Below are 144,179 nucleotides of genomic sequence, written 5' to 3'. Positions count from 1 at the left end.
ATTTGCTTTCCTGAACTTTTGGAAGTATCTGCCATGCTGGCTAACAAAACTATACAATATTGATTCTACAGTTTAGGGAAATACTAAACCTCTTTCCAAAATCCATGAGCGATAGTTCTCCTGTACTCATTTTAATTTTGGCAGTACTGAACTGTTTCATATTGGATATGTTAGCTATGGATAGTGTAGCATAACTTACCATCAGGTAAGACTAATGGATGTGTATTCAGAAAGCACAGAATAAAAATTAATAAAATTTTGCTGCTCCACAGAAACTGGCCATTCATGTATGAGGGAGGTCAGAGATTTGACCTCTTCATGGAAAATCTTGAGCAAAGTAATGGACTATGAAATGGTGCCTGGACACTAGATTACTCCATCTGGACCATGCTGGAGGATAGACACACTGAAGATGGTGGCTCTAAGAATAGGATGCAACCAATGCAGAGGTGGAGTCACATGTAGATAATGTGATGATCCCATGAAAAGGCATACACTTCTAAGGAATAATGTTGACATATCAATTTTTGAGGTTGAGAGAGACACTTAGAGTTGAAAGAGACATGTATTGGAAATCGGAGTTGGAGACAAGGATATCCCCACTCTGCTACAAAGATGAGTGTCACCTTCTTATCACCTGCCTTTGGTCCAATGACTTGGTATTTAGGCAAAAGGAATAGAGACCCTTAGGAAATAGGGAAACTAGCTCATCATATTATGTCTCTCTTTAAAAGATCAAAAGGGCTTCATGCTCACTCCAATGCCCCAATATTCCCGGATGAACTGTTGTTTGTGACCCAAAGGTCACAACAAAATATGCGATAACTATTGAAACAAACTAAGCATGGCAAAATACCAAGCAATTCTATGAACCCCAATTGTAAAAGCAAAGACCATCATTTAGAAGGGGTATAGGACAAAAGTCAGATCAAAGTGATTAAAGACCCCAATATCAGACCTGAGTCTGTAAAGTACATGGAGTAAGATGTAGACAGAACCCTCCATGACATTGGACTTAAAGACATATTTAAGGATGAAACACCATTGGCCAAACAAGTAAAAACAAACATAAAGAAATGGGACTATATTAAATTAAGAAGAAACTAAAACAGAGCCAGAAAAAAGAAGGAAGAGGAGGAGGAGGAGGAAGAGGATGAAGAAGAAGAAGAAGAAAAGAAGGAGGAAGAGGAGGAGGAGGAGGAAAAGGAGAAGGAGGAAGAGGAAGAAGAGAAGAAGAAGCAGAAGGAGAAGAAGGGGGAGAAGGAGAAAAGAAGGAAGAAGAAGGAGAAGGAGAAGGAGAAGGAGAAGGAGAAGAAGGAGGAGGAAGAAGATTAGGAGGAGGAAGAAGAAGAAAGAAGAAGGAGGAGGAAGAGGAAGAAGGAGGAGGAGGAAGAGGAAGAAGAAGAAGAAGAGGAAGAAGAAGAAATGAAAAGAAGAAGAAGAGGAAGAAGAAGAAATGAAAAGAAGAAGAGGAAGAAGAAGAAGAAGAAGAAGAAGAAGAAGAAGAAGAAGAAGAAGAAGAAGAAGAAGAAGAAGAAGAAGGAGGAGGAGGAGGAGGAGGAGGAGGAGGAGGAGGAGGAGGAGGAGGAGGAGGAGGAGGAGGAGGAGGAGAAGAAGGAGGAGGAGGAGAAGAAGGAGGAGGAGGAAGAAAGAAATAGCAGTGGAAAGGGCATTTCCCTTGCAATTGGCCAACCTGGGTTCAATCCCTGGCATCCCATAAGGCCTCCTGAGCACCGCAAGGAGTAATTCCTGAGTGCAAAACTAGCAGTACCACCTGAGCATCGCCGGGTGTGATCCTCCCAGAAAACTAAAGATATTATTTTTAAAAAGAATCAAAGGGGCAATGATCATCTAGAGATAACTGTTAGGTTTACCAGAAAAGGATATACATGCTATATTACCTTGTCATAGCACTTGTGGTGATGTGTGGTTAAAATATGAATATTTAAAATCCACCTGGCTTTTGCATGGACCAGAAAGGCCTTAATGGAGCAGGGAATGGAATTGAGTTGGGGACAGAACAGCAGACAAGAAGGGACAAGGAAAAAGTAGTGAAAGATTGGGGGCACATTAGTATTGGGAGTGATTGATAATCAGGGACTTAGACATAGGATCATTTCTAAGAGATATAGACTCTGGGTTGATGTAAATAAACACAGCAGGTAATATCTTCACATTCAGAAGAGGCTAAACATCATTGGACAAACAAATGTAAGTGGGACCTTCAGGATTAGAAGAAAATAAGAGCAAGCATGGGACATGACTACTTTATTCAAGACAGGACTTTTGAAAGATATGTTCCCTGCAGCAATGAAAGAAGTCTATGTGAGTGTGTCAATGTTGCCCTGGATCTATTCATGTGACAGAGGGGCCAACATGAAAGTTGTGTGATATTGGACTAGGATTCCAACATTCACTAATTTTTGGAAAAATGATTTCATATCACTCCTAGAGGATGGTTTAATTTTATAGGTTAGTATTGGATCTAGCCATAGGGGTAGAATTTATCTTGCTCCTTTTCATGCTGTAGGAAACAAGAATGATTAGGCTACCTGAAAGCACAGTTGTATTTTCATCAGTTGTCATTTCACCCTCGATGTTGGACTGTTCACAGTTGAAGGGTGTTTCCAAATTATTTGTCAGAATCACAGCATCCTCTTCTCTCAGGACTTCTGTTTTTTCCTCCATATCCTTACTGTGACAAATAGAAGAGACAAGAGTGAACCCAGGGGATCTCACCACTTTTCTCTCTTGTTCTGTTGGGAGCCTTAAGTCACAGTGACTTCATGGATATCAGAGTGGTTCTGCTCAAAGTGTTCTTCTATCAAAGTTGCACCATTGGGCTGTCAGAGTTCATGAGTAAAGGATGCATGAGAAAGAGATGAGAAAATGTTCAGTGCACTAATTCCATGACTTCCCTGAGAAGTTAGACTTAAGTATCCAGTATGGTACAACCAGAGACACACACAGCAGATGGAGATCCATCCCAGGTTTTGCGACTCTCAAGTCATTTTGGACAGAAGATGCAAAGAACTAGATGAAGCAGCTTATGAGGTAGAGTAGATTCCAAGTGATATTGGGACTTCTGTACCTCTCTTCATTATCATAGAGAAGTCCTCAGTTTTAAAGTGATTCACCATTTTTTCAGAAATACTTTGCTAGTTAATGTCATGCTAAGGACTGAATCTACTGTGTAGATTCAGCAGATTTAGACGGAAATGACTCTGACACAGTGGTTTCTTTATTGGAGAGAAAAGCTACTTTTTGGTGTGTGAAGTAAACCCTTACAGGGGTGTTTTCACCTTCATAAATACAGGTACAGCATACAATATAAAAAAACCAAGCAGCAAGCATTCTTGATTGGTTGACTGAATTGAAGTGATTTCTCACTTCTGCGCTAGCAGCAGCTGGGACTATCTTGGCCACATGGAGCGTTCTTGCTGACACACTCACTGTAATTTGCCCATTCTTTATCTGTTTGGTCTTTAAAGATTCTACCTTACCTTATTTTGATTGACTCTACAGTTTCCTCTCCATCTTGTTCCTCTTCAGTATTTTCTGCAAAAAAAGAAGAGTTAGAAATTCCCATTCACCTATTTCCCATGGAACTTACTAGAAACCCTGTATCTACTGAACATAGAATGCAGTAAGTGAAATCTGAAAACTGTAATTACAAGTATTGCTACTGTATTGGATATTTGCATTGTGTTAAGGGTAGTCTGTGGCATGAAACTCAGATCCCTCAATTATATTAGCCTGAAATTGCAAATTAAAATCATTACAAGCTCTGAGAGTGATAAAGACTATTTTTCTTAAATTTTATTCCTTTTTGCAATATAAGTATTCCATATTTCCTCCTATCACTTTTCTCTGTTGTGAAACAATTTTGGTCAGAAGCGTAGACTCTCAGAACCTTCCCAGCAGTTCTTCTCCTGGAGAGAATATTTATCCCTGTCATAAATTATATCTGCCTTCTAGTTAATTCACAGCACTTCATGAATTTATTCTCTCTAGTCTCACCAAGGCAGTACATCTTCTGTCAGCCCTACTGTGACTTCAGATTTTTTCATTCTATTGTTCTATTTTGGAGTAGAAAATTTATTTAGGGCCACAACTAGTGATTCTCAGGGATAACACTCAGCTCAATGCCTAAGTGATGAGGATCTTGTGCCAAGGATGGAAGCAAGTCAGTCACAGAAGGCAAGCACACTGCCATCTGCACTCTCTCTCTGGCCCATTGAGGTGGGATATGATTTTATTTTTGGTTATTGGGCCAGCCAAGCAGTGCTCAGTGCTTATTTCAGACTCAGCACTCAGGAATCACTCCTGTCCGTGCTCAGTGATGCATAGGGGATGCCAGGGATCAAGCCCAAGCAGGCTGCAGGCAAGGGAAACATCCATCAATTGTATTATGGCTCTAGCCCCTAAGAGAAATTTAAAAGCCAAAAGGGCTGGTGAGAGCATTATTGCTGGAGGTGTGAGTCTACTATAAGCTGGTGACCTGGGGCTCAGTGCAATGGATGATGTGACCGACTCACCGGGACTGAGCTTGCTGATGAGATGCTCTACCAGACCCTGCATTTCAGCCATTTTCTGCCTTAAGGCCTGGCCCAGATAGCTGTCCAGACCTTCTTGGGTAAGGAGAAGATGCATACTTTGGTGGAGTAGGCAGGAGACATCCCATCCATCTTGTAATTTTTGAGTTAACTTGAGCACTTGTTGTTTCTGGCTCTGCATTATAGTATCACATTTCCTGAGGACACATATTGGAGTATGGTTAAGAATCAAAGTAGATGAGTGATAGACATTACATTTTGAATAAGATTTCAATGAGTGTTTTTTGCAGTATCCTTTAAGACCCAATCTGGCCCATAGGAGGTGACAACCATTAGCAAATAAAGTCCAGAATAGTGAACCACAGTAATTGAACACTCATCCATGATATTCTAAATCCTGTTTGACTTTCATTTATATGAAAATCCTATAACTTGTTTTTGTTACTTTTTTAATTGAGATGTATTTGTGTAGATGTTTCTGCATAGAAATTTCTTCCCTTGTACCAGCAAAGTTGGTCCTGTCCCACTTGAGAGATTCTTTTGCTTTCCCACCGGCCAACCTGCTCACACCCTCCTTACTTGTGCTGCTCAAGTAGCTGATCTGCAAACTTCTTCACATCACACTGCAGCTTCTCTCCCAGTTCTGCTTCAGCTACTGCTTTACAGCCTTTGTTGTCTGAGAAAGAGAGAGAGAGAGAGAGACCTACCTCTGTGGCAAGCGGTGCCTGAAACTGTGTTTTCCCCTCAAGGGAGAAGCAGGATTCATTCGATAATGAAGTAAAACCCAACTTTGAATGTGTACTGGAATTTCCACAACTCCATTCCTCCATGAAAAACTCAAAGCATTTGGTTACTTTGTATTTGGAGCTGAATATAGGAATTTCTTCCAAAGTACAGAGAGTAGCAGTGGAGTCATTTACTTCATTTAGATAAACCTTCTAGCAAAGATTCATCTTCTATCACTGGAAACAGTCCTGACCCAAATTGCTTAACCTTGTAGGTTCTACAGTAAAACCCTGGGAGTACTCTATACCATTAAAAACTGATAACTTGGGGCTCCAGACCTTGTACAGTGGGTAGGCCTCTTGCCTTGCCCACAGCCAACTGTTTTTGACCAGCAACCCGTATGTCCCTTTGAGCCTATCAGGAGTATATTCTGAATCCAGAACCAAGACTAGGCCATACTCATTGCTTCTTATGTGTTCTTATATTTCAAAAAACCTAAAAGAGTATATAAAATTTTGAAAAGAAGATGAAAACTTGCTTTTTGCCACAGATTCTTTATCCATTGAGTGAAATATATACTTATATGTAATGAATATAGCCAAATAATATTTAAATGATAAAATATATTATTTAACGTAATAATGTAATCACAAAGGCAGAGAACTCAAATACCAAGTGATATTGATGATATTTAAACAAAGAATAAATAAAATACATTTTCGTATTGTGGATGTTAGGCTGGAGTGATAGCACAGCGGGAAGAGCATTCGTCTTGCATTCGGCAGAACTGGGTTCGATTCCTCTGCCCCTCTCGGAGAGCCCGGCAAGCTACCGAGAGTATCTCACCCGCACGGCAGAGCCTGGAAAGCTAACTGTGGTATATTTGATATGCTAAAAACAGTAACAACAAGTCTCACAATGGAGACATTACTGGTGCCTGCTCGAGCAAATCGATGAGCAATGATATGACAGTGATACAGTGATACAGATGTTTAGCTATTATTAGACATACTAGGTGGCATGGGTGAAATAGATTAAGACATTTTTTCCCTATACATGTGTTATTTCTCTAAATAAATAACTAAAAGTTAGTTGGCATTTCATCAAAATTAGCTAGTTCCTTCCAGGACTAGTGTGTATTCCTAGTTCCAATTTGCTTTCCCGTTCAGTAAAATTGAGTCAGCATTTTTTTTTGAACCAAGAGATAGGAAAAGACCATAAATTCAGAGTTCAAGTGTCATAACTCCTTCTAAGTACTCACTAATGTCCCTTGCTCATGATTCCTGTGATAGTCAGCCCCATCTTCATAAACAGGGACTGGGTCTTCAATTGTTGGACTGACAGGGTAGAAAGGGACTATGCATACACAGGATTTGGCTTCTACAAAACCCCACAATTCCTCCATTGACATATCTCAGCTTGGCCAAACATCTAAGCCTAAATAGGTGGAAATGCTGACCATCCTTTATCGCCAAAGATTCACCTGATTAAGGAGAGATGGAGCAGCTGGTGTAGATACTGATTATTCTGAAATACTCTGAAACATTTACGAAGAGTGACCAGTAGAGACCAGTGACACCCCTAGTATGAATATGATAAATAAAAGATCTAGATGGGAAAGAATCTAGAAAATAAGCCTCTTGTGAAATATATTCTGTTATAAATGTACCTCAAAACTTTGTAACTTAATTTCATTGTCCCATAAATGAATATCTTTATCTTATATAAGAACTATGATTCATACATCTCTATTTATCATGTTAACATTAAATACACTTTCCAGTTGATCAGCTTCCATCTTTGATCATGTCTCTCTTCCATGGCTGGGAAGCTTGGAATGGTTTTATGGATGAAGTTACTACTATGTTAAAGTTGCTTAACACCTCAAAATATAAGAATAATGGCATCTCTGATTATTGGACTTCTAGTCCTGTTTGAACCTACGAAATTCCAAGAGGGAGGACAAGGTGACTAATTAATGTCTTCCAACTTTATTACACACATGCTGTAATACTTAAGATATAGACTGGGTGACACATTGTCTCTGGGAAATGACCACCCCAAAATTCTCCCTCAACTTTGAAATACCATGAATATTCCATCCCTTAAATGTTTCTGTGTCTCTACCCTTTGTAAACCAGTAAATGGAAATGTGAAAGCTTCCCATCATCCGTGAAATGGAGTCAAACACTCACTTATATCTCTTCTGGAATATAGTCACGGTTACATTGACTTTGATAAAGGGAGTAAAGAAAAATCATGGAGATGTTTTGGTTTCTCAGAAGGAAGACAGCCCATCAACTCTCCTGACCAGGACCCTGTGACACTTACTGGTTTTCTGCAGGTGGTTGGCCAGAACGTAGGCTGTAGCTTCTGAAACAAGCAATTTCTGTTTGAGATCTCTCAAGTCCTGCTTGCATTGTGCCAGCTGGGAACGAAGCTCCTGGTTCATATCCAGGAGGGTCGATTCTGCCCTCGGCTCACACAGAGGGCTAAGGTGCACTGCCATGCTGTTCTGTGGCAGAGATGTTAGTGCTGAGACTGTGGAATGAAACCCCAGACATGACTGGTTAAAACCCAGAAACAGGAATGAAATGGATTTTCTCAGGACTGAGAGGGTGAACAGTCAGTAATTTCTACTTACTGTTGGAAAAGACCAGCTCACACCACAAGACTTGAGAGAAACAACCAGAGGAAAGTTCAAGTTGCCAGAGGCTAGTCACAGACACTGTCTGTACTCAGACTCCAGCAGAATGAGGACCCAGTGTGCCGGCTGGCAAGCTAGAGTCCAGTAACAGACTTGGAATCTTGAGTGGGGACAGAATCCTAGAAGCCCAACCTTCCAGTTGCCTAGGTGCTACTATGCCCAAAGCGCCTTCTCTCCTCTGCTGGACCCAATCAGTGGACAGTACCTGCACGGTAGCCATTTTGTATAGTTGTCTCTCTTTATGTTGACACTACACCGAAGAACCCTTCCTAAACTCTCTAAATAAGGCTTTCATGATTCGTTCTTAGCTTTATATAAAAATAGGTGGACATAACAATTTTCTGCAGCATTTCATGACTCTTTAAGTGAAGGAAATGAGCTTATTTGGAAAATGTAAGGAAAGCCAAATAAAAAAAGGTACATGGCCCACCTTGTAGCTGTAGACAGCAGATAATATGGTAAATTTTATTTTCCTAATCAGAGTCATTTTGTCACTCAAAGACTTTCTGAATTTCTTTGTTTTGTTTTAGTGAAGTAAAATAGTGGTGTTGTGTTTTATTGTTTTTCTTTTCAGGGGGACTGAATTGTTTGCTTTGTTTGGGGGCCACACCCAGCAGTGCTCAGACCTTACTCCTGGCTCAGCTTTCAGGAATCCCTCCTGGTGGTGTGCAGGAACCCAATGGAGTGACAGGATCAGTCCTGGGTCGGGTACATGCAATGTCCAAGGTGATTGCCCTACTTGTACTTGGTCCTTCTCATCCAGGGTCTCCTTTCATTTTCTTATCATGTCCTTTAGATTCCCTTGAAGTTTCTTTGTCTCTGAGAGGCTCCTCCCTTCTCTGTGTGGTCCTATAGGCTCCGCATTTACCCAACAACTTTTCCAATTTCAACGAATCTTAATATTTCTCTGAAGATAGTAAAAGCACGTACAATAGTAAGAAAATTATTTTAGGGTCTGAAGCAATAGTTGAATGGGAAGAGAGCTTGGCCTGCACCTGTCTGACCCGTTTGATTTTCCGGCATCTCAGAGATACCCCTGATATGAGTACCAACACGAGTAATTCCTGAGTGAAGAGCAAGAGCTACCCTGAGCATCTCTGGGAGTTGCCCAAAGTCCAGTAAAAAATTATTTTATTTCATTTAAATTTTATTTGAGCCTTCACCTCAGTGGCAGGGAACCCTGGGGCCACTACCAAATTATAATTTTCACAATTTCAGCCTAGGGGTCCTATGCTAGGGGACAAGAGAGTCATACCTGGACACTGCTCAACATGCTTTAGGACCATAACTTGCTGTGCTCAGGAGTCATTGAGACCATACCTTTACAGTGCTTATGAAAACTAGGGCCTACCTGGAAGTAGTTAAGGTGATAAGGAAATACTTTTAACATGTTTTCTGCCCTCTCAATCTTGTCTCAGAAATATTTTCAACCACAATATTCTTGCTGCACTTACGTGTTATTTCAGATTCTGTTCTCTTACTGGATACCATTGATACTTTATTAAAATCAGTCCAAGTGTGAGGTCCCTGACTTTCATTTCTTTGCTTTTATTTTTTTCTATTAAATATAACTAAGTTTGGTACTTTATCATTGTACTAACAATTTTATTTGGGTCTTATCCGACACTGCTCATGGCTGACTCATGGCTCTGGGATTGCTTCTTGCAGGGCTCAGGGGACAGTTGTCATGCTGGGGATCAGTCAGAGACTTGCCATTTGCATGGCAAATGCCCTAACCGCTGTACTGTTAATGCCACCCCATTAACACTAACAGATTTTATACTAGTTGTAAAGTCTTTATCCAAATGAAAACTTGACTTAAGTTGTTTGTTTACATAACTTTTACTATACTACGTACATGACTAGAAACTTAATGCTACTTTTATCTTTTTATTCATTTCACCCTCATATACACTTGTGCAGTCATCAAAAGAATTATTTTATGAAACACTACTTGTAGATCTCTAAGAGATTCTCGGAGAATAGATCTGTGGTTGTATTGCTTGAACTCAACTACACATGAGTAAAATGTTTTGATTCATTGTGGTTAATAATCCTCAGCTATTTGTGCAGTGTGTCTATGAAAACTAGTTGGTAGTATGTTTGACAGGGGAAACATAATGCTTTAAAGAGTGATCACTTAACACAGCTCTCTATCAGCACTAGGATCAAGATACAGTTTTCCTACCCAGAGGTTGTGTGCTTGAGACTTAGAGACATCAAGAGCTATGTATATAGAGCTTTATGGCAAGGTATATCTGATTAAATATGCATGATCTGCAATGTGAAATGAGTCAGAAAGAGAGGGACAGTTATAGAAGGACTCCACTCATTTTTGACATAACATAAGACCGACACCCAAGGACAGTAGATAAAAGGGTCTGAAAGATTGCTCCATAGTTGGAAACCTGATTCACAAACGGGTGGGGAGAGGATAGATGGAATAGAGAAGGGATCACTAAGAAAATGATAGTTGGAGGTATCAGTTGGGATGGGAGATGTGTGCCGAAAGTAGATAAAAGGACCAAACATAACCTCTTAGTATCTGCATTGCAAACCATAATGCCCCAAAGTAGAGAGAGAGTATGGGAAATATTGTCTGCCATGGAGGCAGTGGGAGGGTGGGAAAGGTGGGGGTATACTGGGTATATTGATGGTGAGGAATGTGCACTGGTGGAGGGATCGGTGTTTGATCATTATATGATTGTAACTCAGACATCAAAGCTTGTAACTATATCTCATGGTGAATCAATAAAATCTAAAAAAAAAGAAAAGAAAAAATATGCATGATCATGTGACACTGAGCATTATGCCAGGTTACAAGACAGAAAATTGGACCAACAACTTTTTAAAAAACTTATTTTATTGAGGAACTGAAGTGATAGTATATGAGTAGATTTTATTTCTTACATGCGACCAACCTGGGTTGGTTCATCCCAAAGTGGTCCCTAAGTATTGCCAAATGAGGCAAAAAAAAACCTGAAAAAATACTACTTTATTTATTGCAGTTCTTTGATTTTCGGTGCCGTTGATTATGTACAAAATTCCTGTACACTACCCATCACCAATATGCCCACCTCCCTAACCCAAGGACCGAAACACCCTTTGATTTCAATCCTCCTTATCTCCAAACTCAATTGTGTGGATCATTTCTCCCATTCTCTTGCTGTTGACCTTTTTTTGCTACCTTGGTGTGTGTCTTAAGTCCCACCATCAGATAGATCATTCTGTGTCTATCCCTTTTGTGCTGACAGACTTCACTCAGTATGATATCCTCTCGTTCAATCCATATCTACTGCAAATTACATGATTTAGTTCTTTCTTAGAGCTGCATAGTATTCCAGTTTCTATATACCACAACTCCTTTATAAAATTTTTTAATTTTTATTTTAATTTAATTTTTATTAGTGAATTACTGTGAGGTACAGTTACAAACTTATGAACTTTCGGGTTTTTTTATTTTTAAATGAACCATCATAAGATAGTTACAGACTTACAAACTTTCATGCTTTCATTCCAGTCATACAATGATCAAGTACCCATCCCTCCATCAGTGCTCATTCTCCACCACCAATGATCTCAGTATCCCTCCCACCACCCTCACCCCACCCCACCTCTGTGTCAGGGTATTCCATTTTGCTCTCTCTCCCTCCTTTTGGGTGCTGTGGTTTGCAATAAAGGTTTGAGTGGCCATCATGTCCGGTGTTTAGTCTGCTTTCGACTTGCATCTCTCATCCCAAGCGGGCCCTCCAAGCACCTTTACTAGGTGGTCCCTTCTCTATCTGAGCTGTCTTTTTCCCCAGCACGTGAGGCCAGCCTCCAAGCCTTAGAGCAAATCTCCTGGTACTCATCTCTACTATTCTTGGGTGTTAGTCTCCTAAGGACCCAAATACCCTTTGATTTCAATGCCCCCTATCTCCTTTTTATTTAAGTTTGTTATTGAATCACAGTGAAATACACAGTTACAAGGTGTTCATACTTGGGTTTCAGTTATAAAATGTTTGAAGACAATCCCTTCAATAGTGTAAATTACCCACCAACAATGTCCCCAATTTCTCTCCCAAAGCCCACCCCATCTTCCTCTGTGGTAGCATCTTTCTTCTCTCTGTCTCTCACTCTCTCACTCTCTCCTCCGTTTCCCTCTCTCTTTCCTTCCTCTTTCTCCTCTCTATCTTGCTATGTTTCTCTCTATTTCCTTTTGTGCATTATGGCTTGCAATGCAGATACTAATAAGTTATCATGTATATCCCTTTACCTACTTTCAACACCCTTTACTTACTTTCTTGTCGGGAGTAATCATTTCTAGCAATTATTGTCATACTAGTCCCTTCTCTATCCTAACTGCCCTTTGAGGCACACACACTTCGGACAAGACGACAACCATTGACCACTCCTCCTTATACCCCAATTTCTTGATTCATTCAGCTGTAGTTGGCCATTTGGGTTGCATTCATATTTTGGCTATGTAATAAGTGCTGCAATGAACAGAGATGTGCATATGTCCTTTCAATGTAATGGGTTGTTTTGTTGTTCGCAGGGTAGATTCCAAGAAGTGGTGTCATGGGATCATTCAGGAGTTCTATTCTGATTTTTAAGAACTGACCATATTGCTCTCCATAGAGACTGAACTAGACAACATTCCCATTAACAGTGGAGGAAGGTTCATTTCTTTCCACCACTTCATCAATCTAGCTTTTACATACTTTTTTATATGTACCATTCTAATTGGCATGAGATGATCTCTCAATATTGTTTTGAGTTGCATCTCTCTAATCATGTGATGCTAAGCACTTTTTCATATTCCTATCGGCCAATCATATATACTCTTTGAGAAAATGTCTCCACAACCTATTTGTGGACAGGGCCATCAGACTTTTGCTGTTGTTGAGTTTTGTGAGTAATTTATACATCTTGGATATCAGCCCTTCATCCAATGTATTATGTGCATTTTCCTAGTGCCTCTTCTTATTGTAATGTAATACCCACTGTATCACTATATCACTATCATCCCATTGTTCGTCGATTTACTTGAGCGGGCACCAGTAATGTCTCTATTATACTAGCTCTGAGATTTTAGCAGCCTCTCCTTACTCGTCTTTCCCAATGATTAGAGACTGTTTAAGGGTCAGGGGAAGGAGACCTATTGTTACTGTTTTTGGCATATCGAATACACCACAGGTAGCTTGCCAGGCTCTGCTGTGTGGATGGGATACTCTCTGTAGCTTGCCGGGCTCTCCGAGAGGTATGTATATATCTGTTCCTGTGTTTGGGATATGAATACACAATGGGGAGCTTGTCAAGCTCTCCCAAGTGGGCAATAGATTTTCAGTAGCTTGTCAGGTACTCCAAGAGGAAGAACTAGGCTATTAGATGTTTCACAGCTGCATCTTGGCCGGACACTTTTGGGAGCTTGGTTTTATAGTCTCTGATGTTGGCCATTGATGGGATTACACGGCAGTCTCTGGGTGTGGCTGCCTAGCTACTGGAAGATGGGGGATCTGGGTGGAAGATGCCTAGTCCCAATCTGAGCAGCTTTGGAGATCTCAGCCCTGGGTCCCACACACCTGGGTTTCTCCGCCGGCTCCCCCATGGGTGAGGCTTGACTGAACATGTGGAGAGTGGCCCTGAGCATGGCTGTGGCTGCATTCCGGAGGTCCCAACTGTAATACCCATTCTGACAAAACCAAATATGTCATCTGTATCTGAATCATGACTGGCTTTGAAAAAAGTGAAAACAATCAAATACCCAAATTCTTGTGACTTCTTATTACTCCCAAAGCAGTTGATGACAGATCATTACTTAATATTCACATACCTGTGTCCAGTCTCTCTGAGCTCCCCATTCTAGTCTCACACTGCCCTTCATTCCCGTCTCCTCCTGTCTCTCCTGCTCATCTCTCCACACTCCATCTCACAGCCTAGGCTCTCTCTCTCCTTTATGGATTCTTACTCTGACCTCTGGGTCTGCCTCTGACTGCTCCTCCTTCAGAGACTCCCTGATTCCCCTTTTCTCTCTCTCTCATCTCTCTCCCCCAGCACTCCTGTGCCCATCCAAAAGGACATGGCTCTGAATAAACTATGCAAAGGACTCAAGGAGAAGAGAAAAACAATATTTACAAATCAAGAGAGCACAAAGAAAGAATTTACAAATAAACACAGAGGAAAGGGAACACTATGATGGGAACAACCCAATAAAACCTAAGCTGCCTCTGGCAATGTTATCCTACAGGTTGCAGTGGGAGATGTGTGCCAAAAGTAGATAAAAGGACCAAACATAATAACCTCTCAGTATCTGCATTGTAAACCATAATGCCCAAAAGTAGAGAGTATGGGGAATATTGTCTGCTATGGCGGCAGTGGGAGGGTCAAAAAGGTCAGGGTATACTGAAGATATTAGTGGTGGGGAATGTGCACTACTGGAGGGATGGGTGTTTGATCATTGTGTGATTGTAATTCAAACACGAAATCTTATGACTATATCTCACAGTGAATCAATAAAATTTAACAAAGAAAAATAAACGAAGAAAAAGGAAAAAAGAGAGATTGTATATGTGAGCCCAGCCTTATTTTCTTTTTCTGATTTTTGGCAATAACCTCCTTATTGAATAATTTCTCACACAACAATAATTTTTCTCACAAGTCCTCTTCCCAGAGTTGGTAGATTAAGAGACATCTCTCTGCTGTATCACATGGAGAAGATATTTATAAATAAATAAATACTGAGGCTTCTCATCAAACAAACTTGCTGTTGATTATTAGCGGAATTTATATGTGGAGACAAGACAAGGGTATGGGGATCTACAAAACCACAGTTAAAATGAATTTTTAGTGCTATATTAGAAATAGTGTCTATTCATGATATGGAAGAAGACGGAACTCAGCTTTGCTTCATGAAAACTCTGGGACAGGGTAATAGCCCAAATGTTGATGTACAGATACTCAAATTATTCCTCAGGGACCAACCTAGAGAAATGTCTTGTAGTTTAAACCACCTGGTGTCCTTGAATTTTTTTGTTTTTCACATAGATGCTGGAGTACTCACTAGCTACTTGAAGAGCAGAAAATTTTCTAGTTCCTCCCAAGAAAAGATGTTAAGGCCCCTATGAAGACTGTCAGTATAACAGAAATATGCGTGACTGGTAGCATTTCTCTCATATGTCTCTCAGAGGATATCATGCAGTAGGAATTCTCTTTGTGTTGAGCCTGACATAAGAAGAGTCTAATCATAACAAAAAGCACAGATTTCACAGCATCTAGCTTGTGCCACAGTGAAAATATTTAGAAATATATTTTTGTGTTGACTGGATTATATTTTTATGTCCAACACTGTATTTCCTACATCAGTCTCAGGAGTCACCACTGAATTTAGTGACCTGGATGCAGTTGACTCGTGTCCAGTTAGTCCCATATTGATTTTCTGTAAATAAATTCAGAGTAGGACATTTACACATGTATGCCTTTAGATATCTCCCAATGCATGTACATCCCAACTAGATACAAAATTATATGCACTATAATAAAGGATATTTGGAGAAAAAGTATTGCAAAAATTTCACTGTTGCTTCAGGACTGGGGATTGAAATCAGAGCCTCACCCCTTCAAGGCATGTGCTCTATTACTGAACTATAGCCCAGCCCCTTGGAGTTTTTAGTTAGGAAGTTATGGGGTTGGTCCCTTAAACCACAAGAAGCTCGCCAGTAAGACAGGCAACCATCACCGTATCCTAGATCTTTAGTCTATACGAATACTTATACAAGACTTTTGCTTTAAGACTTCCTGAGGAAACTAGCTGCTTTACAGGGGGTCACTTAAGCTTTTAATACATGTGAAATGAGGTTTTTTTTAAAAAAAAAAAAAAAAAAAACTTTGTCTTTATTTGAGAGGCCATACCCTGTGGTGCTCAGGGCTTACTCCTGGCTCTGTACTTAGGAATAATCACTACTGGCAGGGCTCAGAGGACCAAATGTGGGGTACCAGGGATCAAACCATGTTAACCTCATGCAAGGCAAGTACCCTACATATTGTACTATCTCTTCAGTTACAATATTATATTATCATTTTGTTTGTGAGTGAAACGTACAGATCATCAAAGATACTTAATGTCTTTTAAATATTTTTGGCTTTTGGGGACACACACCATAATGCTCAGAGGTTATTCCTGGATCTGCTCTCAGGAATCATTCCTTGCAGTGCTCAAGAGACTATATGGGATGCTTTGGATTGAACCCAGGTCAGTATATGCAAGGAAATGCTCCACCAGCTGTACTATTGCTCCAACTCTATTCATGCATTAATGAAATAATGGTCCTAGTGGATGGGAGGAAGATCTGCATGTTGTCAGGGGAGCATTAGAGGGAAGAGGACACTAGTGAAGCAATTGGTGTTGAAATATGTATGCCTTAAACCCAGTTATGAATAGCTGTAATTTCATGGTGACTAAATAATGAAGAAGAAAGAGAAGAAAAGGCAGTGACAGGGAGGGGAGAGGAGAGAAGAGACAGTGACTATCTTGGGCTTGGGAAGTGCAACATAGCATGCATGACAGTGGCGTTTTGTTGGGGGGAACCTCTAGATAAAACAGATTCAAGGTGGTACACCATTGGTTGTCACATGTGAGTCAGGGTGCTGATATTTCCAAAATTTGGTTTAGCTGAGTAATCTTGTTTGGCATAGAAATGCAAGAGATATTGGGGTTTTGTGGGGTTTTTTTGCTTTTTGGGTCACACCCGGCAACACACAAGGGTTATTCCTGGCTCTGCACTCAGGAATTATCCCTGGCGGTGCTCAGGAGACCATATGGAATGCTGGGAATCTAACCCGGGTCGGCCACATGCAAGGCAAACGCCCTACCCGTTGTGCTATTGCACCAGCCCCTAGATATTGTTAATGAATAAAATAAACTTAGATCATTTCATACAAAAGCTATGATTTATTTAAAAACATAGGAGGTCAGTGGCTGTAACAATAGTACAGGGGGGAGGTATATTCCCCGCATTTGTCTTACCCAGATTCAATCCCTAATACCCCATATGGTCCGCTGAACACCTCCAGGAGTGATCTATTAATGCAGACAGGAGTAAGCCCTGGACATTCCCACTATGTCCTAACAAATAAACAAAGAGATATATAAATAAATATAGAAGACAAAAATCAACATCTTCACCTCAGTGTCAAAATATGTGTGAGTTTTTCATGGAGGCACTGGGCCGTGTGTGTCAATGGAACCCCATGAAAGAGAAGTGATTTTGGACAGGAGTTGCACCAAGTTCACTCATGGAGACTACCTTGAAGACAGAGTTTAAGTGTCATTCCCTTTGAAATTGAAGCCTGCAGATGACAGAAGCAGAGCAGAGCCAACATCCAAGTCATCAGAGGTGATTGTGTCCTCAGTATTGGGCTGGTCACAGGCTACTCCCTGTAGGACATCTGTGGGAAGCACAGTGCACGCTCCTGTGGTGTCATCCAAGATTTCCTTCCTTTCCATCTAGTGCATCTCCATGCTCTGTCATGTGGGAGAGGAAAAAGACAAAAGGGAATCAGAGGGATCAAATCCCATAGTATCCTTACTGGTTTTGGACAGCACCTTAAAAAACAGGGAGTGAATTTGAAAGCACTGTGGCAGTCTGCGTTAAATGCCAAAGTTTGCTCTCCTTTATGGGTAAGAGAGTGGCTGCCAGGGGTCATGAGAGAGTCCACAGCAGGTGCGCAATGCACTAACAGCTTTCTCACACGAAGCGAAAATATTCGGAAATATATCCGGGGATTCTGCTATTGGACAGCCAGGGATGCACACCATGGAGAGAAGACCATACCAAGTTTTACCAGTGCCTATTTGGAATTCAAGATGTAGTGAACCAGTGAACAGCTCATGAGGTGTTGTAGACACCCAGTGATGCTGAGCCTTCTGTGCCTCTTTGATTATTATGATACTGAAGTGATTTTCTGTAAATGTGCTCATCATTTCTCTGCTGATTCCTTTGCTAGTTAACTTCACACCAAGGACCCAAGTCTACTGTGTAGAAGGCAGAAATGCCTCTTTCTCGGGTGTTTATCTAAAGCTGAGAATAAATACATTTTGTATATGCAGAACATCCCTAGAAAGATTTCACCTTGGATCATATACAGAGTACTGTACTTAAAAAAAAAGTAATAGGGCATTCTTGGTTGGCTGTTGGATTGACTCTTTTCCACTGTTTTGCTTATGGCAGCATTTGGGACACTCTTGGTCACACCTCCTGTTGTTGCTGACACATTCTTCACATTTTTCCCATTTATTCCCTGCTCTTAATTATTCTGCTTCACTTTGTGGCAAGGGATTCTGCTGCTTGATTGAAAAAGTGATCTTTATTATTTTGTCAAGAAAGAATATCCACTCCAGAGAAGCCTGTGTGTCCTCTTGAACATGTATCTCTGTCTTTTTCTACCCTCACATTTCATTAACTAAATTTATTTAAATAAAACTCTCTTACAGACAATAGAAAGAAAAAGAAAGAGGGAAATAGAGAGAGAACATTTGAGAGGTCAAAGAGGCAGTACAACAGATAGGGTGCTTACCTTGCCTAAGTCTCCAACACCTCGTATGATCCACTGCAGAGAGCAAGGAGTAAGCCCTGAGCCAGGAGTAAGCCCTGAGTATCACCATGTATGCCCCCACAACACACAAACACACACGTAAGTAGAACATTTGCCTTGCATTCAGATGAGCTGGGCTCAATTCCATTGCCCTATAGTGTCCCTTAAGCACCTCCAGGAGTGATCCCTCAGCTCACTGAAAGTGGTAAGTCCTGAGCACCACTGAGTCTGGCCTAAAACATCACCAACAGAACATATAAATTGTCATTACAAGTGTGACTAATGTACTGGTTATTTGCATTGCTTCTAAGAGCTTCTGTTACCTCAATTTGAAATCCACTGGGTTGTATTTCTTAGTTTGTGGATCACCATCATCCCACACTCTGAGAACTTAAGAGAAAAGGAGACTTCTTCAATTTTATTCCTTTTTGCACTTGAAAATTCCAGTATTCTTTGTGGTGCCACAATTGTGGTCAAAGACGTGGACTCTTGGAACCACCTAACTGTCACATGTATAACATTTCTTCTCTCAAATATATTTTTTTTAATTTTGGGGCCATACCCGGCCATGTTCATGGGTAACTACTGATTCTCCACTTAGGAATTGCTCCTGGCAGTGCTCAGGGGACCATATGGGAATCTGAGGATTGAACGCAGGGCAATTGCATACGCGACAAATGCCCCACCTGCAATACTATCTCTCCAACCACACCAATATAGTTTTTTTTTTAATATTTTTTTTAAATTTATTTATTTTTAATTAGAGAATCACCATGAGGGTACAGTTACAGATTTATACACTATTTGTGCTTATACTTCCCTCATACAAAGTTCGGGAACCCATCCCTTCACCAGTGCCCATTCTCCACCACCCGTAAACCCAGCGTCCCTCCCACCCTCCCCAATCCCATCTCCCCCCCACACACCAATATAGTTTTAACCCTTGTCATAAATTATACCCTTGTTCTGGTTAATTCGCAGCACTCTACCTGTCCTTTTTGACATTTTAAAGATATTTTCTCTGTGACAAATTCTAAAGTCTAATGACTTTTTCACTCCCATGTTCTAGTATTTCAAGTCCAACATGTACCATAATGTCAGTGTTTTGTTATTTCCCTTTCTCTGAAGTGGATTCATAAATATTCTCACATGTGGGACTCACCATGTCCAGAGTGTGGGATCCATTTGACCAATGAAGTGACCTATGGAGGAAGTGAAAACAAGTCATTGGCTTATTCTTAGCGTTGAGTCCTGGGCCTGGGAAATTTTCTGGTTAGTTCAAGGCTCTTTTTCACTCTTAACAATTGGCTCTTATCACATCCTGTGTTTGAAACTTTTACACCATCGTACGCTGACTACCAGCTTAGAGACAGTGCTTACCAGGAGTAAGAAGACAGATGCTACACTAAGAGCAGAAAAAAAAACTTAAGCAAAGATAAGAGGGGAAAGAAAGGTAAAGGGGATTTATTCATAGGAACAAGGAATTGAGTGATGTGATAGGTGTGATACATGATGGTAAACTGCTTCTGCAGCAAAAGTTCCTTTAGGCTTTCCCACATCACTGGGCTTGTTGACAGTCTCCATATTTTCCTTCTCTCTACCTGTTCTCAGGTATGCTTGTTTACCTGGTAGGAAGTTTTTCTGGTGCATGTTTTCTTTTATAAGCTTCATGATTCTATTGTTTTGTTTTTGGAACACAACCAACAATGCTCAGGCTTACTCTTGGCTCTGCACTCAAGAATTACTACAGGCAGTACTCAGGGGTCCATATGGGATGCCAGGGATTGAATCCAGGCCTGTGGCATACAAATCAGGTGCCTCATCCACGGTACTATCACTCCAGCCCTGATCTTCATGATACTCTAAAGATAAATTCAGAAATGTTCAGTCAATTGTTCTGAACTAAACAATTTTATACCAGAACCTCTGTGCCTAATTTGACATAATCTTGTAAACAGCCATGTGTGACTTATTATTGCACTGTGATTCATTGTCTTTTACATTTTTCCATGGCATGAATTATGGTCCACCAGTTGGTGTGTTGCCTGTGAATCCCAATCATAAAACTATCAGAATTTCATTTAAAAATGAAACTTTATTTAACTCCCCACTGTACCTGAATCCGTCCAAGTATGGGCTACACATGTTTTAGAAATATGGATGCTTCGAGACCTCTCTCAGGTAGCTGTCACCTGGAGCCTCTCTCTTTCTCCATAGACAGACACTGCAATCCCATACCTAATGTGTGCACTGATGCCTTCACAATTGGACTTCCTTGAGGTTAGGTTATAGGTATATTTAGGAGTATTTCAAGTCCCTGCAAGTGGACTTCCATGAGTTCAATTTTAGGTGTATTTGGAGAACGTTGGGAAGTGCCGCTTTCTCAAATTGTGTTAAGGGAACCCAGAGATCACTCATGGCAGTCCACTTCCTACCAGGCCTGAATGTTCAATGTTAAAGTCAGGCAATGCAGTCCTTCTCAGACCTATTGGTAATGGAGACCAGTGGGTCTGCCCATGTATGCTGAGAGATATCTACCAGTGGTGCTCAAGAAGCATGATAACCTGGAGTTGGACTTGGAGTATGTGCATGAAAAGTTTGTGACCCTAAACCCTGAGCTTCCCTGGATTTTTGTATTTGCTGTGAGGATAGCTCTCAGTGGCCTACTGGTTCTTATCAGTACAACCTCTGAAGTCTGATTAATGTAAAAATAAACCAAAAGGGGTGTAGTAATAGTTCAGTAGGGAGGGCATTTGCTTTGCACATAGCCAACTCTGGTACCATCCCTGGCATCCCCAAACACTGCTAGGATTAATTCTTAAGAGCATAATCAGGAGAAATCCCTGAGTAGTTCTCAGCACGACAGAAAAAAAAACTAATAACACCCACTGAGAGATGGACTGATTGCATCAGGAGTCCTAGGTGCTATTCCTGGCACAAACCAGCTCCCCCAAACACCACGAGGAGTAACCCCACAAAACCGGATATGGGTCTGGAGAAATAGTAATGGTTGAGGTGCTTATTTTGAATGTTGCTGACTCGGTTCAATCTCTGGCATAATATGTGTCCTCTTGCGCTCCACCACGACTATCCCCTGAGCACAGAAACAGGATTAAGGCCCACACAGAGGTGTGCTGCCCCAAGAAAAGAAAACTGTAATGCATGGAGCTGCAGAGATAGTACAGAGGATTGGGTGCTTGCCTTGTATACGGCCGAAATGGGTTTGACCCCCAGTTCTCCATATGGTCCGCTGAGCACCACCAGTGGTAATTCTTGAGTGCAGAGCCTGGAATAATACCTGGGTATCGCTGAATATCCCAAGTTAAATTAGTTTGGAAAGAAAAGAAAACTGGAATGCAAAGGGTTTATTTGAAAGTGGATGTTGTGGGGGTATGGTGCTGCCAACAAATCAACCTGTACCTGTGGGGCGAGTGCATCAGCAGCCTAATGGTGCCTTCAGGCTTCCTGATACCCCAAAATTGCCGCTGTGCCTTTTGTCAGACCCCAAAAACTTGGGACCAAGTTTGCCAAGAAATTAAATGGCCGATAGTTAGGTCTGTGGGAGCCACACCCACAAACCACCTCCAGCTTAGCTATACAAGCTCATTTATTGGCCTTATTTCAGAGACCCATAGATAAATCTCGAAAGAGATTAAAAGCCACAGTTAATCTTAGACCTGCGCATGGCTGAACAGACTGGGGTGAATGGGAGGGGGGAGGGTTGGCCCAAGCGGAGCCCCAGCAGTCACTTGCTTCCACAAATCAAAATCACTGCCATAGCCCGGCCTGACTTCACCGTCTCAGGGCGGATCTCACCAAGATATAATCTGCTGGAAATTCTGTTATGCGGGTTCTGTGACTGAAATCTCCAGGTTTTCTCAGAGTTGGGGTGGGCTACTCCCCCACTTCCCAATACTCATGGAAGTACTGGCAGTCACCCCCACTAACAAACTTCAGCACCACCCTGTAAGCTCTACTACTGGCCTTGCTTCACAGACCCCTAAATAAATCTCTAAAGAGATCAAAAATCACAGTTAAGCTCGAACCCAACATAGCTGAACAGACCAAAGTAAATTGGGGCAGGTTGGCCTGTGCCCGCCTAAGCAGAGTCCCTGGAAGCCACATGCTTCCACAATCCAAAATAGTTGCTATAACCAAGCCTGACCCCACCGTCTCAGGATGGACCTCACCAAGATATAATCCACTGAAAATTTTGTAATGTGGATCTTAACGCACCAACAGCCCTGGCCCAGAGACACAGAGGCAAGTTCCAGAAGACACCACAATAATGGAGACCTCTCAGGGCCCCATACTAAGCCAAATTCACCAGCACCCCAGATGGAGCAGGTGCAGTCTCCCCACCTACTTTAGATGGAATTTCAGTGACCAAAAGCTTCCACAAGCAATGCCCAGATATGCGGGTCCCAGGACTAAATCTCCAAGCTACATGGCGGCAGAGGACTTGGGCTGTCTCCCCGGGTTCCCGCCTGCCCAGATGAATGGCTATCATGCCAATTATTTGCCTCCAGGCACCATCTTAGCACACCAACATCCCTGGCCAAGAGACACAGACAAGTCCCGAAATAAACCATAGCACTGGAGATCTCTCCAGACCCCATACCGAGCCAATATCACCAGGGCACTCCCGATGGAGTAGGTGCAGTCTCCCCACCTACTCCAGATGGAATCCCAGTGACCAAGAGCTTCCACAAGTAAGGCCCTTGGTATGTAGATTCTAGAGCTAAATCTCCAGGCCATGTGGCAGCAGAGGAACTGGGCTGTTGAATGAAGACATTCCTGATGTTCATCTCAGCACATCCATGTGGATGAATGTGGCCTTTCTGGCCATGTTTGAGTGATGAGTGGAAGCGCTGTGACTTATCACATCTGTGTCTTACCTGACTCAGCTGTCTGACCATTTCTGACCCTCCTCATGGACACCAGTCCTCAGGTGTCTCTAGGTCAGAGCTTTGCACTTGGACAGGGCATCAGGGAAGTGAATAGAAAGTGCTTTTGCACTAGTTAGAAGAAGGTCCTCTGTAAGGCATATGCGGGCTCTGGTGACGGATCTAGGGAGCTGATCTTCCAGTCACCCACTAGTAGAAGGTTGTGGTGCTACAGAGGTTTCCCAGATCCCTGCCAATCTTTCCTCAGCATGCACTTCTCTCACTTTGCCTGCAGTTTGGAGGGTTTTCTCACACTTATCCAGGAGTCAGTAACTTGGCATCTATACCTAAAAATGTGCTTTCATGTGACTGTGAGGAAAAATGAGAAGGAGTGAGGACAATAGCAGGCACAAAGCAGAGTTTACAGTGCAAATGAAGAGATAGAGTTGGAAGGCTTGGCAGGGGGTCAACCATTTGGGAAACACTAGTAAGACCAGAAAGAGGCAGGAAAAGCTGTGGAGTTAGTAGACCCAAAAATCGGAAAACACTCTGTTCTTTAATTAAAAAAAAAAATCCTTAAAATTCCAAAACTTCGCTTAAAGAAATAATCCATCTAAGAGCCCTAGTCTTTAAGCTTTTCTTACTCTAATAACAGAGGCCTGGGTAGCAGCAAGCTAATCTCCAGTTACTAGAGCGAAGTTTTCTTTCTGTGATCTTCCATTTTGTGTAAACAAAAGCAATGCTTTCCTCACTGAGTTACCAGGCAGTTTGCTGGCAAACAAATTTACATATTCCAGCCTTGGATCAGGGTTCAGTATGCTGATGGTGACTTCAAAGGCCACTGATGAAAATAAAATGGCAACTTCATTGTGGTCTTCCAGATTTACTAATCTACTCCTGAGTGACCTCAAGTAAAAATACTGCACTATACTGTACCACTGGCATCTCACTGTTCATCAATTTGCTTGAGCGGGTACTAGTAACATCTCCATTGTGAGACTTGTTGTTACTGTTTTTGGCATATTGATTACGCCATGGGTAGCTCACCAGGCTCTCTGAGAGGGACGCAGGAATCAAACCCGGGTTGGTCACATGCAAGTCAAAGTAAAAATACAAAAAAAAAAAAAAAATCAATCTCTAAGCCCTTCTGTGAGTTGAAGTAGATAGAGAGACTTTGGTCTTCTTTATTTCTGATGATCTCTCACACTGCCTACTTTATAAATAATGCCCGGATGGAGCAATAGAGAGTTCTGGAGGAAAGGAAATTGTCTTAAATGGGAGCTTCAATCACTAGCACCACAGATGATCCTAAACCTCACGGGAAATGACCCCTGAACAAATTGCCAGGAACAGCACTGTATGTGGCACAAAAGCAAAAGAAAGATAGATGTATAGATAAATAGAGACAGACAGATAATAATAGATATAGCCACACCAACTGATTGAATGTCAAGAACAATAAACTTAACACACGGCTATCTTATTAATAACAAAATGAATATTTAAAACTCCAGATGGAGAGGAACATATACCTAAATAATTTTTTTTTTGCTTTTTGGGTCACACCCAGAGATGCTCAGGGGTTATTCCTGGCTTTGCACTCAGGAATTACTCCTGGCAGTTCTTGGGGGACCATATGGGATGCCGGGGATCAAACCCAGGTCGGCCGCGTGCAAGGCAAACGCCCTACCCGCTGTGCTATCGCTCCGGCCCCATATACCTAAATAATTTGTCTCTATGTGTCTTTGCTTGCTTTTTCCACTCTGCACAGGTTGGGGAACACATACTTCCTCCCTTTCTCTTTTCTTGATTCAATATATTTTAGTTTTCTTGAGTGGTCAGGCCATATCCCACTGTGCTCAGGGGTACCATCTGACTCAGCTATCGGGGGCAATATGGAATGTCTGTCACCCAACCCTATTCATCCCTGTAAAAGGCTAGTGTCCACCTGTTGTACTGTCACTCCAGCCATCCTCCCAATTTCTAAGTCATGTTCAATAACAACCATACTGTGACTGGAGATAGTAAGTCGGTGTGTAGCTATCATTGAGTCAATCTGGCCAGGTATTCATTCATGGAAACCCAGAGGGATTTTTCAGCTCACCAGGAGTAATTGCTGAGGACAGAGTCGAGAGTAATCTCTAGCATTGCTGGGATTATGGAGGAAAAAACCTTTTAAACATGTACATCTCTCATTCAATGCATAGAGAAGTTGTGGCAAGTAGTAAATTTTCAACATCTTTGCCTCCACTGAGCTTTGTCCTTAGACACCATCCTACTATGAAGCCTTAGCAGTTACCCACTCCTGCACTTGAGTAATGAGGTTTCACAAAATAGAGTAGCCTCAGATAAGAATTTATTTGATGTATGTTCTGACTTATAAATATTACACCGGAAATGTAATTTCACCCAGTAGGGCTAGAGCGATAGCACAGTGGGTAGGGCATTTGCCTTACATGCTGCCAGCCCGGGTTTGATTCCTTCGTCCCTCTCGGAGAGACAGGCAAGCTACTGAGAGTATCTCACCTGCATGGCTGAGCCTGGAAAGTTACCCGTGGTGTATTTGATATGCCAAAAACAGTAACAACAAGTCTCACAATGAAGACGTTACTGGTGCCCTCTTGAGCAAATCGATGAGCAGTGGGATGACAGTGACAGGAAACTACTATGTATGTTATCAGAGTTGCAGCTCTAGGTGCTAGTTTGTAGTAGTGAAAGAAAAGAGACTCTGAGAAATTCAGCAGGAGCTTTTAGGTGGTTTTGCTCACCTTGTCTGTTTACTGGTGAGAAGACTTCCCATTCATAACATGTCTCTCTGGAGTATTTGTGAGGCTTATAGGGAACTGAGTGGTCATAATTATCAGAAGGCATAAGGTAGGCTTCATCAAGCCTGTATTTTGTACCTTCAATGTCTTCTTCATCACTCAACTTTTTCTTGTCCATTATAGATAATGGAGGACTGGTGCCAAAACAAATGGAATTAGTAAACAGAACAATAGGTCAGTTTGGTGGAAGATTAAATACATAATCATAATCATAAATTCTCTTAAATAGACATTTAATATTTTCCACTTTACTTTGCTCTATTTGCGTTCCGTGGTGTGAGAGGAACACAAGGTGTTTAAGCAACATAGAGGTGCTGAGTGCACAGAGAAGAAGTGGATTTATGAGGAAACAGCCTGTTTCGGTGCATCTCAGAATTGTGATTACATGGACCCCAGCAGAAAACTGCAAGATGACTGAAACTTTTCAACAGTTTTTTAGAATGTTCACATAGGAACCACAAGAACATTCCTTGGTTTAAATTTACAACTGTAACATATATGAAAGAATTTCTGGTCCCATTCTTTACCACACCCACATGGACAATACAGAACAGGCCTCAAAGAAAGTAAGCCTAGTGCAGTGACCATTTGAAAAATAGTAGTACAGTGCCAAAACTCCTGTGACTCACTAGTACTCCTTCAGTAGCTGAGGACATGTCACTAAGTCATGTAATGGTCTATGCTAGGGTTACATAAATATTGTCACTCCTAACTCACATTCATAGTTGGGTTAATGATTAGGAATATTCAGCACTGATGCCTACAACTCAAAATAGCAGTGTTACCCTTGAATACATTCAGTGATTCTTCCTTTGATTTTAAGATGCATATTCTTCATAGTTACCTGGCATAGAATTGTTCTTCATCACTTTGCTCAGGATAAGTGTCTTTTCCTAAAATTGAATAAATGTCACTGGTCATATAAAGCTAGATATATTTTATAAATTAAAATTTTTGTGTCTATATGTTCACAGAGATATCATCACTGAGAGAACAGTATATTATAAAAGCATGATACAATAAGATATTGTAAGAGTCAGGGAGATGTGAAAACTCACCTGGTTTGTTTTCCTGAACATTGGGAAGTATTTGCCACGCTGGCTAACTCAGCAACAGAATATTCATTCTGCATTTTGGTGAAATAGTAAAACTCTTTCCAAAATCCATGAGCAATAGTTCTCCTGCATTTATGTGAATTTTGGCAGTACTAAACTGTTTCACACTTGATATGCTAGCTATGGATAGTGTAGCAGAACTTGCCATCAGATAAGACTAATGGATGGGTATTCAGAAATCCCAGAATATAAAGGAATAAATTTTTGCTGTTCCACAGAAACTGGCCATTCATGGTATGAACAAGGTCAGACCTTTGCTTCATGGAAAATCTTGAGCAAATAATGACTTATGGAGTAGTGCCTGGACACTAGATTACTCCTTCTGGACCAAGCTCAAGGATTGACACACTGAAGATGGTTGTGCTAAGAACAGGACACAACTAATGCAGAGGTAGAGTAACACTTAGACAATCTGGCAATACCATAAAAAAGCATAAACTTTCCAGGAATAATGTGTAGGTATCAAACTTTGAGGTTGAAAGAGACAGCTAGAGTTGAGAGAGATATATTGGAAATCAGGGTTGGAGACAGGACTATCCCACCTCAGCTAGAGATGACTGTCAGCTTCTTATCACCTGCCTTTAGTTCAATGACTTTGTCATCATCATCATCATCATCATCATCATCATCATCATCATCATCATCCCGTTGTGTAAAAAACTAAAGCTCGCCGAGGGGCGCGAGCACTCGCGGGCTCTCCGGGCGGCTCTGTCTCACCACCCGCGTTCGGTGCTCTGGAACCGCAGTGTGTGGACTGGATCGGGACGGCCGGTGGTCAAGGACAGGCGAAGGAAGAACGAGGACCAAGCTGGTTGCTGATTAGTTACCGTTTATTCAATCTTCAATCTTTCTCATCTCCCGCACTCCCAGCTCCGGCCTCTCTCTGGATCTACTGCTCAACTGCTGCCTCTCTCTGGCTTCTCCCTCTCCTCCTACTTGTCTCTCCCTCATCTCTCTCGGTGGATCTGGCCCCGGGAAACAAGATACAAAACCAAAACGGAAGCCCTCTTTGGGCTGACTGCACTCGGATTTACATCCCAAAGACCAGGCTGGGCTGCAGCAAGAAATCTACATGTCAATTACAAACTAGACAGCACCTGAAATTTACATCCCAAAGACTAGGCTGGGCCAGAGCCTGGAATCTACAATGTCAAGTCAAGCCTGGCTAGCACCTTAGATCTGCGGGTCAAAGATCAGCTAGGTTTCTATGACAAAACTCCAGAAGGCAGCTGGAAAAGGGGAAATATTCCAACACCGTTGATCATCGATTTTCTCGATCGGTTTCAGTAACATCTCCGTTTGTCCTAACCCTGAGATTTTAGAAGCCTCTCTTTACTCGTCCTTCCCAGTGGTCTCACATTGGAGGCTCTTTCAGGGTCAGGGGAATAAGACCATCATTGTTACTGGTTTTGGCATATTAATACACCACGGGGAGCTTGTCACGCTATCCCATGCAGGCAGGAAATTCTTGGTAGCTTGCCAGGTTCTCTAAGAGGGAGAACTAGGCTATAAGCGCTTTGTGACCTCGTGCTTCTGAGAGCTTGGTTTTATAGTCGTTGGATGTTGGTTGTTGATGGGATTATACGGCGCCGGTGGCAGTTTCTGGGTGTGACCCCTGAGCTACTGGAAAAATAGGGGATCTGGGCGGAAAAGGCCCAGTCCCGATCTGAGCAGGCTTGGAGATCTCAGCCCCAGGTCCCTCACACCTGGGTTCCTCTGCTGGTTCCTTCATGCGTGAGGCTCATCCAAACGTGTGGAGAGGGGCCTTGAGCATGGCTGTGGTTGGGTTCTGGAGGTCTTCGGCTGCCGGAGCTCTGCTCAGGGTGGGGAGGGAAACTCAACGCACCCCCTCCAAGGGGCAAGAGACTCTGACTAGGTATTTAGGCAAAAGGAATAGAGGCCCTTAGGAAATGGGGAAATTAGCTCCTCATATTATGTCTCTCTTTAAAAGATCAAAAGGATCTCATGCTCACTCATGCTCACTCTAATGCCCCACACTATCCCAGAAGAACTGTTGTTTGTGACCCATATGCTACAACAAAGTGTGCAATGGTTACTGAATGGTTACTGAAACAAACTTAGCATGGCAATATACCAATGAAATCTGTGATCCCCAGTCGTAACAACAAAAATCACCAATTAAGACGAGGTAAAAGTTTATTACTGAGAATTCTGGGTTCAATGGGACTGAGAATGAGGGATTCTATACCTCTATTCCCCCATCTTCGGCAACTCAGCAGTCATGACCATAAGCCACCCCTGGCTGACGCCAGATAATCTCATCGACCACTATCCAGAGTCACATGTCCTTCTGTCTGGAAGTGAGCATAACCATACCACCGGACCTCAAGCCAGGTTGTTGCATCAAGGAGCCTCAGAGGGGCGAGGTTGAGATCCTGCCCCAATCCAGGGACCCAGCTCCTGCAGCCAAAAATCTCCACAACTCAACATGCTCACCACTGCTGTTCACATACTCAGGCCAAGCCTCATCCATGAGTAAACCTATTTCTGACTATGTGGCCACATATATGGCCACACAAGACACTTCATACCACTCACCCTAACCCAAGCAACTCTAAGATACTTTTGATGAAGTTCAAAGTAGAAGGCAACCAAATCTTGAAGGGAAATATCTTTTACAGATATATGTGTGTATATAATATATATATATATATCACTGTCACTGTAATCACTGTCATCCCTTTGTTCATAGATTTGCTTGAGTGGGTGCCAGTAATGTCTCCATTCGTCCCAGCCCTGAGATTTTTTTTTACATGGAAAAGCAATTTATTCCATTATAAGCACTTACACAGTTAGTCACAGAGTGTAACAGGCCTGCTGGTGAAACTGGTCACTCAGTATAGAGATGGTATCAAACTAGTGGTCAAAGACTAACTCCTAAGCAAAAAAAAAAAAAAAAAGCAACTTTTATGCAGGGTTAATTTAATTTTAAAAACAAATACGAGGTATTGAGATTCACTCTTCTTGACTTTACCACAGTCTACCTGTGGTAAAACTGTCAGGTAAAAACATACATCTTTACAACTTGGTGGTCCCAAGTTTTAAAAAACAAAAAAACATTTCACAGAAAGGAAAATAATATGAAAACAGCTCAAGAAATACACTAACAAGCAAAACATTGGGAGAGAAACATGTAAATTTGACTTAACTGAAGAAACGAAGAATGGTCTACATAGGACAATGTGCATCTGAAAGTTGTTGTGAATATTTTAAGAGCAGAAATTTGTGTCTTAAATCTCCCCTCTCCTGAATAAAAAGGACATCTTCAGGTATTTTCTATTTAATGGCTCAGACACCTACCTCACTTGGCTTTCTTCCTTATTCCAGCCTTCACTGAAAAACTTGGGGATGTAGTATGAAAGAAAAATGACCACGCAAAATGCCCCCCTTTCCACTGCTACTTCAGACCTATGTTACTAGAAAATTCCAGAAAAAAGTTTAAATATGCCTGTGGCTTTACTGAATCAAGCCCCCCAATTAATATTTAGAAAATACTCTCTGTTTGAGCTAATAACATTGTTGACAGTAGCTAAAAAGAGAAATAGCTGAACAAGTCTGTGTCTCAAAACCAGTGTTAAATCAATCTTGGGTTGAGAGGGAAAAGGGGGAGTCTAAAATCACAAGTGCATCATCTGTGGAATGTAGAACAACAGAGTAGGAGACTAATACCCAAGAATAGTAGTATATAATACCAGGATGTTGGCTCCATAGCTTGGAAGCTGGCCTCACACGCTAGGGGAAAGTCATCCCAGATAGAGAGGGGAACACCAAGTAATATGTGATTGGAGATCCTGCGCGGGAAGGGAGATGCGTGCTGAAAGTAGATTAGAGACAGAACAGGATGACCACTCAATACCCTTATTTGGAACCACAACACCCAAAAGGAAAGAGAGATATCAAATTGAAATGCCCCGCTACAGAGGCCGGGTGGTGTGGGGGGATGGGACTGGGGGGGTGGGAGGGATACTGGGTTCATGGGTGGTGGAAAATGGACACTGGTGGAGGGATGGGCTCTTAAACATTGCATGAGGGAAAAACAAGCACGAAAATGTGCGAATTTGTAACTATACCCTCACTGTGACTCACTAATTAAAAAATAAATTTTAAAAAAATAAAATCACAAGTGCAGACATTATATCTAGGACCCTTGTCCTTCTGGATCAATGCTTCCTTCAGGGTCTTGATCATTATAAATGTTCTCTGCCATTTGCCACACTTGCATGATATTTTCTTCTGATACAGAACAAATCACCCAAGGTTCATTGGGATTTCAGGAGAAATCAGATATTTTAGCAGTTGTGACCACCATGGATAAACAGTAATTCTGGTGGCCCATCCTCTGCATCTTCTGGGGATTGTTCTTCTCCAATTTTACTCAAGTTCCAAACATTCAGTCTACGATCAGTTCCACTGGAAGCCAAAATAGTCTCATTGTGAGGTGACCACTGAACCTGGAATATTTTATCCTTGTGTGATTCAAAGGAATGCAACTTAAGTTTCAGATTTCTCAGATCCCACAAGCCAACAGTCTTGTCAGCCGATCCTGTGGCAAGAATGAACTCACTGTAAGGGTTGAAAGACAGGCAGTTCACTTCAGCAATGTGAGCATCAACTGAGTGGCTTGGTTTGGAAGTATTGTTTGAATGAGTATCCCAAATCATAAGTTTCTGATCATTGGCAACTGAACCAACAAAGACTCATGGAGCAGATGCCAGGAAACATCCTCTCTACTGCTGTGTGGCCTGTAAAGATGGTCTTGGCATCCACAATTTTTCCTTCCTTTGGAACAGCACTGATGTCCCACAGGCAGATGGTATGGTCATCGGAAGCACTAAGTAAGTGCCCACTGAGATTTGGGTTCCAAGAAAGCCCATATCCTTCCTTCTGATGTCCCGGGAGATGCAAGTCTGGGTTGCACTCACCAGAAGGGTCTGGTTTCGAAGGATGCTTTGTATAGTCAAAAACAAGAACATCACTGGATGGAGTTTTTGTTGCAATGATGCAAGAGTTCTGAGGCATGTAACGTGCCCTGTTTACTTCTCCTTCATGGTTGATCTTGATCTCTATCTCAATTTTTCCATTAACTGAGCCAAAACCTCCAAATTCTCCTTTCTCACTGTCATAGTGTGAAGCATCAAACTGGGCATCATCATTAGGGAACTGCACACTGGCTATCACAAGGTGGTTTTGTTCATCTGATGTGTGTGTCCCCAGAACAAGTCGATGAATGCTGAAATCTTTTCCTTCTGGTCTGGTCACATATGGAAGCCACTGTGCAGTGAGGCTGGGCCACTCCAGAGCATGGGTCATCACCAAATCGTAAAGAAAAGGGGTGTTGTTCTTCCATATTTTGTACTCTTCATTGATCACACGTTCTTCGACTGTGTCATCAAAGGCTGCTTCCTCGTCGGCCATGGCGGGCAGGCGAGCTGTGGAGATTCCCCTAGTCGAGCTTTGCAGGAGGGGCAGGGAGGCTGCGAGCGCTCTCACTCTGCGAGCACGGCCTCTATTGTTTCCTACGGCCCCTGAGATTTTATTTTTTTAATTTTATTTTATTTTTTAAAATATTGTATTAGTGAATCACCGTGAGGTACTGTTACATACTTACAAATGTTCGTGTTTGTATTTCAGTCATACAATGATCCCATCCCTCCACCAGTGCCCATTCTCCACCACCAATGATCTCAGTATTCCTCCCATTCCCCACCCCCCCCTCCTCACCCCGCCTCTATGGCAGGGCATTCCCTTTTGTTCTCTCTCTCCTTTTGGGTATTGTGCTTTGCAATACCGGTATTGAGTGGTCATTATGTTCGTTCTATAGTCTATTTTGGCAGCTCCCAACCCAAACAGGTCCTTCCAGCACCCTTTACTTGATGTTCCCTTCTCTGTCTGAGCTGCCTTTACCTCAGCATGTGAAGCCCTGAGATTTTAGCAGCCTCTCTTTACTCATCCTTCCCAGTGGTGCTGCATTGGAGGTTCTTTCAGAGTCAGGGAAATGAGACCCATCATTGTTACTGTTTCTGGCATATCGAATATGCCATGAGGAACTTGCCAGGCGCTGCCATTTGGGCAGGATACTCCCGGAAGCTAGCCAGGTTCTCTGAGAGGGAGAACTACACAATAAGAGATCACGTGACTGCTTATATATATTCATAATCACAAAAGGCTCAACCATAAACATCATGTTAGGAATCTCTTATAGAAGGGTTTAATGGCCTCTCGGTGAAATACAATAATCTTCACACTCTTTCCTCTAAGGAAATTTTTTGTAACATTTTCAGTGGTTTTTCATAACAAGCAATACAAAATATATTATTTTGGTTCTGCTTTGGGGCAGGCGTTGAGGTTCTGGATGGAAACATCCAAACATCTGGATGGAAACACCGAAATATGGTGGTGAGAAGTTGCAATGATGGTGGAATTGGTGCGTGAATATTACATGTAATCAAATATTGTGAACTACTTTATAAAATAAAAAAATTTAAAAGAAGGGGTAAAGGATAGACAAAAGTCAGATCAAAGTGGATTAAAGACCTCAATATCAGAGTGAATCCATAAGGTACATGGAGAAAAATATAGACAGAAACTTCCATGACACTGAAGTTAAAGGCATCCTTAAGAATGAAACACTAGGGACCAAGCAAGTGGAAACAAACATAAACAAATAGGACTACATTAAACTAAAAAGCTTCTGCACCTCAGAAGAAACAGTGTCCACTGGTGAAGGGATGGTGTTTGAATATTGTATAACTGAGACATAAATCTGAAAACTTTGTAACTTTCCACATGATGATAAAATAAAAAATAATAAAAATAAATAAATAAAAATAAAAAAACAAGTTAAAAAAAATAAAAGAGATCATAGTGCAAAAAAAAAAAAGAAGAAGAAACAGTGTCCAAAATACAGAGAGAGATTTGGGGATGGAGCAATAATACAGCGGAGAAGGCATTTGCCTTGCAAGTAGCAGACCTAGTTCAATCCCCAGAATCCCATAAGGTCCCCCAAGAAACACCAGGAGTGATTATTGAGTGCAGAGCCAGGAGTAAACCCTGAGCATCGCCAGGAGTGATGAACAACAACAAAAACAGGCAAAAAGAAAAGACTTAAAATAAAATACAGAAAAAGAGCATTGAATGGGAAAAATTATTTACCCAATATCCATCAGAAATGTGGTTAATATCCAGTGTATACAAGACATTAGTAGAACTATGAAAGAAAAAAAAAAGACATCAAAATATGGGGAGAAGAAGTGAACAGAAATGTCCTCAAAAAAGAAATACAAATGGCACAAAGGCATATGAAAAAAATGTTCTACATCACTAGTCATCAGGGAGATGCAAATCAAAACAAAAATGAGAAATCATCTTCCACTACAGAGACTGGCACATATCAAAAAGAACAAGAGCAGTAGTGCTGGCTTGGATGTGGTGAGAATGGGACTCTATATCATTGTTGGTGGGAATGCCAACTGGTACAGCACTTCTGGAAAACAATAAGGGCATTTCTTCAGGAAAGTGGAAATTGAACTTCCACATGACCCAGCAGTACAACCGGGAATACATCCTGGTGGTGCAAAAAAAGCACAGAAGAAATGACATCTGCACCTGTATGTTCATTGCAGCACAGTTCACAATAGCCAGAATCTGGAAACAACCCAAGTGCCTGAGAAGAGATGACTGGTTGAAGAAACTTTGGTACATCTACACAATGGAATATTATACAGCTGTTAGGAAAGATGAAGTTATGAAATTTGCTTTTAAGTGGGTGGTCATGGAAAGTATCATGCTAAGTGAAATGAGTCAGAAAGAGAGAGACAGACGTAGAAAGATTGCACTCATCTGTAGAATATAAAATAACAGAATAGGAGAATAATATCCAAGAATAGTAGAAATAAGTACCAGTAGGTTGGCTCCATGCCTTGGAAGCCAGTCTCACATGCTGGGGAAAAAGGCAGCTCAAATAAAGAAGGGAACACCAAGTAAAATGTGGTTGGAGATCCCGCCCGGGAAAGGAGATGCGTGCTGAAAGTAGACTAGAGACTGAACGCAATGGCCACTCAATACACCTATTGCAAACCACAACACCCAATTGGAGAGAGAGAGAGATCAAAAGGGAATACCCTGCCACAGAGGCAGGGTTGGGTGGGGGGGAGATGGGATTGGGGTAGGGAGGGATACTGGGTTTATTGGTGGTGGAGAATGGGCACTGGTGGAGGGATGTGTTTGTGAACGTTGTATGAGGGAAAAACAAGTTCTAAAATGTGTGAGTCTGTATCTGTACCCTCATGGTGATTCACTAATTAAAGAATAAAATAAGGGGCTGGAGTGATAGCACAGCGGGTAGGGCGTTTGCCTTGCACGCGGCCAACCCGGGTTCGAATCCCAGCATCCCATATGATCCCCTGAGCACCACCAGGAGTAATTCCTGAGTGTAGAACCAGGAGTAACCCCTGTGCATCGCCGGGTGTGACCCAAAAAGCAAAAAAAAAAAAAAGAAAAGAAAGAAAGAAAAAGAAATAATAAAATAAAAATAAATAAAATAAATAGAAATAGAAAAAAAGAAAAAGTAAAATACAAATTCTTTACATAATGTGTAAGAGCTTCAAAATCTTACTCCTGCCTACCTCTCATAATATATTTGCTCCATCCTCCATTTGCTCTTGCTCACTAACCACACTTTCCTTCCACAAACATTCCAAAATGGCTCTCCTTTAGATTCAGCTTATTTTTTTGTAACTTTTTCCTATGTCCTCATATTTCTGATCCTCAGTCTTTATTGATATATTTGTTTATTTTCATTATCATTTTGTGTGCCAAAAGGTAAAAATATAAAGACATTTATCTGAAGGGCACATAAGTTTTACCAGGCATCCATGTCTGCGCATTCTGGAAGCATGGAATTGGTCAATGGCACCCCCAGGAGTTGTGATCTCTGAGTACTGGGCTTGGAGTAGCACCTGAACACTGCTAGGTCTCATCCAAAAGCTAAGACGAAACAAAACAAAACAAAACAGAACAAAGAAAATGGCTTCCATAATAGAGTTCCAAAGAACTGCTGCATGGACTGGGCATCACTCCATACCTCTGGGGAGAAAATGGGACAGTAGAATGGGAGTGGGTCCCCAGGACTTTTGTTAATCTTGTGTCCTGCATAAGTCTTCAAATTTTGAGGACTGGATCTTCACGAAAGGACTGGAAGACGGAAGGTTGATGAATCCCTACCCACTGTCTATCCCTCCAGTGACTGGGGTAAGGGAAGAATTCAGAAGAGGAGATGGGATGGGAAATTCTAATTTATCTGAAATATATGTTCATAGCTACAAATATAATTTAAATGTAGTTTAAAGAAGGAATTCCTGTATCCCCATACCACCCCCACTGCTACATTTTTCACTGAGCTAGGTACTCCTCTAACTTTGAGAAGCAGACAGGGCTTATCAGTTCCTGATGATTGTCACAAGTTTTATCTAATTGACAACTTTGATTTCCTTTAATAGTAACAAATGAAGTATATCTAGTATAGTTTCTTTTCTTTTTTTCTTTTTTTTTTCTTTTTTTTTTGCTTTTTGGGTCACACCTGGCGATGCACAGGGGTTACTCCTGGCTCTGCACTCAGGAATTACCCCTGGCGGTGCTCAGGGGACCATATGGGATGCTGGGATTCGAACCCGGGTTGGCCGCGTGCAAGGCAAACGCCCTACCCACTGTGCTATCGCTCCAGCCCCTTCTTTTCTTTTCTCTCCTCTTGTTCTTTGTTTGGTTTGGTTTTGGGACTAGACATGTGATGCTCAGGGATTTCTCTTGACTCTGCACTCAGGAATCACTCCTGGAGGTACTCCAGGGACCATTGGACATGCCAGGGATCGAACCCAGGTCAGCCACATAGAAAGCAAGCACCCTACCTGCTCTACTATGTCTCAGACCCTTAATGTAGTTTTTAAATAATTATTTAAATTTATTTATTTTTATTGTTGACTCGCAATATGGGAGACAAGTCAAAAGGCTAGAATGCATGCCTTTGTCCAGAGGTTGAAATTTTAATCCTCAGTACCATGTGGTACCAGGAGCACTACCAGTGTGGCCCTCGAAGTCTCCAGAATTTTTGTCTGAGCAGCACCAAATTGTCTGGTTCTAACATTGAATGACTTGGCCCTGCACAACCAGACTATCACTGGGAGTGGCCCCTGGCCCCTTTTACACTGCTTAGAAAGCCCCTTCACAAAATTATTAGTATCCTCTGGAAAGGCAGATCATCAAATTGAACTCCAGAATTGTTTAGACTCTCTTTTCTATGATATATCTCAGTTCTTGCTGGCTGTAATGAGAGGGAACTTTTAGACAAACATACACATCTTCTAGACCCAGGATGCTATAGGTCAGTCCAGGAAATGAAAGGTAAAAGAAGCTGTTCCTGGTCATTCAAATGCAACTTATCCCTTTGTGTTTGTAGTGAATTTGACAAGTATATAAGCAAGTTGGATGACTGTGCTTGGGTTCCTCTGGTCCTCTGTCCCTCTGGTTCCTCTGCCTGGTTCTGAGAAATCCAAGGGTTGGCAAGAGGGAACCCCTACCTATGATTTCATTATTGCATCATTGAGAAGCAATTATTGTATAACTCTCTAACTCTCAACTGAGAGCTTTGAATAGAAGAATAGATTATAACAATTTACTTCCTTTTCTTTCCCCTCCTGAACTATACTATAAGAAAGTTAATTGGTGGGAAAATTCTCTGTGTGCATAAAGTCTTCTTCCTCACCCATTCAATCTTGATTCCATTGAGTTTATCACCCACACTCCATAGACCAAGACAGGAATAATTACTAACTTTTTAGAGGGGAGGGGGACATATTGTGACGTTTAGGGTCTATCCCTGATTCTGTACTCAGGGGTCATATGTGGGGTGCCCAGGGGTTCACATGTGTTTCCAGGGATGGTACTAGTGTTGACTGTATCTAATAATACTGCCTAAATTCTTGTCCTATCTCTCAATCCTTTTATGGCCTATTGTCTTCATTGTTTCTCTGTCTTTAAAAGTTTTGTTGGATTCCACTATTTTTTCAATAGGTGCTTGGCCTAACCCTTGAGATACATGCACCTGTTGTAAATAATTCAGTTTTATTACCCTGACCACTACTAACCTACTAGGTTCTCCCATGTCCTGACTTAGAGAAGAAAAAATTTGCTCTGAGAAAACGTCTTCCTAATCTTTTAAAAGCATAACCTCTGTGATTGTCGTGGTTGGAATAAGTGTGTAACAGTCTTGTCACAGGAGGTTGATGTGGGAATGGCAAGAGGAGTTCAGAAATAGGAACCTTGAATAGAACCTTGATCTAGTAAGCTCACATTGGCAGTCACTTACTGATGCAGAATGAGATTTATTTTTATTAAAACTATGATGTGATCTTAGGCGTTGGAAGGTATTATTTGATAGGAAAATCTGGGGTTGATTGAAGATAGAATGGTGGACAGATTCCTCTGGATCTGGAGGAAGACAGTGTCGGTAGGAAAAGGGTTTCTATAAGAGTCACATCTTCACTGAGGCAAAGTTATGGGATTTGGATAGTGACTTGATATGGGAAATCAAGAGAATTAAGAAAATACAGAGCCCTCTGCTCCTTAAATACTATGATCCGGGAGGTCTACTAACCCATTTTGGCACCCACAGACTTATAGAAATGCTTCTAGACTGTGAGCTGAGCTACGACCTCATGCCGCCCGGGGAGGAGGAAGGATTTTCTCTCCCAACGCTTTCTTTCTATGGGGAAGATAGCAGCGGCAGCAGCAGCAGTGCCCAGGTGGCGTCCGCCATTTTCTAGGACTCACAACCCAGAGGTTCTAGCTTGTAGTGACGTGGCGCACAAGAGATCATGGGTCGGGGGTGTTACCAGCACATCCTCCTCCCAGATGAGATCCGGAGCAGCCCGGCCCCTCTGCTCCTTAGAGACTATGATCTGGGAGGCCTACTAACCCATCTTGGCACCTAGAGACTTATAGAAATGCATCTAGACTGTAAACTGAGCTAAAATAACAGAAATCCAAAACTGCGTGGTGCAGCCACGCGAGCTCCTATAATCTTCATTCTCAGGAATGGAAAACAAACTATCAAATGATTCCTTTTCAGCAAGTTTGATTGTTGGGGGGAAATTCCAAATAATAATATTCAGTTCTCTGTTGAAATATTGAATGTATCCAAAGTATAGAGAGAATAAAGTGAAGATCATTGGCCACTCAGGTGCGGGGTTGGGGGGGAGGAGGGTATATTGGGGTTCTTGGTGGGGGAACAGGTGCACTGGTGAAGGGATGGCGGTTTGATCATTATATGACTGAGACTTAAACCTGAAAGCATAACCTCTACAAAAGCTTTGTAACTTTTGTCACGGTGATTCAATAAAAGAAAAAAAAAAATACAGAAATGTATCTCCCTGGGCATTAATGGGCATAGAGGAAACAAGAGAATAGGTTAGTATAAGAAGGAGATGAGTTTGAATCTGAGATAGAGTTTGATTCTGAAAAAACAATAATGGAAACCAACAAAACGAAGGCAGAGAAACTGAAGAAAAAGGCCATAAAAGTCTCAAGAGATAGGACAGAAATTATGGTATTTTCAGTGTGGTTGCAGGGGAGCACCGCGAATGTTCCTGAGCAAACAGCCCTGGCCTCTGTGCCATTAATTTCCACTGAGTTAAATTCTCTCATTCATACACATACCTGAGATCTTGAATTTATTTCATTTCTACACTTGACTAGTGAGTAGATGGGAGTGATCTGCTCCAGGGCAATTATTAGAGAAGAGAGAAGGGATTGGGGGAAAATAGAGAGTCCCAAATGGATTGTATTTAGTAATCACAAAGGATAAGCTATGTTATGTAAATTCAAAACCCAAATGAAGTTAAGTAAAAAGGGAGGGTGAGAATTTAAATCACCTACTATGGGGATAACTGGCAGAAATTCACTGTCTTTTTGCAGGCTACTCTCTACTCATTTCCTTTTCTCTATAAGTTTTTTCTCTGTAATTTTTTTCCATCCTTCAAAACTGTTGAGAAGCAGTTTTGATATTCATCTAAGGAGACTCCACTCTGTAGCACCAAAGCTATATATAGATCTGGATATGAAAAAAGCAGCCATTTGTAACAAATATGGTGTGATTTTAACTGGCATTATTACTTGTCTCTCCTAATATCCCCCCTCCTATCAATCTATAGTTATGCATCCCTTAATAAAGTGTATGGTCTGAGAAACAAGTTCTACAACTGTCATCTCACATAATTACACAAACCTATATGAAACTTATTTTAGAGTCCCACTACTTTTTCAAAAATTCTTATTGTTGAGGTAATATGTTTACATTAGTGTTACTGTTTATTTTTCGGATCTAAAACCGTACCACACTGCCACCACCAACGACGTGCGCAAGACCCTCTGCCACTTCTTAAAAAGAAGCTTCTTATCAGCTCATTTTCTCCCCACCTCATTCCCTCTCCAGGGTCTCTCCTGTACCCCCCAACGTGGTCGCCTTGGTCGATTGTCAGATTACAAGACTTTGTTGATATTTCATACCATCCACCCTCTTGCTTTGTTTCCTTACATAACACATGTGAGTGAGGTCATCTGGCATTGTCTTTCCTCTGATTTATTTTGCTTAACTCTCTACTTCTATTCAAGATGTAGCAAAAAGCAAGATTTCATTTTTTCTTATAGGTAGAATTTTCAATGTGTGTGTATATGTAGACCAGATTTTTTTTGTATATACCTATAGACCAGAATTTTTTGTATATTCATATGTGCATATACCAGAATTTTGGATACCCACACCTGATGATGCTAAGGGCTTACTACTCCTGGCTCTGAACTCAATAGAACTCCTGGGGGTAACCATATGGGGTTTGGAATTGAACTCAGTTTCACATTGCACCTGGCCCTGAAAGTATATTAGAATTAATTTCTTTACCCACTCATCTGTCTTCCACACTTGGGTTCTGTCCAGATTTTGATTATTGTACATAGTTCTGTAATAAACATAGGTGTGCTTATGTCTTTTCAAATCAGTATTTTGTGATCCATGCCAGAAACCTGGTGTCATCCTGACTTTGGCCTTCCGTTCCACCCCACACCATATGTGCAATGCTGTTTCTAGACTCTGAACTACAGACTCCTGACTTAGGCTGTGATCTGGAAGTCCCTGTGAAAGTGTCTTTTTACTTTGTCACCCCTCATGCTTACTGTCACTGCTGTAGACTTCACTGAGTGCGTCACTGTCCTATTTCTCTGAAAGTCCCCCAAGTCTTATTTATACTCTACAGTACAGTCACAATGAATTTGATCAAACATCCAGTTTTCTTCAAAAGAAACTGTTGAGATGAGGCTTAAGGTTTCTAGCTTAAGCTATAAAATTCTTTCAACTCATTTTACTTTCCTCATAGATTTTGAAGCTCAGTGCTTGCAGTTTCCCAAAAGTCTGGCCTTCGGTGCCAGAGAGATAGTACAGCAGGTAGGGTCTTTGCCTTGCAAACAGCCTTCCCAGATTCAATTCCTAGCATCCCATATGGTTCCCAAGTCCTTCCAGGAGTGGACCCTGAGTGCAGATTCAGAAGTAAGCCCTGAGCACTGTCAGGTGTGGCCTAAAACCAAAAAAGAGGCAAACAAACAAAAATATTCAGGTCTTTTTTCCACTCGGTAAACATGTTTTTTCTGCAAGTCATGTGTCTTCACTCCACTAATTTGTTTTCCTAGGATTTTTTTTATTTGAATCACCATGAAATACACAGTTACAAAGGTGTTCATTGTTTAGTTCATTGTTTAGTTTCAGTCATACAATGTTCCAATATTTATCCCTTCATCAGTGTACACTTCCTACCACAAATGTCCACAGTTTCCCTCTGCCACCAACACACACTCCCCACAGGCCTATCTATGACAGGCATTTTTTCCCTCTCTCTCTCCTACTATATACCAGGTGTGGGTGTGTAAGAGAGCCTGGTATATATCAGTGGATGTCTGGGAAATAAATGACTGGATATAAAAAGAAAATGTCAGGAGAGTTAAGGATAAAGTGGTCTTTCTGCAGAGGAAGACCTTTACAGAGGTTGAGATGATAGTGAAAGCTCTATTTCTGGGGATAAGCCTTTATCATCAATGTATCTCTCTCGGCTCCAGAGGTCCCAAGAGGCAGTTACCTACAATAGATATTATGGTCTGCAAATTCTAGATTGACCAGATTATCTGGAAAAACACAGATATACCATTTAAAAAAGAAAAACAAGAACAAAGAAAACCTACCCCCCCAACATACACCTTTGTTCTAATAGCATAGGCAAAGAAGGGACTCACACCTCTGTATCCAGCCTGTTCTCTGTCAGCACCTTGCATCCACCTTGCCCTGAATCCTATTTTTGTTCCCTAATATACAAATCGCTGCCTCTTGAGGCCTTCTCACGAAAGGACTTGAAGGGGATTCAATGACACATAGGGCTGTGAGGTGGGAACACACTGGATCTGAGGGAGTTATTCTCTGGTGTAAAACCCCTCACCTTCCTCACTTGAACCCATCATCCCCCTGAGGGCTCTTCCTTTAGCTTCTCCACCAGCTTGTGTTTGGTGTGTGTTTCCTGTGACTTGCATATTCCAAAGTTCCTACAAGTGGGCATGGACTGAGGTATTCACTGGGGGAAACACTTACATAGAGTAGGGCTAAAGAGAACACCCCTCCACCTGCTGGGAATGGGAGTGCCAGGCGCTGTGTGCCTGGGAGCAATAACCTTGCTTGTAATCACAGACTGGGCGCCCATTTCTTAATATAAATGTAAGATGGCAGATTTAAGAAATTGTGGAGGAGGGGCCGGAGCGATAGCACAGCGGGTAGGGCGTTTGCCTTGCACGCGGCCGACCCGGGTTCGATCCCCGGCATCCCATATGGTCCCCCAAGCACCGCCAGGAGTAGTTCCTGAGTGCAAAGCCAGGAGTAACCCCTGAGCATCGCTGGGTGTGACCCAAAAAGCAAAAAAAAAAAAAAAAGAAATTCTGGAGGAACTTTCAGGTGATTTAAGGAAGTTCTTGTTATTATTATTATTATTATTATTATTATTATATTATCATTTATCAAAGTCTGAAGCAACAGTGTCTTGGTGTATTTTAATGATGTGGGAGGAGGCCCAACTCCCTTTCCCCAGTGCACTTCCTCCACCACCAGGGGGCAGCACGGCTACGCCTCAGCAGTAGGGAGGACCAGTCCTGTAGCAGAGGACCCAGGAGCAGGAAGTGTGAGCAGAACTCCAAAGAGGTCTTCCAGCGAAGACCCCGTAAATCCCCTTCTCATCCCTGCTGTTCCCTGGGAAGTATCTGGAAAGCCATTTAGCCACCCGTAGAATCCACTGGGACTGTGAACTCTTAGTCCTTGGGCGGGCTGCTCAGAGGTGAAATGCTGTGGGGTTATAGGTTTATCATGCAGGGTAAAGGGAGGAAGCGCCTGAGGTAGCTCTCAGGGCTGGATTTGGGTAGTGGTGCCCACAGAAGCTGTTGGTATGAACCAGAGGGCAGGCCTGGTGGCGTGAGGGTGCTGCCATGAGAGAGCCACTCTGCAGCAAAGGGTGGACCAGTCTTAGGATCTGGGAAAGGATTTGGCGGGGACTTTTCCTTTGTTGCTGCAGTGATAGGATTTTTTTAATTTATGTATTTTTTTAATTAGTGAGTCACCGTGAGGGTGCAGTTACAAATTTACCCATCTTCGTGCTTGTGTTTCCCTCATACAATGTTCAAGAACCCATCCCTCCACCAGTGTCCATTCTCCACTGTATAAACACACACACAAAAAAAGGGAGGACACCACACCTCGGGCACAGGGCAGCGGCGCTCTATCTCTCCTGCCGCCCGCGTTCGTTAGTCTCCAGCCACTTCCCCCACCCTGGGAGGTTGATGGCGATGATGAGGCAGGCGAAGGAAGGAATGAGGGCCAGGCTGGTTGGTGTCAGTTGCAGTTTATTCCATTCCCATCTCCATTCTCCTCTGATTCTCCTCCTGCTTCTTCCTCCCCCATGCTACTTCATTCTCTTTCTCCTCTGGATCTGGATCTTGATCTAGTTTCTCTAGATCTGGCACTGGGACTCGCCCCCAACCCCACTCTTTCAGCCTAGTTAATCCCCCAGCATGAGGGGTTGGGGCTTAGACATAGGTGTGGTCACAATCAATAGGGGTAAAGTTCTTTCCCTCAGGGGATGCTTCTTCTAGGACAGATTCTCTTTCAGCAGGACACCCACCCCAGAGCGGAATCCCATGGGTGTGTTTCTCCTCTCCTTGTCCAACTAACATATAAGTATTCATAATATTAATCATTTTGTATGGACATAGCAAGAGATGCATTAAGCTTATAGAATTGCTCTCCTGGGGTCATCTCGATCTCAGACTACATTGCTTAGGCCAGATTAGTCTGTGATAGTATCTACAATCACCTTTCATTCCAGCACCAGACAGAGCCACTGAAAACCCTGGGCAGGAGGTACCTCTCATCTCCCCTCCTCATCGTGTTGGTCTTCTCAGGTTCACCTTCTTTTCTTATCAAAACACCATAACTATTTTACCTTTGTGCAAATGATGAAGAATGTAGTGATGCAAAACATGTAAAGCCTCCTACATACATCTTGGGCCAGTGCCCCCCGCGGTTCGGAGTTGTCCCAGTCCCGCATCCCGGAGCTGAGTTAGTTGCTGCTCAGTGTCACCGGGGCTCCATCTGGAGAAGGTGTTGTGGCTGCACCTCCTCCGTCCAGATCCCTGGTGTTGCTGGCCCCGTCTCGGGTCCGGAGCATTCTCCGGCCGCGTTGCTCACCAGAACACCCGGCTTCTTCTCTGTTGAATGTGGCAAGATGGCACCAAGCCAATCGACCATCCTTTATCAATGAAGATTCACCTTATCAAGGGGAGAAGGAGAAGCTGGGCAGATTTTGATTATCCCTGAAATACTCTAAGAATATTCACAGAATGACCAGCAGAGACAAAAGAAACTGCTAACGTGAATATGATAAAATCTAGATGAGAAACAATCAGTAAAATATGCCTCCTGTGAAATATATTCCATGGTAAAGATACAGTAAAACTTTGTAAGTACATTCCCTTGTCCAGTAAATGAGTATCTTTGTCTTATACCAGAACTAGTAATTTGCACACTCATTTAACATATTAACATCAATGGTGCTTTCTACTTCCTCAGCTCCCATGTTTGATCGTGTCTCTCTTCCATGGCTGGGAAGTTTGAACGGTTTTGTGGATGGAGCTACTATGTTGAAGTTACTAAGCACCTCAAGATATAAGTAATGGGGTGTAAGACTACTTGGACTCTAAGGCTTGTTTGAAGTTAAGAAATTCCAAGATGGAGACCAAGTGACCAATGAATGCCTTCCACTTAATTACGTACTCACTGTAACACTTTCACCCTATGGTGAAAATCATAACCAGCACACCATGGCATTTTGTACTGACCAAAAGTGGTTAGAACTGGGTGACATGTTGTCTCTGGGAAATCACCACCCAAAAATTCTCCCTCTCTTTGAAATCCAGTGAATATTCTATCCCTTAAACGTTCTTGTTCTAAATCCTTGTAAACCAGGTGTCTGGAAATGTCACACTTTCCATCTTCTGTGAAATGGAGTCAAAGACTCACATATCTTTTCTGAAATATGGTCAGAGTAACAGTGACTTTGATAAAGGAAGTAAAAGAAAATTCTGGAGAGGTTTTGATTTCTCAGAGGGAAATCAGTCCATTCAACTCTCCTGACCAGGACCCTGTGACACTTACTGGTTTTCTGCAGGTGGTTCGCCAGAACGTAGGCAGTAGCTTCTGATACAAGCAATTTCTGTTTGAGATCTCTCAAGTCCTTGCTTGCATTGTGCCAGCTGAGAATGAAGCTCCTGGTTCATATCCAGGAGGGTCGATTCTGCCCTTGACTCACACAGAGGGCTAAGATATACTGCCATGCTGTTGTGTAGCGGAGATGTCAGTGTTGGGACTGTGGAACGAAGCCCCAGATATGACTGGTTAAAATCATGAAACAGGAATAAAATGGATTTTCTCAGGACTGAGTGGGGTAAAGATTCAGGAGCTTTCTGCTTACTATTCGAAATGATCAGCTAACACCACAACACTTGAGAGAAACAACCAGAACAAGGTTCAAGACATAGGAGCTTAGTCACAGACACTGTCTGTATTCAGATTCCAGAGGAATGAGGACCCAGTGTGCCAGAGAGCAGGCTAGAGCCCAGTAACAGACTTGGAATCTTGATTGGAGAAAGAATCCTAGAAGCCTCAAGATTCCTGTTGCCTAGGTATTACTATGCCCAAGACGCTTTCTCTCCTCTTCAGGGCCCAATCAGTGGATAGCACCTGTGCACTAGTCCTTTTGTCTAGTTGTCTCTCTGTATTTTGACACCACATGCATCACCCCTTCCTAAAGTGTCTCTAAACATGGTTTTATTATCCATTCTTAGGTTTATATAAAAACAACCGGAAAGAAAATCTTTCTGTAACATTTCATGTTTCCTTAAGTGAAGGAAATTAGTTGAGTTGGAAAATATAAGGACAGACAGAGAAATGAAGGTATACGGCACACCTTGTACCTATAGGCACCAGAGAATATGCTAAATTTTATTTTCTTTTATTATCAGTCATTAAGTTCCCCACTGACTTTCTGAATTTCTTTGTTTTGTTTTAGTGAAGTAAAATAGGGGTGTTTTAGTGTTATTTTTGGGGGGGTGGGATTGTTTGTTTTGTTTGTGGCCACAGCAAGCAGTGCTCAGGACTTACTCCTGACTCAGCTTTCAGGGATCCCTCCTGGTGGTGCTCAGGGACCCTAAGGAGTGACAGGGATCAAACCTAAGTTGACTGTGTGCAAAGTGCAAGGCGAGGCCCTACCTGTACTTGTTCCTTCTCATTCAGGGCCTCTTTCATTTTCTCATCATTCCTTTAGACTTCTTTGTAGTTTCTTTGTCTCTGAGAGGGTCCTCTTTTGTTTACTCAACAATTTTTCAAATTTCAACAAATCTTAATATTTCTCCAGAAGATAGTAAGAGCACTATGTCATTGTAAGAAAATTATTTTAGGGCTGGAATAATAGTAGAATGGGTAGAGAGCTTGGCCTACAACTTCCTGACCAGTTTCAATTTCCGGCATCTTATATGATCCCCCCAAAGATCACATAAATAATTCCTGAGTGAAGAACCAGGAGTGACCCCTGAGCATCATCTGGAGTTGCGCAAAGTCACGTAAAAATTTTTTTGTTCTATTTAATTTTTATATGAGCCTACACTACAATGCCTGGGAATGCTGGGAACTACTTATAATTTTCCAAATTATGACCTAAGGGTTCTATGCTAGAAGATATCACAGCCACACCTGGGCGCCACACCTGGGCACCACACAGGAGACTTTAGGACTATAAGTTACTATGCACAGAGATCACTGAGACTATACCTTAACAGTGCTTATGAAAACTATGACCTTACCTAGCAGTACTCAAGGGAATAAGGAAATACTTTGAATATGTTTTCTATCCTTCAATCTAATCTCAGACGTATTTTCAATTCCCAGTACTCTTGCTGCATTTATGTTTTGTTTCAGATATGTTCTCTTACTGGATGCCATTGGTACTTTATAAAATCAGTCCCTGACTTTCATTTCTTTGATTTTAATTATTTTTATTGAATGTAACTGTCACTGTCATCCCGTTGCTCATCGATTTGTTCGAGCGGGCACCAGTAACATCTCTCATTGTGAGACTTATTGTTACTGGTTTTTGGCATATCCAGTACGACACGGGTAGCTTGCCAGGCTCTGCCGTGCAAGCGCGATACTCTCAGTAGCTTACCAGGCTCTCCAAGAGGGGCAGAGGAATCGACCCGGGTCGGCCGTGTGAAAGGCGAACACCCTACTGATGTGCTATCACTCCAGCCCTGAATGTAACTATGTTTGCTATTTCATCATTACACTAATATATTTTTGCACCACATCCAGCAGTGCGCATGGCTTACACCTGGCTCTGAGATTGCTCCTGGCAGATCTTAGGGGACAGTATGTGATGCTGGGGATGTGGCCAAATCCAGATTGGCCGCCTGCATGGCAGTGCCCTACCCAGTGTAGGATTCCTGCCACCCCATTAATATTAACAGATTTTACACTAATTCGACAGGTTCTATCCAGGTGACAAGCTTAACTTAAATCATTTATGTATATAACCTTCACTATACTATATATATAATGACTTAGAAACCTAATGCTACTTTTTACTATACATTCAGTTCACCTCATATAGACTAGTGCAGTCATCAAAAGAGGATTTTATGAAACATTGCTTGAGGTCTCTAAGTATACTTGGGGATTACATCTGCAGTTGTGTTACTCAAACTGGAGTACACATGAGTAAAAAGCCTAGATTCATGGTGGTTAATAATTCTCAGTCATATGTGCAATATATCCATGTAAGGTAGCTTGCAGATTGCTGGAAAGGAGAACATAATGCTTGGAAGACTGATTACCTAACACAGCTCTATCTCTCTCAGAACTAGGACAAGATAGAGTTTTCCTAACCAGGGTTTATTTGCTTAGACCTTGAGAGACCTCTAGAGAATTGCTCTCTTCTGTAGAGCTGTGCAGCAAAGTATATCTGATAAAATATGCATGATCATCTAACACTGAGCATTATTGCAGGATTATAAGACAGAAAATTGGACCAATTACTTTTTTTAATACCTATTTTTGAAAGGTATTAAATACCTTTAATACCTTTAATACCTGTTTTTGAAAGGCTGAAGCGATAGTATAGTGGGAGAGCATTTCCCTTGCATGTGTCCCTCCAGGGTCCAATTTCATATGGTCCTCCAAGCACTGCTAGACATGGCAAAAATAAACACAAAAATTTTATTTCATTGCAATTCTTTGATTTACATTATAGTTTATGTACAACATTCCAGTATGCTATCCATAACTGGTATACCCACCTCTCTCCTACAAGGATCTGAGTTTCAATCCCCCCTACCTCCATCTCAATTGTGTGGATCAATACTCCCATTGTCTTGACATTGGCCCTTTGTTGCTACCTTGCTGTGTATCTTTAAGTCCCACATACAATACAGATCATTCTGTGTCTCTCCATTTCCTTCTGGCTGACTTCACTCAGCATGATATCCTAGAGTTCCATCCACTTCTACTGCAAATTACATGATGTCGTTCTTTTGTAGCTGCATATTGGTCTATTGTTTCTAGACACCACGACTTCTTTTTTTATTTTTAATAAAAATTTTATTTTATTGAATCACCATGTGGAAGATTACAATGCTTTCAGGCTTAGGTCTCAGTTATACAATGCTGAAACAACCATCCCTTCACCAGTGCCCATATACCACCACCAAAAAAAAAAAAAACCACACAGTACACCTCCCATCCCGCCCCCCCACCCCCCGACTTGTAACTGATTTTCTGTTTACTTTGGTTACATTCAATATTTCAACACAAACCTCACTATTGTTGTTAGGAGTACCCCACTAGAGTCAGACCTACTGTGAAGACAAATGAGGTCTTCGCGCTACGGCGGCCATGCGGTTTTGAATTTCTGTACTTTAACAACTAAGTCCAGGGAGATTTCTTCCAGATATTGGATCATTGCAGGCTTGAAAACCCAATCTGTGATCATCATAATATGGCAGACACCGCGCCCTTCATCCCCGGAGAGAAAGAGGCGAGAGAGAGAAATACCTTTTCCCTCCTGGGCGGGCACGGGGCCGTGGCTTAGTTCTCAGGCTGGAGACATTCTGCGAGGAGTTGCCCATGCCGAAAGAGGTTTTGCTGGGTCTGGATTCACACTTGTGCAGCTGCGGAGAGGCTGCACACACGTGCGGCCCCCGGGATCACATCTCGGCGGTGGGAGGGGCCGGTGCCTCCCACCTTCCCAAGAGCACCCTCGTGTCCTTCTGCTGCAGTTTTTGTCGTAAATCCCATCTGTGGTTGTCTTAATATGGCGGACACCGCGCCCTTCATCCCCGGAGAGAAAGAGACGAGAGAGAGAGAGAGAGAGAGAGAGAGAGAGAGAGAGAGAGAGAGAGAGAAATACCTTTCCCCTCCTGGGCGGGCACGGGGCCGTGGCTTAGTTCTCAGGCTGGAGACATTCTGTGAGGAGTTGCCCATGCCGAAATGCCGAAAGAGGTTTTGCTGGGTCTGGATTCACGCTTGTGCAGCTGCGGAGAGTTCTTTATTTTTTTAATGTTGTTATTGAATCACAGTTAAATACACAGTTAAAAGGTTGCTCATGCTTAGGTTTAAATTATATAATGTTCGAGCACCCAACCCTTCACCCTGTAAATTTTCCACCAACAGTATATCCAGTTTCCCTCCACCACACCTCCCCTCCCTTCTTCGGGTGTAGGCACATTTCTTCTTTCTTGCTCTCTCTCTCTCTCTTGCTCTCTCACTCAAGCACTTTCTCTCTTTCTTTTCTTTTGGGCATTTTGATTTGCAATGCAGATACTGAATGGTTATCATGTATATATCCTTTTATCTACTTCCAACACTCAGATCTTATCCAGAACAATAATTTCTAACTATCATTTTTATATTGGTCCTTACTCTATCCTAACTGCTCTTTGACCCCACACGCACTTGGGGCAAGTTTCCAACCATTGAACAGTCCTTCTTATACCACAGCTTCTTGATCCATTCGTCTGTAGTTGGCCATTTGAGTTGTTTTCATGTTTTGGTAATTGTACAAAGTGCTGCGGTGAACACAGGTATGCATATATCCTTTCAATGTAATGGGTTGTTTTATTGTTATTGTTTGCAGGGTAGATTCCAAGATGCGGTACCGCTGGATCATTCAGGAGTTCTATTCCTATTTTTTTTATTTTTTAATTTTACTTTCATAAAGTTGTCCACAGTAATTGATTACATTCAATATTTCAACACCAATCTCACCACCATTGCAATTTCCCACCACCATTGTTTCGAAGTTTCCTACCACCACTCAAGTCAACCCCACAGACAGATACTAGATAATTTATTTTGTATCACATGTTATGAATAGCATCAGATGTCTGTAAGGGTCTATCTCACAATGAATCAACAAAAAAAGAAAAAAAAATTGTATGAAATGTCTCAAGACCACAAAAGAACTGACCTTATTGCTCTCCAAAGAGGCTGGACATTCCTACTAAAGGTGGAGGAAGGTTCATTTCTTTCCACAACTTCATCAACACCAGGTTTTTCCAGATTTTTTGACATGTGCTATTCTCAGTGATGTGAGGTCATCTCTCAATGTTGTTTTGATTTGCATCTCCCTAATCATATGATGATAAGCACTTTTAATATTGCCACCCACATATCTTCTTTAGGGAAATGTCTGTCTTGTCACCTCAGTTATGGATAGAGTCATCAGACTTTTGCGTTGTTGAGTTTGGTAAATTCTTAATTAATCTGGATATCAGCCCTATATCTGATGTATTCTTTGCAAGTTTCCAGCCCCTCTCCTTACCATGATATATGCCCAGTATGACCAAATCAAAACAGGCATGTTGCATAAGAATCCTGATTGACTTTTTGAAAAGTGACATTAAACTACACACTTCTTGTATCCCAAACTACACACATCAGTATCCCAAAGCAGTTGATGACAAATCTTTACTTAAAATGCAGTTCTAGGGGGCCGGAGCGATAGCACAGCGGGTAGGGCATTTGCCTTGCATGTGGCCAACCTGGGTTCAATCCCCGGCATCCCATATGGTCCCCCAAGCACCGCCAGGAGTAATTCCTGAGTGAAAAGCCAGGAGTAACCCCTGTGCATTGCTGGGTGTGACCCAAAAAGCAAAAAAAAAAAAAAATGCAGTTCTATACAAGAGTCCCAGTGAAAATACATAGTTATCAAGGACATTGTTTCTTATCTTAATACATGGGATTATTCAGTTCAGTTTTTCTAGAACACAGGATACTACTGTATTGGCTTATAGTTCTAAGCATTTTTAGAAGTAACATGGTCTGACCTTTCTCCCCACCCCACCCCACCACTACATGGAGCTTAGATTTATTGAGTTACATCCAAAACGGTGCTCCTGAGGCACACACAGTGCCACCAGGGCACTCCGAACTCTCTGTTTGTTTTTTTTTAATTTTCTATTAGTGAATCACTGAGAGATACAGTTACAAACTTACAAACTTTCATATTTGCATTTCAGTCATACAGTAATCATTTACCCATCCCTCTACCAGTGCCCATTCTCCTCCACCAATGTTCCCAGTATCCCTCCCTCTGTGTTTATTTTTGACCTCTCTTTTGTGCTCTTCTTCCTCTGTTTATCACAATTATCCCAAATTAGACCCTTTATCCTGTAGGTCCAATCATCTGAGGGCTTGGATTTTGTATATGGAAGTGAAATATTGCTATTCCCTTCCCTTAAGTCCTTCACCCAGTTTGTTTTACAGCTATGTCCTTTTTTGTATAGACACAGGAAGATAGTTAATGTGATGCTTTTGTAGTATGGGAGTTAATGGACTCCAAATAATGTTTACTCCTGGGCATCCGTCATTCTTACTTGACTTAAGCCTCCATTGCCCTTAGTTCTGAACACTCCAAACAGGAGTCCTGCTATGGACAAAGATTGACCCAGATGGCAAGCCATAAGCTACCCTGGCATCGACATGGGACAGACTAAGTCCCATATGAAGTATAATAAGCTTATTGCATGGTCATAGTACAAACTCTGACATGACCCCAGAAGAATTGACTGAATAGGACCCTGTTGGGGTTAGGATAAACTAACCAGGTCTAAGGCCGGTAGTCTGGGATATGTAATGAGATGTCCCCAGGAAGAGCCACTATTTAGTCAATATATCTCTTGCCATGTTTATACAAAATAACTAGAAATATTATAAATGAGTAAATTTAACATGATTGTTTGAATAGATTAGTAACAAATGAAAGGAGAAAGCAATAAGTCCTGAGTTGGAATTCCTCTCTTGGTGAATCTCCTTGTAGGACTCTAGAGAGCTGGATCCCCTAGATAAGGTTCTGGTTTTCGATGATTCTCCCAGAAGAACATACCCTGAAGAAAGGGCTTTATATTTGTTCATTGTTTATGATAATGTTGAAATATACCTATGGGTAACTGTTATCCTGAAACGCTCTACAATTTTTCTATGCTAACACTGTGAGACTTGAATAAATGTGCACTGATTACCAACCATCTGTGGCCCCCATTCCATTGTTTGTCCATCGCCTGCCAGTAATTGGCCCCGAACATAGCCAGGAACCCCAAGGTCACCATGGGACAGTGACCCTGGAACAATGACACCAATGTCACTACTAAATCAAGAGATATGATTATTCATTGTTTCCTAGGGTAGAGTTTGTCTTTGCCTTCTCTCTAGGTTTGGTATGATTTTTTATATGTGAATTCAGGTCACATAAATCATATTCAAAAGGTTTTTCATAAATAATAGCCCCTCACCCATACTTTCACAGGTAGATTGAGTCTGCCCAGGATATAGTTGTCTCAGGTTGTATATGTGAGCCAGCCTTATTTTGCTTTCCTGTTCTTTTTTGGTCTCACTTCCCATATTGGGTAATTCCTCACACAATGACATCTGCCAGTCTTAGTAGATTAGTAGACATCTCTTTGCAGTATCACAGGAAGAAGATATGTATGAATAAATAAATAGTGAAGCTTCTCTTCAGACATATTTGCTAATTATTGTTTTCTGGACTATCCATATGGAAACAAGACAAGTGGGAAAGGGAGGGGAGCAGAAGGCAGACCATCTTGGGCTTGGAAGTGCAACATAGCATGCATGACAGTGGTGTTTTGTTGGGGGGAACTTCTAGATAAAACAGATTCAAGCCCATTTCTCCGCGCCCGCACCCCCAGAATGACTGACGAAGAGGATGGAGCTGCTTGGGACACCGGCAGCCCACCAGCAACCTGCAGTATGTGACTTGAGAGTTTCCGCCAGGTCCCCCGAGCGGGGGCCTGGCGTTTCTCTTTTTTTTTTTTTCTCTTTAATCTATCTCTCTTCCCCTCAACCTCTGGGCACAGCACAGCATCTACCCCACTTCTGAGCACAAAATGGAGAGACGCACCCAAGTGCGCGGCGCGGCTGGCGGGGATCGAGGGCGGGGAAGTACCGGTCTCCGCCCACATCGGACACTTAAAGAGAGTGCAGCCACGTGGGCTTTCCCATTTCTCCGCGCCCGCACCCCCAGAATGACTGACGAAGAGGATGGAGCTGCTTGGGACACCGGCAGCCCACCAGCAACCTGCAGTATGTGACTTGAGAGTTTCCGCCAGGTCCCCCGTGCGGAAATCTCTCTCTCTCTCTCTCTCCTTCAACTTTTTCCCTGGACTTTAGACAGAAACCCAAAACCACGCGGCCGCTGCTGCGGCCGCGCGACCTAATGTCATCTTAGTATCAGCAGTATGTAATGGTTCCTTCTTAATGGGTCAGACTTTTGTGGGTGATCCTAACAAGAATAGTAAGTATTTTGTTGAAATATTGAAGGCAATCAAAATGGTAGCCATCTCTCTAGACTGAACTAAGCTGTATCCCCACGCTGGCTGAGAAGAAATATCCTTCTTTCTCGGGAAGAAACGTGGCGTGGTGTCAAACATAGTGTGATGTCCATTAAGCAAACAGACCTGGTGGCGTGGGAATGGGAAATAAGGGGAAAAATTAGGTACATGGACCAGCGGGACGCTGGTGGTATCTCGAGCCGGAGCCGATATCAGCGCAAGAGCTTTGGTTCCAGAAACTGCTTCCAGACACTCTACTAGACTATCAACTAAGCCAGAGCCCCACGCCGGCTGATGACGGGAAATAACCATCCTCTTCGGTTTTTTTCCCTTTGTCAGACAGCGTGGCGATTACTAAACAGGCGTGAACTCGGTGGCGCGGGGCAAGGGGGAAAAAGAAAAGTTATGTAACAAACAGCAGGACTTAATATCTCTATATGCTTAGTAATGGAGAATTATCAAATGCCTCATTGGCAATAGGACTGTCTTTTTCTTTTTGGGGGGAAACCCCAGCAACGGTAGTGAGTTGTGTGTTGAAACATGGAATGTAATCGAGATAAGCGCAAATGAAGTGAAACTTATCACGTATAAGGGTGGGGACTAGGGAGGTGGGAGGGGGCGGCAGATATACTGGGGGGGTTGGGGATGGAAGATGGGCACTGGTGAAGGGAGGGGTGTTTGAATATTGTATAACTGACATAATCCTGAGAACTTTGTAACCCTCCACTTGGTGATTCAATAAAAAAATAAAAAAATAAAAAAAACTGTAAAAAATAAATAAATAAATAAAAAAGATATGCCAAAAAAAAAAAAAAAACAGATTCAAGGTGGTACACTATTGGTTGACACACGTGAGTCAGGGTGCTAATGTATCCAAAATATGACTAAGCCGAGGAGTCTTCATCAGCATAAAAACACAAGAGATACTGTTAATCAATAAAATTAGGTCATTGCATAAAAAGCTATGCTTTCTTTAACATAGGAGGTCAGTGGCTTTAGCAATAGTACAGGGGGGTAAGGTAATTTTCCTGCATGTGTCTTAACCCAGGTACAGTCCCCAGTACCCCATATGGTCCCCTGAACACCTGTAAAAGTGATCCCTGAAAGGGGGCTGGAGTGATAGCACAGTGGATAGGGCATTTGCCTTGTACGCAGCCGACCTGGGTTCGATTCCCAGCATCCCATATGGTCCCCTGAGCACCGCCAGGGGTAATTCCTGCGTGCAGAGCCAGGAGTGACCCCTGTGCATCGCCAGGTGTGACCCAAGAGGCAAAAACAAAAGAGTGATCCCTGAAAGCAGAGCCAAGAATAAGCCCTAGCCATATCCAGCTGAGACTCAACAAATAAATAAATACTTTAATTAATAAATATAGAAAGTAAAATAGGGGCTGGAGCAATAGCACAGCAGGTAGGGCGTTTGCCTTGCATGCGGCCGACCCGGGTTCGATTCTCAGCATCCCATATGATCCCCTGAGCACCGCCAGGGGTAATTCCTGAGTGCAGAGCCAGGAGCAACCCCTGTGCATCGCCGGGTGTGACCCAAAAAGAAAAAAAAAGAAAGAAAGTAAAATAATCACCACCTGTGCCTCAGTAATAGAAGTATGTGTGAGCTTTTCATAGAGGTACTGGGCCCACTGTTTTGTCAATGGAACTCCATGAATGAGATGTGACTTTGGACAGGAATTGCACCAATTGCTCATGGACACTACCTTGAAGACAGAGTTGAGTATCTTTCCCCTTGAAATTGTAGCCTTTGGGGGATAGAACCAGAGCAGAGCCAGTATCCAAGTCATCAGATGTGATCGTGCCCTCAGTGTTGGACTGGTCATAGTGTATTACCCCTAGGATGTTTGTGGGAACCACATCACACTCTACCATGATGTCATTCAGGATTTCCTTTCTTTCCACCTACTATAACTCCAAGCTCTGCCAGATGGGAGAGGATGTAGACAAAAGGGAATCAGGGGAATCAAATCCCATAGTATCCTTACTGGTTTTGAACAGCATTTTAAACCACAGGGAGTGATTTATGAAAGCACTGTGGCAGACTGCATACATGGCCAAAGTTTTTCCTCCTTTATGGGTAAGAGTGTGGCTACCAAAGGTCATGAGAGAATCCACAGCAGATGCAAAATGCACTAACAGCTTTCTCACATGAAGGGAATAGAGTTGGAGATTCCAGTATTGGACAGTCAGGGATGCACACCAAGGAGAGAGAACCATACCAAGATTTACTAATGCCTTTTTGGAATTCAAGATGTAGTGAAATAGTAGCAAATATAGTGAACACCTCTTGAGGTGTAAAACCCAGTGATGTTGAGACTTCTGTGCCACTTTTATTAATATTCAAGAGAAGTGATATTGTGTATATTCATCATTTCTTTGCTGATTCCTTTGCTAGCTAACTTTACACCGAGACCCCAACTCTACTGTGTAGAAGGCAGAAATGCCTCTTACACTGCTTCCATCTCAGTCTGTTTTGAGGCTGCATAGCACGCCTCACTGGCAGCTGAGAAGAGTTCTGTAAAACTCACTAATTCCTGAGGTGCTATTGGTTTGTTCATTCAGCTGTTCTTTGGAGAATTGATGGTTCAATCCCATATAGTGTTGTGTTCCATAGGCTTTTTTGGGGGATGGGGAGTGGTGGTAGGTAGCTGAGGTTCTACACCCAGTGGTGCTCAGGGATTACTCCTGACTCTTCCCTCAGGGATCAAAACTGGAGTACTGGGGATCCAATGTGGTGTTGCAGACTTAACCAGGGTCAGCCCTGTGCCCTGTATGCCCTGGCCCCCACTACTCACATCACCAGCTGTGACAGTGGAGAGGCAGAGAGGGCAGTTTTACTCAGGGTTTTACGATTTCTACCACCCTTTCTACTAGGCTGATGTGCACTTCCCCTCCTGTATTTCAGTTGACTCATTTCCTTGATTTCAGATCCTTCATTGCATCAAAGGCTCTGGCTCTTGTTCTTGTTCCCATTGTGCCATGTCATCTCTGGGTCTGTTTTTCCAATTCCTGATCCATCACTATTGCTTTTGTTTAAGACTGTCCAATTTAGGAGCCAGAGGAATAATACCACAAGAGGGTGTTTGCCTTGCACTTTACCAACCTGGGGTCGATTCTGGGCATGCCATATGGTCCCCAAACACCACTAGGAGTAGTTCCTGAGTGCAGAGCCATGAATAAACCTTGAGAATTGTTGACTGTAACCAAAAAAAGAAAAAAATTCCCAGTGTTTGTAAGAGATTTAACAACTGAGACGATTTTGTAGTTCTTGGTCAGATATCATTTGTTGTTCTACATCCAGATATGCACCACATGGTCATCAGATTCTCCAGGATACCTCGCCAGTTTCCCTGACGTAAGTCTATGGCTGCTGAATTCTTTCAATACTTGCATGTCTGCTGGCATCACTATGGACCTCCAATGTGCACCACTTACGGGGAAGGAGACACAAGTCCATAGGTCATCCCCCTCCTCACTGCACCCAAAAACTCTGATGAGAAGTGAGACAGTATACTTATGCTGTGTGTGCTGTCTTTCCTCTCACTGCTTTGCAGATGGCTTCTATGTCCCTTGATATGTGTGTCTGCATTATGATGGGACCAGGTGCAGTTTTCCACAGAGGCTACTAGGCAGACACCACTGTGGGGCAGTGCAGGGTGCTGGAATCCATCTGAAACTATCCTCAGGCCAGAGGGTAGTGAGGTCAGTGTCCCGAAATAGCTGAAAGAGTCCCCAGAGATGAACAGTGGACTCCAGGAAGTGAATAGAAAGCCCTTTCGCACTAGTTAGAAGGTCTTCTGTAAGCTACATGCAGGCTCTGGTGAAGGAACTATGGAGCTTATCTTGCAGTCACCCACTAGTAGAAGGCTATGCTGCTAGAGAAGTTTCCCAGATCTCTGCCACTCTCCTCAGTACACACTTCTCTTTCTTTGTCTGCACTATGAAGGGTTTTCTCACCCAAGAGTAGGTAACTTGGCATATAGAGCTAAAAATGTTCTTTCATGTGATTTTGAGATAAAATGAGGGAGTGAGGACAATAGCAGGCACACAGTAGAGGTCAGGGTGCAAAGGAAGAGAGAGTTGGAAGGCTTGGCAGAGGGCCAACCTTGTGGGAAACACTAGAAGGACCAGAAAGAGGCAGCAATAGCTGTGGAGTCAATAGACCCAAACAAGAGGAAAACTCTGATCAACTTAAATTTCCAAAAGCTGTTCTAAGGAAGACTCCATCTATGAGCACTTGTGTTAGAATCTTTCTTACCCTAAGTTTGGAGGCCTGGGAATCGGCAGGTTAGTCTCTGGTTACTAGAGCGAGATTTTTTTTTCCTTCCATTTTATGGAACCCAAAGTGATGCTTTCCTCACTGCGTTGGCAGGTAGACTTGTTGGCAAATAAATCTGCAATTTCTAGCCTGGGATCAGAGTTCAGTGTGCTTACAGTGACTTTGAAAGCCACTGCTGAAAATAAAATGACAACTTCATTGTGGTCTTACAGACTTATCTATTCATCAGTGTCCTCAAGTAAAAGTATAAGGAAATCACGTGTGACGTGAAGCAGATAGACACACTTTGTCTTCTTTATTTCTGATGGTCTTTCTCATTCTGCCTTGTTTATAAATAATGCAAGAATTGGGCTACAGAAAGTAGTGGAGGAAGGAAAATTGCCTTAAATGGGGGATTCAATCAAAAGCATCACATATGATCCTAAGGCTCAGCAGAGTGATCCCTGAACAAACAGCCAGGAGCACCACTGCATTTGGCAAAAAAGCAAAAGAATAAAAGTTAGATATCTAAACAGACTGCAGACACACAGGCAGGTAGATAGATAGAGATACATATTTCCAGGATCAACTGATTGAATGTCAAGACAAAAACATAACAGACAACTATTTTATTCATAATAAAGTGAATTTTTAAAAATACAGATGTAGAGGAACATATATCTTAATTATTTGTCTCTCTTTTCTTGTTGTCTTTTCTTGCTTTTTCCACTCTGGACAAGGTGGTGAACACATACTTCCTTCCTTTTTCTTCTCTTGCTTGAATTTTTTTTGTTTTCTTGAGTGGGCAGGCCACATCCCACTGTGCCAAGGGCGACCATCCAACTTGGCATTCAGGGGGTTGTATGAAATGCTCTGTATCCAACCCTTTCATCCCTGTAAAGACAAGTGTCTGCCTGCTGTACTGTCACTCCAGCCATCCTCCCAATTTCTAATTAAGTCATGTTCAATAACAACCATATTGTGACTGGAGATAGCAGGTCAGTAAGGAGCTATCATTGTGTCAGTCTGGCCAGGTATTCATCTACGGAACCCCAGAGGGACTTTCCAGCTCACCAGGACTAGCTGCTGAGCACAGTCAAGAGTAACCCCTGAGCATGGTTGGGTGTGGCAAAAATCCTTTCTAAAGATACACATCTCTCTCTCAATGTATCGACAAGTTGTGGCAAGTAGCAAATTTTCAGGATCTTTGCCTCCACTGAGCTTTTTCCCTACACACCATTCTACTATCAAGTCTTAACAGTTACCAACTCATGCACTTGAGAGATGGAATTTCACAAAATAGGGAAGCCTGAGACAAGAATTTATTTGATCTACGTTCTGACTTCTAAATATTAAACCAGGAATGTAATTTCACCCAGTCATAATCTACTACATATGTTTTCAGGGTTACAGCTCTAGCTGCTAAGGTTTGTAGGACTGAAAGAAAAGAGGCTCTGAGAAATTCAGCAGGAGCTTTTAGGTCCTTTTACAAGATTTTGCTCACCCTGTCTGTTCACTGTTAGAAAGACTTCCCGTTCACAACATGTCTCTCTAGAGTATATGTAAGTCTTATAGGGAACTGAGAGATCACAATTATCAGAAGGCATAAGGTAGACTTTGTCAAGCCTGTATTTTGTATCTTTATTGTCTTCTTCATCACTCAACTTGCTCTTGTCCGGGGCTGGAGCGATAGCTCAGCGGGGAGGGCGTTTGCCTTGCACGCGGCTGACCCGGGTTCAAGTCCCAGCATCCCATATGGTCTCCTGAGCTCAGCCAGGGGTAATTCCTGAGTGCAGAGCCAGGAGTGACCCCTGTGCATCGCCGGGTGTGACCCAAAAGCAAAAAAAAAAAAAAAACAAAAACTTGCTCTTGTCCATCATAGATAATGAAGGACTGGTGAAAAAAAAAAGAGTGGAATTAGTAAACAGAGCAGTAGGTCAGTTTTGTGGAAGATTAAGTACATCATAATAACAGTAGGGGCCAGAGCTATAGTACAGTGGGTAGGGCATTTGCCTTGCATGCAGCTGACCCGGGTTCAATCCCCAGCATCCCATATGGTCCCTCAAGCACCACCAGGAGTAACTCCTGAATGCAGAGCCAGGAGTAAACCCTGAGCATTGCTGAGTATGACCCAAAAAGCAAAACAACAAAACAAACACTAACATTAAATTATCTTAAACAGACATTTAGTATTTTCCACTTTACTTTGCTCTATTTGGGTTCTGCAGTGAGAGAGGGACAAAAGGTGTATAAGCAACATGGAGTTACTGAGTGCATAGAGAAGAAGTGGATTTTCTGAGGAAACAGCCTGTTTCAGCTCATTTAAGTATTGTGATTATATAGACCCCAGCAGAAAACTGCAAGATTACTTCAAAACTTTTCAGCAATTTTTTCAAATGTTCATATGGCAACCACATGAACATCGCCTTGGTTAAAAGTTACAACTGGGATCCTTTGGATCTTCTGAGTACATTTTTCTGAGTAAAAGTACAATATTATTCACAAGATATTTGAATAAATTTCTGTTTCCTTTCTTTATCACACCCATGTTGACAACACAAAACAGGCCTCAAAGAAAGTCAGCCTAGTGCAGTGATTTATTGGAAACCAGTAGTACATTATCCAAACTCCTGGGACTTATCAGCTGAGATCATGTTACTAAGTCATATAATGATCTATGCTAGGGTTACATAAATATTGTCACTCCTAACTCAAATTCATAATTGGATTAATGACTAGGAATATTCAGCAATGATGCCTAGAACTCAGAATAGCAGTGTTACCATTGGATACATTCAGTGATTCTTCCTTTGATTTTAAGATCCATGTTCTTCATAGTTACCTGGCATAGAACTGTGCTTTATCTCTTTTCTCAGAATAAATGTCTTTTCCTAAAATTGAATAAACATCACTGGTCATAAAGCCTTTTATAAATCAAAATGTTTTGTCTATATAATCACAGAGACACCTTCACTGTGGAGAACAGGGTATTTTAAGAGCACGATACAATAAGATATTGTAAAAGTCAGGAAAATGTGAAAACTCACTTGGTTTGCTTTCCTGAACTTTGGGAAGTATCTGCCCAGCTGGATAACTCAACAACACAATATGCATTCTCCACTTTCGTGAAATAGTAAAATATTTCCAAAATCCATGAGCAATAGTTCTCCTGTATTTATATGAATTTTGGCAGTATGGAAATGTTTCACATTGGATATCTAGTGTAGTTTATGGATTATGTAGTAGAACTTACAATCAGACAGTACTAATGGATATGTATTCAGAAAGAACAGAATTGAACAAATTTTTGCTGCTCCACAGAAACTGGCCATTTATGGTATGAGGGAGGTCAGAGCTTTGCTTCGTGGAAAATCTTTTTTTTTTTAATTTTATTTTATTTTTTTTATTAATTTTATTAGTTTATTTTTAATTAGAGAGTCATCGTGAGGGTACAGTTACAGATCCATACATCTTTATGCTCATGCTTCCCCCATACAAAGTTCAATAACCCATCCCTTCACCAGTGCCCATTCTCCACCACCCGTAAACCCAACATCCCTCCCCCCTCCCCAGACCCGTCTCCCCCCACCCCACCCTGCCACTATGGCAGGGAATTCCCTTTTGTTCTCTCTCTCTGATTAGGTGTTGTGGTTTGCAAAAGAGGTGTTGAGTGGCCATTGTGTTCAGTCTCTAGTCTGTATTCCGCCCGCCTCACCCTTCCCCCACATGACCTCCAACCACATTTTGCTTGGTGGTCCCTTCCCTGAGTTACCCAGAATGAGAGACCAGCCTCCAAGCCATGGAAACAATCTCCTGGTACTTATTTCTACTATTCTTGGGTGTTAGTCTTATAGTCTATTATTCTATATTCCACAGATGAGTGCAATCTTTCTATGTCTGTCTCTCTCTTTCTGACTCATTTCACTTAGCATGATACTTTCCATGTTGATCCACTTATATGCAAACGTCATGACCTCATTTTTTCTAACAGCTGCATAGTATTCCATTGTATAGATGTACCAGAGTTTCTTCAACCAGTCATCTGTTCTAGGGCACTCGGGTTTTTTCCAGATTCTGGCTATTGTAAACAATGCTTCGGTGAACATATAAGTGCATATGTCACTTCGACTATACTTTTTGGCTTTTCTGGGATATATTCCCAGCAGTGGTATTGCTGGGTCAAATGGGAGCTCAACCTCTAGTTTTTTGAGAATCGTCCATACTGTTTTCCAAAAGGGCTGAACTAGCCGGCATTCCCACCAGCAGTGTAGAAGGGTCCCTTTCTCCCCACATCCTCTCCAACAGCGGTTGCTTTTGTTTTTTTGGATGTGTGCTAGTCTCTGTGGTGTGAGGTGGTATCTCATGGTTGTTTTGATCTGCATCTCTCTGACGACTAGTGATGTAGAGCACTTTTTCATGTGCTTTTTGGCCATTCGTATCTCTTCCTTGGGAAAGTTTCTGTTCATTTCTTCGCCCCATTTTTTGATGGGGTTGGATGTTTTCTTCTTGTAGAGTTCAACCAGTGCTTTATATACCCTTGATATTAACCCCTTATCTGATGGGTATTGTGTAAATATCCTTTCCCATTCTGTAGATAGTCTTTGTATTCTGGTCACTGTATCTTTTGCGGTGCAGAAGCTTTTTAGTTTAATGTAGTCCCATTTGTTGATCTCTGTTTTTACTAGATTGCTTAGTTCCGTGTCATCTTTGAAGATACCTTTATCTTCAATATCCTGGAGGGTTTTGCCGACCTTGTCTTCAATGTACCTTATGGTTTGTGGTCTGATGTTGAGGTCTTTAATCCATTTTGATCTGACTTTTGTGCATGGTGTCAGGTCGAGTTCTAAGCCCATTTTTTTGCATGTGATTGTCCAGTTGTGCCAGCACCATTTGTTAAAGAGACTTTCCTTGCTCCACTTCACATCTCTTGCTCCTTTATCAAAGATTAGATGATCATACATTTGAGGTTGTATGTGGGGATATTCCACCCTGTTCCATTGGTCTGCAGCTCTGCCTTTGTTCCAGTACCATGCTGTTTTAATTGTTAGCTTCGTGGAAAATCTTGAGCAAAGTAATGGACTATGTAGTGGTGCTTGGACACTAGATTACTCCGTCTGGACCTAGCTGGAGGATAGACACACTGAAGATGGTAGTGCTAAGAATAGGACACAACCAATACAAAGGTAGAGGGCCTCTCAGTTTCTGTATTACAAATGACAATGCCCAAAAGTGGAGTGAGAGTAAGAAGGAAATTGTCTGCCATAGAGGTACAGGGTGGGGTGGGGTGGGGGCTGCCAGAGGGATACTGGGGACATTGGTGTTGGAAAATGTACACAGGTGGCTGGAATGGTGTTTGATCATTGTATGACTGAAACTCAATCATGAAAGCTTTGTAACTATATCTTGTGGTGATTTAATACAAAAAAGGAGAGAGGGGGAAGCAAAAGGAGCAGGAGCAATAGTACAGCAGGTAGGGCATTTCCTTGCACTCGCCGACCTGGGTTCAATCCCTGGCATCCCATATGGTCCCCTGAGCACTTCCAGGAGTAATTCATGAGTGCAGATGCAGGAGTAACTCTTGAGCATCGCTGAGTGTGATCCCCACCAAAAAAAAATAAATAAGAATATTATTTGAAAAAAGAATAGAAGGGGCACCGTCATCTAGAGACAATTGTTAGTAAGTACACCAGAAATGGATCTACAGGGGGCTGGAGTGATAGCACAGCGGGTAGGGCATTTGCCTTGCATGTGGCTGACCCAGGTTCGAATCCCAGCATCCACATGGTCTCCTGAGCACTGCCAGGGGTGGTTTCTGAGTGCACGACCAGGAGTAACCCCTGTACATCGCCGGGTATGGCCCAAAAAGCAAAACAAAACAAAAAAAATGGATCTACATGCTGTGCTACTTTGTCATAGCACTTCTGGTGATGTGTGGTTAGAATCAGATATTTAAAATGCACCTGGCTGCTGGAAAAGGCAGCTGGGATCCAAAAGGGACCACTAAATAAATTACGCTTGGAGGGCTCGCTCGGGATGGGAGATGCGTGCTGAAAGTAGTCTATGGACCATGGACTACTGGAACATCATATGGAACATGATGGCCACTTAGTACTTCTATCACAAAAGATAACACCCAAAAGGATAGAGAGAGTAAAAGGGAATGTGCCTGCCACAGAGGTCAGGGCAGGGGGTAGGAGTAGCAGAAAGGATACTGGAAACATGGTGCCGAATGGGCACTTTTGAAGGGATGTATCTCGATCATTGACTGAAATGTAATCAAGAAAATTTGTAAGTCTGTAAATTTATCTCATGGTGATTCATTAAATAAATAAATAAAATGCAACTGGCTTTCCTGTGGATTGGGAAGGCATTAATTAGCAGTGAATGGAATTGAATTGGGGACAGATCACCAGAGAAGAAAGGGCAGGGAGATAGTGGTGGAAGATTGTGGGCACATTAGTACTGAGGGTGTTTGATAATGAGGAACTTAGATATAGATCATTTCTAGAAGATATAGACTCTGGGTTGATATAAATAAATATAGCATTTATATCATTCTCAAGAGGCTGAACATTCTTGGGTAAACAAATATAAGGGGCTAATCATACTTGGGTAAACAATTATAAGGAGCACCTTCAGGATTAGAAGACAGTGAGAGCATGCATGGTACACGAATACTTTATTCAAGACAGGAGTACTGAAAGATATGTTCCCTGCATCAGTGAAAGAAGTCTATGTGAGTGTGTCAGTGTTGCTCAGGATTTATTAATGGGACAGAGGGACCAACATTAAAGGGGTGTGACATTGGACTAGGATTCCAACATTCAGAGACTTTTGGAAAAACTATTTTATGTCACTCCTAGAGGCTGGTTCAGTTTTATAGGTTAGTATTGGATCTACACAGGAGTAGAATTTACCTTGCTACATTTCCTGCTGTAGGAAACAAGGATGATTAGGCTACCTGAAAGCATACTTGTATTCTCATCAGTTGTGATTTCATCTTCAATGTTTGACTGTTCACATGGAGTGATAGCACAGCGGGTAGGGCGTTTGCCTTGCACGCGGCCGACCTGGGTTCGAATCCCAGCATCCCATATGGTCCCCTGAGCACCGCCAGGGGTGATTCCTGAGTGCATGAGCCAGAAGTGACCCCTGTGCATCGCCGGGTGTGACCCAAAAAGAAAAAAAAAAAGATGTTTCCAAATTATTCATCAAAATCACAGCATCCTCTTCACTCAGGACTTCCACTTTCTTCTCCTCCATATCCATACTGTGCCAAATGGAAGAAACAAGAGTGAACCCAGGGACCTCACCACTTACTTTCCTCACTTCTTCTGATGGGAGCGTTAAGTCACAGGGACTTCTTAGACATCACAGTGGTTCTGCTCAAAGTGTCCTTCTATTGAAGCGACACAATAGGGCTGTAAGTGTCCATGATTCATGAGAAAGGGATGAGAAAATGGTCAATGCACTAACTCTATGACTTCTCCTGAAAAGTTAGATTTAAGTATCCAATATGTACAATCAGAGAAACACACCACACATGGAGACCCATCCCAGATTTTGCAACTGTCTTAAATCACTTTGGACAGAAAACGTAATGAACTAAACAAGCATCTTATGAGGTATAGTAGATTCCTAGTGATACTAGGACTTCTGTCCCTCTCTTTTAATTATTATAGAGTAATCCTCTGCTCTAAGTTGATTCACCATTTTTTGAGAAATGCTTTGCTAGTTAATGTCACAGTAAGGACTGAATCAACTGTGTAAAAGGCAGAAATGACTCTGACTCAGTTCTTCATTTATTGGAGAGATTAGGTACTTTTGATGTACCTTTTGGTACCTTTTATATACAACCCGAAAGGGGTGCTTTCGGCTTGGATCATAAATAAAGGTACAGCATACAATATAAAAAATTAAGTAGCAAGGTATTTTTGATTTGTTGGCTGAAATGAAGTGGTTTCTCACTTCTGCGTTGGCAGTATTTGGGACTCTCTGGTCACATGGAACGTTCTTGCTGACACACTCTCTGTAATTTGCCCATTCTTTATCTGTTTAGCCTTTAATGATTCTACCTTACCTTGTTTTGCTTGATTCTACAATTCCCTCTCCAATGTGGCCTTCTTCAGTATTTTCTGCAAAAAAGAAAATTCAGAAATACCCATTCACCTATTTCCCAGGTAACTTACTAGAAATCCTGTATCTACTGGACATAGAATGCAGTAAGTGAAATATGAAAACTATAATTACAAGTATCATTACTCTACTGGGTATTGCATTGTGCTAAGGGTGCTCTGTGGCATGAATCTCAGATCCAGCAATTTTATTAGCCTGAAATTGTGAATCAAAATCATTACAAAGTAAGAATAGAAAAAACTTTTTCTTAAGTATTATTCCTTTCTTTACTATAGAATTCCAGAGTTCCTTCTAGCACTTTTCTCTGTGGTGAAAAAAATTTTGTAAGAGGCATGGACTCGCCGAACTTTCCCAGCTGTCTATTGATGCCCCTACTTCTCCTGGAGAGAATTATTGATCCCTGTCATAAATTATATCTGCCTTCTTGTTAATTCACAGCACTTCATTAATTTCTTCTCTCCAGTCCTAGCCTAACTGTGATCTCACAGTTTTGGATATTTTTGTCTTATTTTGTATTATGGCCACAACTAGTGATTCTCAGGGCTAACTCTTAGCTCAATGCCTAGGGAACATTGGTGGTGGAGCTCAGCATGCCCAGGATGGAAACCAAGACAGACATATAGAAGGCAAGCACTCTGCTTACTGCACTATCTCTCTGGCCCCAGCTGAGGTGATATGTGATTATATTTTTGGTAATTGTGCCAACTGAGTATTGTTCAGTGCTTTTTCTATGGTCTGCACACAGGAATCCCTCCTGTTGGTGTCAATGGTGCATGGGGATGCCAGGATTCAAACTTAAGCAGGCTACAGGCAAGGGAAATTCCAACCTACTGTGTTATTGATCTAGCTCTGTCATGTGATTTTAAAAGCTATAGACTTGTGAGATCATTTCTGCTGGAAATGTAAGTCCAGTATGACTTGGGGCTCAGTGCAGTGGGTGATGTGACCGACTCACCAGGACTGAGCTTGCTGATGAGATGCTCTACCAGACCCTGCATTTCAGCCATTTGTCCCTTAAGGTCTGACCCGGATAGCTGTCCAAGTCTTCTTGGAGAGAAGAACACTGATACTTTGGTGGAGTAGACAGGAGACATCCCACCCATCCTGTCGTTTTTGTTTTAAGTTAAGCACTTGTTTCTGACTCTGCATTATAAAATCACATTTCCTGAGGACACATATTGGAGTATGGTTAAGAAACAAAATGAATGAGTGATACACATAAAATTTTGAATAAGCTTTTTTTTAATTTATTGAATCACCATGAGAACCGTTACAAATCTTTCAAGATTAATTATCAGTCATACAATGATCAAACACCCATCCCTTCACCAGTGCGCATGTTCCACCAGCAAGAACCCCAGTATACCCACCCTCTCACTCCCCACCCTGCCTGTGTGGAAGATGATTTTCACTTTACTCTTTCTTTTCTTTGATTACATTCCATTTTTGACAGAAAACCCACTATAATTATTTGGAGTTTTTCCCCCAATCAGACCTGTCAAAAAGGCATCATTAGATCATTTGTTTTCTATTGCTGATAATGAAAACCATATGATGTTGCACGGCTGCAAAAGTGGCTGCGTGGTTTTGGAATTCTGGTATTTTAGTAATTAAGTCCAGAGGTATTTCTGCCAGCAGCCACTGCATTCCTAGATTGGTTTGTGTACCTCTGGGAAAATTTTGAATAAGGTTTTAAAGACTGTTTTTCAGTATCAGTTTAGACCCAGTCTGCCCCATGGAAGGTGAATCCCATTAGAAAGTACAGACAATTACACCACAGTATTAGAACCATTATCCATGATATTCTGAATCCTGTTCAACTTTTGTTTTTAAAAAACATAGGACATTGTTTTTTGTTTACTTATTTATTGAATCACGGTGAGATGTACAGTTACAAAGTTTTTCATGATTGGATTTTAGACAATGTTCCATCAACCATTCCTTCAATATTGTATATTTCCTGTCACCAGTGTTTCCCAGTTATTCTCCTACCACATCCCCCGCTGTCTGCCTTTGTCTCACTCTTTCTCTCTCTGTATCTGTCTCTCTCTCACTGTCTCTCATTTTTTCATTATGACTTGCAATACAGATCCTGCAAGTTTATCAAGCATATCCCTTTTACATACTTTCAGCACTCGGTTCTTGTCCAGAGTGATTCACAACTATTGTTATCATAGTGGTTCCTTCTCTCATAGAACATTGTCAACCTACCTACTCCAATAACGATCCTTATTTCTTCACTTATTTTTGTATGTCAAGCTTCAATGGGATGCATATATGAGAGTGAAAAAGAAAGGAAGGAAGTGGGAAGACCAAGAGAGGGGAAGAGAAAGAGAGACAAAGAGAGACCAAGAGAGAAAACAAAAAAGCAACATTCTTAGCCAAAACATAACACAGTTGTATCCAGTTAGGAGAGTTATTATGCTGACCTTAATTTTTCCAGATAAAAGTTGTGTGAACTTCAGCCAAAACATAACTCAGACACTAATGATGTGAATACTAATAAGGTTATGTTACCTAGTCAGTTCTGATTTAGAGCTATATTTGTATAGATATTCATGCATAGAAGTTTAGGCCCCGCTAGTGGCAAAGTTGGTCCTGTCCCACTCCAGAGATCCTTAGGCTTTCCCAACAGCAAGCCTACTCACACCCTCCTTACATGAGCTACTCAGGTAGGCCTAGGCCTATCTCATCTGCCAACTTCTTCTCTTCACACTGCAGAATCTCTCCCAACACTACCATTACCGTTTTGCAGCCGTGGCTATCTGAGAAGGAAAGAGAAAGACCTACCTCTGTGGCAAGCTGTGAGTGAAACAGCTCTTTTCCCTCAAGGGAGGAGCAAATTCATCCAGTAAGGAGGTAGCCTCAACATTGAATGTGTTCTGGAATTTCCACAGCTCCATTCTACCAAATAAACTCAAAAGCATTTTATTACTCTTCATTCGGCTCTGAATATAGGAAATTCTTCCAAAGTATGGACAGTAGCAGTGAAGCCATTTACTTCAGTTAGATGAACCTTCTAGCAAAATCATCTGAAACTTACTGAGTCAGATCCAAATTACCAAGCATTTTAGTTTCATCAGCAGAGCCCTGGGAGTCCATTATGCCCATGAAAAGCTGATCATTTGGAGCTCCAGACACAGTAAAGCAGGTATGTCTCTCTCATTGCATATGGTCAACTAAGTTTGATTTCTGGAAACTCTTATGGCCTCCTGATAGGCTCATATATTCATATATATATATTCTGACTGCTGAGCCAAGACTAAGCCCTATGCATTGCTCTTCCTGGCCCAAACACCTAAAACAATAAATATAAAATTTGGAAACTGAAAACTTTCTATTTGCCATGTACTTTCTATATATTGAGTGAAATACACACTTTATGTAATAACTATAATCAAATAATATTATTTTAATGATAAAGTATATACTTTAATGTAATAAAGACTCAAAGACAAAGAAATCAAATAGCAAGCGATACCCATGATATGTAAACAAAGAATAAATAGAATATAGTTTCTTCATATAAACATTAGGCATATTAGGTGGCATTAGTCATTAGACATTAAATATAATTGGTGCCATGTGTGAAGTAGATTAAGACATTGTTTTAAAACTTTTTAATTGAATCACTGTGAGATAGATCATTACAATACTGTCCAAGATTGGATTTCAGTCATACAGTATTTCAACACCAATCCCTCACCAGTGTACATTTCTCAGTGTCACCAGTTTCTCTCCCATCACCCCCCAGCCCCACACTCTGCCTACCTCTATAGCAGGCACTTTCCCTCTCTCTCTCCATCTCTCCCCAACCCTCTCTCTTTCTCTCTTTGTCTACCTGCTTCCCTCCTCCCCTTCTGGGCATTGTGATTTGTAATATTGTTACTGAAAGGTTATCAAGAATATACCTTACCTATTTCTTTTAGCCCTTAGATCTTGTCCAGCATAATCATTCCCAGCTATAAGACATCTCTTTTCTCTATACATGTGTTATTACTCTAAATAAATAACTAAACTAGGTTTGACATTTCATCAAAATTACCTAGTTCCTTCCAGGATTAGTGTGCTCTTCTAATTCCAAATTTCTTTCCATTCATTAAAAGTGGGGCATCATTTTTTTTTAACCAAGAATAGGAAGTCCATAACTTCAGGCTTCAAGTGTCATACCTCTTTCTAAGTATTCACTCAATGCCCCTTGCTCATGATACCTTTTGTGATCAGCCCCATCTTAATAAACAGGGATCTGGACTTTAATTGTGGATTGACCAAATGCGAAGATTGATCTTATGCTACACATAAAATTGGGTTTCTACACAACTCCTCAATTCTCTATTGGATTGTCTTTCTCATTTGGCTAAACATCTCAGTCTAAATCATTAGAAATGTTGGCTATCCTTTATTGCCAAAGATTCACCTGATCAAAGAGAGGTGAAGCATCTGGTATAGATTTTTATTATCCTTTAAATACTCTGGAACATTTACAAAGAGTGACTGGTAAAGACAAGAGAAACTACTAGCATCAATGTGATAAATAACAGATCCAGATGAGAAAGAATCAGGGAAATGTGCCTCTTGTGAAATATATCCATGGTAAAGGTACTACAAAACTTTGTAAGTACATTCCAGTGTCTCATGAATGAGTATCTTTATCTTATACCTGGACTAATAATTCTGTATACCTTCATTTGATATATTAGCATCAAATGCACATTCTTTTGGTTAGCTCCCAACTTTGATTATGTCTCTCTTCATGGCTGGGAAGCTTTGAATGTTTCGTTGATGGAGCTCTATTTTAAAGTTGCTAAACACCTCAAGATATAAGAATAATGGGGTTTCAGACTACCTGGAATCTAAGGCCTGTTTTGTTTTGTTTTGTTTTTTTTATTAATTTATTCTTTTATTGAATCACCATGTGGAAAGTTACAAAGCTTTCAGGTTTAAGTCTCAGTTATACAATGCTTGAACACCCATCCCTTCACCAGTGCACATATTCCACCACCAAGAATCACAGTATTCCTCCCCCCTCCCTTCCACCTCCCCAGCCTCCCACCCCACCTGTGTAACTGATAAATTTCACTTTACTTTCACTCTACTTTGATTACATTCAATATTGCAACAAAAAACTCACTATTATTGTTTGGAGTTTCTCCCCACTAAAGTCGGACCTGTCTAAGGCCTGTTTGAAGCTAATAAATTACAAGATGAATGATCAGGTGACCAATAACTGCTTCCAACTTTATGACACAGACGCTATAATGCTTTCACTCTATTCTTAAAATCATACCCAATACACTATGGAGTTTGTGCTGACCAAGGGTGGCTAGAATTGGGTGACACATTGTTTCTGGGAAATCAGCACCCCAAAATTCTCCTTTTCCTTTGAAATGCCATGAATATTCCACCACTTAAATGTTCCTGTGTCTATACCTTTGAAAACCAACAACTAGAAATGGGAAAGTTTCCCATCTTCCGTGAAATTAAGTCAAATATCTATCTTTTCTGAAATATGGTCAGAGTAACATTGACTTTGATAAAAGGAGTAAAAAAAAATTCTGAAGAGGTTTTGATTTCTCAGAGAGAAGACAGCCCATCAGCTCTGCTGACCAGACCCTGTGACACTTACTGGTTTTCTGCAGGTGGTTGTCCAGAACATAGGCTGTAGCTTCCGTAACAAGCAATTTCTGTTTGAGATCTCTCAAATCCTGCTTACATTGTGCCAGCTGGGAAGGAAGCTCCTGGTTCATATCCAGGAGGGTCAATTCTGCCCTCGGCTCACACAGAGGGCTAAGATATACTGCCATGCTGTTGTGTGGCAGAGATGTTAGTGTCAGGACTGTGGAATGAAACCCCAGACATGACTGGTTAAAACCCAGAAACAGGAATGAAATGGATTTTCTCAGGACCCATGGGGTGAAGATTCAGGAGTTTTCTACTTACTGTTGGAAAAGACCGCTAACACCACAACACTTGAGAGAAACAACTAGAGCAAGGTTTCAGACGCCAGAGCTTAGTCACAGACGCTGTCTGTACTCATACTCCAGAAGAATGAGGACCCGATGTACCTGCCAGCAAGCTGGAGTCCAGTAATAGACTTGGATTCTGTGGGGGACAGAATCCTAGAAGACCCACCCTTCCAGTTGCCTAGGTGCTACTATGCCCAAGGCGCCTTCTCTCCTCTGAAGGGCCCAATCAGTGGACAGCACCTGCACGGTAGCCATTTTGTCTAGTTTTCTCTCTCTATGTTGACACCACATGTATCACCCCTTCCTAAACTCTCTAAACACGGCCTTCATGATTAATTCTAATGTTTATATAAAAACAAACATCTGGGAAGAAAGAATTTCTGTAGCTTTTTGTGTTTCAAGTGAAGCAAATTAGCTGAGTTGAAAAATGTAAGGAGAGCCAGGAAAAAGAAGGTACACAGCACACCTTGAACCTGTAGGTAGCAGAGAATGTGATCAATTTTATTTTCTAAATCACAATTAATAAGTCATTCACTAACATTTTGTATTTCTTTGTTTTGTTTTATAAAGTAAAATAGGGCTGTTCTGTTTTAGTGTTTTGTGTTTTTCTGGGGACGGGGTTGTTTGTTTTGTTTGGGTGCCACACCCAGCGGTGCCAGGACTTACTCCTGAATCAGCTTTCAGGGATCCCTCCTGGTGGTGCTAAGGACATTATGGAGTGACAGGGATCAAACCTGGGTCAGCTGTGTGCTGTTGGGGATGGCCTAAGCTATCAGGGCGAGCCCACATACACTGTACTACAGACAGGAACATTTTCCCCCTTCAAGCTGCCTTCAGAAAATAATTTCAGTATATTGAAAAGAGCAGTTTTCCTTCTCTCACAGAAGCCTGGCTGGTCTTTGACATGCAGATCTCCGGTGTTAGCCAGGCCTGACCTTTGAGATTGCAAAATGCAAGCTCTGGCCCAGCCTAGTCTTTGGGAGGTAGATTTCAGGTGCCTGCCTAGTTTTGTAATTGACATGTAGATTTCATGTGGTAGCCCAGCCTTATCTTTGGGATGTAAATCCAAGTGCTTTTAGCCCAAGAAAGGTTTCAGTTTTGGTTTTGTATCTTCTTTCCGGAGGCCAAGATTACTGGCCTGCAGATGCAAGGAAATAATGTATATTCTACTGCCTCAATATTCTTCCTGTAATATCTTTTGATGCCTTTGGTGACATCACTGTATTGCACCCTTTGGAGGTACCATGATCAATAAAAGGAGATCACGGGGCTCTCTACCTTTGCCAAGAGCCAGAGAGAGCCTTGGACCTCCATGAAACACATTTCTTCCACGTTCCTTATCTCAGCACCTCCGACCACACGAATGTTCATGCAACAGTGTGTAAACTACCAGGCAAGTTCCTTACCTGCATTTGGTCCTCCTCATTCAGGGCCTCCTTTCATTTTCCTATTATGTCCTTTAGATTCCCATGAAGTTTCTTTGTCTGTGAGAGGCTCCTTCCTTCTCTGTGTGGTACCTTTGGTTCGAGTTTATTCAACAACTTTTCAAATTACAACAAATCTTAATAATTTCCTAGAAGATAATAAAAGCACATCATCAGTGCAAGAAAATTGTTTTATGTGCTAGAACGATAGTACATTGATAGAGAGCTTGCCCTGCAGCAGCTGACCCGGTTTCAATTTTTCAATATCTCATATGATCCCCCCATTATGATTAATTCCTCAGCAAATGCCAAGAGCAACCCCTCCATATCACTGGGTGTAGCTCAAAGTTAACTCAAAAGTGGGGCTGGAGTGATAGCATAGTGGGTAGGGCATTTGCCTTGCACGCAGCCAACCCGGGTTCGATTCCCAGCATCCCGTATGGTCCCCTGAGCACCGCCAGGAGTAATTCCTGAGTCCAGAGCCAGGAGTAACCCCTGTGCAATGCCAGATGTGACCCCCCCCCCAAAAAAAAACAGTTAAGTCAAAAGTTATTTTATTTTTTAATTTTCACTTGAGCCTTCATCTCAATACCTGGGATCTCTGGGGCCACTACCACTTACCATTTTCCAAATTTCAGCCTAGGGGTACTATGGTAAGGGATATCATAGCCACACCTGGGCACCGCACAGGAGACTTTAGGATCACAACTTGCTTTGCTCAGGGATTACTATGACCATACCTTAACAGTGCTTATGAAAACTAGGGCCTTACCTGGCAGTAGTCAAGGTCATAAGGAAATACTCTTAACATGTTTTCTATCCTCTCAGTCTCAGTCTCAAAAGGATTTCAACCGCCATTGTTCTTGCTGTACTTGTGTGATTTTTTCAGATTCTGTTCTCTCACTGGATACTGTTGATACTTTATTGAAATCAATACAAGCGTGAGGTCCCTGACTTCCATTTCTTTGCTTTTCATTATTTTTCTTTAATGTAACAAAGTCTGATAGTTTATAATTACACTAATTGTTTTTAAATATTTGGGTCACATTCAACAATTCTCATGGCTGACTTATTGTTCTGGGATTACTCCTGGCACTGCTCAGGGGACAATTGTGGGGCTGGGGATCAAACCCAGATTGGTCACATGTATGGCAAGTGCCCTTCCCACTGTAATATTGCTGCCACTCCATTAACACTAAGAGATTTTGTACTAGTTCTAAAGGCTCTAAGTGACAATTGTTTAAGAATACAACCTTCACTATACTATATATAATGACTTTGAAGGCTAATACTACTTATTTTTCCTATTTTAATGAATCACCGTGAGATACAGTTACAGGTTTACAAACTTGCATGATTATGTTTCAGTCATACAATGTTCAAGTACCCATCCCTCCACCTGTGTACATTCTCCATCACGAATGTTTCCAGTATCCCTCCTGCCACCTCAGCCCTTCCTCCTTCCCCCACCACTCTGTGACAAGCACACTCCCTCTTTCTCTCTCTCTCCTTGGTGTTATGATTTGCAATACAGTTACTAAGCAGCCATCATATTTGGTTCATAGTCTACTTTAAGCATGCATCTACCATCCCAAGCAAGCCCTCCAATCATTATTTCTTAGTGGTCCCTCCTCTATCCCAGCTGCCTTTTCCCCCAACACATGAGAACAGCTTCCAAGTCATGGAGCGATCCTCCTGGCCCTTATCTCTACTATCCTTAGGTGTTAGTCTCCTATTATGTTACTTTATATTCCACATATGAGTGCAGACATCCTCAGAGTCAGCTTAACTAAGGAGGTAAAGGATCTGTACAAAGAAAACTACGAAACGCCACTTCAAGAAATAAAAGAGGACACAAGAAAATAGAAACACATCCCCTGTTCACAGATTGAGAGAATTAACATTGTCAAAATGGCAATACTCCCCAAAGCATTATACAGATTCAACGTGATCCCTATAAGGGTGCCCATGACATTCTCCTAATGCAACTTTTATCTGTTCATTCGCTTCACCCTAACATAGATTATTGCATTTTCAAAAGATATTTTATGAAACATTGATTGTAGATCTATAAGTGATTTGGGGGAATAGATGTGCATTTGTATTGCTTAAATAAACTACATGTGAATATAGTACAGGGGGTGGGGTGTTCGCCTTGCATAAACCGATCCAGGTTCGATTCCCAATATCCCATATTATCCCCGCCAGGAGTAATTCCTGAGTGCAAAGCCAGGAGTAACCCCTGAGCATTGCTGGTTGTAATCCAAAAAGCAAATAAATAAACAAATAAATAAATAAATAAATAAACTACATGTGAATAAAAAGCTCTGATTCACTGTGGTTAATAATCCTCAGTTAAATTTCCAATATGTCTATGTAAAGTAGCTTGGTAAGCTTGGTAGTACCCACATCCTTACCCCAAGGACCCAAACATCCTTTAGTTTCAATCCCCCCTACTTCCAAACTCAATTTTATGGACCAGTTGTGTTGCTGTTGGCCCTATGTTGTTACATTGCTGTGTATCTTTAAGTCCCCCATATTAGATAGATCATTCTGTGCCTATCCCTTTTGTGCTCACTGACTTCACTCACCATGATATCCTCTAGTTCCATCCATATCTACTGCAAATTGAATGATTTAGTTCTTTATTAAAGATATATCGTAGTCCACTGTTTCTATATACCACGACTTTTTTTATTTTGTTATGAATCACAGTGAAATACAGTTACAAGGTTGCTCATGCTTGGGTTTCAGTTATATAATGTTTAGACACCCATTCCTTCAACAGTGTAAATTTCCCACAAACAATGTCCCCAGTTTCCCTTCCAACCCCCCCACCCCCGCCTTCCTCTGTGGTAAGCATTCTCTCTCTCTCTAAAGGATGTTTAGGTCCTTGGGGTAAGGATGTGGGTATATTGGTGATGGGTAATATACAGGAATTTTATACATAATCAGTGGTACTGAAAATCGAAGAACTGCAATATATGAAATAGCATTTTTTGTTCTCATTTGGCAGTACTTGGGGGACCATATGGGATTGGACCCAGGTTGGTGGCTTGGAAAGGAAATGCTCTACCCATACACTGTCACTTACGGGTGGTGGAGAATGGGCACTGGTGAAGGGATGGGTTGCCAAACTTTGTATGAGGGAAGTATAAGCACAAAAGTGTATAAATCTGTAACTGTACCCTCACGGTGATTCTCTAATTAAAAATAAATAAATTAAAAAAAAAAAGTCATTGGTCCAATTTTCTGTCTTATAACCTGGCATAATGCTCTGTGTCACATGAGCATGCGTATTTAATCAGGTATATTTTGCTGCATAGCTCCACATACATACACAGCTCTAGAGGTCTCTCAAGTCTCAAGCACACAACCCCTGGTTAGGAAAGCTATATCTTGTTCCTAGATCTGAGATAGAGTTTTGTTAGGTGATCACTCTTTCAAGAATTATGTTTCCTCTTTGAAACATACTACCAAGCTTAACGAGCTACTTTACATAGACATATTGGAAATTTAACTGAGGATTATTAACCAAGTGAATCAGAGCTTTTTATTCACATGTAGTTTGTTTATTTATTTATTTATTTATTTATTTGCTCTTTGGGTCACAACCAGCGATGCTCAGGGGTTACTCCTGGCTTTGCACTCAGGAATTACTCCTGGCAGGGATAATATGGGATGTTGGGAATCGAACCTGGATCGGTTTATGCAAGGCGAACACCCCACCCCCTGTACTATATTCACATGTAATTTATTTAAGCAATACAAATGCAGATCTATTCCCTCATGGGATTACCAGATTGTCTAAATGTTACTCTATCTCTGCATTTGTTGTGTCCTATTGTTAGCACAACCATTAACACTGGTGGTGGAGAATGGGCACTGGCGGAGGTATAGGTACTCAATCATTGTATGACTGAAACGTAAGCACGAAAGCCTATAAGTCTGTAACTGTACCTCACAGTGATTCATTAAAAAATCACTGTATCGGGCTGGAGAGATAGCACAGCGGGTAGGGCGTTTGCCTTGCACGAGGCAGACCCGGGTTCAAATCCCAGCATCCCATATGGTCCCCTGAGCATGGCCAAGGGTAATTCCTGAGTGCAGAGCCAGGAGTAACCCCTGTGCATCTCCAGGTGTGACCAAAAAAAAAAACAAAAACAAAAAAAAATCACTGTATCACTGTATCACTGTCATCCTATTGTTCATTGATTTACTCAAGTGGGCACTAGTAACATCTCCATTCATCCCAGCCCTGAGAATTTAGTAGCCTCTCCTAACTCATCTTTCCCAACAATTGGAGGCTTCTTTCAGGGTAATGGGAATGATATTGTTACTGTTTTTGGCATACAATGATCGAGTACCTATACCTCTTCCATCATATTATATATCTCTTCAAAAGGATCTCATGCTCAGCATACCAAGGAAATCTGTGCGCTCCAGTCATAACAACAAAGACCATCACTTAAGAATGGGTGAAAGTTTGTGACTGAGAACTCTGGGCTCAACGGGACCGGGAACAGGGATTCTGCACCCACATCCCCCTGGCTCCAGCAACTCAGCAGTCATGCCCATAAGCCACCCCTGGATGGCGCCAGATCATCTATTTGGCTAGAGTCGCATGTTCTCTCCCAAAAGTGAGCTTAATATGACATAATGTGATACTCGCCATAACCATGCCACCGGACCCTGCACCAGGTTGTTTCATTTGGAGAGGTTCAGAGGGGAACAGGTGAGACCCACCCTGCCCCAAGGGACTCAGGTCCGGCAGCCCAAAACTTCCACAGCTCAACCACTTCCATGCTCAGTGATGCTCTCCACACATTCAGGCCCAGCCTCACCCACGAGTGAACCTATTCCTGGACTGCATGACCACATTTACAGCCACTTCATACCACACACCTTACCCACACTCCAAGAGAACTGCACCACATTTGATGAGGTTCAAATTAGGAGGCAACCAATCTTTTTTGGAAATTTTTTTATTTCCAAAATAAAATATTTTTTATTTTAGGGAATAAAAATTTCCTAAAATAAAATATTTTATTTTTTAGGGAAATATTTTTACAGATACATATATGTCACTGTCACTGTCATCCCATTGCTGATCGATTTTGTTCAAGCAGGCACCAGTAACTGTCTTTCATTGAGAGACTTATTGTTACTCTTTTTGGCATATCCAATACGCACGGGTAGCTTGCCAGGCTCTGCCATGCATAGATAGATATAGATATAGATATAGATGATATAGATATAGATAGATATAACTGCCTCCTTACTGGAAAATGGGGGATCTGGGCATAAGAGTCCCAGTCCCTATTCGAGCAGGCTTGGAGATCTCGGCCCCGGGTCCCGCACACCTGAGTTCCTCTGCCAGTTCTTCATAGATGAGGTTCATCCAAGCATGTGAAGAGTGGCCTTGAACGTGGCTGCGGCGGGTTCCGGAGGTCTTCGGCTGCTGGGGCTCTGCTAAGGGCAGGGAGGGAGACTCAACCCACCCCCTCTGAGGGGCCCCGGTGAAGACAGCCAGGCTCGGGGACAAGAGACTCTGCCAGAAGTCTCAACCTTAAACAACATGATAGTAATCGCTTATGGAAAGGCTAATGACCCCTCGTGAAATACAACAATCTTCACACTGTTTCCTCTAAAGAAAAGTTTTTGTAACATTATCAGCGGTTTTTCATAACAAACAATACACAATATATCTTTTAGGTTCTGCTTTGGTGCAGGGGTTGGTGTTCAGTGTAAAAAAACTAAGGCACGCCGACGGACGTGTGCACTCTCGGGCTCTCCAGGCGGCTCTGTCTCATTGCCCACATTCTGTGCTCTGGAACTGCTGTGTGTGGCTGTTGGTCAAGGGCAGGCGATGAAAGGAAGAAGGCCAAACTGATTGCTCGATCAGCTTATTTCATTCTCTCTCTGCTTCTCTCCCTTCTCTGGATCTCTCTCTGGATCTCTGGATCTGGCCCCCCAACCCACTCTTACAGCCTAGTTAAATATCCCAGCACGAGGGGTTTTGGGCATACACATAGGTGTGGTCACAATCAATAGGGGTAAGGTTCTTTTCCCTCAGGGGAAACTTCTCCTAGGACGATTCTCTTTCAGCAGGAGGGTCCACCCAAGGGCGGAGTCCCATGAGTGTGTTTCTATTCTCCTCATCCAGCAAACATATAAGCATTCATAATATTAATCATTTTGTATGGACACAATAAGAAATGAATTAAAGCTTATAGAATTGCTCTCCTGGGGCCATCTCGGTCTCAAACTACAGTGCTCAGGCCAGATCAGTCTTTCCTATCCCTAGCAGGGTCCTAGTCTCGTCATTACTTTTGGATCATGACAGCATTTGTCTATGATCAAGCTCTTAATTTATAGTTAAGAATTAGGCACTTTGGCCAGGCCCATCTCAATGCCAGGGTAGCACATCAGTCACCGCTTGCCCTGGATTTGTCCCATCCTTCGTTGGGACCCTGATTTTGGGGTGCTAGGAACTGAGGGCAACTGAGGCTTAAGTGGAGAAAGCAGATGCCCAGGAGGGAATAATATTCGAGGCCAATTAAGTCCCAAGTTACAAAAGCATAATATTATCTTCTTGTGTCTATACAAAAAGGACATTGCTTTAAAGTAAATTATTGAAAAGGCATAAGGAAAGGAGAAAGGTAATATTAACTTATAATATTCAGTGTTATAATAGTCAATATTAACTTATAATATAAAGTTGTGTCCTAGGAAGGTCTGACCTTACAAATTAACAGAGTCAGATTAGGGGAAAGCTGATTAACTGTTTTGGGGAAGAGAGCATAGAGAAGTGATTACAGCTAAACAAAGGGATGGGAGTGACTCGGGAACACCTTGATGGGTGTGGCTGGGGTAAGCCTAAACTCCCGGAAAAACCGGGATGAGCTCCTTGTGGCAAGGTGAGGGAAAGGACAAAGTAATATCCTACAGTTCAGGATGGAAACATCTGAAATATGGTGGTGAGAAGGTATAGTGGTGGTGGGATTGGTGTGGCAATATTAAATTTAATTAAATATTGTGAACTACTTTATAAAATTTTTTAAATTTTTTAAAAGAAAGGGTAAAGGACAAAAGTCAGATCAAAGTGGATTAAAGACCTCAATATCAGACCTGAATCCATAAGGTACATGGAGAAAAATGTAGACAAAACCTTCAATGACATTGAAGTTAAAGACATCTTTAAGGATGAAACACCTGGGATCAAGCAAGTGGAAACAAACATAAACAAATGGGACTACATTAAACTAAGAAGCTTCTGCACCTCACAGGAAACAGTGACCAAAATACAGAGAGGGAGAGATTGGGGGCTGGAGGGATAGTACAGCAGAGGGACATTTACCTTGCATGCAGCTGACCCAGATTCAATCCCCAACACCTCATTAGGTCCCCAGAGCATCACCTGGAGTGATTCCTGAGTGCAGAGCCAGGAGTAACCCCTGAGCATCGCAAGTGTGACCCCCCCAAAAAAAAGCCCAAAAAGAAAAGAGTGGGAAAAAAACTAGAGTGAGCTCACAGAATAGGAAAAATTATTTACCCAATACTCATCAGATTAGGGTTCAATACCCAGGATATACAAGGCATTAGTAGAACTGTTCAAGAAAAAAAAATCAACACCATCAAAAAATGGGGAGAATAAATGAGCAGAACTTTTCTCAAAAAAGAAATACAAATGGCCAAAGGCACATGAAAAAAAAGGCTCTACATCACTAACCATCAGTGAAATGCAAATCAAAACAACAATGAGAAACCATCTTACATCACAGAGACTGGCACACATCAAAAAGAACGAGAACTTGGGGGGGGTGGGGGGAAGGAGGAGGTATACTGTGATTCTTGGTGGTGGAATATGTGCACTGGTGAAGGGATGGGTGTTTGAGCATTGTTTAACTGAGACTTAAACCTGAAAGCTTTGTAACTTTCCACATGGTGATTCAATAAAAGAATAAATTAAAAAAAAAAAAAAAGAACAAGAACAGCAGTGCTGGCGCAGATGGTGAGAATGGGACTCTCTTTCATTGTTGGTGGGAAAGCCAAATGGTCCAGCCCTTCTGGAAACCAATAAGGGTATTCTTCAGAAAACTGGAAGTTGAGCTTCCATATGACCCAGCAGTACAACTACTGGGAATATATCCTGGGGGTACAAAAAAGCACAGTAGAAATGACATCAGCACCAGTATGTTCATTGCAGCACAGGTCACAATAGCCAGAATCTGGAAATAATCCGAGTGCCTGAGAACAGATGGCTGCTTGAAGAAACTTTGCTACAGCTACATAATGGAATGCTATGCAGCTGTTAGAAAAGATGAAGTCATGAAATTTGCTTTTAAGTGGACAGTCATGGAGAGTATCAAGCTAAGTGAAAAGAGTCAGAAAGAGAGGGACACACATAGAATGACTGCACTAGTTTTTGGAATATAAAATAAGATAATATGAAACTAACACCCAAGGACAGTGGAGACAAGGACCCGGAATATGGCTCCACAGTTGGAAGCCAGCATCATGAGCTGGGGAAAAAGGTATCTGGATAGAGAAGGGATCACTAAGTCAATGATGGTTGGAGGGATCGCTCGGGATGGGAGATGTGTGCTGAAAGTCATAAGGACCAAACATGATGGCCTCTCACTATCTGTATTGCAAACCATAATGCCCAAAAGTAGAGAGAGAATAAGAAGGAAATTGTTTTCCCTTGGGGGGGGGAGGGCTGGAGCGATTGCACAGTGGGTAGGGCGTTTGCCTTGTATGCAGCCAACCAGGTTTGATTCCCAGCATCCCATATGGTCCCTCGAGCACTGCCAGGAGTAATTCCTGAGTGCATGAGCCAGAAGTAACCCCTGTGCAACGCCGGGTGTGACCCAAAAAGCAAAATCAAACAAACATAGAGGTAGGGGGTGAGGGGAGGGATACTGGGGACATTGGTGGTCAAAAACGTACCCTGATGGAGGGATGGGTATTCAATCATTGTATGACTGAAACTCAATCATGAAACCTTTGTAACTATATCTCATAGTGATTCAATTACAAAAGGGGGGGTGGGCTGGAGTGATAGCACAGCGGGTAGGGCGTTTGCCTTGCACAAGGCCAACCCGGGTTCGAATCCCAGCATCCCATATGGTCCCCCGAGCACCGCCAGGAGTAATTCCTGAGTGCATGAGCCAGGAGTGACCCCTGTGCATCACTGGGTGTGACCCAAAACGCAAAAAAAAAAAAAGAGGGGGCAAAAGGAGTAGGATCAATAGTACAGTGGGTAAGGCATTTGCCTTGCACTTGGTAGACCTAGGTTTGATCCCTGGCATCCCTGAGCAAAGCCAGGACTAATTACTGAGTACATAGCCAGAGTAACTCCTGAGCATCGCCAGGTGGGATCCCACACCCCAAAAATATATATATTATTTTTTAAAAGAAACAAAGGAAAATGGTCATCTAGAGACAATTGTTAGTAGGTACACCAGAAAAGGATGTACTTGCTGTGCTACTTTGTCATAGCACTTCTGGTGAGTGTGGTTAGAATCTGGATATTTAAAATGTACCTGACTTTTGCGTGGACTAGAAAGGCATTAATGAGCAGTGAATAGAATTGATTTGGGGACAGAATTCCAGACAAGAAGGGGCAGGGAGATAGTGGTGGAAGATTGTGGGCACATTAGTACTAGGGGTGATTGATACTCAGGGACTTAGACATAGGATAATTTCTAGAAGATATAGACTCTGGTTCAATGTCAATAAACACAGCAAGTAATATCTTCAAATTCTGAAGAGGCTAAGCATACTTGGGTAAACAATTATAAGGAGTACCTTCAGGATTAGAAGACAATAAGAGCATGCATGGTACATGAATACTTTATTCAAGATAGGAGTTCTGAAAGATATGTTCTCTGCATCAATGAAAGAAGTCTATCTGAGTGTGTCAATGGTGCCCAAGATCTATGCATGTGACAGAGGGACCAACATGAAAGGGGTGTGACGTTGGACTAGGATTGCAACGTTCTCTGACAAAATTCAAAATTAAAAAAATTCAACATTCAGGGCTGGAGCGATAGCACAGCGGGTAGGGCGTTTGCCTTGCACGCGGCCGAGACGGGTTCTAATCCCAACATCCCATATGGTCCCTTGAGCACCGCCAGCGGTAATTCCTGAGTGAAGAGCCAGGAGTAACCCCAGTGCATTGCCGGGTGTGACCCAAAAATTTAAAAAAAAAAAAAAAAGGAGATCCAAATCAAAACAAAAAGGACAGATTTCACACCACCTAACTTATGCCACAGTAAAAATATTTAGAAATATATTTTTTCGAGGAGCCCCAGAGTGAGGAGCAGGTGAGAGCCCTCCCCGCCCCAAGGGACCCAGCCCTGTTATCCGAAAATCTCCAGAATCCAACCACCGCCATGCTGAAGGCCACTCCCTACACAGTTGTGCCAAGCCTCAGGTTCGAGTGAAAGTATTCTCGACCACACAACACATCATAAGGCACTCCCTATCCATTCTCCATACATACCACACCACATTTGATGGGGTTCAAATTGTAGGCAACAAATCATAGAGGGAAATATATATATGCATATATACACATTTTCAGATATATATACAAAAGCTCATATCACTCAACCTTTAACAACATGTTAGTGATAACATAAAGAATGCCTTAATGGCCCCTGCCAAAATAGAACAATCTTCACATTGTTTTCTCTATGAATACTTTTGTGTAGCATTTTCAGTGATTTTTCATAACAAATAATACAAAATATGATATTTCGGTTGTGCTTTGGGACAGGAATTGATTGGGGCTTGAGATGGAAATATCCCAAATTTGGTGGTGGGAAGATGTAATGATGGTGGGATTGGTGTTTGAATATTAAATGTAATCAAATATTGTGAACTACCTTATAAAATAAAAAATATTTAATTTTTAAAAAGAAATATATTTTTTGTTGTTGACTGGACTATATTTTTATGTCCATCACTGTGTTCCCTACATCTGTCTCAGGAGTCACCACTGAATTTAATGACCTGGATGCAGTTGGCTTCTGTCCAGTTAGTCCCATTTTGATTTTCTGCAAATAAATGCAGAGTAGGACATTTACACTTGTATGCCTTTAGATATGTCGCAATCCTTATACATTCCATCTAGATATTAAATTATATGCACTGTAATATAGGATATTTGGAGAAAAATATTGCAAGAATTTCACTGTTGCTTCAAGACTGGAGATTGAAATGAGAGCCTTACCCCTTCAAGGCATGTGCTCTATTATTGAGCTATAGCCCCAGCTCCTAGGAGTTTTTAAATAGGATGCTATGGGGCTGGTCTATTAAACCACAAGAAGCTCTCCAGTAAGACAGGCAACCATCACCGTATCCTAGACCTTTAGTCTGTCCTGTTCTGTCCAAATAGTTATACAAGGCTTTTACTTTAAGACATCCTGACCTTATAGAGGATCGCTTCAGCTTTTAAGACATGTGAAATGAGGTTTCTTTTTTAAAAAAAAAAAAAAAAACAACTTTTTTTTGTTTGATAGGCCATACCCAGTGGTTCTCAGGGCTTACTCCTGCCTCTCTACTTAGGAATAATCACTACTGTCAGGGCTCAGAGGACCATATTGGGTGGCTGGCAGGGATTAAACCATGTTCACCTCATGCAAGGCAAGTACCCTACACATTGTACTATCTCTCCAGTTCCAATATTATATTATAGTTTCATTCATGAGTAAAATCTATAGATCACCAAAGATACTTAATGTCTTTTTTTTTGGTGGGGGGGGTCACATTGCACAATGCTCAGAGGTTATTCCTGGCTCTGCATTCAGGAATCATTCCTTGCAGTGCTCAGGACGCCATATGAAATGCTGTGCATTGAACCCAGGTCAGCTACATGCAAGGCAAATGCTCTGCCAGCTGTATTATTGCTCCAACCTTCTTAACATCTTTAAGGAAACGATGGCCCTGGTGGGTGGGGAGAAAATTGGGATGTGGTTGGGGAAGCATTAGTGGGAAAAAGGACACTGATGAAGGGATTGGTGTTGAAATATGTATGCCTGAAACCCAATCATGAATAACTCTAATTTTTTTATGACTAAATAATGAAAAGGAAAGAGAAGAGAAGCAAGGGACAGGGAGGGGAGAGGAGAGAAGAGACAGTGACCATCTTGAGCTTGGGAAGTGCAACATAGCATGCATGACAATGGTGCTTTGTTTGGGGGAATTTCTAGATAAAACTGATTCAAGGTGGTACACTATTGGTTGGCACATGTGAGTCGGGGTGCTGATATCTCCAAAATATGGTTTAGCTGAACAGTCTTGATCAACATAGAAACGCAAGAGATATTGTTAATGAATAAAATAAACTTAAATCATTGCATACAAAAGCTGTGATTTATTTAAACATAGGAGGTCAGTGACTGGAACAATAGTCACTATAGTCACACAACAGGGGAGTAAGGAATTTTCCCTGCCTGTGTCTTACCCAGTACCCAATCATCAGTACCCCATTATGGTCCCATGAACACCTACAGCAGTGATCCATTAATGCAGAGACACGAGTAAACCCTGGACATTTCTCACTGTCCCCAAATAAATAAATAAGTAAATATAGAAGGTCAAAAAATCACCACCTGGGCCTCAGTGGTGAAGTATGTGTGAGTTTGTCATGGAGGCACTGAGCCCAAAGTTGTGTCAATGGGACTCCATGAAAGAGATGTGACTTTGGACAGGATTCACACCAGTTTCGCTCATGGTTTGATAGAGATGAGTTGAAGACAGAGACAACTCAGAGTTGAAGTGTCATTCTCTTTGAAATTGAAGACTTCAGAGGATAGAAGCTGGCATCCAAGTCATCAGAGGTGATTGTGTCCTCAGTAGTCCTCAGAGGCTACTCCCACTAGGACGTTTGCAGGAACCTCAGCAGACGCTCCCATGGTGTCATCCAGGATTTCCTTCCTTTCCACCTACTGCATCTCCATGCTCTGTCATGTGGGAGAGGAAAAAGGCAAAAGGAAATCGGGGGAGCCAAATCCCACAGTATCCTTACTGTTTTTGAACAGCACCTTAAAAAACAGGGATGATTTTTGAAAGCACTGTGGCAGTCTGCATAAAGTGCCAAAGTTTGCCCTCCTCTATGGGTAAGAGTGTGGCTGCCAGAGGTCATGAGAGTCCACAGCAGATGCGCAATGCACTAACAGCTTTCTCACATGGAGGGAATAGACTCAGGAATAGACCTGGAGAGTCTACTAATGGACATGCAGGGATGCACACAATGGAGTGAGGACCATACCAATTTTACCAGTGCCTACTTAGGATTCAAGATATAGAGAACCAGTAGCAAATGTAGTGAACAGCTCATGAGGTGTTGTAGACTGCCAGTGATGCTGAGCCTTCTGTGCCTCTTTGATTATTACGATAGAGAAGTGATTTTCTGTAAATGTGTTCATCCTTTCTCTGCTGATTCGTTTGCTAGTTAACTTCACACCAAGGACCCAAGTCTACTGTGTAGAAAGCAGAAATGCCTCTTACTCAGGTATTTATTTACAGCTGAGAATAAATACATTTTGTGTGTGCAGAACATCCCTAGGAAAATTTCACCTTGGATCATGTACAGAGTACTGTATTTTTTTTTTTTCAAACAAAGTAACAAGGCAGTCTTGGTTGTTGAATTGACTCTTTTCCTCAATTTTGCTTATGGCAGCATTTGGGACTCTCTTGGTCACACCTTCTGTTGTTGCTGACACACTCTTCATGTTTTGCCCATTCATTCCCTGCTCTTAATTATTCTGCTTCACTTTGTAGGGAGGGATTCTGCTGCTTGATTGAAAAAGTCTAATGACTTTCTCAGTCCCATGTTCTAAGTCCAATATGTACCATACATGTTAGTGTTTTGTTATTTACCTTCTCTGAAGTGGATTCATAAATATTCCCACATATGAGACTCACCATTTCCAGATTTGTGATCCATTTGACCAATGAAGTGATCTATGCAGGATCTATGGATATGTCGTTCCAAACGTCCTCCCTTCTGAAATCTGACACGCCATTTTGTCGGTAAAGATGTGTACAGCACCCGGTCCAGACAAGATCAAACCGGAACACCTGAAGAGTCTGCCGCCAGTACTCGTCAGTACACTGGCTCGGCTCTTCACATGCTACCTGTCCATATGCAAGGTTCCCACCCATTGGAAAACCAGCAGGACTGTTCTTTTGTACAAGAAGGGAGACATCCATGACATTGGCAACTATCGCCCAATCTGCCTGTTGTCCATTGTCTACAAATTGTTCACTCAAGTCATCCTGAATAGAATAGGCAGAACACTAGATGAAGGACAACCATGCGAGCAAGCCAGGTTCAAAAAGGATTCAGCACCATCAACCATATCCACACAGTGACCAAGCTCACTGAAGTTTCACGAGAGTTCAAGATGCCACTCTGTCTAACGTTCATCGATTTAAAGAAAGCCTTCGGTTCTGTTGAGACTGACGTGGTCATTGAAGCTCTAGCCAAACAGGGCATTCAAACTCAGTACATCACGATCCTCCGTGAGCTATATTATGGATTCACCACCAGGATCTCACTATTTTACAAGGAAGTGATCATTGATGTAAAGAGAGGGGTGCGGCAGGATGATACCATTTCACCGAAACACTGAAAGTGCCACCCTTAAGAACATCATGCAACAACTGGAATGGGAAGGAATGGGAGTGAAGATAGACAGAGGCAACTAAACCACCTCCGCTTCGCTGATGACATCGTTCTCATAACACCAAACATTAGCCAAGCAGCACAAATGCTGGCCGACTTCAACCTTTAGTGTGGAAAGGTGGGACTGCAGCTGAATCTCAGCAAAACAATGTTCATGAAAAACAAACTAGTCCCTGATGTTCCATTTGCTCTCAATGAAACGAACATTTCTGAATGCAGCAGTTATGTGTACCTGGGTCGAGAACTCAACATGAGGAACGACTTGGCGCCAGAACTACGCAGGAGGAAGAGAGCAGCATGGAACGCCTTCAAGAGCATCACAGAAGTTGTTAAGAGGATGAAGAACCTCCGGCTCCGGGCACAGCTTTTCCACTCCACCGTTCTTCCTGCACTAACATACACCTCAGAGACCTGGGACCTAGGAAAACAGGATGAGAACGCTATTTGGGTATCCCAAAGAGGAATCGAAAGAGCTATGCTTGGAGTATCACGTTTCACTCAAGTGAGAGAAGGAATCCAGAGTTCGACCTCCATCTACAAACAAGAATCAGGGATGCTGTCTCATTTGCCAAGGCGTCAAAAATCAGATGGGCCAGACACATAATGCGATTCAGAGACGACAGCTGGACTAGAGCTGTTACTGATTGGATTCCACAGGATCCCAAAAGACCGCGTGACCGCCCACCAACAAGATGGTCAGACTTCTTCATCAAAACCCTGAATGAATGATTTGAGGCTCTTCCTGTTCCTGGAGCAAGCATATATCATTGGGCTACACTAGAACGTGATAGAGACAAATGGAGAAGTTACTGGTGCCCACTCTAGCAAACCGAAGATCAACGGGATGACAAGTGATACAAGTGATGAAGGAAGTGAAAACAAATCATTGGTTTGTTCTTAGCATTGAATCCTGAGTCTGGGAAATTTTCTGGTTAGTCCAAGGCTCTTTTTTTTTGGTGGGGGGGCATGACAGCCGGTGATGTTCAGGGGTTAGTCTTGGCGGAGCTCGGTGGGCCAGATGGGATGCTGGGAATCCAACTCAGGTTGACCGTGTGCAAGGCAAACACCCTACCAGCTGTGCTATTGCTCCAGCCCCCCAAGGCTCTTTTTCACTCTTAACAATTGGTTCTTATCACATCCTGTGATTGATGCTTTCACGCCATAGCATGCTGACTACCAGACAGTGCACTACCAGGAGGAAGAAGGCAGAGGCTACACTAACAGCAGCAATACAGCAATAAAAAAACTTAAGCAAAGATAAAAGGGGAATGAAAGTTAAAGGGGACTTATTCATAGGAACAAGGAATGTGGTGTGGTACAGACAGTAAACTGCTTCTGCAGCAAAAGTTCATTTAGGCTTTACCACATCACTGTTCTTGTTGACAGTCTCCATATTTTCCCTCTCTCTATCTGTTCCCAGGTATGCTCCTTTACCTGGTAGGAAGTGCTTCTGGTGCGTGTGTTCCTTTATGAGCCTTATGATTTTCTTGTTTTGTTTTTGGACCACAACTGGCAATATTCCTGATTCTGCACTCAATAATTACTCCAGGTAGTACTCAGGGGACCATATGGGATGCCAGAGATTGAACCCAGGTCTGCTGCATGCAAGTCCAGTGCTTCATCCACTGTACTATCACTTCAGCCTTGATCTTCATGATATTCTATAGAAAAACTCAGAAATGTTCAGACAATTATTTCCAAACGTAACTACTAGAACCTCTGTGGCTAATTTGACATAATCTTGTGAATAGCCATGTGTGAGTTATTACAATTTGCTCTGTAGATTTGCACTATAGAGTTGCTCTGCGATTCTATATCATTGTCTTACATTTTGCCATGGCATGAATTATGGTCCCCAGTTGGTGTGTCTCTCAGCTTGTGAATCCCAATCATAACACTGTCAGAATTTAATAAAAAAAATTAAATCTTGGGGCTGGAGTGATAACACAGCGGGTAGGGCGTTTGCCTTGCACGTGGCCAACCCGGGGCTCAATTCCCAGCATCCCATATGGTCCCCTGAGCAATGTCAGGCATAATTCCTGAGAACCAGGAGAAATCCCTGAGCATCGCCGGGTAAGACCTAAAAAGAAAAAAAATATAATAATTAATTAAATCTTCATTTCACTCCCCTCTGTACCTGAGTCTGTCCAGATACGGCCTCACATATTTCAGAAACACGGATGCCCCGTGACCTCTCAGGTAGCTGTCACCTGGAGCCCTAAACCCTGCAAACTCCCCTCCTTTCTGGTGCCTAGATCCCGGTGCCAAGCAGAGCACGAATAGTTGCATCCCAGAGAGAAATGCCAAAAAATCCTTTCCCTGACCGGGAATCGAACCCGGGCCGTGGCGGTGAAAGCGCCAAATCCTAACCACTAGACCACCAGGGAGCGCACACCACCCATATGCCGCCCTTCCGTTTTCAGTCGTGGTTCGCACCATAGCTTAGCCCTGCCTACATTGTTTTAGGAGGCAAACGCCCTCCCCTGGCCGCAGCAACCAGCACAGTTTTCCCTGAAGAGACCCAGCGCCTGGGGCGTGTCCAGAGAGGGACCCCCGGGTCCGCAATGCAATCCCCTCAGGGACTCTGGCCTATGAGGACCCAGACAGATGTCATGGACGGATCCTTTGCAGCAACACTTCCCCCCACACACACACACACCCGAACGCGGGTCTCAGCCTGCCATAGTGCAGCTGCCCAGGCCCAGCCCTGCCCCCGCTGGCCCTGCTTGCGCTTAAGTGCCTGGAGTTCTCGGGTTGCCCATTCTCCAGCTCAGACTTATTTCCCTGAACTCCAGATGTGCCCAGACACACATCAGGGACACTTGGGTTCCTGAACAATGCACCTGAAGACAAAGAAAAACTGTAAATCCTCTCCTGTTGTTGGGTGGGTGGAAGAAATCTGAGGGCTAAGAGAAGAAAATATACAAGGTCTTGAGATCTCAACTTAACACCAAAGTCCATCTCTGGAACCACGCCCTCAGTGACTGGGAAGGATTTGTCATCTGTGCGTCTTTCTCCTAGGAATATTGCATAACACAAATGAATCAAATCTGACGTAGAGAATGGATAAATTTTATTTTTTAAAATGTAAGAGTACCGCTATTTATTCAGCCATTGATTAAGCTGATTGAATTGGGCATGAACTCCATTTTTTTAAATTTTTTTAATTGGATATCCATGAGATAGACCATTACAAAGTGGTTCATAATTGGTTTTCAGTCATACAATGATCCAGCACCCATCCCTCCACCAGTGTACTTTTCCCACCACTAATGTTCTCCATTTCCCCACCACCATCCCCCAGCCCCCACCATCTACCCCCAGTCTCCCTCTATGGGAGGCACTTTCCTTCTTGCTCTCTCTCTCTCTCCTTTTCCTTTTATACATTATGGTTTACAATACCAGTGCTAAGAGGTCATGGTATTTGTTCAGGACATTCGGTATTTTTATCAGGACGGTTAGGCTGGAGTAGCTTTTCAGTTGGGTGGAAGCTTTGGGCTGTGGATGTGACTGCATAGGCTTCTGGAAGTACAGGGAAGTGTGGGGAGGTAGCCCATCCCAACCCCAAGAAAGCCTGGAGATTTCAGTCATAAAATCCACATACCAAAATTTTCAGCAGATGGTATCTTAGTGAGGTTCATCCTGAGACAGTGGAGTCAGGCCAGGGATACAGCGGCGATTCTGGATTGCGGAAGCAAGCAGTTGCTAGGGGTTCTGCTTGGGCAGGCACAGGCTAAACCGGCCCCCCTCCAGTTTACCCCTGTTTGTTCAGCCATGAGCAGGTTCAAGCTTAACTGCAACTTTTGATCTCTTTCAAGATTTATTTATGGGTCTCTGAAGCAAGGCCGGTAGTAGAGCTTATAGGGTGGCACTGGTTCATGGGGGTGACTGCCAGTGCTTCCATGTGTATTGAGAAGTGGAGGGAGGTAGCCCATCCCAACTCTGAGAAAGCCTGGAGATTTCAGTCACAAAACCCACATATCAGAATTTTCAGCAGATTATATCTTGGTCCTGAGCACTGCCAGGTGCAGCCCCAAAGCAAACAAAAATAACATAAAATAGCAGCAGCGCATGACTTGGAGCCAAGGGTGATGCCCAGTGGCGGCTGGGCCTGTCTCGCAAGCAGGACCCTCCCTGGCACCTGTTGTCTGCAGGTCCCTGGGCCACATGTGAGTTCCAGTCACACTGCAGCCATTTGAGCGAGTGCCCCAATGAAAGAGGCCAATGGGCACCATGGCAGGAAGCACCAGAGCCAAGCCCGACCCTCGCCCATGCCCCCAGAAACTCCTGCAGCTGCGCACGTGAGCACCGAGACAGGACCTTCTTCCCCTCACGCAGTGCCACCAAGCCCAGTGTGACCCCTGGTCACGGCCACATCATCAGAGGGATGGGAAGGGGAAGATCACAGCAGACAGAAGCTCAAGGGCCCAGTTTAAATGGCAGGTGATGGCTCCCCTGACAGTGGGGGGCATCCCTCAGGTCACTCCAGTGGTGTTTCGGCCAGGGCCATTGTCCTCCCTCCCTGCCACCCCCAGCACAAACTCGGATTTGCTGCCCGGGGAAACTGAACTAGACAGGCACAGTCTTCGCCGCCACGTCCCTCTGGGCCCATTATTCCTGGCTCTGCACTCAGGGCTCACTCCGGGCAGACTCGAGAGCATATGGGGTGCTGGGGATTGAACCCTGGTCAGCCGTGTGCAAGGCAAATGCCCTATCTCTGTGTTATGGATTTGGCCCCTATGTTTTCTTTTATTTTGTTTGGTGCTGGGAGCTCCTCCTTGCAAATACTCTGTGATGTGATTATTTGCCAGGAATATCAATTTTGGAAATTACAGAAAGGTAAAAAAATCACCCATAAACCAGACCAGCTAGGGAAGAAAATGGTCACTCTTACATCATTATAATCTTCATTTTTATGTTGTGGCACATGGATTAAGCAGTGCCATGAACTTCTTTGTATTAGGATGTTTTATTTCTTTCCCAAATTAAACAAGTTCTTTTCTTTTGGGGGGGGGGGCGGAGGTCACACCCAGCAACGCGCAGGGGTTACTCCTGGCTCTGTGCTCAGGAATTACTCCTGGCAGTGGATGGGGGACCATTTGGGATGCCTGGGATCGAACCCAGGTTGGCCGTGTGCAAGGCAAATGCCCTACCTCTGTACTATCACTCCAGCCCCCCAAATGAGACAAATTCTTATCAAAGGTTTTAACCCTTCTCTCTAGTCTTCTTCTGAGACCTCTGAAATGTAAACATTATTCCTCATGATATGCCGCATGACCTCTTATAGCCTAGTTCTCCCTCTCAGAGAGCCTAGCAAGGCACCGAGAGCATCCTGCACACACAGCAGAGCCTGGCAAGCTCTCCGTGGTATATTTGATATGCCAAATACAATAACAATGATGGATCTCATTCCCCTTACCCTGAAAAAGCCTCCAATGTGGCACCGCTGGGAAGAACGAGTAAAGAGAGGCTGCTAAAATCTCAGGGATAGGATCAATGGAGACGTTCCTGGCGCCCACTCGAGCAAATCGATGATCAACGGGATTACAGTGATACAGTGATTATATCTTGGTGAGGTCCATCCTGAGATGGTGGAGTCAGGGCAGTGGGTATGGCAACAATTTTGGATTGTGGAAGCAAGTTGCTTCTGGGGGCTCTGTTTGGGCGGGCCACCAGGCCAACTCACCCTCCGATTTACCCCAGTCTGTTCAACTATGCACAGGTCTGAAAATTAACGTGGCTTTTGATCTATTTCGAGATTCATCTGTGGTCACTCTTACATCATTATATGATGTAAATAAGGACAATAAATGAGTTTATATAGCTGAGCAGGAAGTGGTTTGTGGAGTGGCTCCCACATACCTAACTTTTTGTCATTTAATTTCTTGGTAATTTCAAGTTGTTGGGGTCCGGCCAAAGGCACAGAGGCAATTTTGGGGTGTCAGGAAGCCTAAAGACACCATCAGGCTGCTGATGCACTTACCCTACAGGTACAGGTTGACCTGTTGGTGGCACCATACCCACAAAAATGGATAAATTTTAGAAATCAATAAAAGTCACACCAACTGAAAAATAGGCCTACTTAGAATCTCCTCACAATAAAGGATTTCTAGGTGATAAAAAGGCCAAAGAAAATGTGCTCAACATGGCCACAGATACAAACCACCAGATGTAGTAGCATTCTCCATCTGCTACAAAGGACACACTAACAAGGCCCAAAAGCCAGAAGGCCTAGGAATGTGCCATGACTACCTCTCCTGAAAACCTACTGTGGAAAACTGCTTGGCAGTTTCTAATAAAGTTAAAATTACACCTAGTCCATGACACAGCAATTCCGATACTTGGTACCTGCTCAAGGGAAAGGAAGACACATTCATGGCAGAATCTTCTCGAACCTAGACATAATTCAGTTTTCCAGCAGTGGGGGTTGCTTTCAGGCATTGAACCCATTCTCCCAGCCCAACTGACATGAAGGAGTGATAAAAGTAGCAAGTGAGATAGAGCTCAGAAGCCCCCCCCCCCAACACACACACACACACACACACACATATATTCAAGTTATGAATCTGAATTCCTAACATGGCTTTGAGGAGGAGATTAGAGTCATCTGCTGGGAAATCAGGAGAAAGCTGGCTGTCATAGTGATGACAACTTGGTAGAGGAGGGCACCCATACACACTCTAGATCCGACCCTGCAGCCAGCTCAGTCTATGCCCAGGTCCCCAGAAGCCCAGGGAAGCTCACTGGCAGCTAAGAAAAGCCCCACTAATGCCTGTGGTGCAATTGGTTCCCGCTTTCAGAGGATGATTGGAGAGTTGGTGGTTCATTCCCATGTAGAGACGTACTGCCTAGGTTATTTGGGGGAGTTGTCCCTGCACCAGTATGTGTCCAGGGCTTACTCCTGGCTCTAACCTCAGGGAATCACGCTGGAGGGCTGGGGGACCCAGTGTGATGGCACACATCAAACCCGTGTCACCACTGACCCCCACCACACACACCACCAGCTTTGACAGTGGAGAGGCAGAGAGGGGGTTTCACAGAGGATTTTAACTGTATCTACCACCCTTTCCACTAGACTGATGTGCACTTTCCCTCCTATTTTTCAGGTGACTTGTTTCCATGATTTCAAAACCTTCATTGGATCGGAGACTTGACTCTGGTTCTTGTTCCCATTTACTGCTACGTCTCCTCACACTTGGTGTTTGTTTCCAATCCCTGATCCATCGCTACTGCTTTTGCTGAAGACTGTCCAGTGTTTGGAAAGAGATTTAACTACTGAGAAGAAGATTGTCTCTTTCATGGTCAGATATCATTTGTGTTGTTCTACATCCAGATATGTCATGGACATCAGATTCTCCAGGAAGCCTCTGCCAGTTGCCCTGGCCTGAGTCTATGGCTGATGGCATCTTCCAGTATTTGCATGTCTGCTGGTGTCATTATGGACCTCCAAGTGCAGTACTTACAGTGGAGGAGACACAAGTCCATAGTGGCGTCCCCCTCCTCACTGCACCCAAAAATTCTGATGAGAAATAAGACAGTCTTTCTTTGCTCTGTGTATGCTGTCCTCTTCCTCTGACCGCTTTGCAGATTGCATCTTTGTCCCTTGATATGAGTGGCATTATGGGAGCAGGTGCAAATTTGGACCTAGGCCACCAAGCAGGCACCACTCTGTGTGGGAGGAGGGGTTGAGGGAGGGAAGGCAGAATGGAGCTGGAATCCATCTGAAGCTTTTCTCAGGCAGGAGGGAACGAAGCCAGGCTCCCGAAGGAGCAGAAGGGGTCCCCAGAGAGGAACAGCAGCTGAGCACAGGTGTGTGTGTGTGTGTGTGTGTGTGTGTGTGTGTGTATGAGTGTGTGTGTGGTGTGCATGCACACACCACACACGCCTGTCTCCAGTGCACAGCAAATGAGAAGTTCAGTTTGGGACCCTATTCACTGGTGTCTGTAGGTGAGAAGAATCCAAAGCATTAGGTATGTGACTCCAGTACCTGAGCACCTGCTGTATAAAATCATGTGAAGTTGGGGCAGGAACCTGGTAACTGAGGAAGCACCCCACAATTGCCCCAGGCTGGAAGAGTTCACAACAGCTACGCATAGTGAGATCGATCGAAAAGTCCAGATTTGGGGGCATTTCCTTTTTGTTCACTGTTTAGTGAAGCCCCATACTTTTTCTGATGAAAATTGATTCCAATGGCCAGTGGCAGGCTGAAGGACGATTGGAACCTGTTCCTGTGGCGTGCCTTGGTTTGGGAGTGACTTGGCTGAAGTGGTGCTAGCTCTATCCTGGACAAAAGAGAGGATTGGAAGACTGTCTACCATCCCTGCATTGGGACTGTAAACTCCCTTATTATTATTATTGTCCTGCCTTGCAAGTATAGGCGCTCTGCTTGAAGAGATGTGGCAAAAAATACATTCTTCCCTGACCGGGAATCGAACCCGGGCCGCGGCGGTGAGAGCGCCGAATCCTAACCACTAGACCACCAGGGAACTTGAGTGCTAGGGCCTGGAGTATCTTAATGGAAGATCGTTAGAGAAACGGTCGCTGTCAAGAAGCTGGCAGCAGGGACATGGGTAATTCCTAAACTCCGGCTGATTTACTGTTCCTCTCCCCGACCAGCCCGGGTGACTCTGGTCGCCGCAACCAGGCGAGACAAGCCCGCGTACTCCCGTCTGCGCTGACTCTTGCGCAAGTTCGGCGGGGCCAGGACCGGGCTTTCCGGCGGAACCCCAGTGTTCCCTGCAGGCTTCATGCCGACGGGCTCGTTACGACCCAAGCGGAGTCCGGCTGTTTCTTCAGTCCAGACCCGCTCGCGAAAGGGAGTCTCCAGATCGGCACACGCGTCCCGGCTTCTGTCCGTGACACGAAGGCCGCGGCTTCGCGCGATTCTCGGGCTCTGACCCGCGGAGCTGCAAGTCGGCGGCCGGCGGACGCGTGACCTGCGCACCAGAACACTAGTCTCTTTCGAGACGCGTGTGGACTGTGGTTGTGAGTTTTCACGGCACTAAACACGGGTCCCGAAGCAGCAGTGCCCCGTGTAACCAGAGCCTTCCCCCGAACTGACTGGTAGCCGCCTCGTGCAAGACAAGCACCCCTTAAGCCCCTAATTTTTCCATTTGACTTTTCTTGGGGAACTACACGTGACCGTAGTCACGGTTCACATGGATGATGCTAGGCAACACTAAAACCACTACCAGAAATGGACCCAGGGTTCTGCATATGGAAGGCAAATACCCACTCGTTCATTTCAGTAAGAAAATTAATCTGTAAATAACATGAATCTGAGGAGGTGGTAGAGAAACATTACAACTCTTACTACTCAACAGAACCGCGACCAAATAGCAAGCCTATTACTTGGATCTGGTGTTGTAGAGAAAAAATATACTTCCGCTTCCATACCTCTGAAGACTACAAAAAAATTGACCGTCAGCGTACCCTGGACACCACTAACCAAAAGCAAAACTACAACCTCGCTCAACCCTATAGTAAAGCAAAGCTCCAAGCCTACCGATAGTTCTCTTCTTTAACCGTAAGAACCAGGGGAGAGCGCGAACGCAGTCCCCCACTACCACAAATTATGCAGTCGAGTTTCCCACATTTGGGGAAATCGCAGGGGTCAGCACATCCGGAGTGCAATGGATAAGCCTCGCCCTGGGAAAACCACCTTCGTGATCATGGTGTCTCCCCTGCCAGGTAAGTATGAGTTGTTCCCTCCACGCACCGCTCCAGCCACACGGCCCGTCCACGGTACACACACGCCCACTTAGCTCACGCAACCTTTAACACTCCCACCAGACTATTCGAAGAACGGACCCTCACACCCGCCACCTGGACCTCTCCACTCGCTCGCGCACTGCAGGACACCGCGTATATTTCCGCAGAAACCACCAGATATCAGCCCCTGCGCCGTCTCATCTACATACGCCCGCCCTATTTCTACATACGCCCCGCCCCATTCGGGACCCAACGGACGTGGTCGGCGTCTCCTGCCTGCCAACCCAAGGCGAAGGAAGTGACGTCGCTCGTTCCACCGCCACGCGTCCAGCTTGGCGGTAGCGAGCTGGCAGCCTCTGTGCTGTCGGGAAAAGGGGTACATAGTTCTTTCCCTAAATGCGAAGGTCTTTCATACAGAAAAAAAGAAAAGTAACAACAGCGTATCATAATAGTCTCATTATTGAAAGGTGAAACAGAGGTTGCAAGAAAAAGAACACTTAGAGAAAACCACAATGTCTGGATATTAAAACTATAGTCGTAGAGGAAAATTTATTTCTACATAGGCCCCGCCCCATTCGGGACCTAATGCACGTGGCTGTCTTCTCCTGCCTGCCAACTCGAGGGTGACGGACGGCGAAGGAAGTGACGTCAGTGTCTTGTCCAGACACTTTAGAAACAGTGGCTTTCATTCTGTGGAGAAAATAAAAGACACTGACCACTCCAGGCCACTTCTTTTCTGCCTTCTGGGCGGGGATCAAACTCGTTCCTGGGTGCTGCTGTGAGAGGCAGATTCTTCAATATGATCATAGAAAAGGGGGGGATGTGAGAAGCGGCTAACTCGCCTCTTCTCACTCTGTCCATAAGGTTTGTGGGAGATAGCTCAAGCCAAGAAGGATATATGGCTTAACTGAGGTAATTGATTAACAGTACCACTTGGTGGGAAGCAGCCCTGGCCATGAAGGATACATGACCGAGCTAATGTACTAAAGGTATTAACTGGTGTTTACACAGACACCGAGCTGGAAAGTTAACACACCTGTGTCTCGTATCCTGTGTCTAACTGGTAGGTATCTAACTGATAAGCTGCTTACTTGATGTATGGGAATGCCTTGCCTGATGTATGGGAATTGGAAATGACTCCCTAATTGGGAATGTTTTCTTGGTATATTGTTCTTGTATACTTTTGTTCACTTATGAAATATTTAAAGTTATTTCTGTCTTCGGAATTGTTTATCTTTGTGCCCACTCCTGAGGCCTGTGTGCCCAGAATGGCTATATAAACCCTCTGCTGTAAGCCTTCGGGGTCAAGCTCTGACCTCCTGCTTTGGCAGGACAGCTCGGCCCCAGCTAGCTGGATTAATAAAGCCTCGGTGTGTGTTTTGCAATCCCGCTGGACTCTTTGTCTCTTTGAATACTGAGGGGTGATCTCGGTCCTAACACTGCCATGACCAGACAGCTCCCAGGAGGAGTGGAAGCATGCAGTGGAGGTGCAGTTTCTATCTTTGTGCCCAATACAGCATCTTCAGGACTGTGTTTGGACCTTTATTCTGCCTTTGCTTGTCTGTCATATCTATATCATCTTGACGAAGTCCTGTTGTGCGATGAAGGCACCAGCACAGTCCTGGTACCACAACCAGCCCTCTGATAGTTCTCTATCCTGACCGATCTTGCCTGCTGCTTCTGTAATAGCCACCTGCCCCCCATGTGCTTGTTGCACTTGGTAGTCATTCCGTTCATTAAGCTCTCCTAAATCGGGGCTTGCATCATTACAGGTGAGCAGCAGGGAACATTTCATTCTACAATATGAAACCAAATCCTGGCTATCTGGGATTGGCACTTTTTGACTGTTAACAAAGGCATTTAAGCATTAAGACTGGTGACAAGAGTCAGAGAGATAAAACAGAGGGGAAGGCACTTACCTTGTATGCAGCTGACCTGGTTTTAACCCTATAGAATTCCCCCAGCCCTTCCAGGACTGATCCCTGAGCACTGAGGGGAGTGCCCATCCCAGACAAATAGAAATCCTGAAGGTTGGTGTGTGGGTGGGTGGGGAGGGTATTTTTTATTATGTGCTGGAGGTGGGAGCAGTGACCGCCACCAAAGGAAGTAGGTTCACTGTGTGGCTTGTGAATTCTGTTGCAAGTCTCCTTACTTTTGGCTGTCTCCCATGTGTTACAGGTTATTTGGGCGAAGTGGAGAATGAGGAAGGTAGCCTCGAGAAATTGCTTCTGATTCCCCTCTATCCTTGACCCAAATGATGGTCATAGGTCAGGACTGGTAAAGTTTGCTCTGAGTGATGTGGGCAAGTAGACAGGAAAGGTTCCCCAAGGCTATGGAATTTCTAAGAAGCAATAAATCCAATAACCCTGAAGCTGCAAGAACTAAGGCCTAGGCCTGATAAGTACTTCCTGGTGCCAGTAACAGACCCAGAGAAGACTGGACCCCAGCTTCCCTCAGAGAGAAGCTCCAGCAGGACCAGAAGGCCAGGAAAGGAATTTCAAAGGAGGCCATAGACAACTCCTAACTCAACCGCCTTGAATACCACCCAAGCAGTGCACTTTCACCAAGCTAGAAAGCCCCCTGTGGGGACAGGTTAGAGAAACCCTATAAAAGCCACCGTGAACACAGGAAGTGTGCACATCTGCTGCCTGAGCCCAGGTGCATGTGATGCCAATGTCCCCTCTCGAGATGTGTATTGGGCTCTCTTCACCTTTGGAAAAGCCTGCATTCTCCCTTGATGCATACTCTCTTTCCCTTTGCTTTCCCTCCTTTCCCTTCCTCAAAAACCCTCCAAATAAAATTTGCTTTTTTTACTTCACTGCTTATCTACTCCTGAAATTCCTTTCTGCAAAGAAGACAAGAACCTATAAACTCTGGGTAAGGCTTAGGTCTGATTCTGTGCTGGGCTCTCCACAAGCTTTATCGGTTCTAGCCTTTCCAGCTGATCTCTGGTGGCAGAGGTGAATCAGGAGAAAGTGACTGTCTCCTCCCTGCCTCAAAATAGGCCACCCATGGGGGTCCATCGACTTCATGAGCACCTATGCAATTCTCTCATGTCCCACCAGCCCCATGACATTGTCAAGCCGTGCCTGAAGCCCATTTGTTTTGTAGGTGTGAGATCCAGTCCTCGGGAAAACTTGGACCCAGGTTGGCCCAAGGAATTGCTCTCTGCAGGCAAGGAAAGTCAGTTCTAACCTCAGCATAGGCAGTCCAGGAAGGTAGCCTTCTCTCCCAGAAAAGAATTTCAGGAGGACAGGAAATAGTGAAGCAAAACAGTTTTTATTGAAATCATGTTTTAATTGAATCACCCTGAGCTACACAGTTACAAAGTTGTTCATGACTGAATTTTAGTCATATAATGGTCCAACACCCATCCCTTCACCAGTGTAAATTTCCCCACTACCTATGTCCCGGTTTTTCCTCCCCCACCTCTAGCCTGCCTCTCTGGCATACTCTCTCTTTCTCTCCTTGTTTCTTCCCTTCCTCACCCCCTTCTTTTTCCCTTTAAGGCACCCCGTGGTTTGCAATATTGTTACTGAAAGAAAGGTTTACCTTTCTTCACTTTACCTCTTTTCAGCAAACTTTGTCCAGAACTATCATTGTGATCCCTTTATCCCTTTTCTGGACTAATTGAAAGAAGAGAGAGGAGAGAGAGAGAGAGAGAGAGAGAGAGAGAGAAGAGAGAGAGAACCCTGGGGCAATGGGATACACCTTCAAAGGGGTATCAAACAAGTGTAGCTGCTGTGCCTGAATTTGGGGAGGCAGAATTCAATCGTGTGTGTGTGTGTGTGTGTGTGTGTGTGTGTGTGTGTGTGTGTGTGTAAATTGAGCAACTTGCAAACATTGCCTGTCTCTGAGGGGCCTTGACCTGTTGACGCCCATCTCTGTTCTATGAAATAGGAATCAAAGTAAAAACTGTTGGCTTTATATGTCTTTATTTTTGGTCTTTTAGGATCACACCAAGAGATGCTCAGGGGTTACTCATGGCTCTGCTCAGGAATTACTACTGGTGGTGCTCAGGGTGTAGGATGACATTGCTTTGTCCTCTCCCTCCTTGCCCTGAGTAGCTTGTCCCGGTTTTCCCCGGAGTTTAGGCTTATCCCAGCCACACCCATCAAGGCGTTCCCGAATCTCTCCCATCCCTTTGTTTAGCTATAATCACTTCTCTATGCTCTCTTTACCAAAGCAGTTAATCCGCGGCTTTCCCTTAATCTGACTCTGCTAATTTGTAAGGTCAGACCTTCCTAGGATACTGAATTTATATTATATAAATTAATATTGCCTTTCTCCTCTTCTTGTGCCTTTTGAATAATTTGCTTTAAAGCAATGTCCTTTTTGTATAGACACAAGAAGACAATATTATGTTTTTATAACTTGGGAATTAATTGGCCTTGAATATTATTCCCTCCCAGGCATCTGCTTTCTCCACTTAAGCCTCAGTTGCCCTCAGTTCCTAGCACCCCAAAAGCAGGGTCTCGACGAGGGACGGGAAGGATCCAGGGCAAGCGGTGAATTATGTGCTACCCTGGCATCGAGATGGGCCTGGCCAAAGTGCCTAATTCTTAACTATAAGTTAAGAGCTTGATCATAGACAAATGCTGTCATGATCCAAAAGTAATGATGAGACTAGGACCCTGCTAGGGATAGGAAAGACTGATCTGGCCTGAGCACTGTAGTCTGAGATTGAGATGGCCCCAGGAGAGCAATTCTATAAGCTTTAATGCATCTCTTATTGTGTCCATACAAAATGATTAATATTATGAATTCTTATATGTTTGCTGGCTGAGGAGAATAGAAACACACTCATGGGACTCCGCCCTTGGGTGGATCCTCCTGCTGAAAGAGAATTAAGTCCTAGGAGAAGCATCCCCTAAGGAAAAGGAACCTTACCCTATTGATTGTGACCACACCTATGTGTACGCCCCAACCCCCTCATGCTTGGGAGATTTAACTAGGCTGGAAGAGTGGGTTGGGGGGCCAGATCCACGGATCCAGAGAGAGATCCAGAGCCGGGAGAGAAGCGGGGGGAAAGAGAATGAAATAAACGGATCGAGCAACCAGTCTGGCCTTCTTCCTTCCATCACCTGCCCTCGACCGACAGCACACACAGTGGTTCCGAGACAGAGCTGCCTGGAGAGCCCGCGAGTGCGCGCACCCCTCGGCGAGTCTTAGTTTTTTACACTCAGGGGACCATATGGGATGCCAGGAACCGAACCCAGGTCAGCCATGTGCAAGGCAAACACCCTACCCACTACATTATTGCTCTGGCCTGCTCTGCTCTTGGTTTTAAGGGGGAAAAAGTTTATCTGGGCGCTGTCACAGGGAAAGCTCTGGACTCTTGATGTACTGTTCTCCTGTAGCTTCTTTTCTGAGGGGATTCAACCTACTCTGAGTGGTGTCTCAGTTTTATCCATCTCCAAAAAAACTACGGATTTGCATTTCAAAGGGCTGTGACTCTCTTTTTTTATATTATTATCATTATGAATGGGAGTTGAAGCTTCACAAATGTGACATCCCTCCCTTTCCCCTCCCCAATATGAAGAGTTACAATCATGGATCTTATTACACTAAACCATTCATGCATTCCTAAAATAAACTCATCTTAATTGTATGTTGTTTTTCAATTGTTAATTTGGGGTTTTCTTGAGGGGGACGCACACACAGCTATGTTCAGAGCTTACTCATTTTTTATTTTTATTTTTATTTTTGTGTAAAAACACGAAAAAAGAAAGGGCACCACACCGGGGAGGTTGATGGCAGACAAAGGAAGGAATGGAGCCAGGCTGGTTGGTCTCAGTTGCAGTTTATTCCATTCCCATCTCCATTGTCCTCTGATTCTCCTCCTGCTTCTTCCTCCCCCATCCTACTTCATTCTCCTTCTCCTCTGGATCTGGATGTGGATCTAGCTTCTCCAGATCTTACTCTGACACTCGCACTGGGACTGGCCGGGGACAGACCCCGGGACTGGCCCTCAAACTAGCTTTGGGACTGACCCCAGGACTCGCTGGCACTCGCCCCCAGCCCACTCACACCGCCTAGTTAAATCCCACAGCATGAGGGGTTGGGGCTTACACATAGATGTGGTCACAATCAATAAGGTAAAGTTCTTTCCCTCAGGGGATGCTGCTTCTAGGACAGATACTCTTTTAGCAGGACACCCGCCCAAGAGCAGAATCCCATGGGTGTGTTTCTCCTCTCCTTGTCCAACTAACATATAAGTATTCATATTATTAATCATTTTGTATGGACATAGCAAGAGATGCATTAAGCTTATAGAATTGCTCTCCTGGGCTCTCGATCTCAGACTACAGTGCTCAGGCCAGATTAGTCTTTCCTATCCCTAGCAGGGTCCTAGTCTCATCGTTGCTTTTGGATCATGACATGACATGTCCATGACCAAGCTCTTAATATATAGTTAAGCATTAGGCGCTTTGGCCAGGCCCATCTTGATGCCAGGGTAGCACATAACTCACCGCTTGCCCTGGGTCCATCCCGTCCCTCGTCGGGACCCTGCTTTTGGGGGTGCTAGGAAGTAAGGGCAGCTGAGGCTTAAGTCGAGAAAGCAGATGCCCGGGACTGAATAATATTTGAAGCCAATTAAGTCCCATGTTACCAAAGCATATTAACAATTGTCTTTCTTTGTCCATACAAAAAGGATATTGCTTTAAAGTAAACTATTCAAAAGACATAAGGAGTGGAGAAAGGCAATATTAACTTACAATACAAGTACACTGTCCTAGCAAGGTCTGACCTTACAAATTAACAGAGTTTGATTAGAGGAAGAGCAGATAAACTGATAGAAGTGGTTACAGATAAACAAAGGAATGGAAGTGACTTGGGAGCACTTTGATGGGTGTGACTGATATAACTAAGCTCCTAGTGGGAAGGGGAACAGGACATACCAATGTAGTCTAGAATTGTTTAGAGATTATTACCAGATAAGCTCAAACTCTGTGGCAAGGGAGAAAGGACAAACCAACAATATCCAACAATTTTTTTTTTTTTTTTTTTTTTTGCTTTTTGGGTCACACCTGGCAATGCACAGGAGTTACTTACTCCTGGATTTGCACTCAGGAATTACTCCTGGAGGTGCTCAGAGGGACCATATGGGATGCTGGGAATCAAACCCGGGTCGGCCGGGTGCAAGGAAAATGCCTACCTGCTGTGCTATTGCTCCAGCCCCCAGAACTTACTCTTGTCTGTGCTTAGGGATCAGTCTTTTTGGGACCCAGGGGATCATATGGGGTGCCAAGGATGGAAACCAGGTCAATCTACCCACTGTACTATCTTTTGGTCCACACTGTTAATACTTTTGTTTAGGGCTTTTATAGTAATATTTATAAAAGAGCGAAGCCTATTATTTTTCCATTTTTATTTCTCTCTTTGTCTGATTTTGCTTTCAAAGTTTTCTGTGCCTTGTATTCTAGATGTAGGAGTAGGCTTCTGGAATAAGAGCTCCTCCACTGAAGAGCTGACACTGTGCTAATCATAGACTTTGTATTCGTTTTGTTAATGAATGAATAATAATAATAATATGATAAATTATTCCAAAATTTAGGGGGTTAGAAAAGAACACACATTTCCTGCCTGTTTCTGTGGGTCACATATTTGGAAGCAGATCAGGTAAGTAGAGGATCTATAGCCATCATCTGAAGGTGGAGAATATTTGCTTCCACTCCCACTCATGTCACTTCTGGCAGGAAACAGACGTTCTTCATCTTCCGAGTCTCCTGACCACATGTCATCTGGCATCTCACAGAGCAAAGAGAGGAAAGAGCAAGACAGAAAGAGCAAGGGACCTATCTGGGGCCTGGAGAGACAGCACAGGAGTTACACTTGCCTTGCATGCATCTGACTCCACTCAACCTCCTGTACTGCCCAGGGTCACTTCTGAGTATCAATGAGTGTGGCCAAGCCCCTCCCGCAAAGTGGCCGATGCACGTTCTTTCAATCTCCAAGATGGCTGTCTCCCTCTTGTCTTTGGGCTACCTCGGGGCTGTGACGTGGTCTAGCAGAAGGCTCTGTAAGAGAGTGGCTGGTACAGAGACTAGAGTTCTTTCCTTGCATGCAGCAAAACCAGGTTCAATTCCCAGTATCCCAAATGGTCCTCTAAGGCTGCCAGAGGGTGACAGAACTGATCCCTGCTGGGTGTGGTCCCCAAACCATAAATAAATAAGTGAAAAACTTTTAAAAGCCCCTTAAAAAAACCATGTAGCTTAAGTTTCCATTTCAAAGGCCTGGCAGGCTGAGATTCTCCTGCTAACATGATCAGTTGTGCCCCTGGGACTCTAGAGGACCCCACCTGTTCCTAGAACTGGTTTAGGAGTCCCTGACTTACTAATTTAGGCCCAGCAAGACTACATTCAAAGCTTGCACCACCCAACTTTCTAGAACTGGCCACACTACTCCCTTCCTGGGATAAGCTATAATTATTTCATGTACATTTTTTTTCTTTTTGGGTCACACCCAGCAATGCACAGGGGTTACCTGGCTTTGCACTCAGGAATTAAGACTCCTGGCAGTGCTCAGGGGACCATATGGGATGCTGGGAACTGAACCTGGGTCAGTCACGTGCAAGGCAAACACCCTACCCAATGTGCTATTGCTCCAGCCCCCTATTTCATGTACATTTTATCATTTCAATATGATTGACTTAGAACACTTCTTATTTGATGCAAATTGTTATATGTATATCTTTAAACTTTTTATGTGATTGGCTTAAAATATTACCTAAACAATTTACTCTCTCCCCAAAATTGGTGGTATAGGTTCCCAGCTCACTCTCTCCCAGGACTAACTAAGCTATAGAAATCAGAAGCTTCCCACCTGAAGCAGCCCAGATAAAAATGTCCCTCCCCTTAGGGGCTGAAGGTAGGGGAAGGTCCTTGCCTTGCATGAGGCCAACTCAAGTTCCATTCCCAGCATCCCATATGGTCCTCCAACCCCACCAGGAGTGATCCCAGAAAACAGAGCCTGAGCACCACCACTCGGGTACGGCCCAAAGAATGCTAGAGGGGTCTCTCTTTGTCTCTTTGGAGGCCTCTACTGTGTCAGTCTGACAAGTGTAATTTTTTCCTTTGTTTGGGGGTCATATGATGCTTGGGGTTACTCCTGGCTCTGCACTTAGGAATTACTCCTGGTGATGCTTGGGGACTATATGGGATGCCGGGGATCCAACCTAGGTTGGCTGCTTGAAAGGCAAACACCTTACCCACTGTACTATCTCTTCAGGCCCTGACCAGTGTACTTCCAATAAATTGATGGCTCTACCTAAACCATCTTGCTTCTGGTAAATTCTTTTTATCACCTCAGGGCTTGGACCTAGCAAGGGCCAGGTTTGAGCACTTTCTCTGAACCCTTCAGGCTAGGAAATTTACAATTTCCCCAAAATTTATTACTAGGGTTTCTTACCTATTTGCCTGCAACAAAGCAAGTAGTGAAATAAAAACAGTTTATTTAGGGATTATGAGGAAGGAAATGTTAGGGAAAGTCCAAGGAATCCAGATGAAGCCAAGGTGGGTGGAAGAGAAAGTTTATTCATGCAGACCAAGAGTTCAGGTCACTCTGGCAACCCTCAGCCCTGAACAAGTCCACTCTCCTTTTTGTCTTCAGGTACTCAGGAAGCAAATGGGGTTACACAAGCTAATTTGCAGTTAGGCTGATGAAATTTTGTGTAGAACTGACCAACTGTTCTGTCCCAGCTATCTTGCTCTGGTGGTTTGTGCCTCTCAGTGCTTGCATGGCTTTTCTAGCTGGGAGAACTGAGTATGTGGATATCAGGTAAAGATGGGGGTGACCCCCAGGATGGGGCACGTCCCCCTTGCCTTTGCGAGTTGGATCTATATGTTTTATCCCAAACTACCCCCATGGGAACTTTTCTATGGAGATAAGGATCTGTTGCCATGATGTAGGCAGGCAGGCAGATAGGGAAGGCTCCCTCCCAAGGCAATGGCAGGAAATTTCCTGGGAAGTAATAGCCCTGAAGTTGTGAAAACCAAACTTGCAGAAAACAGGGGGGGGGGGAAAGGAACTAAGGCCTGATAAGACCCCACCTGGTGCCAGTCTGTAACAGACCCTGAGGAGGCTGGAACCCCTGGGAAAGAAGGTCCAGCAGAAACAAAAGGCCAGGAAAGGAATTTCAAAGACCATCACCACACTCAACCCCTTTAGCAACAAGCCAGCAATGGACTCTTACCTTGACAGAAGCCCCGTGTGGGGGCAGGGTGGAGAGTCCCTATAAAAGCCATCTTGAGGGCTGGATTGATAGTACACCGGGGTAAGGCATTTGCCTTGCATGTGGCCAACCTGGATTCCACCCCCACCAGGAGTAATTCCTGAACCCAGATCCAGGAGTAACCCCTGAGTATCACTGGGTGTGACCCAAAAAGTAAAAACAAAACAAAACAAAAAAAAACAAGCCACCTTGAACAAAGGAAGGGCATGCTTATGCTGCCAGAGCCCATGTGACTGAGCACATGTGTCACCCGCATTGCCTAATGATGTGTGTAGGGCTCTCTCCATCCTTAGGGAAGCCCGGGTTCTCTCTTGAGCATGTTACTCTCTGCTCTCTCCCACTTTCTCTTCCTCCTTCCCTTCAAAACCTCCAAATAAAATTTACTTCACTGCTTGTCTACTCCTGAAGTTCTTTTCTGTGAGGTGAGACAAGAACTCAGTAACCCTGGGTCCCGGGTGGCAGAGGCAGAGGGGAGAAAGTGACTGTCTTTCTCCTCCCCGCTTCACATTTGTTACCAGTGAGGCCCATTGACATCAGCTATGGCGTTGTTAAGAGGGAGAGCTTGGAGAGTTTGGTGTCTACCTTCACTTTTTTTGCTTTTTGTTTCCATGCCTGCTCAGGGGTTACTCCTGGCTCTGCACTCAGAATGCACTCCTGGTGGTGTTTGGGGATCATATGGGATTCTGGGGATTGAGCCTGGGTCATTCGTATACAAGGCCCTACCTGCTGTACTATCTTTTTGCCTCCCTGACCTTCACATTGTAATAGCTTAGCATCAGGGCAACCATCTTGTCTCAGACCATCATGCCACCGTGCTGAATTTTCAGTTTTTTGCCTTAGAGCAGACCCCAGAAATAGCTGCTTATAGATATGTCCTGTGATTATGACTAGAGACTGACACTTCCCAAGAACTGTAACTAAACCTGTAACACTTAAATAATCTTTAAGGCCAGTGACAGGAGTTTCCTGAGACATTAATTCTGGTCTCCAGAAATAATCACTTATTGATTAAAACTAGAGAGAGGAATTCCCCAAATTGCTGACTGCAGAAAATAACCATGTGATTCCAACCATTTTCCCCACTACTGTGACCAAACTAATGCTGACCAAATTGCTGATCTGCTCTGTACATCTGCTACCCCTACCCAACTGTTTAACTTCCCAATAGAAGGATGTGAAAAACTCTTTCAAAGGCTGGGAAAAACTGTGATTGGAGCTGTGTGACTTAGGTCTGGGAACTGTGCAGTCTCCAGCTAACAAATTCCTCAAAATTTCTCTGATTCTTTTGAATCTTTGATTTGGTGACATCCCCCTCCCTTCGGCCCCCGTAAAACAACATCCCAGCCTTCACTGGGCAGTGCTGGCACCAATTAGGGCCTGATGAGGTCTCAGGTCCTGTGTCCACAAAGTAGGTCAAACCATCACAGCTTTTGGTTCCTTTAGGGCTAAGGAGAGAGTCAATTCACTGACTCACATCTTGATTTTTATGGTTTCCTGGAAGCATATGGCCATCCCTAGCCCCCACTCTAATCTACTTCATGAATGTGACCTTTGTTCCAGAGTAAAATCTCTCCTCCCAGGTTCTCCAGCCCTGCCCTGGCTCAGGGATTCTTCATCCTAGAGGTTTTTTGTACTCCACCTGTGGGTCCTGGGTCTTAAAGCCCTTTATGATTTTGGGTTGGTTTAGGTTCTAGGCAATGTTTGGCCTAATATGCATTACATAGCACCATTCCCACAGCCTCCCTTCCCCCCATCTCTGCCTGTACCATGATCCTCATGCCCTTGGGTTTCTTCAGAGCTAGACAGTTGACGATTTTTTAGTTTAATTATTTCCTGAAAAACACATTACTAGAGGCCCCAAGAAAGCAGAGAAATGTAGGCTTTTCCAGAGACAGGAGTGAGCATCATGAAGGAAAACATGAAATTATGTACCCCAGGCTGAGATGTAGGTCCATCCAGAGTGGAATGCACCAACAATTTTTACCTTTTTAATTTTAGGTCTGGGGCCTAATTTCCTGCTGTGCTCAAGGCTTACACCTGGCTGTGTGACTAAGGATTATTTCTGGTTGGGATCCAGGAACTCCGGTGCCAGGAATCAAAGCCAGGTCTGTCATGTGCAAGGCAAGCACCCTAGTCTTTCTACTATTGCTTCAGCCCCAGTTGTTCTTCTTTCTTAAAGAGAGAGAGAGAAAGAGAGAGAGAAATTTAGAATTTAGTCTTTTATTCCTATTTTATTTCTGTTCTCAGTGATCACTCCTGGCACTACTCTACTCTGGAACGTTATGATTGCACCCATATTACAGTACTTCCTTTTGTAATTCTTAAAAATCCCAGTTTTATCTCCCAACTGCAAAATTTTCCTCTACGACTATAGTTTTAATATCCAGACATTGTGGTTTTCTCTAAGTGTTCTTTTTCTTGCAACCTCTGTTTCACCTTTCAATAATGAGACTATTATGATACGCTGTTGTTACTTTTCTTTTTTTCTGTATGAAAGACCTTCGCATTTAGGGAAAGAACTATGTACCCCTTTTCCCGACAGCACAGAGGCTGCCAGCTCGCTACCGCCAAGCTGGACGCGTGGCGGTGGAACGAGCGACGTCACTTCCTTCGCCTTGGGTTGGCAGGCAGGAGACGCCGACCACGTCCGTTGGGTCCCGAATGGGGCGGGGCGTATGTAGAAATAGGGCGGGCGTATGTAGATGAGACGGCGCAGGGGCTGATATCTGGTGGTTTCTGCGGAAATATACGCGGTGTCCTGCAGTGCGCGAGCGAGTGGAGAGGTCCAGGTGGCGGGTGTGAGGGTCCGTTCTTCGAATAGTCTGGTGGGAGTGTTAAAGGTTGCGTGAGCTAAGTGGGCGTGTGTGTACCGTGGACGGGCCGTGTGGCTGGAGCGGTGCGTGGAGGGAACAACTCATACTTACCTGGCAGGGGAGACACCATGATCACGAAGGTGGTTTTCCCAGGGCGAGGCTTATCCATTGCACTCCGGATGTGCTGACCCCTGCGATTTCCCCAAATGTGGGAAACTCGACTGCATAATTTGTGGTAGTGGGGGACTGCGTTCGCGCTCTCCCCTGGTCATTGTGGTGAGAAAGTAAGAATTATACTCCTTTCGTTTATAGGTTATGTTCTGTTGGAAATGTATCTGTTAATCAATCCACTCGTTCTACAGATCTTTCTATACGGTCTGCCGAGTTTCAGCTTGAACAGCCTAGTAGACGTTCTCTTCTGTAGCGCTTTTTCTGTTCTCAGTAGAGGCCTGGTGTGAGTGACGCTCTGGGTGGGGAGCGTAAACTAAATCGTTGTCCGAAATACGTTCTGGAAAACGTGGTCTTAGTTTTTTCCCCATGCATGTAAACATTCCCTTCAGTAGATTCCTGGTCATAAGAAAAAGTATGCGTTCCCGAGGGCCCTCGCTTTCTCCCCAGCTTTTCACTAATGGTGACTTCCTAAACTCCTAGCTGTTGTTATTTCATCAGCTCTCGCCGCCGTCTTTGGACAGGTCAGGTGAGAATGATGCTGGGAGAGTCACAGGCCGCGTGGCAGACCGGGGTCCGCAGTTTGGGTGTGTTTAGGTCTGGGTCCAGATATGGGGTTCCTGTTTTTCAAGCGCCCGGTGGCGTGCGTGCCCATGTTTCACACCCCTACATACGGCCTTCCGCAGGGTCCGGGTGGTTGCTGCCCGGCTTTGGCAAAGGGGACGTTGAAAACTTAAAATCCCGGAGTCTGGGAGTGCAGGGGCCTGAAGTCCACTGAGTTCAGTGACCTGACCACTATGTGGGAATCAGAAACTGGGAACCGAGCCTGTTGTTTTTCTCTTCTCCGCTGTTGATTCTGAGATCATTGTGACGTCTCATGTGCTAAGAAAGTTGTAAAGGCAGATCCCAGGCCCCCTGCATGTGATTTCCTAACCCCGCCCCCCCACCCTCAGCGAAATCCAGACTTGGTGTGAGGAGAGCGTTTCCAACACTTCGGTTGCTCGTTCACGGGTGCTTCGGAGCTTCTCCTCACTCCCCTCCCTGAGCCTGCTGAGACTTCTCCAAGAGCATGGTTTGGTTGTCTCGGGGAGGATGTGGGGTGCTCTAGCTGCTCCCAGCTCTGTGCTCAGGGGACCGTGTTGGTCTGCAAGGCAAGCACCTTGAGCCCTGTGCTATCTCACTGGCCCCACTTTTTTTTTTTTTAAGAATATTTCAGCAGAGCCTGACAAGCTCCCCGTGGCATATTTGATATGCCAAATACAGTAGCAATAACGGGTCTCATTCCCCTGATCCTGAAAGAGCCTCCAATGCGGCACCATTTGGAAGGACAAGAAGTAAGGAGAGGCTGCTAAAATCTCAGGGTGGGACAAATGGAGCCGTTACTGGTGCCCGCTGGAGCGATGAACAACGGAATGACAGTGATACAGTGATCTTGTAGTTAGTCTTGCAAGGGGCCAGGGCTGATACATAAGTTAAACGCAAAGGAGTGTAATAATTTTCAACTTATAACCTGTTTGTTCCAAAATTTTAGTAGGTTATTTTAGCCCAAGTCGCAGTAACTGTTTTAGTTGTCCAGGTTAACTAAGGTTTACCACGGATGCTAAGTTCGGCAAAGTTTTTAAATATTTCTTTTTTTTTTTTTCTCTTCGTTTTAAAATCGTTTCTGTTTTTCAGTACTGCTTAGTCTCAAGTACTTGCCGGTGCTACCCTGAGCACAAAGCCAGGACTAGTCCAGGAGGTGTGATTCTCTTCCCCTCTACCCAATTAAAAAAAAATAAAACCTTCAAATAGAGAGCTAAGAGATGTATCTAATAAAGAGGACTGAAGAGATAGATTTAATAAAGACGGTAGCTTTTCTCCAATAAAAACCGTGCCCGGTGGGGACCCACCAAGAGCGGCGCGGGGGGCGCAGCCAGCGTCCAGGTCCTACTGAGACGCAGTGGAGCGCGATGGGCGAACGGCACGGAAAGTGCGTACGGAGAGGCCTCGGTTTCCCGGGAGCGAGGCGGGTCTGTCTTTAAACTCACCCCGCGCTGCACGCCTCGTGGCTTCTGTCTCCCGTGAGCCCGCGCGCGCGGCAAAGCGCCTTCTCCGGGACAAGAAACGCTACTTCTGTGACCATGGAATAGCTCTAGAAAGCAGGTCTCTCGTGTCTCTGTGGCGCAATCGGTTAGCGCGTTCGGCTGTTAACCGAAAGGTTGGTGGTTCGAGCCCACCCAGGGACGGACGTTTTATTTCAAGTCCTTTATAGAAGCTCAAAAGCCATTTTAGGCTATTGGAGTCCCCCGGACACGCCCTTAAGGGCAAACCCTAAAATATGCTGGTCCCTAAAGCCCCTTGAAACTAAAGACAGACCAAACTTGCGCTGGGGGTTACATTGCTCAGTAATTTTTGGTTCACTGCATTTGTGCCCTCAACTTCACGTTCTCCCTCATCCCCTCTAATAACCGCACTTCACTGAAAAGTTGAAAATCAAAAGAACTGAGAACAAGAACATCCAAATGTAGTGAACCCTCGGGCTTTGCGTGAAGATTTTGATTCCTTCACAATGTGAACAACTGACCGAATTTTCTGTATCTCAACTTAAAAAAAAATCTCCATTTTTATTGGGGCCCTGTGATTTACAACACTGTTCAAGACTGGGTTTCATATAGCCAGCTTTCCAGTACCACTCCCTCCACAGTGTCTTCTTCCACCAAGCTTTACTGCCCTCCCCCACACACCTTTTGGTAAACTCAGTTCTGCAGACTTAACTCTCAGATTGTGCCTCAATTTATTTGGAATAGAAGACAAAGATGTTTTTAGAATTCCTTTTAAGTGACTGCAAAACCTTTCACAGAATGGACAAATTATTACATATTTCAACACTCAATTGATAGGCATGACATTATTTCAACTGTGTATTGTTATAATAAGTACTTCTTCCGAAATCCTTATACAAATGCCCATCACTTGGGCAAGGATTTTCCTAAAATTAAGTCTACTTCAGGGGCTGGAGCATAGCACAGCAGGTAGGGCGTTTGCCTTGCTTGTGGCTGATCTGGGTTCAGTTCCCAGCTTCCTATATGGTCCCCTGAGCACTGCCAGGAATAACTCCTGTGCATCGCCAGGTGTGACCCAAAAAGCAAAAAAAAACAAAAAAAGTCTACTTCTTGGCAGTGAAGATTTAACCAGCTCAAATTATTCACATGTTTCTACTTTTTGCTGATTCTGGAATACTTGACCTCCAAGGAAATTGTGCCCAGTTGTTTCTCGACATGTTTTTTGGCAGACGCTGTCTGACATCCTCTGAGATGGAATCCTAGTGGAGCGCATGCAAGGCAAGTGCCTTATTACCTGGACTATTTCTCAAATCTTTGAAACTCTTTGATAAACCCTACCGCGGAACCCTAACTTTCCCTTCTCTTCTGCCTCGTCCTTCCGTCCTTCCTCCCTACACCAGAGTTCTACTCTCTCTCACCCACTCTGGGTTTGCTCTCTGCCTTCCCTGGGTCCCAGGAAGGCCTGCAGCCCCAGACTGTGTGTCCCACGTGTTGGGACAGCCCTGGCCTAGTGTACTCAGGTCTCTGGCTTGCATTCAGGCCTTCTGCATACTGTTCCAGCCCTTTTGAGCTATCTCCCCTATAGGAGCAATCTTGCAGTATTCAGTCATTTGGGGCTGGACAGTGGTTAGGATGCCTGTCTTTGCAAGCACTCAGTTGGATCCTCGGCATCACACAGGGTCCCCTGGTTGTACCAAGAGCGTGAATGAAATTAAATAAGTGAAGACTTTGAACACAACGTGAGTTGCAAATATATCTCCAAACTGTCATTTGTTGGACTTGATTTATGCAGACTTTGTTTGGCTTATGTCGCCAAATTCTTCGGTATTTTCTCTCAGGGTTTTTGAGTTTGTGTCATAGAACCGCCTACCCCCTGTACCCTGAACACACACCCAGAGAATGAAAGATTGTCTCGTTTCTATTACTGCTTACAGGGGGTTGGGGGATGCTGCCACTGCGGGAGGGACCGGGCACTCGTGTTGAAACACAGTACGCCCGACACTCCAATATCACGCGGAGCCGAAACAGATCAATAAAAACAAAACTAATCTCCTAAACTCTTTGGCAGGTTACCTCCCACTCAGCCTGCAAGAAGCCGGCTGGTCGGTCTAGAAGCGCCGCGTCCCGGCAGCATCCAGGCCAGCGCGGACACGCGAGGGCCCGACTCCGAGGTCGCGTTTCCTCCCGGATCCCGCTCGTGCCCGATCCACGGTTCCGGGAAGGCGGCGGCTCCTGAGCAGCGTCGGTCCCCTGCACCTGCAGAGGGCGGCCGGAGCCTTGCGGGGACCTAAGGCGGCTGGACGTTGGCGTGGACCCTGGTTCACTGTCCAGGGAGCCTGCAAGGAGGCGTCCGCGCATCGGCCGCTCGTAACGCGGGGACCGCCGCGCGTGCCAGCACCCGGGCGCAGGCAGGGCCAGCCGGAGAGGACTCTCCCCGTGCTCTGGCACAGCCAGGAGTTGCGTTCAAAGCGGAGACGGGTGCTTCCCGCCCGGAAACCCGGGAGACTCGGCGGCCGGGAAGGGCGCGATCCGCACTGGGTGCTCGCACCCGCGGGCGCTCCTGCTGCGCCAGCGCCCCCTGCTGTCGCCTTAGCTCCAGCGCCAGCTCCTTTTCCGGGAGCCGCTCCTCCTCTTTTCCAGAGCCCCCCATATTTTTCAGTTATATTTTTCAGACCTGGGGGGCATTGAAGCATGTTTCCAAACTTTCGATAATCTCTCGCAGCGGGAGAAGCCCAGACGGGCCTGAGGGAGACGAGGCTCAGGAGATCCCAATACCTTCACTTGGCAAACTTGGGGTGGAAAAGAGGTGAGCCCTGAAGTAATTTGAAGTTTAATACGATGGTTACAGTAATAGAATTTGAGAACAATCACGACACAGGAAAAAAAAACCAACCGCCCAACGTGGGGCTCGAACCCACGACCCTGAGATTAAGAGTCTCATGCTCTACCGACTGAGCTAGCCGGGCGCTGGCTGTTGGTGGCTTTCTTTGAACTATAATTTCTCTCCACTGAGGGCGCTCGGGCTCTAACGCTTGCACAGAACCTTTGGCGGTTGGAATGAGAGATCCCTGGAGCAAAAGGCACTGCACGCTGGGGAGCTTTTGTCGCCGTGGAATACAAAGTGACGAAGGCCGCGCAAAGCCTGGGGGAGCCCCCAGACGCCGCAAACCCTCCACGGTCCCGCAGATTCTTTCGGTACCCGACACTTCAAGAACCCGCCCTCTAGAACCCGCTCTGTGGAGTCGGGGAGACCAGGATAAGGGGCGCCCACCAATTCGCAGTCGAGGAGCGTCCTCGGCCAGCCGCTGCGTCCATCTGCGCTGTCCGAAGCCCTTTTGGCATGACGCCGAGACAACTTCGGAGGGTGCAGGTCCGAGCTCCAGGCTCGGTTCTCGGCAGTCTCGGCGCCCAGTGAATGCACCTGGACGCTCCGGCCCTGGCTGATGAGGCTCACGGAGTCGGGGAGGCGCCGGTACAGGCAAAATTTTACCCGATGTGCAGCCTGGACAAAGAAACGGTGGTGTACGTTTACATAGAACCTGTAAAGGGTTGCAAAACCAAGAGCCGTCAGGCAAGGTGCGGGAACCTGCCGTGACTCGGATTCGAACCGAGGTTGCTGCGGCCACAACGCAGAGTACTAACCACTATACGATCACGGCGCGCCACCAGCCGGCGGCGCACTGCGGCGGGCTCGAATGTCTTTTGCAGGAGGCACGGCGGCGGCTCGTCACCCCAACTGGGCAATCTGCTCCTGAGACGCCCAAATCCGGCGGCGCCGCGGCCAGCAGTCCTTGACGCTCTTCTGGGGCGCTGACCACCTCAGATCCTGAAATGACAACCGTGAGCTGGGCCACGTGCCCCACCCCACTCCCGCAAGCGCCGCTCGGTGTCACTCCTCTCCCCTGCAAAGTCGAGGGTGTCCGAGGCAGACCCTGGGAGTTTTATGCCTTTATCTCGACCCTGCACCCTGCAGCTGGGGGTCTGTCCCCGCAGTGCTGGGGTCAGGAGAGACCTGCAGCTGGGAACAGGGAGACCCCCACTTTGTCTCGTTTCGCTTCCTCTTCGAGCAACCTCTCGGCAGCTGTGCGCGCTCCCGTTTCTGCCTCTACAGTGAAGCTCGCCGGCTCGGAGAGGTCGGAGAAACCCCAGCCTGGACTTCAGAGGCGCGGGGAGGTGCCCCCATACAGGCCAGACCTCGCCAGGCGTGCAGGGAGAAGCGTCCCGGAGCTCCGGGGCCTTCCAAAATCTCGGAAGACGACCGTAATCTAAATCTTAGGGTACTGTTTTTTCTTACTGTAGGGCAAGAGCAAAGAAAGGCGAAAAAATAAAAATCAAAAAGGCTGAAATGCGTTGGCCGGGAATCGAACCCGGGTCAACTGCTTGGAAGGCAGCTATGCTCACCACTATACCACCAACGCCTCTGCATAGGCGTCCGGGCTGATTTCTAGAAGTAGTGCATCCTGCGACACCCCTCCCCTCCCCCCAGTTCCCGCTTGAGTGCCACCTGTAGATAAAACGGTTTGAAACAGAGAAGACGCTTTCTAGGCTTTTCCCTGGGAGTATACTCAAAGCTACGACGTCGATTCACTTTTGAATTTTCTTACGCCTCCGAGTTAAGAAAAGAAGACTCTGTTTTTCCACCTCCTGTGCTTGGAACGGGGCTCGGAAATCCGAAGAACAGTTTAGAGGGTTGTCATTCAGCTTTGGGAACCCTTAGCACAAATGCAGCAAGTTGATGCACTTAGGGCAAGTTGAAGAGCAATGCTCCTGGTAAGACTGGGTACAAGTACCTAAAGGTGTGGCGTGACAATAGCAATTATCAGTATTCCATGAGTATTACTAGATTTCCATCTTTATAAGAAATCTTATCTTATTTGCATTCAATTACTAGGGCTGTTGATCACTTTTCATAACTTTACCAATTTATATTAATCTTAAATTTTATAAGATTATATACTTAATCTACCTTTATACTAAATATGTCTACTTCAGATTTATACCGGTTTGTCACTTGTCTTTACTATTATTTATAGAAATTTTAGAGGGGAAGAAGTTTTCTGTTTTTATATGATCTATATTGTTGAAATATCTTCCAGCGCAAAAGTAAGAAGATTATCCACTGGTGATTTTTCTAATATTTTTATTTTTATTTTATTCCTTTTGTTCTTTTGATTTTTCTAATTTTGTGTTTCAATTCTTGCACTCAATTCTTCAATCCACTTGATATGAGATATGTGGCAGTAGTACATTTCCATGAATTTATACTACGGCAACACTTAAATACAAGTATGTTTATTACAATATTCTTTGAAAAGCCAAAATTTGGGGGGCAGGGAATTTAAAGCCTAGAAATATGACTGACTACATAGGCTCTGATGAAAACTCAGATAAATTTTTAAAAATTGTATTTACATTACATATTGCTGGTGGGAGCATAAGTTGGTACAGCCTCTGTAGAAGGCATATTGACAACATCTATTCACAGGTATTTATACCGTTTGATCCAGCCAGTACTTCAATTCCTATACATTTATTCCACATACATATAATAAAAATGACTTAAGTACTCCATTATTTATGGCAGCATTGCTTGCGATAGAAAATGAGTAGAAATCACCCAATTATTCAATAGAAAGTCATTCAGTTATGAATAGAATAGTCCTACAATGGAATACTAAATGCCATAGCAGAGAATGAACTAGGTCTTCTGTATAGCCTGTAACTATTTCTAAAAAACAAAAAATATGATTATATGAAAAAGACAATCTGCAGGAAAATGTATATAAGTTGCTATAATTTGGTCATGGTGGATATATTTAAACACTTATGTTTGCATAACTGTAATATAAATATTGCATAAATGTTGAGACATTATAACTGACACTGAACCTGTTTCTCTTATTAGGAAAACATGACGGCTTTGACAATTTAGGTTTATGCCCTTTACCACATTTTAATACTAAACCGTATAAATATAACTAATTGAGAAGACAATACCATGTTGTTGAAGAATATTTTTCCACTGGAAAGTTTTAGAAATTGTTAATTGTTAATAATAATATTAGTTGTTAAAATAGTTGGTAATAAATGAGTATGTGTAGTGTGATTTTGTTTCAAAAATTTGAGATAAAGAGGTGAGAGAAATAGGTTAACAATTATTGTGTAATAGAATTGATGGTGCTGGCTTTCCTCCTTTGCTTTCTGCATTTCTTACAGGATTTCATCTGTGAGTGAATAGTGATGAGCAGAGATCACATTAATTGTTAAAAAGAGTTTGTAGAATAGACAGTTGAAGGGGAAAAAATAATCTTCCCTGACCGGGAATCGAACCCGGGCCGCGGCGGTGAGAGCGCCGAATCCTAACCACTAGACCACCAGGGAGGTTAAGAAAAGCTCCTAAAAGAAACAATATGATCCTGCCTGACCGCGCTTCTCGCTCTGTTCTCTGTGATGCTGCATTTCTTCACTGCTTAAATGCTGAGACTCCAGATACTTGAACGGTCCGAAAGTCGACGCTTCTTCCCCGTGTTTCTTTTGCGCAGAAGAAAACTCCCAAAGCGGAAGGAGGACCATGTACTCTGTCGCCAGAGCGAGCCCAGCGAGAGGCGCTAGGGCCGAGAGGCGGCGCCGCCGCCCGCAGCTCCGGGCTCCGCAGACACGCACAGCTGCAGCCTTCCCTATTTCATGCAAATTCATAAAATATATTAGCACAGAATTTCTTTAAAATTTTTATTAATGACAGGTAAAGTATGATTATTGACGTTATGAGATCCAAATACAAATAAAATGTAATGCAATCTAGCTTAGATTCCAGAGTCGAAAACTTATAAAATGAGAAGCAGCATTGTATTATAAAAGGGTTTTATTTTCCTTGTTTACATAGGTTAAAAACATAAAATTAATTAAAAAGAAAGAAGGAAATGCACAGCTGGTTTAGCTCCGCACGGCCGGGAACCTCCTTGAGTGCACAGGGCGTCGAATGGATAGTTGAGGACGACCCGGGCCGTGATGCAACTTCTTCCCATCCCATTCATTGGACCGAACCCTCTGGGCACTGAAATCCGTGCCCAGACGCGCAGAGGGCGCTGCGCACGCGCGTTTCGCAGTCCACTGAATCTGGCTGGACCGGAAGGAGAAAGGACGTGATTCGGTGCCCCAAAGGGCGTCCGCAACGTGGCCCAGACACCGAGGGCGGCTCTGGGCGGAGGATGAGAGAGTGCTCGCTCTCTGATCTTTCAGCTATTCATTAAAAAAAAAAAAAAGACAGTTTTGGGAGCAGGAAAATGAGACTATTGTCAACTCTCGGGAGGTCAGGCGCTCAAGGCTGACGCCGGCAGACGCGGGAGACGCGGGAGACCCTAAAGTGGGGGCGGCATCGAACCCGAGCTGGACACTTCCACATCCAGCTGCCTCTCCGCTGGACCACCGGCCCTCTGTGTGTTGTGAAGTTTTCTCTTTGGGAGTCAGAGAACTAACCACGGGGTTATCTGCATAGCCAGTCCAAACAAAAATTTAGAAACAACCCTGCATGCTGACATCAGATAGTACTTTTGTGAAGTGAAGAGGGAAAGTCAAACTTAATTCACTCATGATAATGTCGCAGCAAGGCCTGACAGGGAAAATGGGAGGTAGAATATGGGATATCAGTTATTATATACATAAAAATATTGTATACTATGTGGTTTTAGACATGCTTTTTAAAGCATTAATGTTAAAATGCTGCTTTCAAAAAAATGCTCATCCTTCAGTCATCCAATCTCAACCATCCTATTGATCAAAGGCCAAAAAATTAGAATTAGTAAATGATGGACTTTTTTTTTTTTAAAACAAAAGCAAACAGCCCTGCTGCCACACGCCTTAAAAAAAGCCGTTTCGTCTTACTCCAGCTCTGTTCCCACTGGGAAGCTGCCCGTTCCCCAAGGCTGAAGGAAAGTATCCGACCTCCGCAGCAATGTCTTGGGATCCTACTCCAATGGCACCAGATAAAAGAATTAGTTTCTCTAAGTCACAGGAAATCCATCCCTGGTTTCAGTTAAATCCCTTTTCATCAGCTGTTTCGCTGCTCCCAAGGAAATAAAAGAAGGTGACAGGTGCTCTAAGTGCTCCCCTGCTCCAGAAACATCTGGGGCTTGGATGGCTCCTGCACCACACAATTAACCCTCCAAGGGCACCAGGAGGATGAGGTCGTGTTTACAATAGCGCTGCACCACTCCTGCATACTAGCAGAGCGGGGATAGATACCGGTCTCCTGTTACCTTCACCCACCACGACTGTGCTGCTGCTGTTGTTATTTTTCTTTACCCCATCAATCCTGGAGAATCAGTGCAAGGCCCCCTTTTAGGCCTGGTATGGGGCAGGAGGCATTAGCCTAGTAGCCAGCAAGGTGGGAACACAGGGCTTTGCTTTTCAAATCTTGAATGTTTGTCCCTGCCCCCACAGGATGGGAAACCAAAGACTTAAGTCTTGAAGGTCTCATCATACCCCTGCTTACTTTATGGAGTAGGTACCAACTACCCCCACAGCAAGCCTGGAGCCCCCTCCAGCCCCCTACAGGGCAGGATAAAGCCCCAATGCAGAATCTCATCTAGTAAAGCTGCCTGAATATCTCTGCAGTGCTCCAGGTGTCTTTCGTTGGAGTGTTTGTTCGCCCTCCTGGTTTGGAAAAACAAATCAGCTTTTCATGAGCCCCAGCTCGCCTGCCTGCCTGCCGGCCTGCCTTCCTCTCTTTTTCTTTCTTCCTTCCTTCCTTTCTTCCTTTCTTCCTTCCTTCCTTCCTTCCTTCCTTCCTTCCTTCCTTCCTTCCTTCCTTCCTTCCTTCCTTCCTTCCTTCCTTTCTTTCTTTCTTTCTTTCTTTCTTTCTTTCTTTCTTTCTTTCTCTTTCTTTTTCTTTCTTCCTTCCTTCCTTCCTTCCTTCCTTCCTTTCTTTCTTTCTTTCTTTCTTTCTTTCTTTCTTTCTTTCTTTCTTTCTTTCTTTCTTTCTTTCTCTTTCTTTTCCTTCCTTCCTTCCTTCCTTCCTTCCTTCCTTTCTTTCTTTCTTTCTTTCTTTCTTTCTTTCTTTCTTTCTTTCTTTCTTTCTTTCTTTCTTTCTTTCTTTCTTTCCTCTTTCTCTCTTTTTCTCTTGTCTTTCCTTTTCCTTTCTTTCCTTCCTTTCCTTCTTTTTCTATCTTTTTTCTTCTTTTCTTTTCTCTTTCTTCTTTTCCTTTTTTTTTTTTCTTGAGGAGGCACCCACACCTGACAGTACTTACTCTTAGCTCTGTGCTCTGGGATCAGTCAGGGGCCATCTGGAGTGCTGGTGATCAAGTCTAGGTGACATGCAAGGCAAGTGTCCTACCCACTCTTTTGCTAATATCTGCTATTCTTAGCTAAATGAACCATAGTCAAAAGTAAGAAGCAAATAACCCTTAATAAGTGAAGAGAGAAACAGACATGCAACCTCACATCATTTGGGTATAAGAAGGAATGAAATACTGATACATATTAGAACTCAGATGAACCTTAAAAACATTATGCTAAATAAAAGAAATCAAACATAAAAGTCAGACATGCCAAAAAAGTTGTACTTAGATATCATTGATTCTATTTATATAAAATGTCCAGAATGGGCAAATCCATGAGGAGAAAAAGCAAACTGGTGTTTGCCAGAGATTGTGAAATGACTGTGTGATGTGGACAGGGCTTCCTTTCCAGATGATGAAATATTCTGGAATAAGATAGTAGTGACGGTTGCACAACATTTTGAATGTACTTAGTGCTGCAGTAGAGAATTAGTGAAGGGGGATTCTTAACAAGATTTTTGATAAAAATTATTCTAAAAGTAATATCGAAAGGCAAAGGAACTGGGATAGCTAAAACAATTTTGGAGGAGAAAAACTAAGATTAAGGAGAAGTGATCATGACTCAGAGTGGTGGAGCATACAGTGTGAGATAACAACGGATTTTTTTTTTCACAAAACGTGTAAAAGCAATTCAATGAGTAAGAATAGCTTTTTCAGTAAACATTGCTAAAGAAATCAGACATACATGGGCAAACAAACATAATTTAAGTCTCAAATTTTGCATAAAACCTAACAAAGGGGTAGAGTGATAGCATAAGGATAAAGGTGGTTGCATGTCTTGCACATGCCCTATCCAGGTTCAATTCTGGCATTGCTCATGGTCCTCTGAGCATTGGGAGGAGTGAGCCCTGAACACTGTTATATGTAGCATCAAAACACAAAAATAGTAATCCAAAGGCTATTACAGAAAAAAAAAAGTGAAGGGTAAGATTTTCAGAAAAGTTATGACAGGCAACTGTCCTACCTACTGTACTATCTCTCCATCCCCCATGGTAATTCTTCGCTAATATCTGCTATTCTTAGCCACATGAACAATAGTCAAAAGGAAGAAGCAAATGACCCTTAATAAATAGAGAAACTGGGGGCTGAAGTGATAGCACAGCGGGTAGGGCGGTTGCCTTGCACGCGGCCGACCCGGGTTCTAATCCCAGCATCCCATATGGTCCCCTGAGCACCGCCAGGGGTAATTCCTGAGTGAAGAGCCAGGAGTAACCCCTGTGCATCGCCAGGTGTGACCCAAAAAAATAAATAGAGAAACGGACAGGTATAAACAAGCAACCTCATTATTTGGGTATAAGAAGGAATGAAGTAATGATACATGTTAGAACTCAGGTGAGTTCTAACAGCAAAATATATATAAAGGTTAAAAAAAGGATAAATGAAACTATCAAAATTAAACAGGTTTAACTAGACAGAGACAGAGATGAGATAAAGAGTTCAATAGGCTGAGTGCAGGCTTCACAGCCTGAAGCCTGGGTTTGAGTCCCCTGTGCAGTGTGCAGATAACCTCCAAGCACAAGGCAGGAAACAATCCCAGAACTGCTGGTGTGACCCCAAAACAATAACTAAGACAAAAATTTTTAAATTTTGTTTTGTCCCTGTTACAAGGATGAGAAGATAAACTACTGATTGGGAGAAAATCATGTGTATATCACATGTCCAGCAAAAGACTAGTATTATAAATAATCTATCAAAATGACTAAATTCAAAATATTTACTACATTAAATGTCAATGAGAATAATTCAGAGAAATTAGGTCATTATCACTTGTATCACTTGTCATCCTGTTATTCATTGATGTGCTCGAGCAGGCGCCAGTAACGTCTCCATTCATCCCTGTCATCTGTTAGTGTAGCCCAATGACATCTGCTCACTCCAGGAACATGAAGAGCCTCAAACCATTTATTTAGGGTCGTGGTGAAGAAGTCTGACCATCTTGTAGGTGGGCAGCCATGCGGTCTTTATTTATTTATTTATTTATTCATTTATTTATTTTTTGCTTTTTGGGTCACACCCCGAGATGCACAGGGGTTACTCCTGGCTCTGCACTCAGGAATCACCCCTGGCGGTGCTCAGGGGACCACATGGGATGCTGGAAATCAAACCTGGGTCGGCCACATGCAAGGCAAATGCTCTACCTGCTGTGCTATTGCTCCAGTCCCGCCCACACAATCTTTTGACATCCCGTGGAATCCAGTCAGTAGCAGCTCTAGTCCAGTGGTCGTCTCTGAATCGCATTACGTGTACAGCCCATCTGATTTTCAACACCTTGGCAAATGAGACAGTGTCCCTGATTCTTGATTGTCGATGGAGGTCAGAACTCCGAATTCCTTCTTTCACTTGAGTGAAACATGATACTCCAAGCATAGCTCTTTTGATTCCTCTTTGGTATACCCATAGGGCCCAGGTCTCTGAGGCATATGTTAGTGCAGGAAGAATGGTGGAGTGGAAAAGATATGCCCGGAGCTGGAGGTTCTTTTTCCTCTTAACCATTTCTTTGACGCTCTTGAAGGCGTTCCAAGATGCTCTCTTCCTCCTGCGCAGTTCAGGTGCCAGGTCGTTTGTTATGCTGAGTTCTTGACCCAGGAACACATAACTGTTGCATTTGGAGATGTTCGTTCCATTGAGAGCAAATGAAACATCCATAATACAGCTCGAGGAGGATCTTGATGTACTGAGTTTGAACACCCTGTTTGGCTAGGGATTCGATGACTGCTTCAGTATCAACAGAATCGAAGGCCTTTTTCAAATCGATGAATGTTAGACAGAGTGGCATCTTGAACTCTCAAGAGACCTCAGTGAGCTTGGTTACCATGTGGATATGGTTGATCGTGCTGAATTCTTTTCATATCCCGGCTTGTTCGCATGGTTGTTCTTCGTCTAGTGTTCTGCCTATTCTATTCAGGATGACTCGAGTGAACAACTTGTAGACGACGGACCACAGGCAGATCATCGGGCGATAGTTGCCAATGTTGTGGATGTCTCCCTTCTTGTACAACAGAATGGTCCTGCTGGTTTTATAGGTCATTATACATTGTTAAAAATAAATAAAATGGTACAATCACTCTGGAACACTGTTGGACATTAGAAAAAAATATGCAATGACCCAGCAATTTCACTCTTTGGCACTTATCCCAGTAAAAATTAATGCTCATATAAAAATTTGTACACAAATGTTTATAGCAAATCTATTAATACTAGCTCAAAACTGGAAATAAGGTAGATATTCTTCAACATGATAGAATGGCTAAACTATAGAATATCTACCCAGTGATACAAAGGAATACACGTTTGATTCACATAGTGGAGGAATCTCCAGAAGATTATGCTGAATGAAAAATGCTAGCACCCAAAGCTTGCATACTATTGAGTCTGTTTATTTGACAGAAGAAAATAGTGGTGGAAAATAGACTAGCTCTTACCAGGTGTTAGACATGGAGCTAGAGATCAGAGAGAAGTAGCTGTGGAGGCTAGAGAGCCCCTGGAGGGGAATGTCTTGTACTTTGATTGTAGCAATGTTGGTTACAAATGTGCTGTAGTCACTGGAAAAACCTGGGTAAAAACACAAGTAATTTTTGTATTATTAATAATAATAAGGCCACACCTGGAAATGCTCAGGGGTTACTCCTGGCTCTGTGCTCAGGAATCCCTCCTCCCAGTGCTCAGGGACCATATGGGATGCTGGAAATTGAGCCCATATTGGATGTGTGCAAAGCAAGTGCCTTAGCTGCTGTACTACGTATTGCCAATTCCTGTAATTTTTTTTCCCTTTTAGATCACACCTGGGGATGCTCAGGGTTTACTCCTGGCTCTGTGCTCAGGGATCATTCCTGGCAGGCTAGTGTGGGGCAGGGAGCACAATATGGGGTGCCATTGATGGAACCCTGGTTGGCCACATGGAAGACAAGCACCCTACCCACTGTACCATCGCTCTGAATTTTAAAATTTCTATTATATGGGTATAGAAATTCAATTTTGCAAGATAAAAGGAATTCTTAGGGGCCAGAAAGATAGTACAGCGAGTAAGGTCAACCTGGGGTTCAATCTACCACCCAACCCCACCCCACCCCCATCCTGCACTGCATGAAGTCCCCCACCAGGAGTGATCCCTGAGCTCAGTCAGGAAAAAGCCCTGAACACCACCAGGTGTGACCCAAAAAGAAAAACAAAAAGTTCTCAGGCTGGAGACAGTGTTAAGGTACTTGCCTTGAATGCAGCAAACCTGGGCCTCCTGCATGCAAGCCATGTGTTCCAACCCTTTGCATCTTCTCCCTGGCCTTCTAGGCCATTTTATCTTTTGTTTGGTTGGGGTCTTTTTTTGGGGGGGAGGGGCACCCAGTAATGCTCAGGGATTACTCCTGGTTTCTGCATTCAGGATCACTCCTAGCAGTGCTCAGGGGACCACAGCAGGTGTCAGGGTTCGAACTCAGGTGAGCTGCATGCAGGGCAAGCTCCATGCCCCTGTACTAGGTCTCCAGCCCCTAGTTGGTTTTCTTGGGGGTTGTTTATGGGTTTTTTTTTCTTTTTGGGTCACACCCGGCGATGCACAGGGGTTACTCCTGGCTCGGCACTCAGAAATTACCCCTGACAGTACTCAGGGGACCATATGGGATGCTGGGAATCGAAGCCAGGTTGGCCGTGTGCAAGGCAAACGCCCTATCCCCTGTGCTATCACTCCAGCCCCCTAGATGGTTTTTAAGTGTACAGTTTAGTAACATTAGGTACAAATACATTGTCGGCAACCAAACTCCAGAACTCTTTCACTTCTTTTTATTTTTGCAGGTGGGGCTCAGGGGCTTAATCTTGGCTCTGTGCTCAAGGGTCTCTCATGACAGGACTCAGGGATCATATGTGGTTAAACAGGAGTCGCTGTATGCAAGGCAAGTGTTTTAACCCCTGCACTATTTCTCCGGCCCTTGCTGGAAAGTTCTCATAAGGAGTTTTCTCAACATCTTGATCCCCCATAAGCAAAGAGGATCAGGGACTGAGAGATTTTATACTGGACTGGGAGACAGGCTTTGCCTGCAGGAGCCCCACCAGGGTTCAATTCCTGGCACCAAACACGAGCCAGGAGTAGGCCCTGAGCACCACTAGGTCTAATTCAAAAAATAAAGAAAATAGGAAAAATGCTATTTCCCCCCCCGCAATTACTAGCAGTTTGAAAATAAAAGATCCCGTAGCATTCTACAGAATAATTAATATGTTTAGAGGCCGATGTGATGGTACAGTGGGTAAGGTGTGTTTGCCTTGCATATGGCTGACGCAGGTTTGATCCTGGCATCCCATATGGTCCCCCAAGACTGCCAGGAGTGATCCCTGAGAACAGAGCCAGGAGTAAGTCGTGAGCACAACCAAGTGTGGCCCCCAAACAAAATAACAATAAAAGTGTATTTTTGTCTCATTGTGAATTCATACATTTATACATATTTGTTGTGTAAAGACATTGTAGATAGAATCGATTTTGATGTTCAAATCATTCTCTCTTCAGTTTTTTTTTTCCTTTTTGCGGTGCTTGAGATCAAACCAAGGACTTTGTACATGTGAGAAATTCCTATCGTGGCCCATGAAAAATGGACTGATTGCTTTGAAGCCCTTTTACTACAATCCTTAGAATCCTTGAAAGCATCCTTGCTTATCTCTGCCATCCCTGCCCAGTACCTGCAAGTAGTCATTTTTCCAGGGATTTTGTTTCCATGGAAAATGCTCTTTAGACACTCGGTTTCGGCAGTAGGAGTATTCATTGCTTTTAGGTTACTATGAACAGGTCTTTTCAGGAGACAGTTGTGTCAGGATCAATATTTTTTTTTTCATTTTGGGTCACACCTGGCGATACACAGGGGTTACTCTTGGCTCTGTACTCAGGAATTACCCCTGGCAGTGCCCAGGGGGACCATATAGGATGCTGGGAATTGAACCCGGGTCAGCTGCATGCAAGGCAAACGTCCTACCCGCTGTGCTATTGCTCCAGCCCCCAGGATCAATATTCTTTTTATTTATTTTATTTTATTTATTTTTTTAATTTTAAATTTTTTTTTAATTTTTAAAATTTCTTTAAAATTTATTTTATTCTTTAATTAATGAGTCACCATGAGGGTACAGATACAGATTCACACATTTTCTTTTTTTTTATTTTATTTTATTTTTATTTTTATTTTTTATTTATTTTTTATTTTTTTTTTATTTTTTTTTTTAATTTATTTATTTTTAATTAGAGAATCACCGTGAGGGTACAGTTACAGATTTATACACTTTTGTGCTCATACTTCCCTCATACAAAGTTTGGGAACCCATCCCTTCACCAGTGCCCATTCTCCACCACCCGTAAACCCAGTGTCCCTCCCACCCTCCCCAATCCCATCTCCCCCCCACCCCACCCTGCCACTGTGGCAAGGCATTCCCTTCTGTTTTCTCTCTCTAATTAGCTGTTGTGGTTTGCAATAAAGGTGTTGAGTGGCCGCTGTGCTCAGTCTCTAGCCCTCATTCAGCCCGCAACTCCCTTCCCCCACATGGCCTTCGACTACAATGTAGTTGGTGATCGCTTCTCTGAGTTGACCTTTCCCCGGAACGTGAGGCCAGCCTCGAAGCCATGGAGTCAACCTCCTGGTACTTATTTCTACAGTTCTTGGGTGTTAGTCTCCCACTCTGTTATTCTATATACCATAGATGAGTGCAATCTTTCTATGTCTGTCTCTCTCTTTCTGACTCATTTCACTCAGCATGAAACTTTTCATGCCCATCCACTTGACTACAAAATTCTTGACCTCCTTTTTTCTAACAGCTGCATAGTATTCCATTGTATAGATGTACCAAAGTTTCCTCAACCAGTCATCCGTTCTGGGGCATTCGGGTTTTTTCCAGATTCTGGCTATTGTAAACAGTGCTGCGATGAACATACATGTGCAGATGTTGTTTCGATTGTACTTTTTTGCCTCTCTGGGATATATTCCCAGCAGTGGTATTGCTGGGTCAAATGGGAATTCAATATCTAATTTTTTGAGAGTCGTCCAAATTGTTTTCCAGAAGGGCTGAACCAGTCGGCATTCCCACCAGCAGTGAAGAAGGGTCCCTTTCTCCCCACATCCTCTCCAACAGCGGTTGCTTTTGTTCTTTTGGATGTGTGCTAGTCTCTGAGATTCACACATTTTCGAGCTTGTTCTTCCCTCATACAATGTTGCAAACACATCCCTCCAGGATCAATATTCTTATTGGTTTTTTGTTTTCTGTTTTTTGTTTTCTGTTTTGGGGTGACATCTTGAGGTACCTGGAGCTGCTCCTTCATTAATGCCATGGATGAGGCCCTCCTGGCAGTTCTTGGAAAAACATATAGTGCCAGGGATAGAATCTGCAGTTCTCACATGCAACACCTGCACTCCAGCCCTGTGACCCATCTTCCCAGCCCGGGACAAAGGACTTTATCCTCAGAAATGCTTGAGGGGTAAAACACATGAGCTTACAATTATGCTTCCAGTTATTTGTTTTGTTTGTTTTGATTTGATTTTAAATTATTATTTTCGTTTTGCTTTTGGGTCACAATCAGCAGAGCTCAGGGCTGACTCCTGGCTCTGGGCTCAGGGATCACTCCTGGTGGTGCTCAGGGGATCAATGAGAGCTGGGAATCAAGTCAGGTCGGCTGCATGCAAGGCAGCCCTACCTGCTCTTCTATCTCTCTTCTATCTAAATTTTACATGTTTGTGATGAAACTCCTTGTGAAATGGCCACAAGTGGTGTAGGAAAAAACTCAATTTGCCAATGTATGTATGTGTTTAATAAAGAGTAGTGCAAGCCCCCAAACTCCGAATCCAGTGTAGATGAGTTCATGTAGATGCTTTAGTTGACACTATTTGTAATCAACCCGGGTGTTATTTTTGCTTGGCATGTACTTAGAGATGCTATGCCCAGATGCCTCTGGCTGCAAATAGGACAAGGGTAACTCCTTGGTTGCAATATCTTAAAAGGTCAACAAGATTATGTTACTCCACAAAGCATCTTTCAGAAACTCTTGTTTTCTGTTTATCTCTTTGAATCTCCCTTCCCTGTAGATCCCTTGAAATAAAATCCATTCCCATTCTTTACCTCTTTGCCTTTGCTAGCCTCCTCCTCCCCCAACAACTCAGAAGTGTGTATATATATATATATATATGAGTCTTAGAGGGAGAAGAGAATTGCTGTATAAATGAAGGGAATGAAAATAGAGGTGTAGAGGGATTGACAGCTGCTTGATGGGGTCTGGCAGACTGCAGCAAACCTTCAACTACAACTACAAGCTCAGATTTCTTTGCTTGACAGCTGGCTTTTTCACTCCATCCGAAATACTCCAACATGATGGGGGGAGGGCTGTAAAGTACCTCTGCTGTGGCCCTTGTATAAAGATTAGCTGCCTCCCAGATATAGTTTGTAGAAAGAAATGCAATAGTTAATACAACAGCAATGAAGGTGTTGTATACAGCTGATAAGGCATACAGTTGATCCCTCTCTCTAATTTTAAAGGCTAGGAACACTTGGAGAATGCTGGAGGCTGCCTGAAGTAGTGACCAGTCATAAAAACTAGATTTGAATATCTGACTTGCCTGAGGTATTTTGCTCTCCTTCTCCTTACTTGGCATCCTCATCTCCATATTCCTCCTACTCCTCCTACCCACCCCAGTCCCTCATCCTACCCCCACCAATGTTCCTGGAATTTTGGACTTAGCTATTTTTAAAACAGTCAACTCAGTAGCCACCTCCCTCCCCGGTTCAGCTGTCCAGCACTCTCGCCAGTCGTATGCTCCCCCTTCCTCCTACCCCAAACCTGCTCTGGCTCTCTGACCTCAGTGAGATTGCAGCCGGCCTGGGGACGTGGGGGAGACATGGAGGAAGAAACGGGGGATCCCCTGGCTGGAGCTGACCTACAGAGTTGGCCATCATGGCTGGAAAGTTGGATATCAGAGTAATGTCTGACCTCTGGAAACAGTAAGTTCAAATGCAATTGCATTTCCTTTCGTCCGCTTTTAGATTGAAGTTAGACTGTCATGATATTACAACATCTACTTGATATCTCTGGTCCCCAAACGAAGATCTCTTTCATACCAAGGTACCTCGCCTCCATTTCTTCTTTTGTCTCCTTCTGCCCTCTGACCATTTGAACTTGAAGACACCTGGTCTCTGGCACTGCTGCCCTCTCCTTACCTGCTCACTCCGGTAAAACGCTAGGGCGTCTCTCACTTTCCTATTCTGTGGTTTTCTCACCAAGGCCAGCGTCAACCTCAGGTCACCAGTCCCCACTTTTCTCCCCTCCCTCCGGAGCAGTGCTTTTAGGGGACTTCCAGCACCCTCTCCCAATCACATCCCCACCCTCCAGGAGAGGGGAACGAGCAGGGGTGTGAAGGCCTTCTCCAAACCCCATGCACATTCACACACTGAGAACTTTGGAATTTGCAAAGAGTAATGGAAAGAGTGATTTTTCCCCCTGCCAGATCTGGAAAAACACATGAACTATTACTGACTCAAGGCCAACGAAGATTGATTTGCATGCTTGCTTTGCACCCCGTTATTCCATGAGAATTATAATGGAGGCTCTCAAAAGTAATGAGAGTAGGGGCCGGAGTGATAGCACAGCGGGGAGGGCGTTTGCCTTGCACGCAGCCGACCAGGGTTCGATCCCTGGCATCCCATATGGTCCCCCAAGCACTGCCAGGAGTAATTCCTGAGTGCAAAGCCAGGAGTAACCCCCAAGTATCGCTGGGTGTGACCCAAAAAGCAAAAAAAAAAAAAAAAGTAATGAGAGTGATTCTGGGATTCATTTGAATACTGATATTCTAGAGGGGAAAGTGTGTTTCCCCCTCCTTTCTAGAGGGAGGAGAGGAACTGACTCCAGCGGGGTGTGGGTGTGGGGACCCCCTCCTGCTGGGGGTGGAGATTAAGAGGCTTGATCCTGAAGCATTTTCAGATCTTGATTCTGTTGATAGATTCCCATTATTTCTAATGTTCTGACCTTGCTGCTATTTGGTAGTTCAGAATGGGGCAATACAGTGGACTCTGCCCCCACCGCCCACCCCAGTTCACTCAAACTTCCACCCCCACCGAGGTGTATTGCATAAGGGGCCAGAAAGTAGCCCACGAGCACAGGGCGTAGAGATTTAACAAGCACGAGTAGTCGGGGAACCCCAAGTCTTCCCAAACTCTGATCCCTCTTTCTCTTTTTGGCCTCTCCGAACTCTCTTCACGTGGTCCTGAGTGATCTTCAACCTCCTCTCTCTCTTCCCGTGCCCACCTCGATGTCTTTACAGGACGCCGGGTCAGAATCCACTAGGTAGGAGGGTCACCAGCTGCAAAGAGCCGGAGCCTGGGGGGACCTGGAGGGATAGGTATGGGGGGTCGAGGCCGGCCCCCTGATGCTCGGTCCCCCCCTGGCAGACTCCCAGCCCTAAGCGCTCTGGCGCTCCTGCTGCTCTTCTGTGCACACGGTAAGGACCGTCAGGGCAGGTGCGGGTTGGACCGGCAGCTGCAGAACAGGGCGCGGAGCATTAGGGACTACTCTGCTCTCCAACCAACCGAGCATCTAATGTCCCACACCGCGGGGCAGGGCACTGGAACGCCTGGGGGCCAGGGGGAGAGCCGGAGCGGGCCTGCAGGGGGTTTCACAGGCCTGGATGATGACCGACCTCGGGAGCGGCAAGCTCGAGAAAGGGCTGGCTTGTGCCGTGGAGGGTTGGCGGCGCCGACCAGCGCACTCACGGCCCACCCCTGTCGCCCACAGCTCACGCTCAGTGCAAGATCCTGCGCTGCAACGCCGAGTACGTGGCGTCCACGCTGAGTCTCCGGGGCGCGGGCGCGGCGGGCGGAGCGGCGGGGCCAGGCGCGGGCGCCCTCTGCCGGGCGCTGCGCTCCTACGCGCTGTGCACGCGGCGCACGGCGCGCACCTGCCGCGGGGACCTGGCCTTCCACTCGGCCGTGCACGGCATTGAAGATCTCATGATACAGCATAACTGCTCGCGCCAGGGCCCCACGGCGCCGCCGCCGCCACGTGGGCCCGCTCTGCCCGGCGCGGGCGCGCTCCGCCCCGTCGGCCCCGCGGCCCCCGACCCCTGCGACTACGAAGGCCAGTTTGCCCGGCTGCACGGCCGCGCCCCCGGCTTCCTGCACTGCGCCTCCTTCGGGGACCCGCACGTGCGCAGCTTCCACCACCACTTCCACACCTGCCGGGTCCAGGGCGCGTGGCCTCTGCTGGATAACGACTTCCTTTCCGTGCAGGCCACGAGTTCCCCAGTGGCCAGGGGTGCCAACGCCACCACCACGCGGAAGGTTAGGGACCCGAGGTTTCTGCGCCCCCCACCCACCCCGTGGTCGTCCCGCCCCAGCCCACTGTGCACTTGGACCCCAGGACTTCCTCCGCCGACCTCTCCCTCTGCCCAGAAGAACTGCATGGTCCTCCGTCGAAGTCCCTGGGTGGGGCCCACTCCGACGCAGAAAGACCCAGGAGGAGCTGGGGGAGGGAAGCTAAGGAGCCCCGAACTGAGAGGGGTTACAGCAGGGAAACGTTCCCTTAGCCCGTGAGAGGCTTCTGAAGTTGAGCCCCAAAAGAAAGGGGGGTGGAGCTAGATGGAGGCAACAGTGGGATAGAAAGCGTCAGGGAGCCAGGACTGCGAGAGCAGGCGCACCTCCAAGCGAGCGGGGAGCAGCTCCCTGGTCCTAGAGGTCCCCCCGGGGAGAGGGGGTGCCCTGAGCAACACAGTGAATTATCCCCTCTTGCCCTCACAGCTCACCATAATATTTAAGAACATGCAGGAGTGCATTGATCAGAAGGTCTACCAGGCTGAGGTGGACAATCTTCCAGTAGCCTTTGAGGACGGTTCTGTCAACGGTGGGAACCGACCCGGGGGTTCGAGTCTGTCCATCCGCACGACTGCCCCCGGAGGCCACGTGGAGATTCAGGCTGCCTACATCGGCACCACCATCGTCATTCGGCAGACGGCCGGGCAGTTGTCCTTCTCCATCAGAGTGGCTGAGGATGTAGCCAGGGCCTTCTCTGCTGAGCAGGACCTGCAACTCTGTGTTGGCGGGTGTCCCCCGAGCCAGCAGCTCTCCCGCCTGGAGCGCCAGCGCCGCGGAGCCATCAGCCCAGACGCTGCCAGGCAGCTGTGCAAAGAACGGCTCCCCGTGGAAGACGCTTACTTCCACTCCTGTGTCTTTGACGTTCTCATCTCCGGGGACCCCAACTTTACTGTGGCAGCTCGGGCGGCTCTGGAAGATGCGCGTGCTTTCCTGCCAGACTTGGACAAACTGCATCTCTTCCCCTCCGATGCTGGGTCTCCTCTGTGCTCAGCGGTCCTGGGAGGCCCGGCTCTCTCAGGGCTCTTGGTTCTGTGGCTTTTCACTCAGTGAGTGCAACAATCCCAAGATTGATGCGAAAGTGACTTGGGGCTGGAGAGTGGCAGGGAAAGACACCCAGAATCACCAAAGGAAAGAGGGAACTCTGGGAGGTGAATGAAGCAGTGATGGTCAGAGAAGGCTTCGGTCCAGGTGGGGCCATTACGGTAAAGGATTCTGGGCAAGGCGTCCACATTCCAGGCCTCCCAAGGAACTTGTCACTGTTCCCCCAGTCCTGTTTAGACTAAGAGTTGTTCCAATACATCTGCTCCTGAGATCACTCCTGCAGTATTGAAGGCTAATAAGCATCCTAATATTCAGTAGGAAAGTAAATATTAGAAAAGTGAAGCAGAAAGAATAGAAAGAGAAATACATATGATGTTGCCCACAAGAACTCAAGGCCTGGGGCTGAAGAAATAGGGCAGTGGGCAGGTACTTGCCTTGCATACGGCCAACACAGCACCCCATATGGTCCCCTGAACCCTGCTAGGAGTGATCCCTGAGCACCAATAGGCATGGTTCCCAAACCAAAAAGAAATAAAGAGATAAGGACCTCAAAGTCTCACCATATTTTCCATTTCTGCCATGTGGGTGAGATACTCTTGGTAGCTTGCTGGGCTTTCCGAGAGGGACGGAGGAATCAAACCCAGGTCAAATGTGTGGCAAGCTACCCATGGCGTATTCAGTATGCCAAAAAGAGTAACAACAAGTCTCATAATGGAGACGTTACTGGTGCACGCTCAAACAAATCGATAAACAACAGAATGACAGTGACAGTAATTTTCCATTTCAAGGTGTAAGAGGAGGAACCAGGAAAAAGCTTTCTGGGTTCAGACATGAGGTAGGACCTTAGGTAAAGGGACCTCTGCCTTCAAGAGTCCAGAACCTTAACTCTTAACCACTACACTTTATCCTCAAAGAAATAAAGTCATTAGGGGTCTGGGTTGTGAGGATGGTAGGAGTACCAGCTGTTAACACAAAAGTTACTGCTTAGACACAGACAAGGACAAAGTTGACAGTCCCACCCAACTAATCTATTATGTCCTCTGTTGCCTGTGTTCAATTTTTGTGCAGGTGCTGAAATGGAGAAAGGCAATGCTCACTACGCTGAATGATGGTTCAGATGTGTTTATCATTGTTCTGTTCCCAGGAGCTTTGAGGGAAATGAAATTAATTCACACGAATGTATAATGAGTGTGAATTTACTAATTTCCAAGATACTGTGAGTTCAGATAGGAAGATGGTTGTCGAAAATAAGAGATACTAACTAATGCAGGAGTGATAGCATAGTGGAGTGGGTATTTGCCTTATATAATAGAGCAAACCTGGGTTCAATTCCTGGCACTACATATGGTTCCCTGAGCCCCACCAGGAGTGACTTCTGAGTACAGAGGCAGGTGTATCCCAAACACACACACACACACACACACACACACACACACACACAAAGTGGGTTCAATCTTCTAAATACTTTCATAATAGTGATTCATTTCATTCTCATGGCTCTAACAAAGGGACTTTGTTTGGGGGGGTAAGGTGGGGATATTGGGCTGTACTAGCCACGATCAGGGCTTATTTCTGGCTGAGTTCAGGGGTCACTCCTGGCAGGGCTCAGGACCAGATGTGGTACTGGAATCAAAACCAGGTTGGGTTCATTCAAGGCAAGATTTTTTTTTTTTTCAAGGCAAGATCTTACCCACTGTCCTCTCTCCCCAGACCAGGAAGGGGCTATTGTTATCTCTATTATTATTCTAGGAGGAAACTGGGTACAGGAAGATTAAGCAACTTGCCTTCACTCACACTATTAACACATGGTAGACCAAGAGCTGAGCCAAAGGCAGTTTGGGTTCAGGGCCTTAACTCTTCCCACAACACTGTCATCAAGGAAATAGAGTCTTTAAGGGTCTGGATTGTGATGTTGGCTGGAGTGTGGGTCTGGTTGTTCACACAGAAGCTCCTGCTGGGTCATAGGGAACCCAGGGGATGGAGAGGGCTGAGGCCAAAATCAACAAAACCGAGTGTGCAGAAAAAGAAGATGGGGGAATGTAAGTTGTTCTAGTTAGGACTGCTAACCAGTAAGTGCTTCTCTGAACCAAACCATGAGGGAGTGACTGTCCCTCCTTCCCTTTACCGTTGCTTCCACAGAGCCGACTGCGGTGTTCCCACTCTTTGCTCCTGGCCAGGCCATGGGGGCAACAGACATGTATGTCATGTTGCTTGCACATGTTTTTGCTGGTAGTCGAACTTAGTTATGGAACTCCTGCACCTGGAGTTGTGCTCTTGACCTGGTGCTCACATACCCCTGGTTCCATGTTTTGAGGACACACACTTGTTGTGTCTCTGGCTCCATGCAGAATAGCCAGAACCTTGGCTCTGCACTCCTGGAGCCCCAAAGGAGACCTCTTAGTGAGTGCTCTTCCCGTTTCCAGCCTGTCTGCCCTTCAGCCACTCCATTATCAGCTCAGAGCTTCTTAAATCTTTTTCACTCACTGCGCCTTTTTACCCAAGAAGTTTTCATTCACCCCTATGTTCAAAGTAATACAAAGTAGGCATATGAATTAAACATTTATTGATGACACTACACTGTAGTACTGTTGTCCCGTTGTTCATTGATTTGCTTGAGTGGGCACCAATAACGTCTCCATTTTGAGACTTGTTGTTACTGTTTTTGGCATATCGAATATGCCATGGGTAGCTTGCCAGGCTCTGCCTTGCGGGTGGGATACTCTTGGTAGCATTTATTGATAAGCATAAAAATTACTCTAAAACAAATTTTTTGGCCACACCCAGCAGTGTTCAGGGGTTACTCCTGGCTCTGGCTCTCAGAAATTACTTCTGGTAGTGCTCTGGGGACAATATGGAATGCTGGAGGTCGAACCTGGGTTGGCCAGGTGCAAGGCAAATGCCTTCCCTGTTGCACTATTGCTTTAGCCCTAACTCAGTTTTAAAATTCTTTAAAACTGAGGCTGTGAAATGGCCTGAGATAATTCTAGCATGTGCCTGAACCAGGTTTAATCCTTAGCACACACATGTCCACAGAACTGCCAAGAGTGGCCTAAAGTAACTCAGCTGAGCCTGGCCTGGTTAGGAATGGCCACCACCCGGCCCAGATCTCTGGAGACATAGCAGGAGCAGGCAGACCTCAGAATCCTCACCCTACTGAAGACCCAGTACTCCACTCACCCACATCTGGCTCCAGATGCTGCCAGAGAAATGGCCCAGCTTCACGACTGATCTCAGAGAGACTCCATCAGCAGCTGATGATCCCAGCTCCAAAGCTCCTGAAGAGTAAGGCCACATACCTCCAAACTTTACAGAGATGAAGCACAGAAAATTACATAAGAAAATTGAGTAGAGGGGCTGGAGCGATAGCACAGCAGGTAGGGCGTTTGCCTTGCATGCGGCCAACCTGGGTTCGATTCCCAGCATCTCATATGGTCCCCTGAGCACCGCCAGGGGTGATTCCTGAGTGCAGAGCCAGGAGTAACCCCTGTGCATCGCCAGGTGTGACCCAAAAAGCAAAAAAAAAGTGCTCGCTTCGGCAGCACATATACTAAAATTGGAACGATACAGAGAAGATTAGCATGGCCCCTGCGCAAGGATGACACGCAAATTCGTGAAGCGTTCCATATTTTTTACCGCACTGAGGGTCCGTCGGGAGAATAAAGGGGCTACCGCAGCTCCCCAAAGGAAGTCAGAGGATGATTCTGCTGTGCCTCTTGCCAAAGCAGCCCCTAAATCTGGCCCATCTCTTCCAGTCTCAGTACAAACTAAGGATGATGTTTATGAAGCTTTCATGAAGGAGATGGAAGGGCTGCTGTGACAGCGGCTGGGCCAGAGTAGGATCTGTTCACATCAGTGGTTGGTGGAGAAAGAGGCTCTGAGTAAATGCAGGCAAAGAGCTACTTTCACTTGTCAGGGTATTTTCTCATTTCAGTTCAAGAAATATCCTAAAGTTTAGCATTGTTCACAGTTTCCTCCAGATTCAGATTAGATGGGTTGTTGAAGCAGTGCTGCTAACATCCGTGCCCGTTCAGACCATCATTTTCATCTCTTTTCAGTTCTTTCCCTTTACAAATCTTTGGAAATTTGTGACCGGGGATCTTCGTTACTTGTTTTGCTTCTCTTCTGATGTGCTAAGGGCACTGGAGCAGAGATTTCTGGGGGGGGGGGAAATGCAGTTTATTTCACCCCCCCCCCAAAAAAAAAGAAAATTGAGTAAAATCCTGCTAGCTCAATGAGTGAAAATAGTAACACAGGGGTTGGAGCCATAATTCAGTGGGTAGGGCTTTCCTTGCATGCAGCCCAACCTGGTTGGATCCCAGGCATCCTATACGGTCCCCCAAACACCACCAGAAGTGATTCCTGAGTGCAGAGCCAGCAATAACCCCTGAGCATTGCCAGGGTTGCCCCAAAACAAAATAAAACAAAAAAAGAAAAGAAAAGAAAACAACACAGAAGGCTCAAGTTGCACCTAACAGCTAGGTAAGTCCTCAGGTCATTATTTTAATAACATCATTATGAGATATATTTGTAATAAGCAATATAAAGTAAATTATTTTGTGCCTGCTGAAGGAGCAGGCTTTGGTGGGGAGTGGGGAGTGGTGACTGGGGATATTGGTGGAGGGAAAGGCACACAAGTGTTAGAACATTGAATACCTGAAACAACTGTATTTGGAACTTTGTAAATCACAATGCTTAATACAGTTTTAAACAAACAACAAAAAGAGTGTCCTGGAGGCCCTAAGCATCATAGGAAAAGATGCTCATATCATCAGCCATCAGGAAAATGCAAATCATATTAAAACCATGCTAGGAAAACTTGACACACCCACTAGAATGGTTAAACTGGAAAAGATTACTTACAGAAAGAACTGCAAGAAATTGAAAGCTCAGGGCTGGAGCAATAGCAGAGTGGGTAGGGTGTTTGCCTTGCATGCGGCCGGCCCTGGGTTTGATTCCAAGCATCCCATATGGTCCCCTAAGCACCGCCGGGGTAATTCCTGAGTGCCTGAGCCAGGAGTAATCCCTGTGCATCGCTAGGTGTAACCCAAAAAGAAAAAAAAAATTTAAAGCTCATATGTAGCTACTGGGAATGTAAACTGATACTTTGTAAAATGGTTTAGCAATTTCTTTTTCTTTCATTCTTTTTTCTTTCCTTGTTTCTTTGTTTTCTTTCTTTCATTCTTTCTTTCTCTCTCCCTTCCTTCCTTCCTTCCTTCCTTTCTCTCCTTCCTTCCTTCCTTCCTTCCTTCCTTCCTTCCTTCCTTCCTTCCTTCCTTCCTTCCTCTCCTTCCTTCTTTCTTTCTTTCTTTCTTTCTTTCTTTCTTTCTTTCTTTCTTTCTTTCTTTCTTTCTTTCTTTCTTTCTTTCTTTCTTTCTTTCTTTCTTTCTTTCTTTCTTTCTTTCTTTCTTTCTTTCTTTCTTTCTTCATACCCAACAATGCTAAGGGGTAACTCCTGGCTCTGCACTCAGGAATTAATCCTGGAAGTGCTTGAGAGCCCATATGAGATGCTGGAGATCAAACCTGGGTCTACCATATGCAATGCAAGGACCCAACCCACTGAACTATCACTCCAGCCCCTGAAAATTTCTTTTAACACTCATCATGCACACAAGACATTCCACTTCTTGGTAATAACCCAAGAAAACAGACCATGAAAAATTTTAATACATATGATTGCACAAAGGTTTGTGCACAGATATTTGAGTCTGGGGACCAGAAAGATAGTATAGTGGGTAAGGTCCTTGCCTTGCAAGAGTCTGACGAGGTTTGATCCACTGCACTACAGAGGGTCCTCTGAGCCAGGAGCTATCCTCGAGTGCAGTCTGCAGTCTGGAGTAAGCCCTGTGGCTGCCAGGTATGACTGCCCCCCCCAAAAAAAAGTTTTGTCTAATGAAAAAAAAAAAGGCTGAATACCACTCTGTCTGCAATAAAATGAAATAAACCACCGATATATATCAAAAAAACAGGTTGGATCCCCTTTTTATAATAATTATCAAATATATCAAATAATAGATATAGAAACCCACTAAATTACATACTTAAAGGGTGATAAGAGGCTGGAGCGATAGCACAGCGGGTAGGGCATTTGCCTTGCACGCGGCTGACCCGGGTTCGATTCCCAGCATCCCATATGGTTCCCTGAGCACCGCCAGGGGTAATTTCTGAGTGCAGAGCCAGGAGTGAACCCTGTGCATCGCCGGGTGTGACCCAAAAAGCAAAAAATAAATAAATAAATAAAGTGTGTTAAGATGTGATGTATTTTATACATGAAATAAGCCTCAAAATGGTTAGAACTGGGGCCAGAGTATAGTACAGTGTGTAGGGTGTTTTCCTCGCACATGCCTACTGAATTCAATCCCCAGCATCCCATATGGTACCTAGAGCACACCAGGAGTAATTCCTGAGTGCGCCAGCCAGGAGTAACTTCTGAGCATCCCTGAGTGTGACCCAAAAAGTAAAAAAAAAAAAAAAAAGGGTTAGAACAAAAGAACAAACTTTTATTTTACAGAAAACAAAGGGTAATGTATCAAGAAAAAGGGGATACTTAATAACTTGATGCTGTCTCTTTCATACTGCTTATAGAAGTATGTCCTTTATTCCCATTGCCACTTTCTCGTAGAAAGAGAATTTCTAGTTAGAAATTCCTACTGAGTCTCCTCAAGCTGTCTTTCCACCAATAGTCAGCAGGGGGCAGTAGTGACTAAAATTTAGTGTGGCAGTGGCAAGTCCTTAGGAAAAAGAACATTAACATCTTTATAAGTTATACTGACCATAAGGAAAGAAAACATTAATAAGAATTTGATTCTGGGATTCCAGAAATACATTTTTAAAATTAATTATTATGATTTCACAACAACAAAAAGAGGGCTGTTTGAGACATGAAACTATTAAAATATTGGAGAAGCATGCTATGTAAAGTGAATCTGGAAGAAAAAGATAAATGACAAATGATCTCACTCATATGTGGAATATCAAGAAGGAAATCAAGGGATGAGACAATCCCCAGTGGAAACATCCCTGAATTCTGTCCCTAGATCTGTGACCTGAAGCTGCTGGGAGATGGTGGGAAGGGAGCTTGGAATAGAGATGGAGGCATCTCAGGACTGTGCTTGTGGCTGAGCTGTGGCAGCACCTTAAGTAGAATAAACGGGCCAGAGCAACAGTACAGTGGGCAGGGTGTTTGCCTTGCAAGCAGCTGACCTGGGTTCTATTCCTAAGGAACGGGATCTTATATGGTTCCCCGAGCACTGCCAGGAGTAATTCCTGAGTGCTGAGCCAGGAGTAGCTCCTGAGCATCTCCAGGTGTGACCCGAGAAGGGGGGAAAAAATAGAATGGACAAAAAGAGACGGTGGTGGTAAGTCTTGGACACTTTGGTGGTGGTAAAAGTGCAATAATTTTGCACATCGATGCTATACATATGAATGCTCTATAATCATGTTGCCTACATTACAATAACAGTAAATGTATACATGTATATGCATATATGTATCTCAGACTTTACTGTGGGCATTATTTACACAGTGGCAATATAGTAATTACTGGCTATTAATTAAGCCAAGATTCAGATATAGGGCGGGGAGATGGCTCCAAGGATTGGAACATATCTTGCAAGGTGGAACCTTCAGATCAGTCCTCACACCATCTGGTCCTTTGAGTACTGTCTGGTGCTGAACAAGAAAAACAAAATTAGACATAATTCTATTGGGTGAATGACATGAGGAAAAGGAAGGGAGGGATGATTTAAGGGTTAAATTTTCAATTATGACAAAAACAGTAGCTATGTCTAGTCTTTCTCCTTCCTTCCTTCCTTCCTTCCTTCCTTCCTTCCTTCCTTCCTTCCTTCCTTCCTTCCTTTCTTTCTTTCTTTCTTTCTTTCCTTCTTTCCTTTCTTTCTTTCCTTCCTTCCTTTCCTTCCTTCCTTCCTTTCTTCCTTTCTTTCTTTCTTTCTTTCTTTCTTTCTTTCTTTCTTTCTTTCTTTCTTTCTTTCTTTCTTTCTTTCTTTCTTTCTTTCTTTCTTTCTTTCTTCCTTCCTTCCTTCCTTACTTCCTTCTGGTCACTGCTGGTGCACTCTCCCATTTTTATTGAGGTACTGTGCCATGA

General features: G+C 43.9%; 1 protein-coding gene, 10 non-coding genes and 1 pseudogene across 11 annotated transcripts; 4 read left to right on the top strand and 8 right to left on the bottom strand.

Annotated features, from left to right (window-relative positions):
- Positions 1-31,526: 31,526 nt before the first annotated feature.
- Positions 31,527-32,839, bottom strand: LOC101549968 (histone-binding protein RBBP4-like; annotated as a pseudogene).
- Positions 32,840-91,739: 58,900 nt separating this feature from the next.
- On the bottom strand, positions 91,740-91,811 carry TRNAE-UUC (transfer RNA glutamic acid (anticodon UUC)). The gene has a single exon. It is a non-coding gene; the product is annotated as a tRNA-Glu (tRNA).
- A 6,027-nt stretch (positions 91,812-97,838) lies between these two features.
- TRNAE-CUC (transfer RNA glutamic acid (anticodon CUC)) lies at positions 97,839-97,910 on the bottom strand. Its single transcript has one exon. It is a non-coding gene; the product is annotated as a tRNA-Glu (tRNA).
- A 1,048-nt stretch (positions 97,911-98,958) lies between these two features.
- On the bottom strand, positions 98,959-99,122 carry LOC129405303 (U1 spliceosomal RNA). The gene has a single exon (XR_008630474.1). It is a non-coding gene; the product is annotated as a U1 spliceosomal RNA (small nuclear RNA).
- A 13,163-nt stretch (positions 99,123-112,285) lies between these two features.
- On the top strand, positions 112,286-112,449 carry LOC129405292 (U1 spliceosomal RNA). The gene has a single exon (XR_008630469.1). It is a non-coding gene; the product is annotated as a U1 spliceosomal RNA (small nuclear RNA).
- Positions 112,450-114,501: 2,052 nt separating this feature from the next.
- TRNAN-GUU (transfer RNA asparagine (anticodon GUU)) lies at positions 114,502-114,575 on the top strand. Its single transcript has one exon. It is a non-coding gene; the product is annotated as a tRNA-Asn (tRNA).
- Positions 114,576-117,285: 2,710 nt separating this feature from the next.
- Positions 117,286-117,358, bottom strand: TRNAK-CUU (transfer RNA lysine (anticodon CUU)). The gene has a single exon. It is a non-coding gene; the product is annotated as a tRNA-Lys (tRNA).
- A 621-nt stretch (positions 117,359-117,979) lies between these two features.
- Positions 117,980-118,051, bottom strand: TRNAH-GUG (transfer RNA histidin (anticodon GUG)). Its single transcript has one exon. It is a non-coding gene; the product is annotated as a tRNA-His (tRNA).
- Positions 118,052-118,738: 687 nt separating this feature from the next.
- On the bottom strand, positions 118,739-118,810 carry TRNAG-UCC (transfer RNA glycine (anticodon UCC)). The gene has a single exon. It is a non-coding gene; the product is annotated as a tRNA-Gly (tRNA).
- Positions 118,811-120,701: 1,891 nt separating this feature from the next.
- TRNAE-CUC (transfer RNA glutamic acid (anticodon CUC)) lies at positions 120,702-120,773 on the bottom strand. The gene has a single exon. It is a non-coding gene; the product is annotated as a tRNA-Glu (tRNA).
- Positions 120,774-132,554: 11,781 nt separating this feature from the next.
- Positions 132,555-137,685, top strand: HJV (hemojuvelin BMP co-receptor). Its single transcript, XM_004619218.2, has 4 exons — positions 132,555-132,676; positions 133,993-134,169; positions 134,463-135,007; positions 135,464-137,685. Exons 2-4 carry the CDS (start codon positions 134,073-134,075, stop codon positions 136,085-136,087), a joined length of 1,266 nt encoding a protein of 421 aa, XP_004619275.2. The 5' UTR covers positions 132,555-132,676; positions 133,993-134,072; the 3' UTR covers positions 136,088-137,685.
- Positions 137,686-139,601: 1,916 nt separating this feature from the next.
- Positions 139,602-139,708, top strand: LOC129405208 (U6 spliceosomal RNA). The gene has a single exon (XR_008630391.1). It is a non-coding gene; the product is annotated as a U6 spliceosomal RNA (small nuclear RNA).
- The last annotated feature ends 4,471 nt before the right edge of the window (positions 139,709-144,179 follow it).

Source organism: Sorex araneus, chromosome 5, assembly GCF_027595985.1.
Source record: "Sorex araneus isolate mSorAra2 chromosome 5, mSorAra2.pri, whole genome shotgun sequence".
Lineage (NCBI taxonomy): Eukaryota > Metazoa > Chordata > Mammalia > Eulipotyphla > Soricidae > Sorex > Sorex araneus.
This window is presented reverse-complemented; position numbering and strand designations above follow the sequence as displayed.

What these genes read in the sequence shown, in the direction of transcription:
- HJV (XM_004619218.2), top strand. Translation starts at nt 134,073, where the DNA reads ATGGGGGGTCGAGGCCGGCCCCCTGATGCTCGGTCCCCCCCTGGCAGA. An exon ending in GCTGCTCTTCTGTGCACACG is followed by an intron (nt 134,170 to 134,462) that starts GTAAGGACCGTC and finishes TGTCGCCCACAG; the next exon opens with CTCACGCTCAGTGCAAGATC. An exon ending in ACGCCACCACCACGCGGAAG is followed by an intron (nt 135,008 to 135,463) that starts GTTAGGGACCCG and finishes TTGCCCTCACAG; the next exon opens with CTCACCATAATATTTAAGAA.